Raw genomic sequence first — 144179 nt, 5'->3', positions numbered from 1 at the left:
TCCTTCAGTAGTTTTAATCTGTGCCTATTGAGCACGGCCTGAATTGGAGGCATGTTCCCGGGGTGGAGGAACCGAGCTAATGCCACATGATGGTGTCTCCCTTTCTACCTGGCTGTAAACTCTGCACCACTCAGGGGCTGAGATTGTGCACATGTAAGGCAGATTGTAGCAAATGAGTTAAGAAAATAAGTCTGAAGATAAGTAACAGCATTAGAGGAAACTACAGAAGAAACTTTTGAGTTGTCATCTTTAAGAGAAGTTAGCTCCGGGTACTTTTTTTCACACAGTGCATGGAAAGGTTGCTTTGGTCAGACCCTGGGGAATGGATGCAAGAAAGCATTGTCACACACTAATGTTCTCCTGCTGCTAAGCAAATATCATGGCCTTTATTTGAATACACATGCATAATAAATCTTTGGCAAACAACCCACAAAAACTACCAACATTTTCCTTGAAATTAAGAACATTCAAGTATTTCTCCACTGCAAGAAATTTTTACTTCAATGCCTATGTTCTAGCTGAAGAGCCTTTTCCAGTCCTGCCACACAACAAATTGCCCACCTTCCTTTTAAACCGCCACTGGCAAAACCTGAGTGGCAACCTGCCATCCTGGCCTGCGGATGTGCCTGACTTCATTTCAAGGCAGGCAGAGGGAAGACAATTCATGCTGCGGGAGAGGAGCAGCATTGAAACAGCAAATGGAAATGACCTACCGTGGCAGAGGAGTGGAGCAGTGGAGTCAAGAAGTGAGGCCATTCTCTCCACAGGATTATCATCTGCACCATTTAAATACATATATAGTCCTTGCAGGCGTGTTTCCTGCTTATTCCAGCTAGAGGAAATAAGGTAGCAGGGAATACAAAAGGGTCAGGCAAAGGACCTGTGTCAAATTACAGCTTGTACAGCTGTCCCTTGAGCAAGACTAGGCTGCCCGAAGAAGACTACAGAGGAGAGGAAGGTTAGTTGAGTAGAAGAAATTCTCCTTTCTGCTCCCTTTCCCACAGCATCTCTTTTCCCTTCCCATACCTTTCCCTTGATTCTTCTGTCCTACTTCCGTTCTTTATAGTAACTTCAAAAATGTTCTTCTAGTTTGTCACCAATCTTGTCACTATTTCCTGCGCAACCAAGTAGAGAGCACAGCCTGAGCATGAATGCTGAGCATCTTACAGCACAGTCTGGAATTAGCCTTGTACATCCCCCATTTTCCCTCTTGTCCCCACCTTGTCCCCATTCAGGTGCTTCAGACCGAATGTATCTATAGCATGGTCTCACATGCTACTGCTGAGAGCTGTCAATGAGTTTTTCTTCTAGCTGTCATTTATCTATGATCCAACAGGCATATAGACTTCATAAAACTTCTTCCTTAAAAGCATTTTCCTTTACATTATCCAAAGTGATTGTTTAATAGTAGCCTAAATTTACTCACTTGAAATGCATACCTGAATTTACACATCTATCACATCTGCCACAGACAGAATCATAGCAATCTGCTGGATTACCGGTCTCTAGAGACACAGTTTATCACTCCAAACACTTGAAAATGCTTCTGCAGGGCGAAGGCTTATATCCAGGCCAACTACTTATCTAATGCAAAATTTTCTGAGGATCACTTCCATTTAGAGAAGAGGTCAAAAAAACCACTGTCTCAAAAAATTAATTTTCAATTGCTCTGTGCTAAAGGAATGTGAGTGTTTGATGCAGTAGTCATATTAATGTGCTCTGTAAGTCTGTCTGGAATAGGAAAGGAATATAAACAAATTATTTCATACAGTGTAGTTCTGTCTCTGGCAGAGAGGAAGTGAAACTGTGCAGTGACACTATTTAACCCTTGGAGGATCAAATATTAGCAGCCTGGCTTAAATGACAGCATTGTTTTGCATGTTTTCTCATCCCAAGCGGAAGCAGAGTCAAGGAGATATGCACTCTTCTTAAGGAGAAAGAAGCTGTCAGAGTGTATACCTACCTCCTATCAAAAATGTTACAGGAGGGCATGTTTTACAAAACCAGATAAATGTTATTATGCCATGGCCAGCTGTGGCCCCTCATTTAAATAAAATAGCAGGTGAACCCCAAATTTAAGGAGGGAGAACTTGCTCTTAAACATGTATTTTACACTTACATAAGCATCTCAGACATATTAAGAATAAATGTAATTTCAATAGACTGCGTAATATTTCATATAGTATTATTCATAAAATAATGCAAAGGAAGTTTAGCAATCTGTGATGAAGGGTAACTGTTTAAAAAACTCTCTGAGGAGTGTTTATTGCTATCAATATGCTAAATAGCCCATCACCAACAGCCCTGGAAGAAGTGAGTCAAAATCAGCAGTCAAAACCTTTGCTGAAAGAAGTAAAACATGCAGACATCAAGGTCAAGCACAGTAGGTACTGCAGCTGTACAAAAGTCTAACCTGTGCACTCTGTTGACAAAATGCCCCTACTGCAGATACTGTTAAATTGACAAACCTTCATTTCTCGCTGCTGTAGCAGAACCACCCCGCCTTGAAGGAAATGAGTACTATCAATGGAAGGGCTATGTTGCTTGTGTAACTCTATCTGCACAAGAGGTTTCTTCTGGCAGCGAAGAATACTTTGCCTCTTTCTACCCCCAGGAGACGTAGGTGTGTTGGCAGTTTCTTATAGCTGGCAAAACACTGTAACAGAGGCCTGGGCTTCCACAATGAACAGTACAGTGCTATTTCTGAACAATTAATGCCTTGAGGGTTTACACAGCCCTAAATGTAGATTAATGTTCAGAATAAAAATCAAATAGCATCTACCTTTGGCTTTAAAGGGAGCCAGCTAACACTTTTCTAAATAAAAAATACGTTTTAAGATGCTAATGGCAAAACAAACCAAAACAAACTTCATTACAGGTGTCAAGGCTTAGCTGCAATGAAGCAGCTGTGTGGTCAGCATCACACTGCATAGAAATATCTGTGTCAGTCCAGAACAAAGCTGAATTTGTGGCAATTTTCTTCTTTTTTCAAAAGCTTTTTGTTCTTTGTCCTTCAGAGAATGGAATGCAGTTCCTTCTTTCATCACTACCTTTCCCTCCAAGTCTGATGCAATTTTTAGCTATTGCTTTGCAGTGAGAGCGTGTTTATGATTCTGCAAACACAGAGAAATATGTTGCTCACGTTTCCTCATCCTTCAGGTCCTGGGAGAGAAATGGTGAGATTCTTCTGGCCAAGTGTGCGCTCCAGCAAGCCACTGCAGGCAGCTGGAAAGAAACAGGACCTCGTAGGACACAACTCTCTCATTTAAAAAGAGAATTTAGCCCATTTAAAATTTCAGAGAAGTATTTGTCACCTTTAGATGTATTATCCACACCAGGATGGGATGAACTGCATTCTAAAAGGGCTTGCTTCTCTCCTGTTGACTCCAAAGGGAGCCTTGCCACCTACATCAGTGTAGCCATCTACACTGTAGAGATCTAAAGTTAGAAGAGACCAGTCTTGTTGCCAAATGTCCTTCTACCTCAGCCTCTTCTGTAACACTGCTGCGCAGGCATGCATGCTCAGCATGTGCTTTATATTTCCGTAATTCTAGTTTAGCATCCCCGACTGCATTTGACAAGAACCCAGCTGCAGGCTGGCCTGCACCCAGAGGTGTAAGCTCTTCAGGTCTACCCCTGCAGCTAATGGGACTCACCTGGTAATGGGAACACTTCCTTTAAGGCTGCAGGGAATGCTAGCCTTGAATGAGAAGGCAATTGCACTAACGGTATGACAATAAAATGGAACAATGGCAGAAGGTCATGTCACTGCCTGTCAGGTAGCTGCTGGTAACCCATCCCACACACTCACATAGCCAGACTCAAGGGTGGCATGGTGTAGCTCAAGGTGTGGTTTGACATTACAGCAAAGCCTGTCTAACAACTCAGTGCAGCTGAAAAGTCAGTCCTGCTTCCCCTGTGCTGTGCCCAGCTCCCATTCCCACCCTTTCTCCTCCTCCTCCTCACTGACACTGGGGCTCCTCCAGTGCTGCTGGGAGTCAGTTAAAACTCACCCTTCAGAAGAAGGGATTTTCTTTCTGCTATTTTGGCTCCCTGGTCTGACTCATGTCAGTGTCAAAGGAGCACTGATGGGGAGGGCAGGAAAGCACAGATGAGGCCAAAAGGGTGGGAAAGGGCAGGGACAGCCATGGCTGAATCTCCAGGGAGAGGTTTTCTATCAAGGCACAATGTCTTTCAGTTGAAGCATGCTCAGAACAAGTTACCTTACCTCAGGTGATGTGAAGTAACATGTTCAACTGCAGTAACTTTATCGATTATCTTGAACTTCTGCTTCCCAGCCTCTTAAAACGTTAGAGCATTTCCTCTGAAGGAGGCCAGTGCTGCCCTTTAATGTGCTAGATGTGTTCCCACCAAGCATGGGAAACCTTCTCTAAGACAGAATAACAGGTAGAATTCAAAGCCCTGAGACTATTACATGCTTATCTGCTACTTTTCTACTTCAGGGCTTGCACTGACAGGAGATGGATGCCTACAAACCCTGCCTAGGCCATTGTCTCAAATTCCACCTGCCTTCAAAATGGCAATTTAGTAGAGCTGGCAGGTGAGCCATGAAACACAGTGATCACTAGACCTTCCTTCTAGCAAAATGGTTTGTGGTTTTCTGAGTGCCCTTAATACTAATTTACAATGAATTCATAATCTTTTCAAACAACTGTTGCTTTATCACCACTTTTTTCATTCTTGGCATTATAAAAGGAGGTTTGTTTGATTACTTTGTGTAATTTGAAATGGTTGCCAGTCTGTGGTCCCTTTTCCAGTCCTGTTACTTTCATATGTGGACCAGCAAAGTAGTTGGTGAGAAAACTACATGCAAGAGCCAAAGCTTAGTTGAGTCAAGCTTAAATCCTATCCTGGGGACCTCAGATAAGGCTTCAACAAAAAGGCAGGTATGGCAACAAAGATCACACCGAGTCAGAGAGGCTTCTGTTGTCACGGTCATTTTCATGACCATCATGACTTCTCTGTCCTGATCCAAAGAGCACCAACCTGAAGCCAGGGGCAGGGGCCTTTTTTTGTTAAATGACATGGCCCAATTTCTCTTGTATCTGTGCATGTGATAAAGCCAGTCTGAAAGACTTTTAACCAAATTTGCTGTGGAAGTCATTTGCCAACATTTGGTTCACCGGCAGCCCTGAGCATGTGGCCATGCTCTGCTTCCCGTGGGGCTGCTCTGTCTGTGCTCAGAGCAGACAGGAGTGGGGAGGCCCTCGCAAGTCTCTTCTCCCTCTAGAAGGAGATGAGATGAGGTAGATCCTGCCCCTCATCCCAGGAGGTTCTCCTCAAGTCACACGTTGCCTGGTAGCAGCTTCTGATCAGCTCCACTCCTGAGCAACACATCCGTATCCTTTTCAGGAGCAGTTACCATCCCCAAATCCTCCAGGCTGCCCTGATTTTTCTATACCACTTATTAATGTTTATAATTACAAATTAAGTGGGCCTACTGAGTTTGTAATGAAGGCACATTTTTAAGCGCTGTAATCAAAGAACTTTCAATTAGATTAAGACTTCAGTGTGCTAGTAGTTTAATTACAGGAACATGTAAGCACAAATAAGCTTTTGGTTTACTCCTGTCTTTCAGATAGGCCACGATAAAGTCTTTCTGCCCATTTGTTATTGCTGAATATTTGATGCTAACTGTGAGTTGAACCCCAGTGGCCAGGACTCCTGTGTGGCATCCCAGGCAGTGAGAGTCAGCCCCAGACATGCTCAGCTCCCAGGGTAAGATGCCACTAGATGCACTTAGTTAACATGACAAATATCGGTGATTGTGAAGAATTCCTTAGGAGGAAGTGTCATGTGAAATAAAAGGTTGAACTGAAGGTTGTACTGTTTCACAAACACTCCAAGTCAGAACTGCCACTGAAAGACGTCCTGCTCTCCCCTTGCCTCCAACCGTCATACTCATCCATGCTACCTTCTCCCCCCTGCCAGAAAAAATGTTTCTATATCCACATGGCAAAGTAGTACCAGGAGACTGATATGGTTGAAAGCAACCTTTTTTCTTTCTTTTTTTTTTTTCCCCAGCTATATCAGTTCCTCAAGCAACTGCACAAATATTTACAGTAACATGAAGAAACAGGGAGCCCAGGGACAGGGACAAGATACTGGAGGTGAGCAGAACCACTTAGTGTGATGGTCCCAGTTGACTAGAGATTAGAAAATGTGATGCCCATCTATAAGAAGGCCTGCAAGGAGGATCCAGGGAACTACAGGCAGGTCAGTCTGACCTCGGTACTGGGGAAGGTTATGGAGCAGGTCATCTTGAGTGTCATCACGCATCACGTACAGGACAACCAGGTGATCAGGCCCAGTCAGCATGGGTTTATGAAAGGCAGGTCCTGCTTTACTAACCTGATCTCCTTTTGTGATGAGGTGACCCACTTAGTGGATGAGGGAAAGGCTGTGGATGTTGTCTACCTGGACTTTAGTAAAGCCTTTGACACCATTTCCCACAGCATTCTGGTGAAACTGGCTGTTCATGGCTTGGATGGGTGTACGCTTTGCTGGGTAAAAATCTGGCTGGATGGGCTAAGCTCAAAGAGTTGTGGTGAATGGAGTTAAATTCAGCTGGTGGCTGGTCACAAGTGGTGTTCCCCAGGGCTCAGTATTGGGGCCAGTTCTGTTTAATATCTTTATCAATGATCTGGATGAGGGGATTGAGTGCACTCTCAGTAAGTGCAAATGACACCAAGTTGGGTGGGAGTGTTGATCTGCTTGAGGGTAGAAAGGCTCTACAGAGGGATCTGGACAGGCTGGAGCGATGGGCTGAGGCCAACTGTATGAGGTTCAACGAGGCGAAGTGTCGGGTCCTGCACTTGGGTCACAACAAGCCCATGCAACACTATAGGCCTGAGGAAGAGTGGCTGGAAAGCTGCCCAGCAGAAAAGGACCTGGGGGTGTTGGTCGACAGCTGGCTGAATATGAGCCAGCAGTGTGCCCAGGTGGCCAAGAAGGCCAACAGCATCCTGGCTTGTATCAGAAATAGTGTGGCCAGCAGGACTAAGGAAGTGATCTTACCCCTGTACTCGGCACTGGTGAGGCCGCACCTCGATTACTGTGTTCAGTTTTGGGCCCCTCACTACAAAAAGGACGTTGAATGACTCGAGCGTGTCCAAAGAAGGGCAGCGAAGCTGGTGAAGGGTCTAGAGCACAAGTCTTGTGAGGAGCAGCCAAGGGAACTGGGGTTGTTTAGCCTGGAAAAAAGGAGGCTCAAGGGAGACCTTATTGCTCTCTACAACTACCTGAAAGGTTGTAGTGAGGTGGGTGTCAGCCTCTTCTCCCATGTAACAGGTGATAGGACAAGAAGAAACAGCCTCAAGTTGTGCCAGGGAAGGTTTAGATGAAATTAGGAAAAATTTCTTCACTGAAAATGTTGTCAAGCATTGGAACAGGCTGCCAAGGGAAGTGGTTGAGTCACCATCCCTGGAGGCATTTAAAAGACTTGTAGATGTGGCGCTTAGGAACATGGTTTAGTGGTTGACTTGGCAGTGCTAGGTTAACAGTTGGACTCGATGATTTTAAAAGTCTTTTCCAACCTAAATGATTCTATGATAATTTTCTGATTCTATGATTGATTCTATGGGAGTGCCAGTATCTGTCTGCTTAAATGTTGGTCAAGTTGAATCCTAAGCAGAAAGTTGAAAATGACTATCAGCAGAAGTTTAAAGGTGGTTATTAGGCTCAAGCCCTATAAAGACAAATTGTTGCTAGAATTTGGTAAATTATAATTATTTCTGCACTGCAGCTCTAGAAAGGGCAATGTATTTAAACAGCATTAGAAAATGTGGTCTATCAAGCAGCCTTCAAACAGTCCCCGTCAGCAAGCCTCCTAATCTGGGTCATGGTGAGACATCACATTGCAAAGGAGGTCTGAGCAATAGGCAAAACACATTGCGACTTTAGTTTCAGTTCTGCTTTGTCTTGTTTGCAGCCCAGTCCTTTTCTAGTTACAGTCTTTGAACTTCTTCCAAGCCCACGCAAGGACTGGTTGGTAGGCAGGATGTGCTGCAACTGCCAGAGAGATTAATTGAAAGAGAAGTGTAGATGAACACCATCAGCTGCACACACGCATGTGTATCAATGTAACTACTTCAATTTAGAAAAGATTGAGATAAATTGGTACAATCATCTTTTTGGACAAGATTAGAATGTATATGCCTTTGGCTTGTCAGGTGCAAAACCAGTCAGCTTTTGAACTACACCACCACCAAGAAAGGGAAACTGCGGCTGTGACTCTATACCAATTACAAGACGTTGTTATAACCAAATTGGTATAAAAATAGCTAGGAGCTGCCCAATTTTTTGCAGAAATTACCTCTACATACAGCATACTAAGTTTAATTGTAGTTGATAGTATTTTTCTAGTAGCAAGGTAATTGCTTTATTTTACTGTGGGGTGTTTTGTTTTATCTATCTGGGATGTGTCTGTGTTGAAGTACTAGCCCCACTGAAACCACTAAAAAGCTGTCAATGCTTTCAGGATGACCCGGAATTCACATTACATGATTAACCACCATGCAAAAATAATTTTAAAAGTGCAACTCTGTAGTCATTGAATTTTGACTGATATGTAATTCCCAAGATTTCACGGACATCCGTATTACATTTACTCACTCAGAGGTACAAACAAAAATGTGTTACTATTTCAAACAGAAAAACAAATAGTCTTGCCCAAGCTGAAGCATCTATGAACATATCTAAATGCAATTTATCTTCATTATAAAGACTCAGCATTGAAACATGGGTTCTCTGCTGATGAGCATACTAGAAATTATTCCAGTTCCATTTTCAGATATTGATAATAATGATACTAAATTATATTTTATAGTATTGGTACATGTTCTATTTAACGTATTAAAATTACAATATAATCTTAATAGTAAAAAATAATAATAATCATCATCATCTCTTGTCTATCTTTGAAGGGACAAATGGAATGAAAGCTAAAGGATGAGAGTCATCTGTCCAAATGTAGATGGTAGAATATGTGTTGCCTTCAGAGAGGCCCTTTAGCTGCCTTTAGGCAGTGCAGAGTCGGGTGCCATGGGAGTGATTGTCCTCAGTCTAGAGTAGCTCAGATGAGCCTACTTTGCCACTTTTTACACTCCTAAATGTCCACAGGGACACCACCCAATGTTTTATTATTTATTTCGTAAATTTGAGCAGAGATCAGACGTTGGTCTTTCCAAGAGGAGAGAAAACCTCAGTTTTGTCAGTATGACTGAAAATAGGAAATTATGATGGCAACAGCTGTTCGCCCTGACCTCTGTAAGTGCTGCCACAGGCATCCATGAACACATTTAGGGGAAAAGAAAAAGCAGTGTTTGTTAAATTGATTTATTTGTGTTAGCTATGCCACATAAAAGTCCCGGCAGTCAGATTACCTCTCCTAACAGGGCGGTGAGAGTGCACATCCCCTGAGGTCCTGAACCAAAATCATCACCTTCACCCAGAAGCCCCTGAGGGGACGTGGGGAAGTTTCAAACCTATCGACAGCTGCTGGAGGGGAAGTTTAAATAAACTGTGTGCTTCCTCAGCACTAAATCCTCCTGCTCATGGAACGCTTGCAGATGATAGCAAAGTGGATTTTTCATGAGGTTAATGTCACTTGAAGGATTCATGTGAATCCTTCATGGGTTTTGCTTTCATTTTCAATATGACTGAATCTTACGGTATAATCACATCAACCCTTTCATTTTAAATTCGGTTTTAAGTCTTGCACCAAGGGATGGCTTCTATCACTACATCTATAGTTAGTGAAAGGCAAGTTTACTGTCTGAGCTGCACAACAAACTGATACAACACTTCATAGACCCTGTTTTCCTTTTCACAATATTTAGTTTCTCAGACAATAAGCAAATACATCACTCTTCTAGAGAGGAGTTTCATTTCCTTCTTGTGTACATTACCTCAAGAATGATTAAACCTTGGGCTTATTTTGCAAAATACAATTTCTGTTTCATCCAGCAGCTTTCGGCAGCTTGTTTTTAGGGTTGTGTGGCACAGAGTCAGTGCTGGCAGCCCTGCTCACCCACGACAGTGCCCCTGCCACATTCCAAGGGGTGCGAGGAAGAAACATCCTCCTTTGCCTTTTTCAGAAGAACATGGCAGGAAAGAGGGGGCTCGGAGCTACCCTCTTTGGAAGAGCAAACAAGACATCAGCTGCTCCCTGAGGTCTCCCTGGGAAACGCACAGCTCATAGGAGCTCTGGGTATCGCAGTTCCTCTCCATAAATGTTGCCTAAAAATAGAGCTGAAATGTGACTGTTCAAGATACAGCCTTGCGGTAAACAAGGAAATCAAGCACATAGCCGTGCAAAGCTTTGTTTGTTTTTCTATCGTGATGTGTAAACTGTTAAAATCTATTGACTGTAGCTTCTTATTTCAGGGCCAATTGCCAATAAGTTTAAGAAAACCTTCTGTTGTTCCACTGGTCTAGCTTGCTGCAGATCTCATGGGCTACTTGCATGTTTACAAGCTTTTCTTCAGTAGGCACTTTGATTCATTTAGCTTACAATGTAAATAAATATATTTGCAGATATATGCCAAGTAGTTTAAATATTTATATTATGATTGCCTAAAACTGTCCATTACTACTTAATTTTCAGTTGCCTATGACTTGGGTAAGCATTTTCCAGTTTTTACATCAGATTAAAAGTAGAAGTCCATTTTCATGGCAAAACCAACCCCAATAAAACCAAACAAAAAACCCACAAACCCCTCAGCCATTTCAAAATACTGAAACACAAGCAGTCTCACTACTATTAACCATTTCCCTCTTCAAATTTATGTTGCTTAAACATGTCTAAAGATAATCAGGAATCAGCAACTGTGGACTTAACATAAATATATTTTGCTTTCTATAAGAAAGCCCATTCATAGACTTGACAGACTCATAAGCCTTTTGCACGTGCATGATGGACTCGTTCAGAGCCACAAGGAACATTATACACTGGACCTGCCAACAAAGAACTGAGCCTCTCAGGGAGGGCATAGACAAAGCTGATACTTTTCCAGGCTTGCATAGCCAAGGGTAACCATGATTCTGACATTTCCAAACCCTTGAACATCAGAATTTGCAACCTGAATGATCCTTTAGCTCAGCTTGCGTAGGCATAACCTGGTGTGTTTGCATGCATACCCATAGGGGTTTGCCATCTCTATCTAAAGCTTTCCTATGACATCTTGGAGAAATGCTGCTCAGGAGGAACTGCCAAGGCAGATTCTTGAGGGCCTGGCAATAAGGGATCTAGAAAGCCTAATGATCAACCTCTCTCCTTTCCCAGCTTCCTCTGGATGTACACAGCTGTGTCTTTCTCAGGACACAGGAGTAGAAGGAGGGGTGAGACAGAGATGTGTGAGAGTTGACCACAGCTATCAAAAAAACCTGCTGCCCGCTCTTGTTTAAAGATGAACACAAGATGAATGTGCAAGCCTTGCTTTAATGATGACTGCATATCCACTCTAATCTGCCTTCCCACTTATCCGTTATATACAGTGAAAGTAGAATAGACCCAAATGCAGCTGAACCTTCTTCAGCACAACTCACTCTGCTGTAGACTACTCCTTAGTCTCTATTTCTTGGGAGCTGGCATACTTTATTCTATCATATGTGGTCTTTAACCCCGGTGACTGTTCCCCATGACTCACCATGACTCTGTCAAGAGCATGCAGGTAGCTGGTCAGGAGAGCATGCAGAGATTCTCAAGAGTGCATGGAAGAAAGACTCCAGGAACCCCATTTTTTGCCACACCACCACAGTCATTGACCATTATCTTGCCATTTCTGGCACCCCTGGCTATTTAGGGCTAACTGTCAGCACTGGTAGCAGATTAAACACGTTGAGCAGCAATACTGCAAGGTGGAAGCCATAATCTGGACTTTTCTTCTCTAACACTAAAGCATCACAGACAGCCCAGAAAAGATAGAAAGAGGACAAAAACAAGAGTATGGAGAACTGATCAATGAGGATTCAGCAGTGTCTATGTTGAAGGACTAAAAAAGGTCATGTAAGTCTTTATAGACAAGCAATGTCTTACTCACACAAATTTTTTTATGGAGCCTTCATCCTATGCCTTGCTGTCCTGCCTTCTCTCAGCACGCCTGACATGTTTCCCACCTAGTGTAGTATCTTCGGTTCCCTTACCACCACTTCCCTTATGGATATCTATCAGTAGCCCAGATCCTTCCATAAAGGAGGGGTTAATTTCCTAAATCCCTCCATCACGCTCTTGGCTTCATCTCATTTCTCCCACATTCTTGCTGTTAGTCCTCCCAGCTTGCGAAGATGATGCCTGCACATTTGTCATGCAGCAGGAATGTCAGCCAGTCCATGAAGGTAACCGGGAGGGCAAACTTTGTGGTTTTTTTTCCCTTGCAACTGACTGACCCTTCTCCTCACCAATTTGTCATGCTTTCATCTGGCTCTGAAAAATCCTGGTTGAATATTACAGTGGGACTGCACACCAGTCTGAGATTCCTCTTCCTTTCAGAAACTTCATGGGTATTTGTCTTTAGTGTCTCACTTAGAAAAGGATCTAGGAACCTAACCTTAAAATTTAAACCTTGCTAGGTACCACCCAAAACCTGTGATATGGACAGTCAGCTTTACATTTAAAAAAAATCATGGTGCTGAGTGCAGTAATGTTTTCAGATGTCTTTTACTAAATTTACACCTACAGTTTTTGTGCAGCCAATCTCACAAAGGACAAACACAGGCCTACTAAAAATAAGCTGAAAACTGCACAGAAGAAAAACGCTGGGACAGAAAGGATTTTGTTGTTGTTATTATTGTTGTTGTTGTTAAGGATGGCGTGAATGAGGGGAAGCAATGAGTGCACCGTCTTTCATTGCCTCGGCAGGATAAGAGCTGTGAAAGGGACTAAGCATGCTCAGTGCAACAAAAGAGAAAATGAGAGGGCTGCAGATAACATGCTCTCTGGCATGCAAAAGAGGAACAGAGACTATAAGAAGATGCCACAGGGGAGGAAGAAGTAAACACAGACAGGGTTGGAGAGTCCTTGGACAGGGGAGGAGTGGGAAGGCGTGAGGCTGGGAATTCACTGAACCCTCTGTGCAGTCGCTCTGGTCACAGCTTGGCCTCTCTTCTCCCTGGGGTGGACAGCAGGAAACTGGGTTATGCTCCCACAACTTCTAGCTGCATGTACACATGCCCAGGGAGAGACTGCAGCTAGACCAGGCAGAGAACATATGGGATGATGCAATGTGGATAAATAGAAAATTTGCTCAGTTCAAACTGTCAGGACAGAAGACAAGGTATGAGCATGTAATGGGGTTAGATGTACTCCTGACTATATACAATATGTATGTTTGCAGTGCCTCCATCCTAAGAATATAACATTCTTAAAGCATGCTATAAGGCAGGAGTCAGAACAGCTATTACCTCTTGTCGTTTCAAACAGGCAGACTTTTTCAGCAAAGTCCCTCCCTTGGCAAGAGGGGCCAGAATGACATGAGAAACTAAAGGTCCAGGGCAACTGGAGTGAAGAAAGGGAAATCAAAGAGAGAAAAGGGATCCCCCCAGTGAACCATGTGTAGTGGAGGCAGAAGGGCGCAAGGGATGGGGCAGGGGGGAGAAAGGAAGATAAAGTTATGATGAATGGCATGGGAGATGTAATTGTGTCATGGAAGGTCAGAGAAGAAAAGGGCAAGTGTGAAAGGAAGCCAACAGGACTGAAGGAGGGGGAGAACATGCAGGAAGAATCAGGCAATAAGATCTCCTTGGAAAGATGAGAGGTGCTGGGGTACTGGCTTTCACAGCACTCTGGGTAGGAAAGTCTGATTTACAGCTCTGTGACTTGCATTTACATCCAGCAGCTGGAACTGCCTTAGAAATACAAACCTGTGTCTCCCAAGTAGTGATTATTTCTTCTGGAGAATAAAAAAGCTCAGAAATTGTTACTGTTCATGCTGAGGACCTGGCACTGGCAGTAGTTGTTATCGTGTGCATTTATAAAGATCTCCATCACCAACAGTACCCGAGCACACAAGGAAGTTGAGAGTCAAGGCAGCCAGGTGCAAACCTGCCTACAACATGTAATGTTCACTGCTAAAAATTTTGTGGCTCATTTGAGACAGTCTCTGTCCATACTGCTGTACGCTATGTACCGAAAAGAAGGCTTCCAGCACACATCTTTAATTCTCATCTGTAATGGGAGATTACAATTTTAAAATATTTGTCAAGAATTATCAAGAGCTATGCCAGAGATTATTTGTACATCAAAAGCATTTATAAAGTGCAGGAGGCTGTCTGGAAAAGCTGATTTTTAGATTGAAAATACTGTGTTATCCTGACAGCTTTTCACTGAGAGTTGTAGCACGTGTGTTCGCACTTTTATTATAAATCCTTGTTCAGCTGCTGAAGGAGCTAAAGCCATTCTTAGTTCTCTAAAAGGTCTTTCTAATTCTCAGCTCTCCCTGTGGGAGACTGGAGGCCAGCTATTCTTTCCACTTGAGGAGTAGGTACCTAGAATTCTTGACAAGTAAAGCTCTTTGTAAGCAGACCAAAGCAGCCTAAAAGCAAAGACATTTGTTAGGAGTTATTTCACTACATGCAGAAATTGAGAATTGTTGGTTCTTGTCCTAACTTGTCACCCCATTTCTAACATGTGCTAAGGACTGTTATGCTTGAAGAAAAGACCCTTTACATAAGCAAAAAAATGTCTCTATCCCTTGTAAGAGAGAATATAAAACATCACTAATAAAATTATTCAACAAAGGCAAATAATGTGTTTAAGTGCTCACCAATGAAAATTTAAAATACTCATTTTATGTGTCAGTGGATGAAGAGTAACCCCTCTAGAGCTAAGTTTATAACGATCTTTTCCCATCTTTGAGTAGAGGGTGTTCTCAGATGTGTGCTGGATGTGGCTGATAAATATGATGGGCAGCGTAATCCTAATGCAGAACCCAAATCTTTGTCCTCAAGATTGTACCCAAGAAGTCACATCTGCAGGCCATGACAGATTAGTTCAAAAGAACTCCTGAAGAGCCAGTAACTTAACCTCAGTCATCGCTGCAGTGCTAAGCTTTCTACAAAGATTTCCAAAACATCCAGCCTCCCCACAGAATAAAAAAAATTAGTAAAGCAGAAGAAAACAACCATTCTAAATCCTTAATACAAGCACTATTAAACTTTTAAATACATCTAATTTTGGTTTTATAGCCAGAATGTGTTTCTCAGTACCTAATTTTAACTCAGGGGACTTAGTCACCTAAATTGATATTTACAGCAATGGTTCAGTAGAACCACTAAATAAGACATGTCTATAGAATCACAGCATCTTAATAGTTTATTTTAAAAGACATCAGTTCTAAGAATTGGGATGTAAGAAATACAAGCCTGAAATTGTCCACTCTAATTTATGTGCACTGGACAAAGCTTACTACCATAAATGAGCACCTGTAAAGCAACACCATCACACTATTTTTATCATTTGTTTAAATCACATTATATTAACAACAGTTTAGGAATCATTCACCACTTGTCATCTAATAATATGTTTTTTAGGTTATATGAAAAAGAGGAAAAATATCACCAACATTATCCACATGATATATTCCTTATGTCATCAGCTCTCCATTATCTAGGACAACCTGAGCCTGAGAGACACCATGGACAGGAAAACCCAGTGGCAGTACTGTTGCAGACCCAAGAGTCACTCTGGTATCTCCGTACCACATTCCAGTTTCTGCAAATGCTCATTAGTCAAGCCAGCTCCTCACAGATAAGATATGGAAATATGACTGTACCAGTGACACAGTTTACTCATGGCTGAATAATCTTCCCACAGGCTTTGGCGAGTGAATAATCTTCGCAGTTAGACTCTCAGAAACTTAATTTTTTAAGTCTTAGTCAATGCTCTTGATATGGTATCCTCCTTGTCAACACAGAAGAAAGAAGTGAACCTTTTATTTTCTAATATTTTTTCTTTATTTTTCTTCTTTTCCCAATGTTACATTTTAAACCGGCCTTTTAAGCTAAGGATGAGAAACAGCTGCATGTATACTACAGCCATACTAGAGGCAATTAATGAATCCAGTGTCTGATTTTTTAAAATTTTAATTATTGTTTGATTTTGATTTTCACGATCTGTTTGTTGTATATTTGTTGAGGACCATTTAAATTATTGTTTAAGATGGAAGGCACTCCTAATGGCATAAAATATTAAGCATGTTTATATTTTCATAACATAATATGACTCCCCTTCCCAAGCCAGATCCCATCTGTTAAGACAACTTCTTAGATCTTTCTAATGTACATCCACTTTCCAAGCAGGATAATTGGAGATTGCTAGTCGTACCCCAGCACATAGAGGCAATGAGTAGTTGTCTTCATGTTTTAGTGTGCAATTTGTATAATAAACAGGAGAGTTAATGTAATTAATGTAAATATATCTTCCTGACCAATTTGGGCTGTGGGTTTCAAACACACTTGAGGGAGCTGGGGGCTAACAGAGCAATTTCACATATCTGAGTTCCTTAGAGAAGTCAAATAAAATTAAGCCAAAAAAGGTGGAAATTAACTGTGTCACCTTGATGTCCTAAACAAGAAAAATAAAGACCCTCCAACTGTCTTGAAGTGCCCCTTCTCACAAAATTAAATAATACCTTAATGAAAATCTTAATAACTCATGCTTTTCTTTCTTTTAGCTTTTCCTGTGTTAGTGATAGCCAAGGTGATTTTATAACAAATTACTTCTTTTTTGTTTGCTTGTTTGTTATTCAATTCCTTCCTAGTACCCTACATTTTGAGCTTTTATATTTTAAGTGAGGTAATTCTGTCATCTGCAAGTTCATCACATTAATGATTTAATTAATAAAGAGGCAAAACCTGATGCATTTCCTTTTATGTTTTTGGAGTGAATTCTCCAGGGTAAAAAAACCAGACTTCTTCCTGGTTGTATTAGCAGTATTTACTCTTTGCATTTGTCATTTATTATAAACTTTTCTTCTGCATTATCTCATTTCTTATTATAAATGAGCACTTTTTTCATGTTAGATACTGTTTCTCATCACTGTGTTTTATCACTGGCAAAAATACAGCAGGAATGCAGGTGGTGGAATTTAGTTTTTTTTACGCAAACCCTTTGTTTTTCTGTCATGTTTATGCATAAATAGCTCTTTAAAGTAATAAGCATTATTTTGAAGATACACTCAAGTATTATGTGGGGAGTTCCCTTTGGTGATACAGTTCTGACTGTTGCATACCATTCTGCCTTGTAATCTCTGCAGAAAATCATTAAGTCCTTACATTCCATACAGGAGAAGATTTTACTTGGAAAGATGGACATCCTAGCCTTCAAACCATTCTCCAGTCCCACCAAGCATGTGATCAGAAGCAAATTCTTTGTGGTCTAAAGTGTACTAATCATGTCTAGACCCAAGAAGAATTCATACTAAATACCTATAGAGGAAGAAACACCTACTTGCCAGTGGGTGAATGTTTCTCACGAAAAGGTCATTTCACCCTAATCCTTCAGTCATCAGAAGAAACCTCTTGAAGATGAGCCTGGGAACTGTGGGCTCATTTATAACTCTGCACAATCCCAGAAGCCAGAGACTTAACAGAGATATATTTTTGACATTTTATAAACTCTCTTCTCCACCGTTAACCTCTCTCTGCTCTACACGTTATAAAGTACAAGTTTTTCTTTTTTCTCCCAGGAGGTAGCAAGCCTAAACTTTCTCTCTTTTAAGTATTTTCCCCTCTCTTGAAGTATGCTCCATACTTCACAGGTACCAATAACCTTTATTTTTAAGCGATGATCTAGTTGGCATATAACCTGCTAAACTCTGAGCAACCATTCTCAATTCATATTTGTCTTATAGACTCATAGAATCATGGAATGGTTTGGGTTGGAAGGGACCTTTAAAGATCATCCGATCCAACCCCCAGATCTTTGAAATCTGTTGCTTTTATTTCAGTCCTGAAGAATGGCTTCGTAAGTCTGAAAGCTTGTCTGAATTCTTCAACCATGACAGTTGGCATGTTAAAAAAAATACCTCTTCCTACAAGCCTCATATCTGCAGCAAAATATTCTATCATCTTTATCTGATATTCAATAATCTGTATATCTATGCATTATTAAGGTGCTAGAAAAGCCACACTATATAATTATTTCTTAGTTTATAATTAAGCATGCACAGTGTGTAATCAATTAACAATAAGCTACATACACATGTATGACAGGGAAGGACTTAAGGCTGTGTATTTTCTTTTCACATTTAGTCTTATGTGAACAGCTGTGTAGTTGTACCATTGCATTATACAGTTTTACATGTTTATTTAATACTTCTAATAAAATTGACACTGATAATTCATATTTTTATTACCATGGGATAGATCTTTTAACTATAACTTGCCCATGTTAAATACATCACCCATTTTTACTGCAGAAAATAACAGAATTTATAGATTATTTCATTTTGCAGTGCTAGGGATATCTATGAAGTCAAAGTGAGTTCTCTGTATACACAGAAGGAATAGCAAGTCAAAGCTAATTAGCGCGGTGAGAATCTGGGAGAATTTGCTTACTGTCTTCAAAATTTTCCACATCTTGGGTGAGCTGATCAAGCAATAAGTGCTTTGTAACCAGCTGCAAGGCTGATTATACACTTTTGTTTTGTATTTGTTTTAAATAATATTTCCCTGTTAATATGAAGTAGTTTCCTAAGTGAACGTGTAGAAAGAAATAATACTTTTTTTCCCTAGTTTACAAGATAGTTGGTTTTAAAATTGTGCATTCATGGAAGCTGAGTAATGCACTTAATGTAAGTAATTTTTTGCCCCTTTACTCTACAGGAGGTTTTAGTGGGAGAAACTTCCTTAAGAGCTATGCGCCAGTGCAGAGGAAAATGTGCTAGTGTACTACAGCTATGTGGGAAAGAGTTAGATAGGTAATTGTATTACTGATTAAGCTTAAGCTTTTATAAAATCTAAAACTTTTAGCTTGTATTTTTTCTTTAATCAGATAAAGAAATGAGGGATTTAGCAAGAATGACAGAGTTTTCTAGCATGATCAAAATTCAGCATGTTGTGTTCTGGTGTAACAAACTGGAATGTGGGATGAGAGAATCCAATCAGTATATATTGAAAACAGGCAACTTATTTTTCCTTTATATTTTTTGTATCCAGCTAATATGAGAGTGAATATTATCAATATGAAATTTAGATGGTCTTTCATGAACACATGAAAGAAAGACAAGAAAGGCAACAACACATTTCCAGTTGTTTCTCTGCTTGACAGAGACACCAAGTTGGGTGGGAGTGTTGATCTGGTCGAGGGTAGGGAGGCTCTGCAGAGAGACCTGGACAGGCTGGAGCGATGGGCTAAGGCCAACTGTAGGAGTTTCAATAAGGCCAAATGCCGGGTGCTGCACTTGGGCCACAACAACCCCCAGCAGTGCTACAGGCTTGGGGAGGAGTGGCTGGAGAGCTGCCAGTCAGAGAGGGACCTGGGGGTGTTGATTGACAGCCCACTGAACATGAGCCAGCAGTGTGCCCAGGTGGCCAAGAAGGCCAATGGTATCCTGGCTTGTATCAGAAATAGCGTGGCCAGCAGGGACAGGGAAGTGATCTTACCCCTGTACTCGGCACTGGTGAGGCCGCACCTCGATCACTGTGTTCACTTTTGGGCCCCTCACTACAAAAAGGACATTGAATGACTCGGGCGTGTCCAGAGAAGGGCAACGAAGCTGGTGAAGGGTCTGGAGCACAGGTCGTACGAGGAGTGGCTGAGGGCACTGGGGTTGTTTAGTCTGGAGAAGAGGAGGCTGAGGGGAGACCTCATCGCCCTCTGCAACTACCTGAAAGGAGGTTGCAGAGAGCTGGGGATGGGTCTCTTTAACCAAGAAATAAGTGATAGGACAAGAGGGAATGGCCTCAAGTTGCACCAGGGAAGGTTTAAACTGGATATTAGGAAGCATTTCTTTACAGAAGGAGTTGTTAGGCATTGGAATGGGCTGCCCAGGGAGGTGGTGGAGTCCCCATCCCTGGAGGTGTTCAAGAGGCGGGTTGACATGGCGCTTGGGGATATGGTGTAGTTGGGATCTGTCAGTGCTAGGTTAATGGTTGGACTAGATGATCTTCAAGGTCCTTTCCAACCTAGATGATTCTGTGAAATTCTGTGAAATTCTGCTGCTGTTCCTCTGTATAATATGAAGACAATCCGAAGTCTGTAAATGTGCTCCAAGTTAAACTCAGTAGTGTTACGATAGTAATCCTCAATTTCTGAGCTATCTTTCAGGTCTTTAACTAGGAGATCATAGAGTTAGAAAACAATATTTCTTCCAGAAAATTAAGAAACAGAGTTTGAGAAAACTCTTTCCCAGATGGTTCTGAATTAATCAGGTACTAATCCCAGATAGTAAGAAGTACTAATATGACTTAAAATACTTGATACTAAATTTCACCATTGAGGGCATCTATATGGCTTTCAAGATGACTTTTGCTTACTATTAAAAGTAAGTGAACAAAAAAGTATCATCAGCCACATCTAGGAATTGAAAAAGACCTAAGTATAATCTTGATGAATTCTTCACATGTATGAGACTGAGCTAGTCTGTCATGTGTTGGTTCTTGCAAGCACCATCAGCATCTAAATTCAGTGCCCTTAAGGCAACTCCAAGGTGCTACACCTGAAAATCATGTGCAGTGTGATGAGCCCCCCATTCCCTGAGTCCGGTTACAATTTTAAAACAGTTCTTCAAACAATGAATTTGTGTGTAGCTCCCAAGAACAAATTGGACCCAGAATTTTCAAACTACACGTGAAACCATGGTCATCTTGTAATTTCTACTCCCTGATACAACGAATTAAGCCTTGAAGGAGGGAAATGAGAAATAATGCTTGACTGAAGACAAACAGTAAGTATCTTCATGTGCAGGACAGATACTCAGAAGTTCAGCCATTTCAAAAACTTGATTCATACAAATGTCCATGAACACTAAGCAAAGGGCATAACCACAGTTGAATCAAACAGCTGTTTGCTATTAGAATGAGTGTTTTCAAGTACTACGTAGGTAATATTTGGACAGTGTATCCTATTGTTTAGGATAAGTTAAAGAAAGCATTCTCTGGAAACAATTGTTTCTGCTCAGACTCCCATTATCGCATCTCTCTTCTCACCCTATCTTTCTCTCCCATTAGCTGCCATGGTACCTCATCTACGTCTGGTAAAACAGATAAGTGGTTGTCATCAACCCCACTACATGAATTACTCATTATATCTGCTCTCTGAATACTTCAGATGCTCTGAACAGCACATTTCTCTTCCTCTGGCCCCAGGCAGTTTGTAAGACCCTTGCAGTCTGCGTGCTGACTAAGGGAAATGTGAGTTGAAGGGTTCCTCCTGGCCCTGACCATAAGCACTCGCTTGTTAGTGGTCTCCTTGCTCAGCTTGCTTGCAGCAGCAAAACTCGCTTCTGGGCAGACACCCACCTTGTTGAGAACCCAAATTTCGTATCACCTAATGTGGCAGACTGAAAGTTATGTAGCTATTCACACTTTCTCCACAGCTATGGGTGAAAGGAAAGCGGCTCTGGAGGGCGACAGTGGAGTGGGGCGAGTCGTGCTTGGGGAGCGCCTGCCTTTCCCCACGGACTGCCCAGGGATGCCAGGCAGCCACATCTGACAAGATGCCCCATTTGTAGGTGGTTACAACCTGGTGAGATGTATCCAGCTGAAAAGACTACTGTTTAACATCTTAGGAGTTTCAATTTCCTTTGAAATAGAGACAGACTTATGATGGATTTAGCCCACTAAGTAGGGGCTAGATCTGTGCTAAACTGCAATCGGCTGCAGTCTTTTGGCCATATGTTTTTGATAATTGTAACATTCCTTGAATTAAGGTTCAAGGAAAACTTCAAAGTCTACTGTTGCTCGGTGAAATGAATACTACTAATGGCATTAATCCATGGACGTCAGTTGGACTCCCCACCTGAGAAGAGTAAGGAATTAGTCTTTTGTAATGATGTATAGTCACAAATTAAAATCCTTTAGAACTGCTGGCATTTTGGTTCATCTACTAAAAGTCTTATTCAGAGAAAAGAAAAAAAAATCAGCACAAAACATGGATGATTTCAGATTTTTTTCTGCCATTTCAGAAAATAAAGAACTAACTACTTTTGTCTCTGGGAAGTTAAAATACATTATTTTGTTCATTTTTGTTTTGTTTTGTATTTTCTGTTAAAGATTTAAAAAAATAGAAGTACCCCTAAACATGTGTTACTACAAGTGCATGTAGAAGTACAAACACAAGGAAAGGCAAACAGTTAAAAAGACCTTATGATCTGAAATTTGAGTCTCAACTTACAAAATAACCAGTAATAACTTTAAAAGCAGAAGAACTACAGAATTCCAGTAGTTAAGATTTCAAAAAGAAAAGTAACTTGTTGGTATCAGATTTGTCCATTTGGTCTCAATTTGTAACTGAGAGCAGTACAAAAGATATAAGTAGTGACAAGTCAATTGGACTTTTAAAGTGTGTTTTGCTTAATATTCAAAAAAGGCAAAACACAGAGAAATAAACTTTTGTTTACAGCATAAACTTTAGCTTTTGCCCCTTGATGTTATTTCCATATATTTATATCCTGAATTATATTTACCTTCCATAAATAATGGGATAAAAATAAATGGAAAAGAATTAGTGTGCTGAGAAAAAGCAGACTGCCACTGAATGATAAAGGATCTACTTATATGTTGTTTCAATAGACCAACTGATATGTCTAGTAAAAACAGACAAGCTTTGATGCATACAAGCCTGTTTTCAGATCTAATAAAAGATATTACCTCTCCTTACAAGGTCTGGCTAGCTTATTGCCTTACACCGTTCTGGCTACAGAGACAGTGCTATTGCTCAAACATTATTACTACTACTAACCTCCCAGCTAAAATAACACTACTACTACAAAAGTCCTAGTATGAGTTACTGCGTATTTATCAAACATATTTTTAATGTATGTAATCTCTCAGAAAGGCTGTAGAGCTACATAAAATACAACATGGCATAAAGTTAATCTGCGTTATATTCTGAAGTGACCTGTGACAGCGAGATACTGGAATAGCAACACAATTGCAGTTATCAAAACTCAGTCTTCAGAACTCAGCAATGTAAACTGACATTTACTTACTATACTGTTTCATGAAAAGAGAAATAATGATTTTTTAGAGAAGTTTTTGACAACGGGCATTATTTTTGCAGGTAATTGGCAATAAAATACAGATAGCCGAGAAAAACTTCTGGCAAAAAAGAAGAGTGGAGTGACACATAACTAAAGATTCCCAAATCCTACTACTCTGCATGCTGCACTGTTAAATCCCTCTTTAGACTGAAAAAAATCCCAAGAAAGAAAAAGAAAACTGGCTTTAGAAAATAACAAACTTCCTTCCCGTACATAATTTTAGACTTAAGCCTTTCTGACAAGCTATTCTATAAAGCTCGGATAAAACTATTGATACAAGATCTGAAATGGATCTGCACTTTTGTTCAAATCATGTTAGCATGCTTGTTTCAAATTTTGTGGTTTACTCTTAAATAATCTTTTTCTATAGTTTCTTTCTCTCTGATCACACCTTTGTCTTTTTTTTCCATTCCAAAACTGCAGTAGTAACCTTTTTCCTGACAGAGACTACCCTCTTTTGAAACTTTTCAGTTTCTTAATGATATTGGTTTCACATGATCCTGTTGTCTAGCTGTCACTCTGCCTATCAGTTCCCCCTGAGCCTTTCAGCCAATTTCAATAAACTTTGAACGAGGGATAAGGGCTTCCAGTGAGATGTTAATTCCTACAAATTTTAGGAAGATTGTTAGCTAGAGAAGGAAGAAATGCCAAAGAAGTGCCCACTGTTGGAAAGGCAAGAAAATTTAGTTATTATACCTCCTGCTTGCTATTAGCTAATTAAGCTCATGACCAGTCCAGCATATTTAAAATAAACCAGGCACTTTAGGGATGTAATTCAAGGTTGCAGGGGGACTGGGGTTGGAAGGGAACAAGATGCTCAGACATAGGAAAACAAGCTTCTTTAGTCCTATTGCGCACATAGTAACTCTTGTGTTTAGAAACACTGTGTAAGTGAAAATGACCATCACATAATATGTAACAGATATAATTTTGTGAACAACAGTCTGCTTCAAGTTTATACTGGTGCAACAACAAACACTCTGTGTGCAGAGATGCATTCAGAAAAACTGAGGAAATGGCAGTAGTTCATGAATCTACAGAATTTTTTTGCAGTATTTTGACAATGTTCTTATCTAGTCCATTCAGGAATAACATTGACAAGTATTAAGAAGAGTTCCCTTCCTCCCTCACTCTACTCCTAAGGCTGGAAGGAAGTCAGACTTCTTAAAGGTTCATGTGGATGAAGAGGACCATATGGTTGTCAAATCAATTTGTTGAATTCTGTCCAAATCCTATGAGATGAATGCTTTTCACATGGACACCACATGGTTTATCTGAGGACAGTTCAACTAGGAACCAAATAGACAGGAAAAATAGAAGTATTCCAAATTGCTCCCTCTCCAAAAGATGGACAAGATAAACTTTTGGGCCTGTAAATGGGAGTTTTCACAACCAGTCTCTGTGATATTTGGTAGACACACACAGAATTTCTGTTTATGCTATTTGTTTAACCCTTATTTGAACAACTAAATGAATAACAGGAAAATGCCACACCATATTTTTCTTATCATAAGAATTGTTCCTAATCAGATACCATTCTTTCTTCAACATAAGAGACCACCAGTCTTTCTTATAAAATTTCTATGATTTCTACCTAAGCATGCATTCTTTTGTACCTGTATGGAGCTTAAATTGCATTTAACTGCTTCTATGAGTCTTTCAAGAGTGACATTATGCTCATTCTAACATCACTGTTAACACCTCATACTATCAGAAAACTGGAAAGAGAAAAGTTACCACTATGAAGAGCAGTCTTACATTGATGTGAGGAACAGTAATTAAAGCAGCCATCTCAGGAGAAACTAAAATGAAATGTCCATAATTGACCTTTAATTGTAACTGAAGAGTTATAGCATCATTCCAGAACAGTTTTTGCAACTTCTTGGTACATTACTTGCATGGGATTTTTTTTTTTTCTTAATTTTGAATGTTAACTTATATGTATAGTAAGTACTGTCTGATACCTCAGGGTCACCCCTCCCCCAACCCTTGAGTTCATTACACCCAGGATAGTATGGAAGGTAGAGATTACATCTGAGTTTTGGAATACATACAACACCAGCTAAATTTCTAAATTTACTGCATTTGGATTGTAGTTTTGTTCCATATAGAAAAGCCTAAATATATGGTGTCTAGACACAGTAATCATATGCTAAACACTTTCAACCCATCTTAATCGTTTGTTATTGGAATAACTTTATTGGGTTTTGCTTATCAATTTAAGGACTTGCCAGAGCCTGCTCGGACACCCTGGGGAGCTCTCAGTGCTCCTGGTCCCTAGGGAAAAGCTGGTCCCCGGGGTACCCTGATGAAACCCATTTCCCATGGGGAACATCTCTGCACATCTCTGGAATCATCCTTCATTTTTGTCATGCCTTACCCAACCAACATGTGCACCAAACACAAGTGTGAAAATATCAGACGCTGTCCACCACTCATGTGTTGTATTTGGGACTTATTATTACCAGTATGAAAATATAATCATCTATATAATGTTCTGTGACCACTATGATATAATTATTTAATGTTAGACATGACAATTTTGAAAAATAGTTCTTTTCTGAAAGGGATGACATCCTACGAATCAGTGTTGTACAAAATGACATATACCTGCACATCATTATTGCCAAAATACTATCAAAAATATATGCTGTATAAACCAAAGACTCGGGCAAGTGCAAAGTACTCTTTTCCTTACTGGCATTTACACACAGGCTCAAATAAGTCAATGAAAAACTATGTAAACCAAGGGCACTACACATGTGCTTAAGTGATTTACTGGATTGGGCCCAGAAATACTGAAAATGTTGCAAGATTGATCCTTGACATGATCCCTTACAACAAATCTTAGTGTCCAGGCAGTAGGTTGCTTTTCAAGCAGTGTTTTATTTTCTTTTTGATAGAAACTTTCCTTAACTGCTACGCTGCTTATTTGTTTCCTGAGAGTTGGTAGATGCTATGTAATGCAGTGTCTGAGGGGCTGAACTGAAGGAAAAAAATGATCTTTTGTGGGTCTGGGGGAAAAATTCTGCTTTCTCTCTTCTGTTATTGCTCTTTCATGCTACCCAGTTGCAAAGTCCCATAGCGCTACTCTGCATCACCAACATTAAAAGTTTCATTTTTTGTCTATGGAGCAGCGCAGTATTAATCAGTTTAAGAACTGGGGATAAATGCATGCATTAACATAGAGATTTTATAAATTCTGAATTATTCCTTCACTGCAACATTTCCTTCTTCATTTTGAGTTAGTCAGTGAACAACATGACCAACTAGTTTGCAACTGGTTTCACTTTTTGTTTGATAGGCTCACTGCAGCGCGTGAGCTGGGAAGCTTGCAGGGAAACGCCTCCATTCCCCACATTTTCACACCAAATTAAAAATGTTGCAAAAGCATTTCTAATCATACCGACGGTTGTGTACAGAGGGGAATTAACCGGAAGGACTACTGGGGAATAAATTAGTCTGTCATAGCTCTCTGCGTGGACACTTATTTTAGAACAATTAGTGAGTTTTGTGAGTGCCTACTGACTTCCGTCTTCATACCATGGATATTCTTTAATCAGCAATTTATCTCACTCATACCCTTTTGTTTCCATAGTTGCTGCACAAAGATAAACGGGTAACATTTATTTGCAGTATCAGGGGGGAGGGGAAGCGTCAATCTTTTCCAAAGGCAAAGCAGCGTCATACAAGATGAGCCATGGCAATGGCCCCAGAGAACTCTGGAAGCCCAAGTGAAGAGGGACGGGCACAGATTTTTGCTTGGGGGACCAGGAAGAATTCCCCACTCAGAAGTCTGGTGTGCAGTTTGCTTGTTCGGTAACCACAAAGTGCCATTGCCTTCCCAATATCTTCTTTTATTTGGTGCCATAAATAGCTGTCTACTTCAGCCTATCATGACCTTTGATTAGCACGGCTACAAGCAACTGCTGGTCTGTCAAAGCACTTCAGAATATACTTTTAAAACAGGAAGGAGGTAAATTAAAAAAGGAAGAGAATAAACATGAAGTCCTTTATTTTTTTTTCCCATACAAAATTCCTCTTATATCTCATTACGCATCTGCAAACTGTACATAAAGTAGAATCTAAAATAAGAAAAATACCACCAAAGGTCCCGGAAAGCTGAAGAGGAATCGGTTCTTAGTTTGTTCCAAACCTAAGGTTTCAATTAAGTTAATCGGAGCTTTTACTCTTTTGGCTGAAAGAACCCTTCTTCACAAGAGGGAATACTTGCTACAAGCTGTACCAGTATTGTTTCCACAAGTATTGTTCATATCTTTTTTTTTCATTTACTTTTATGTGAACTGACTGTCAATTTCTTGGTGGACAATTGCGCACATTATGAAAATCCACTGATGTGTCACTGTTTGGCTCTGCCAAAAAAGCCATAGTAGTGAGAACACAGTATTTGGCCTGTTATTAAAACAGGGGTCTACTTAACAATAAAAAGAAACGATCATCAATAAACACAGCGGTTTAAGGATAAGAAGTGCCAAAAAATATACAGTTGTCTGAGGTGCCATCGTGCCACTGTAAGTCATAAACAGTGAAAAGCTTGAGAGAGAATCCTGCAGCAGGCAAGGGAAGTTAAATGCATTTTAAGTGCAGTAATTTTAAATGCTTTCCCAGAACAAACTGGATAAATTGGAAATAGGAGGGAAAGCCCAAAGTAACTGAGCGGGGACAAAAAAAGAAGGGATGCCATAAGGGATGCTCAGAGGCATGAAACTCACCGAGATAAAAGGGCTGCTCTTTCTATTACACATATTTCTAACCCAGGCATGAACAGGATTACACTTACACAGATTTTCACCAAGGTTATGGCTTCGTTTTATTGTCAAAGAAAATGCATGTAAAATTGTTCTTCCAGTAAACAAACTGTTGCATTTGTAGTGATGAAGCAGCTGCATCCTTTGTTTTGTTTACCGAGTGGTTAATGCAGAGACGTACTTCAGATTTCCTTCCCAAATAATACAACTAGTGATTAGCAAAAGAAGGGGTAACTCTAACTTTGTTAAAATAGGAAATGACAGTAGGTATCACCATTTGGTTTTGAGCTCTAGAAAAACACCCACTCACAGCTCCTGCAATGAGCAACCAGTATTTTAGTCTTTGTCACTGCATGGTTCAAAAGATAAACATTTTGCACAAGAGCTAGGGCTGTTAGCCCTTGCCTCTTGAGCAAATTCCAACCCAGGCAACCTAAATTCCTCCTGTGTTTTCAGCTGGATACTGTATTTTTCACTTCCTGCTCTGAAATTCTTGAATGATGTTGTTAAAATGAGACTTTGACCTTGGAATACTGACAAACAAAATATTAAGCACCATTTCAGGTACTCTCTGAGACCCAAGTTCCCCATGTGTGCCAAACTTCTGTCCTGCCACGAGGCATGCTTTCCCATTTTTCCCAAATTTTAAATCCAGGTTTAAAGTCTCCCTGATTGCTGTATAAAGCATCTCCATAGTTTGGAGTTCTACTGATTTCATTCTATAGTCATGTACGTAAATGCAAACCTATCAAAGGAAGACACAAGAGCAACGAAAGATCCATTTGGATTTTTAAAACGCTGGTGTCCCCTAACCAGGTATGTTCTGAGGGAGGCAGCGTTTCGATGAGGAATGAAGTCACCGGTGCGTGCACCCCTGAGGCCCTGCCCAAAGCCCGTTGCCAGGCGGCGGGCCCGAGGCCTACAGGCGGCCGGTGCCCGAAGAAAGGCCGGGCCACAGCCGAGCTGACCGGTGCGATAGCCGCAGCCGCTGGACAATGCCGCCTCACCCCCTGCCTGCCCAGGGTGTTCCCGGCCCCGGGCAGAGAGCGGGCACGCCGGGCCTGCTCGCGCTGCCCCAGCGGGCCGTACCCGGTACCGCCGCCCACCCCGGGCCGCAAGCGGGCAGCCAGGCCGCCTCTGCCCGCCCCCGCCCCGGCTTTGTCCGCCCGTCCTCCCGCACGGCGACCCGAAGGCGGAGCGGCACCACCCGCCACCGCACCAAGGCCAGCCCCGCCACCACCGGGCCCAAGGGGACGCGCCGCCGGAGCGGCCCCAGCTGCCGCCCCCACCCCGGCGGGGCCCCGCGCGGCGGCCGCGGCGGGTAGGGCAGGGGAGGGCCGGGCCGGGCCCAGAAGGCAGCGTCCACGCTGACGTCATTATCCGGGCCCTCGCGCGCTTCGCCCGGCGGGTCACAATGGAACCCGCTCGAGCCCAACCGACGTGAAACGGCCGCGCGCGCGCACACCCGCCAGCGCTCCCCCCCCCCCCGCCCTCCTCGCGCGCGCTCCCTCGCCGCACACACAGGGGTGGGGGCGGGCGGGCGGGCGAGCCGCGGCGTGAGTGACAGTCCGGGGGGACGGGGGCGGGCAGCGCGTCACGCCGCGCGGGTGGCGGAGCCGCCGCCGCTGCGCTAGGTCGGGGCCTGCGGCGCGGGCCGGGCGCGGAAGGCTCTGCTGGGGCCGCCATCTTGCTCAGGGCCCCGCCAGACGGAGGTGCGCCGCCGCTGCCGCCGCCGGGAGCGCGAGGAGCCGCCGCCGCGTCTCGCCTCGCTCCCTCCCTCCCCCCTCCCCCGCCCTCCCCTCCCCCCGCACGCACAGGAGCCGTCAGCGCAGAGCGCTCCAGCCGCCCGGGCCGGCCCCTCCGCTGCCACCTTCCTGCCCGCCCGCCTGCCCGCCGCCCGCCTGCCCCCGCGCGCCGCGGCCGCTGCCGCCCAGCCGAGCCCCGGGCCCCGCCGAGAGGCGCGGGGTGCGTGTGCGCCCCCTCCCCCGCGTGCGCTCGGTCCCCGGACGGGGCGGAGCGGAGCGCGCAGGCCCCGGCCAAGCCCCAGCCGGAGCCGAAGCCCAGGGCCGCCGGGCAGGAGCTGGTGACGCAGGAAAAACGCCCCGGCGGTGCCGCCGGCGCCGGAGAGAGCGGAACGGCCAGGACCGGGATCTGAAGCGCGGGCAGCGGTGGCGGCTTCGCCCTCCCTCTTCCCGTCGCAGTACACGGCGCCCGCCCGAGGGGGGAACCGGGGAAGCGGAGCCGCCCCCTCAGCCAGCCGGCTGCACGCCCGGGACCGCGGGGCCTGGCATGAGACCCTGCCCTGCTGGCTGCCTGGGATGAGGCAGTCCCCGGCCGCGCTCCTTCGGCAGCACCCGGGAGGGCACCGGGTCGTCGCAGCAGCAGCCGCGGGACAAGGGGAAACCGTGCGGGGGTGAGTGGCGGAGCGCTGTGCCCGGGCGGGGCCGGGGGCCGAGGCCGGGGCCGGGACGCGGCGAGGCCAAGCGGCGGCGCGGGGGGAGCTGTTGGCGCTGCAGCCGGCCGCCGCCGTGCCGAGCGGAGGGAAACGCTCTCCGGGGAGGGGGTCCCCGGGTCGGGGTGCGGGACGGCGGGGTGCGGCGGGGAGGAGGGGGCGAGCCGAGCCCCGCGGGGCGGGCGGCGGGGGTGGGGGGGTGGGGATAACGTGCGGCGGGTGGCGGCAGCGCCTCCCTCGCAGCCCCCGGCGTGTGGCCCTGCATCGCTGGTGTTTTGGAGGGCAAGGGAAAATGGCTGACGGCTCCTCATCCTCTTCCCCGACTGCCGGGGGGTGGAAGTGCTCGGCGCCCCTCGGGGGGCTCCGCCAGCCGCCGGGCGGCCCCTCCCGCCGTCCCCCCCGGTGCCGCCGGGTGAGGAGGGCCGGGTGGCTCCCCGCAGCGCTGCACCCAGCTTTGCCTCCCCTGGTTCTCGCTTCCCTTCGCACCGAACGCCATTACTGAGGTGGAGTGATTGGAGCCGTGTAGGCCCGGGCGACGCCTGGAAATAAGGCCCTGCCGAGGCGCTTTTCTTACAGTCTCAATGAAAACCGCCAGCACCAGCTCGTTCACGCCCGCTGTAAACATTATTAACACGTAGGCCACTCCTCTAGTCTCGGCTTCCAGCAGCTCTATTTCGATGCACAAAAAGCGTTTGTCGCTTTTTGCATCTTCTTTCTCTAGTTCACCCTGCCGCTTCGCCTCGAAGTTATGTCGTGGGGCTTGTCTGCTGCGATTTGTTTTAGGCGATATAACCCTCTCCCCTTGTCCAGGGTGTGCGGCAGGGGTAGTTGCATGCGGTTTGGCCACGGTTATTCTCTGTTATTGTCTTCAAGAAAACGTAGGATTTCACCAGTTGGATGGGTTATCGGGGTTGGTAATCACTCTGTTAACGTGTGCTGTCCCACCTTGTGCAGCATTGTTTGTATACAGAGAGCACACACTTTGAAAATTATTTATTTTGTTCTTAAGTGACTTTGTTCTCATAGAAGCATCCAAAAATGTGGAGGTGCTTTTTAAGATGCCACGTTTCATTTTCAGGTTGCTCCCTCAGAAGTCCAGTTGACTATTTTGAAGATGTACAGTAACACCCAACATACAACCGTACAGGAAAAAAAAAATCTTTCAGAAAAGAATTGTTGTAATTAAATGTTCAAAGGACTCTGAGGCTCACTGTAGACATACTGTGTCTGTCTCGGCTGTCTTCATGTTCTCTGTGCAACTTGATTTATATTCGCAGTTCTGCAGTTGTATTTGTATCACTGGACGTTTGTATCAGCCCAAAGACCCTCTGAAGTCACAGGCTCAAAGCTAGCACAGGGCCCACTTTTGCTGACCTAGTTGCAGAACTGGGGCCTGTATTTTTAAAAAGTTGTTGAATTTAGATATTAATATGCAGTGTTAAGTATACTAGTGGCAACACTTGTTGTGACAGATGGACTAGGTAACCTGTGTTTTTCAGCAAGCTTCTCAAATGCCTGACAAATGGATACTAAAATTGTTATGTTTAGGAAAGGACTATTGATGAGTATTTGGAGGATTGACCTTTATTGATTATGGACTTCAAATGGTGTCCCTAGTAAGAAGGATTTAGGGGCGACTGAAATCTGTAGACAGCTAACTTTATTCTTGATATTTTAAGGTTTTACTTTGGGAAATTGGCAGGACTCTCCACCATAAATGTTCCTGATCAAGTAACATGTTTATTTCAGCAAAATCTAAGTCATGCATGAGGGTGTTGGGGTTTTTTGGTTTTGTTTTTAATAATGCTTTTGAGTCTTTGAGTTGAAGTAATGTTTATTCTTGGAACCAACAAAGTACAGTAGCTAATATCAAGAATTTTGGGGGAGCATATGAAATACAGGTATTGATTATTCTATTGCAATACACTGGACAAGGGTGATGCTTAATGATAGCTTTGAATGAAAAACATAAACATAAAGCTGCAGTGGAAGAGACTTAAGTATCAGCATGGTTTTTTGGAGGGAGGGGGAATTAGCTAAAAATAAATGTAAGATTATATCATAGTAACTTTTTTCTCTCACTCCAATACCTTTTTTTACTTTTGTGTAGGTTTTCTTAATTGTATTTCTTTTGGGTAGCCTCTGTCTTAATCTTTCCAGGCTGCTGCTGCGAGTCTTGCAGAATTTGCCCTTGTGGTGATACTTCTGCCCATTGAATTGACAGGAAGACTGCATCTGGAGGGTGGTAATCAATAAGGATAGTGGTAGGAAAACTGTTTACTCTTTGTGTATCTGTGGAATGCTGTCACCCTTACATAAACATTTTATTTCCCACATTGTGGTGCATTTGTACACAGATAGACGAGCACAACTACTCTCTTATTCTAAATGCAGACTTTTAGGTTTGTGCATTTTATTACTATTCTGGAATTCTTACAAGTGAGACCGAGGATAAACAAAAATAGTAGATTAGTGTCTATTCCACAAAATTAAATAGACTTTTAAGAAAGTAAAGGTACCTGTAACACCTTTGTTCCAAACATCCTACATTTAAAGTGGAAATTAGTTTAGGACTTCCAACATGAATACAACTTTGGGTAAAAATAAATAGGAATCCAGTTACTAGTTTGAAGAAATTACTTTTAAATGGCTTTAAAATTATGTTTCTATCAGGTGTATATTGAAAATACATTAAGTTCCATGGGAAATACTTCAGTCCTTTCTGCTCTGGCTTAGAAATAGGTTTGGAACCTACTTCAGGTATTTGAATGGCAAGCACTTTTGTGTTAGGCAGTACTCTGAGTATTTTATTTTTTTTTTTGTCCCCAGAAATACTGATTTATATCTCCAGAGAGATCTAAAAACTCTAGGCATGTTTTGAAAACATCCTGAGCAGGATAGCCTCCTTTGTGAAGTAAATGAATCAAAGGTGTCTCTTACTGTTGTTCCCTTAAAGTGTGATTTATTTATTTTTTTTTAAAAAACAAACCAAACCTGGCAAAACCCCCAAAACTATTACACTTCAGTTCTTTTTCTTGTAATCACAAACACTGTTTAATCAAACCAGTAGACTTGTTTATCCAGCACTTGCAGAGACTGGTGTGAAGTGGTTGTCTGAAGATGTAAGAAACTTTGCTGGGTTTTCTGTTCACTTGAAAGGCTGTACATGTGAAGGCTTTTGTGTCCTTTAGAAAATTGTTTCCTGGATGTTAGCATTAGCATTAATCTGAACAGTGGACACGGTTTCTCTTGTTCAAGTATCTTAAGTTTTTCTTGTAACATGAATGTGTCTCCTCTTGAAACTGCAGCTGCATCCAGTTTTATTATCCATATCATCCTGGTTTAAAATTAGAGCTCAAATTTAAAGCTGTACTTGAGGGTATGTTTTGGGAACACAGCTTGATAATGTCTGTCTTCTGTTGTAATACCTTGCCTTTTGCACAATGCTGTGTGCTGTTGCTGTGGACTTGTCTTATACACGATGTTTGTGGAGTATAAATACGTAACTTTTTTTTTTACATAACTGAGTTTTATTATGCATACTATCTCCCTGACACAAACCTAATGAAAAAGAATTAAAAATTAAGCTATATTGCTATACCTGCCCTTTACCATCAGTGTAGAATGTTCACCACAACCTCTATTTTGTCCCATTTTTCTGAAGAGGTTCTTATTCTGCAGTATCCAGTAGTGATGAATGTCAGTTGCTTAGCTGTCTTGCCAAGCAGTTGTTATGTTTAGGAAGAGCAGTTTGGTAAACGTTTGTATTGCAAAATGGTAGTTAAACAGTCTTTACATAGCAGAGACAAAGGACAGAAAAGAAGATCTTTGATTAAGCATATGCTTGCATCCAGTGAGACTTGGATTTTTCTGCTTGGGAAGTTTGAGCTATTTGGGATTCATGTGTTAGAAAAAAGCAGTGACATTTTTCATGTATTAAATGTAGTTTTTGTTCTCTTATTTATGTAGTAACGTTTTGAAGTTCTCACACTGTTATAATGAATTACAGTTTCGTAATGAGTTAGTTACCTTTTTAAAACAGTTATGTTGTATTGGCTGTCTCTGTTATGCTCAAGGCTGTAGCATGCCTTGAGAATATGGTTAAGAGTTTCCCTCTGCACTTCATGGCAGAGCCAGGTTTTGACTTGGATCTTCTTGTTTAGAGTCTTGAATAGACAGTGGCAGAAAGCTGTTCTGTCATGACTTTGCACCCTCAAAATGTCAACTGCTGCATTTCTGAGACATTACAGTGTCTGCTTGAGCCCATTGGTGCTTTGAGCACTTTCTGTAGATCTGGTTTGGTAAAATCATTTAAAATATTGAGTTGTTGGTAAGGTTACAGGAGAGCTGTTATTAACTTTCCCACAATAGAGAAGTGAAGTAAATAAAGTCTCGAAGTAGCCAGTTGTGACTTAGTGTAAAATCTTTCTTCCCTTTTTTTTTTTAAGGGAGCTTAACACCACAGCCAGTTCCTTTTGCATTTTCTGTTGTGAATTTTCTGATATTTGCTGCATTTTGTAAGAAGCCATTAGTTACTCATCTTATTTGAGAGCTGAATTCAATCTGCTTGATATCAACGTTTTTTGGTTGCCAGCTGTTGATGTGTTTTCAAATAAAAATTAAAATGATGGGAATAAAACCCATATGGGTACATGTATATTCATTGCTTTCTAAAGGAGACATTACTGATGGTTTTCTTAAAGGATTAGTTAGTATTAACTGTGAGAATGATTACTTGCCTTTGGTTAACTTCTCTGTGTTAGTATACCTCCAAAAGAGATCTATGAGATGTAGATTTAAGATCTAGTCATGTTTCAAATGCTGGTATCTTCAACTTTTTTCATGAAGTTAAAATGAAGGCTGCCTTAGAAGTAATGTATAGCTATCAGGAATGTTATTGTGGGAAACTTTTATTTGTAGCATCCTTGATCCGCTTAGAAAACCAGTATGTAACCCTGTTTTGAGATTTGTTTTCCTTGTGCATGTAACTACCAACAGAAGAATGTGATTTTCTTGCATGTAGATCTTTGCATGGACATCTTAGCAAATCATACTGTTCGGTAGTTAATGTTTGGCCATGAATTCACTCATAAGAGGGGAATTCCACATTGCATCATTCCTTAAAGATGTACATCTGTGAATGGAAAACTCTCACAGAAAGAAACCTTTTTTCCAATTTTTTTTTTTAAAGCTGAGATTCAAGAATATGTTGAAGGCAAGACACAAACATGTGACTCCTTAGTGTTTGCTCATGTCCTCTTCTCCTCTCTGCTATAAAGTGTAAATGACTTCCCTAGTATTTTTTTTTTTTTTAACAGAAGCGTTGTTCAAATGAGTACTTAAAAATAATGAAAAGTACATGGAGGAAATTTCAGGGCTAACTTCAATAAGCTTTCATGTAAAATACCCAAACCTCAAGTAATAGAAAATTGTTCCTAGAAGGGCCTTTAAGAGAAGTACCACTTTTTTTAACAGCTTAATGTCAACATGGAATGGCACAAAACATGGACATTATAAATTTCATAGGCTTCAATCCTTAAGTCACTCAATTGCTGCTTAACCTTTCCTCTAGCTTCAGCAGGACCAGGTGTGGAAAGAGGAAAAGGTATTGTTGTGTTAGGGTGGTCTTAGCTATAATGCTCTGAAATCGTGAAAGAAGAAAAAGGAGATTGTTTAGAACTGTGTTCAGTAAAGAAAAAACAGTAGTGATGTGTGCCAGATAAGATTGCTCTGTTACCAGACAGGCTTTTTTGCTTGGAGGGGAGTGTCCTTGATAGCACCGTGGTGTGGGATAGTGGTGACAGGCCTGTATTGCCTGTGGGTGAAACTTAAGTTTTCTTGTCCAGAAATTAAAATTGACAGTGAGGGGAAGAAAAGTCTCCTACTTCTCTAATGTAAGATGAGAATAAACATTGTTGTCAAAATATACTGGCATCTCAGTAAATGAGCCTTGCATCTTTTAGTGTTTAATTTTTCTGCTGTTTTAGCAATGAAGTATTTTGGTGTGTTATTGAATAAGTTTCAACAGAAAAAGTCCATGACTTTGAAAGTTAAATAAGAAAGGTGGATCTGCTTAGCTTAATTTTTAGGTGAATAGATTGGTGAAAGACCAAAATTTTGATAAACCAAAAGCTTAAGCTATAGTTTAAGCTATATTTTATATCACTTTGTATATTTCTAATATAGAAATAAAATGTTAATTGCTTGGTGATCTCCGACCTTTCCTTTTAATGCATTTTCCTGAATCCTTTAGCTGTTAGGATTTCCATTATTGTTTTTTTAAATTGTGACACAAATTTGACGGAGCTTGAAGGTGAAAACTCCAGTGACTTGTTCTACAGTTTCAGGCTCCAGTTTTGCACAGCCCTCCATGTGTCTTTCAGACAGTGCTTTATTAATCACAGTGGGAACTTAAAATCCCAGGTGCTTTTCCTGACTGCTTATAATTGTGTGTGTGTGTATACACACACGTGCACTGGGATATTTTTTTTTTAAGATGATGTACTAACTTTTTCCCTAGGTGAGGTAGTAATGTCAGGTTTCTTAAGTGCTTTATAGCTCTTTTGCCGTGTCAGAGTTTCTTCCTGATAGTTCTGGTAATTAAGACAGGAAGGTAACCGCCAGATTGCCTGAAAACTCTTACTGTTCTTATTCTTGTAGCAGTTTAGTCAGATGGCTGTGGTTGACGATTTGTAACGTGTCTAGTGAAGATGTAACTTGAAACATGAATTCCCCTTATGGCATTTGAGAAGCCATAATTTCCTGTCCTTCCATCTTTTAGGAGTGGGAAAACGGAATTTTTTTCATAAAATGAAAAGCTTTGAAGTGAAATGAAAAGCTTCATTTTCATCAGTGGCAGTGGATGCAGCAAGTAGCAGAGTGGTAGTGAAACTTTGCTGTAAGCTGATGTGTTTTCAGCCATGGGAAGAAAACCCATATGATCAGTATCAGCCTCTGGTTAGCAGGTGTATGACTGAAGTTTTTCACTTATCTACACCATCCTAAGAATTTTGACCGGATGAAGGAGGGTTTGGTAATGTATCCTGTCATGAATCTTTGGGGTTTTTTGTATCACTTTCCTGATAACGGAATGAATATTTAGAACCAGTAGCAACTGATATGGTGCCTGGAGGCAGCTTGCATGAGGATAGTGAATGACCAACATGTTAGTTTAGTTTTGTTGTTGACAAGTAGTAGCCAACATGAGAGCTTGATTTGGAGATTCGGATGCACTGTATTGATTGATCCTTAGTTGGTACTTGTGAAGATCACCTTTTTCTAAAATGGAAATTGTACGTGACACTTGATGGTGCTGTTTGTTTTATATTTCCGTAGGTGTGAGGATTGCACAGGAAGATTGAGATGTTGCAGAAGTTGTATACATTATCTAGACCAGCAGCAAGTAACTAACAGTTGAGAGCAGAGAATCAAAATCTCTGCTGTGAGAGCTGCTTCACGCTTTTATGTGCTTACACTATGCTAAACCTAAAATACAGTTTGAGGGATTTTTAGTGTTGATGAGCTACTGTGGTTCTTCATGGGTCTGAAAATATGATAAATAGTGGTAGTTCACACTTATAATGAAGACTAACCCTTTAGTTTTACTTCTGATCATTCTAACAACAAAATTTTGCTTTAAATATGTTTATCATTGTATGTCATTTAACTTCTAAATTACAGTTGTCCACTAGAATTCTTTATTCCATATCTCTTTAACATAATCAGCTTTTCCAGTGTATTTGATGAATTTAAGTTCTTTTCTTAGGACTTCTGTGCCAGAAATGGCAGGGGGAGAGGGGAGAAACCTTAACAACCAAGTTGACATTTAAACTGTTCAGCTGCAATGGCTTTTCCATCTATAGGAATTATAAAGACATTATTTTTGGGGTACACTTCTGTAGACTGGTACAGTAGGTATAAAAAACCTGCTTCTTTCACAATCTCTGGAAACGTTTGTTTTCTGTTTAGATACTTCTCATGGTTTTTAAGATGTTTTCACTTAATGAGAAATGAGGGTTTTCTTTGTTTAGATTTTTGTACTTTGCTCTTAACTTGCCTGCTTAGTCTGGTGTTACTAGTCTGATTTAAAGAAACACTGTGGTGAGATTTTATCAATATGATAAAAGTAGTGTCTGTGCATTTACCTTTTTGCTTTTCCTTCCTGAATATCTTCTGTTTAATTCATTCTGTGTTTTCTTGTGCCATTTTTCCTTGAAAATGTTACTTATGAATTCAGAATTTTAGTGGATATCCCACTTGTCTTCGTGGATATCTTCCTTTGGACTTTTTTTTTATTTCTCTCATACTTGTGGGTAGCTAATGCTCCTGGGTAACATGTTTTGTTTTACCAAAATTGGTGACGTTAGGTGTATACCTTGGAGAGGCTTTCTTGCTGGGAAGAAGGTGTCTTCTTTACAGACGACTTGTCACAGGGTGTGTATAATTGGTTGGTTTTTTTCTTTGCGTTGCTGAATTTGTAAATATGAGGTTGATGTTTGAGGTACCTTATTTTTGTTCAGATGCTTGATAAATGCAAGTGTTCATTTTTCTCAGCTATAGTATATATTATTTCATCAAGACTTGGGATTTGTAGTATTTCAGAGTGGATTCCTCAGCAGAACTAAAAGCTTGATTTTTAAAATACTTCTATTATTGATTTTTCAGTTGAGTTATCAGATAGCTCAGTGAAGTTACTTAAAAATTGTGTGCGGTGAAAAGCAAATGATGCAAAGAGCCTTGGAAAAAATACACAAGTCATGATCTATTTAAGCATTTTACTCTTCAAGGGGGATATTTTCATTTGAGCCATGGGTAATTTAAGAAGATTCCTCTAAATTTACATAGAAGTGGAAAATGGGGAAATACGAGAATGAAACTGGTCATTAAACCAGTGGGTTTTTTCCCCCACTTTAATTATGAACTCTTCTTCCTATTGGATCCTTGACTCATTCAGTCTGGAAGATGAATTGAATTGGATTGTCATTCAGTATTTTATCTTTGGAATTCATTCTGTAAAGGTGTTTGTTACATCAGTCTGAACCCATACTGAGTAGAATTCTGTTAATAAACTTGATAGGTGCTTTTCACTCTTAGGCTGTACATTTCCCAAACATTAACATATTATTTCTCACATCACTCTGTAAATTAAAAGGCTTGTGTTGTCTTTTGTTTTATTGATGAAGAATTGAGACACAGAGGATGTAAACTTCAAAAGTACTCCTGTCATAACTTTTCAGTGGATTTTTGGTAGGTGTTCAGGTGTTGTAGACACAGCTTATGTTGGCTAAGTTTCTGTTGTGCTCCCTTGCTCTTCCTCAGTTTTGGCTTCATCTCAGTACCCAGAAAAATGAGAACAGGATGAAGAGATTAATCTGAAAAATCTGTGATTACTCCAGCAATGTATACGAACAAGACACAGACAGAGGTAACTTCTCAGGAGTTCTGTATAGCTGCCTTATAACCCAGAGATTTCCCTTTGACTTCTGCAGTTCTGTTTCTTTTCTTGTAAAACATCATTTAACTTCTGTAACAAATAAGGTATGGACAATTTTTCTTCGTGGTGCCTCAGTTGATTACTGTTTACCCAAGGGACTTAGTTTGATAGAAATGAAATTACAGTGGAAACTGGATTAGTCTGAAAAATCCCAAATTATGTAGGAGAAAAATGTCAAATTGAGCCTTTGACAAATTTAGAGAGCATTTTCTGTCTGTCTGTGTCTCTCGCACAGACAGAAAATTCTGTTATATGAACATTTCTTCTGCTAAAAAGCAGTGAGACGTTGACTGTCACAGTGAATACAGCTGCTGTACTCAGTTACTCACACTTGGTTGTCTCTATTTCCAGGTTTTTTGACCTGAATTTCCAGATAATGTTTGAATCATGCAGTCTTGTTTACAGTTTCATAACTCTGGCCTTTTTTTCTTTTTTTTTTTTTTTTTGATCAGCAGAAGTACAATTTTTGCCAGCTTCTGTGTTTTATTTTCATCATTTGCATTACCTGCTGTAGCTTTGTCACTAATTTATGTACTTTAGATCAGATTATTCACAGTGTTACTGCTAAATTCATTTTCCTGACTCATTGTGATCTGTTAAGCATTCCACTGGCTTTATCATAATTTCCAGGGCAAAGAGTTTTTTGCCTTCACCTTCTTAAACTTCTCACACTTAGGCTGATTTGCTCCAGCTACGTAGTATTTCTTTCAGGACTGAACTTGTGCTGGTCATGAACTGACATTCCTGGCGTTTATCATGCACTAAACAGCTTTCTCTGTGTGCATTTTCCTGTGATACCCATTATGCTTGAGAAAAATTTTGGTCTTTATGACACTTCTGTGTTGTCAAGACTCATCTCAGCTCTAATGTATGTGAACCTTGGTTGCTATCATAGCTAAATATGTGCTAACTATAATTATCCATATTCTGTTTCCTTCCTTTTTCCTCTTTCAGGGTGCATTTCATGATAGATTTACACTGATGGTAAAAGAGTTGGTTCTATCCATGGTTATGTATTCTTCCTGCTTCTCATGCCATTGTTAGTGTTCATACGGCATGTAATGCAGCTGAAAACAAATGATTTTCATTCCTTTCCCCCAGTTACCTTTCAGCCAGATTGGCTTCTTGATCTGGCTGACTGTGTGGTGACGCAAGGGCCTAATACTAGTGGTGAGAAGGTGGTTAGGATGAAAGTGAGCAAGATTGCCCTCCTTCTCTTCTTGTGACAGTGGAGACTTACCTGGTTTCAAACAGACTGTGAAGCTGTACCTCAGCTAAGGCTTGTCCACATGCAGAAGTACAATGAAACTTCTGTTCTAAAATTTATCAGGATATAATACTCTTACTGAGGAATAAAGATTGTTGTTTCTCACTGAGATTCCAACAGTGGAAGAAGAAAAGGTCCACATACACACTGTGGTGCCAAAACTACCTTGTGAGTGTCCTGTCACTGTCACTTTGTGCTAGTTTAAGCACTGCCCCTAAAAAGAAGAGTTACGACATTCCTCTTGTCTCCCTTGGCCTGCTGGTGAATTCAGCTGAAAACTGGTATGTTTATAGTCTGTTTTGTGTACTGAAAGGAGGTGCTCTTTAGCAAGGTGGTTTATGGGATTTAGCAGTTAACCATTTTCAGTGCAGGGAGATTAGCAGTAATGTGTGTTTTGGATTGGGGGTTTTTTGTGTGGTGGGTTAATTTTTTTGAATCACGTCTTGGTTTTCAGACAGAGCTGCAACAGAGTTTTTAAACCCATCCTCAGCCCTTAAGATGTGGTAATAGTTGATGAATTGCCTCCTGCATTTCTCAAAGTAAGTTATGACATGCTTTTTGATAGGTTTTATAGATGCAGGAATATTAAGTTTCTGGGACAGTGGAATCACTTTTTGGTTCTGTGGGGGAGTGGCTATAGTGGAAGTAATTCTGTTTCCAACCCTGCTTTGTTCTTAATGTACTTTCTAGGGGCTTCATTACTTGTTCCTATCCAACTTCCTCTGCTGTTTACCTTTTTGCATTTGTATCAAACTACAGCCTTCGTTGGGTTGGCAGAAGGAGCATTAAGACAGAAGACAGAAACTGCTGTTCCTGTTGCCACTTCTTATTTCCCTGTAGAGAGGCCAGGATTTTTAAGGAGAGTTGTTATACAAGTTCTCTGGAGCAGATAGAACGTTTTCAGTGATTTCTTGAGCATTCAGTCTGCTTAGGCAGATGGCTTGTATAAGTTTAGTTGGAGTGGAGCATGTTTAAGGCAGACAGTCTTAAAAAAAATTTGCTATCTGCTTATAACATCTCTAGTGAGCTTGTGCAAGCTTGATTTTTTCAGAGCAAGTATCTTCTGACTGAGATAGTTGTAAGGCAACAGGAAATGGCAAAATGTTTACTTGCAATTATCTAGCATGGAACTGTACAAAAATCTCCAGGCTGAGTTAGGCAGTTGGTACATTGAAAACTAGTTGGAAGTTTGGGTAAGTTTGTTAAGCAGTTATGAGGAAGCTTATTGAGACATGAATTTTAATGCTGATATCAACTTTCTGATGTATTTGAGACATTTTAAATTATGCTTGATGATGATGGTAGTGTTGAGTTCCTGTGCTTAGTTTGTGCTTTCTAATTGAACATTACATGAAAAGCAGAGTTTAAAAGAAAGATAAATTAATGCTAGTACAGTAATGGGAATACTTAGATTATTTGCATTTAAAACATTTCAGAATATCTAGGTATTTCACAAAGTTAATTTTGTCATGATTCAAGAATGTGAAATGCTTCCAACTTAATATCTGGTTTAGATGCTATACCATGCTTTAATTATTTGCAGTTAACCAAGCAATAAGTTGTGTTAATTTTATAATTTGAAGGGAAAATTTCTATAACGTGTTGATAATGTCACAGGGTATTAGGAGCATAGACTAGTAATAATAATTATTAATTAATTAAATAATGATTTTTGGTAGCGTAATGTTTAACGTAGTTCAGAGAAGCCCTTAAATTCTCCATAGAAAACATGAAGGGTATCAGAAGGGGCTATCCTGCTTTTTGCAGGCTAACTTTAAACTTAGCTATTCTAACGGACACTTTATAGTATAATTGTGGTAGTGACATTGGGTACTGCACACTACAGTGATATGTCAGGTGCTGTGTATAAGCATGATTTAACAAAGAATAGCGTGCAAGTAAAATGTAGAAATAACATTGTAGTGATATCCATAATTCATTGGCTGAATGGCTTTAGACAACATTTCAAATATTTATAGTGTTGAGTTTTGTAAATCCTTAAGTGGAGTATACTATAAATAATTTCATGTTTTAAAGCTGCAAGTGGAATGAACCTGGGAGATGCCATTATGCTTCCCTTCAAATACATGAGAAAGAATGAAGGTAGCAAAAGCCATTCAGCACCTACCAGTAGCCTTGTAGAATGTGTGAACCTCATCAGAAATAACAGAAACCATGATGTATTTATGTATCTCAGGGGGAAGCCAAGGCTAGGGATGCCACTGAACATGAGAAATGATGATTTGGACATTTGTACAGTTCAGTGGGATCTTCCAAGGATGGAATGTTGAAGTGTTAAGCTTCCTTTTTTGCTCTGTTCCCCAGGAAGAATGGAAAGGATGAATAGTATTAAATTGCTGTAGTATAGCAGATCAAAGGGAGTGTTTTGATTAAACTTGTTTCATTAATTTTTAGGGGTTTTTTATCTGCAGTTAATGTTATCTGTAATCCTTATGGACTAGATGATCACTGTAGGTCCCTTCCAGCTGGAAAATAATTCTATTCTTAAATATTGTATTCTGTTCATTGGAGGAGGAGGTGGATACTTCATACTTTTACCTTCATCAATCCTGCCTACAAAATTGTGCTAAAAAAATCTGGTATTTGTTTGTGAGCCCTTCAGCAAAAGAAGAACATGACTTCCGAAGAAGTTTCAAAGGTCATCAGAGCTAGAGGATAAAGGTTCTTAACAATTATTAAGGGTTTGAGCCCAGCTCTCAAAAAGAAGTGAGATATTTTGTGGATGCTTTTTGGAATTGACAAAACTCATGTTCTTCTCTAGTTAACTTTAGGACCTGATTTAGAGAGAAATTATGGAATGTAATGCAACCTAAAATAACAATAAAAACTTCCCACATAAGTTGCAGAACTAAAGTTCTGGATATGCATCAATGGTTTCACTGCTACCCTCACAATATCAGATGCAAACCCCAAATCTTTAATGAAGTTAAAAGTCCAAGGATTTGGTCATGAAGGAAGAAAGGAATATCCGTTCCTAAAGATGGAAAAGAAGGAGCTTCTGAAGTGGTTAAGAAACTGGAGTTTGCTGTTTGGAGGAAGAATCTGTGTAGATGCATGAACATTTGTTTATTTTTGTCAACCCAAATGTGAATATTGCAGACTTCTTATGGCAAATCTGAACAAAATGAGAAAAAAACAGTCTTTGCTGTGAAGTGATGTAATGTCCAAACACAAACAAAATCAAGTAGACTTAAGCTACTGCAAAGTGTAGTATTAAGGGCAGTCGTCTTACAAAGATGAAACAAAAGTGAGATTGGCAGCTTTTTGCAAACAGAAATTTTGGCCATGTTTTAATTTGCTTTAGTATTCTAAAAACAGGTACTGCTCAACACAAAAACATAAATGTATCAGACCGTTTTCTTAGGTTGGTGGAGTTGCGTAAAAGGTTACATGTTAACAAAACCAGATTTGTTTTGTTTGTTTTAACATTACCTTGTAGAAGCTAGTATACTTCTTGGGTTGTATGAATTGACTTTCCTGCTGAGTTCTTGCTTTCAAGAAAACTAGACTTTGGTAAAAATGGTGTTTACTGCTCTTTCTCTGGCATGATTGAAGTCCTTTTAAGAGCCTTTTGCTGAAGTGCTTCTTTGGCTTTGTTTTTTAATGCTGAAGACTTATTGGTATTTTTTCCTGTGCATAGATGGTAGTCATGTTTTTACACCCTACTATTACTGATTTTGTTTCAAACCTATTAAACCTAGACCTTCCTTTGCATTTAGTTCTGTATTTTGCCTATATTTTATATCTGCTGTCTGCTTTAATTTCAAATGTGAAACCATAACAATATCATGGTACTTAGTTCCTCATACGTTGGAAGGTACAACTCCTAAGCCCTTTCAGTTACTTATTGTTACTCGGTGTCCTGAGAATGCATTCAGCATCCTCCCTTCTCGCTTGGTATGAAGAATAGTGTTACTGGGTATATTGCTCTTTATCATTTATGCTTTAAAAGTTATGTTTAAAAATGGTTTCTGTGTATGGACATTACTTTTATTTGAAAGTGTAGCTATATATAGTTGGTAGTGATATCAGCTGGTCTTCTTAGCTCCGTATGCTATTTCAAACAGCCAAGAAATGTTTGTTGCGTGACTAGCCAAAGATTTAGAAAACACACATTTTGGATGTATTGGTTTTGTTCTGGAAGTCTACAGCTTAAAAGCTCTTAGCATGAAATAATATCTTACTGTATTTATAACTTTGGGCTTCAGAACTAAAAAGGAAATGCTATGTCATGTGTAGAAAATTGTGTACCTCTTCTCAAAAGTTGTAGGGAAGAGTCAGGTCCTCAGTGCTTTTTCTGATTTTGTTTATGTGCTTAATGGGCAATTACTGCTTTTTTGAAAATAAAATGTCAGTTCCAAATACAGTTCCTATAGTACTTGCCTGCTGTCTTCTCAGTTATTTTTCTCCTTTGATAGGCCCAAAAGTTGAAGAGAGTAGACATAGCAGTCTTAAAAGGACATCTTTATTCCCTTATTGCAAAGGAATAAGATAAATAGTAGTCGAAAGCCCCAGAACAACTAGGCTGCCTTGGAAGTGGATGGTCTCTGGTGTTCTGTCCTGTGGCTGGTATTGTAATGGGTTCAGGTATTTGATTCAGCATGTTGCACTCTCACCTCGCTGGGGCAGCAGATTGGTGTGGAGGGTATCTTTGTTGCTACTTTTTTTTTTTTTTTTCCCCCTAGATGTAAAAGGCTATAATTCGCAAGTTTCTTATCAGTTCTGTGACCAAAATTATATGCTTCTGTTAAAAAGACAACAGTCCTGAGACTTATTCTTGCTACAAACATGCAATTGTGGTGATTGCATGCAGTTGCTTTTCTAGAATAACCCTGCTTCTAGTCATGTTTTCCAATATATACGAAGTTTTCTGTATGTCCTTTTTTTCCTAGGTGAATGACCTGACACTTGGCTATGTTAGTGCACATTTTATTGTGCCAAGCTTATCAGATGATCCAGATTGCTCTGTGACATGTTCCTGTTGTTTATCACCCCATTAGTTTGTGTGCCATGTGCAAAATTCATTAGTAATTTTATAATTTTGTCTGTGTTACTGGTGATATTGAATAGTATGGGATTGAGAATTGATACATGAAGGGTTTGACTAGGAATGTTTTTCCTGTTTGTTAAAATTATGTTAATAATTCTAGTTTCAATCAGTGGAGATTTTTTTTAAACCTGTTTTATTTACTGTACATTTAGTCAGACAAGCATGTAAAAATACAGTACAGAAATTCAGGTCGTTTCTAACGTCTTTCACGTTTATGGTAAAGAAGAGTATTAAATTGATCTTATTTATTAGACTGTAGGAAGTTGCATTAGTGACTCTGAGTTTCACTAAACGGTTTTATGTCCAGAGATGGTAGTTTGATTACTTTTCTCCCTTCCCCCTACTCCTCCCCCCTTCCTTTCTGTGCTATTTTGGACTATATCCTGTTTGTCAAGATCTAGTAGAAGTTACGTATGTAGGTTTCCCTAGATTCTTGATCATACTGTAAAACTATTAAGTACAGCTTATTTGGGTTTTCTGATTTTAAAATATTTAGTATCAGTTGTTTTAATACATTACATTATAAATGTTGGAAACTGGGGTTTTTTTATGACATTGATGTATCTTCTGTGTTTAGATTCAGAGCAGAAATACTGCCTAATATGGCAAAGAGGCTGAGATGTATAACATTTATTTAAATTATTTTATTTTATGGTGGTTGCTAGGATGTTTTAAATGCATTAATTATGAATGATAATCATGTGTGTACTAGAAAATACATAATAGCTAAAACTAAGGATAATCAATTAGAATAAATTTGGAGACCATGTATTAAATGAATTGCACAAAGGAAAAAAAAAACCCAACTTTTGGATACATCATTCTGTTTTGTTAGTATATTGCAATATGTTTATCCAAAATTAAATTTTGGTTTAAGTGTAAGGAAAAATGAGGTGTTATTTCCTACCTGCATGTATACCAACCTATATGTTCTGAAACAGCTTTGAAGACTCCTTCTGCTAGGAAACTGAACCTGTTGCTATCACCGTCCAGTTATTTCCTGAACCACTGCTACATACTGTTATAACTAATAAAAAAGAAAACTTTCAATGCCAGTACAGAAATACAGTTTATGTCTGTCTGCTCTTATGAAGAATATTAATTGGCAAGAGTTGTAGGCTGTATTGTGCACATCCTCATGCAGAGAAAACATGGAGATGAGTACTACTGTGTGAACTTAGGTGTCTGGTCTGTTGTTTCTTTCAGACTTTGTAATATCTCCCATTCTGTACATTCCCAAAGCCTTTCACTCCCCCTTTACAGTGTGCTTCAGCAGCTAGTAGGAAACCATTGATACCTCAATGCTCAGAAATTTTAAAATTTCCTCTATTTCCTAGTGCTTTGCTGTAAACATCCATGTCTTACTGAGAAAAGCCTTTGTCACTTAAGTGAAATTAAGCCTGTTTTTTTGCTACCTGTAATACTGAGAATGTGTTTCAATTTCTCCCATTGACTTTTGAGCATCCAATAATAATGCTCTGTAGCAAAAAGACAGAGAGGCTGAGTTTGAAGTAACATTCAAATCATATCAATTGCAAATGTGTGTATTCCTTTTAATCTAGAACATGATTTCAGTGTAGACATTGAACCATGATTTGTCCTTGCTTATAGTGCTCAACTGCTACTGTGAAGGACTGAGATTGCACTTGGACCTGAAATATCAATTCAATCCTAATGGGCTGTATTGCCAAGAACACATTTTTTGGGTTACAGAAGGGCAGTCTCTTGCATAAATAAACAGTAGTATAATTGGAAAAAAGTATAGCATTGTGTTGCTGAGCAGCATGAGTTTGAATCTGACTCTCTGACTGAAATAAATGTACATACTAAAGTTCTTAGATCTGGTTTTTGGTTTTTTTTTTTTTTTTTTTCAATTGTGAGAATGTTTCCTGTTGTAGCTTGTTCTTGTAATACAAGGTGCAAGGAAATCTTGCCCCCTTCTTTGCATGTTCATTCTGAATTCAAGAAAAGGGCTGCATAGTATGTGAAAGTCATAGTGCAAAACTTTTAAGCAATTTTTAAAATAGATGTTAGCATTTTCTAGATAGAAGTGACTTACAAGCTTGCTTTTCTTAGGTTATAGTGCATGCATTTACTGGTGCTTTTTTTAATCACTTGACTTCATTCTGTTCTTGGAAAGTCTGGTTTGTTTCACTGTTGTGACCAAAATTCTCATCTCCCAGCATAAAAACCCACATTATCTAACTGCTTACTAGTGCCTTGAATGTAATTTCTTAATCATTGGAAATGTGCAAAACAAGAATTAAAGGAATAGAATTGCAGGGGCTATAGATTTTATGTCCCTCCTCCTTCTGTCATTGAGATATACTGAGTATCATTGAGGATACAGTTTCATACCAGTTGAACCAGTGTAACTCCTGCTTTGAAAGCTCCTGAGAGTGAATGAATGGTTGTGCTGGGTGAGAGGCCCAGTCTGGCTCAGCGCTCAGTCCATGCCAGTGGCCTGAAATGTATGCCTACAGAGCATGACAGCAAGTCCACAGCTCAGTGAAGGGAATGCCATTAATTGTCTTAACATTTGCTGGTTTTGTAGGTAAGGCATTGATTGCTTGTTTTCTTGGTGCTGTATCTTTGGCATTCTTCTCTATTTACTGTCACATGAGCAAAACGCTTCTCCTCCCGAGCAGGAACTGAAATTGACTTTTCTGTTTGGTAGCCAGAACTAAGCTATGATCTGAAGACCTGACCTCTTGTTACACTACCTGGGAAAAAGCATCATGTACCTTAAGTAATCAGTGGTACACTAACTGTTAAATGCCCCAAAAATTACTGGCAAATGAATGTCTTTTAGAAAAAGACACTTGTTGCTGCTGTCCAGTTCCCTTTCAGCACCTGACCTTCATCAATCACTGCCTTGAAGTAAGACAGTCCTTTGAGTGGTGTAAAGGATTACCTTGGGTTTTTTGAAGTCTTTTGGGAAGTTATTCCACGTGGGAAGAAGTTAATACATTTTGAATATGTCAGGTTTTGTTGGCTTGATGTGCAGGGCCAAATACTGCATTCTCAGCCTTAGCCTGAATACACTTTGCTTTGGTTAGAACTTCTTGGGCTCCAAGCTTGGCAGTTCAATGAAAATTTTATATTGAGACTGCAAAACTTTTGAGGAAAGGGGGTCAGCTTTAGCCAGAGAAGCCTGAGGAGAGACTGTGCTTCTAATCGCCTGAAAAGGAAATCTGAGAACCTTAAGTTTAAGCTACCTGTTACACCTGAAACAGTTAAATGTAGTCAGATGCTGCTCTTCATCACTATGTCTCAAGTCAGGTTACATGAGAAACCAGTACCATTTTCCAGTTTTCTCCTTTTTTCCGAAAGACAGAGTAATCCACGTGATTTTGCAGTAACAGAGCTATATTTTAAAAAATCCCAAAAGTACTCTTTGTATCATTTAGCCTTCTATGTCTTGTTCTTTAGGTTTGTTTTTTTTTATAGTGATGGGAGAAATGCTGAATTCTTTATCCCCATTCTTGAATTATGCCACATATATGAGTATTTTAATTCTCTTAACACGGTGTAAATATGACATTTTCATTTCTTCAGGGTTGTTTAAGTTCATTTTTCCCAAATCTCCTTCACATTAAGGCTTCAGTCTTTGAATGTCGTCAGAACTTCAAATTTTCAACCAGACCTCTGCATAAGTTCCCCAGTACTCTAAACTATGGGCAGAAGACAATAGGATCAGGCTGTCACACCTGTAAGTCTATAATCCAGGTAATACTCATATTTGTTGCTCAAGGAAGAGGAAACATTGCTTAAAACTAGCATTTCTGCAGCATTCCTCTAGAGTGTCCAGCACAGAGTGTTGTGTAGCTGGTGCTTGAAGATCTGAATGCATTTAGATAACTCCGTTGAGACCATATTTATGGGGTTGAGAGTTGTGGTCCCTCTGCTTTGCTGTTGACCTGACAATAAGTGGTGATGCTTTCTTTTGGAAGTTCACTTTCTCTGTTTTTACTGCTTGCTTAAATTCATGTAAATGGTAGGTGTAGGTGCACCTTGTATGAAATGAAGTCATGTACCGTTAAGTAGACATAGCTTAGCTACACTTAGTCTCTACACTAAGCTTTGAAGTTAAACAAAAAGAAAAATCCTGAAAGAACTGAAGTAAGTTTCAGAACATCCCTCTTTATTTTGTTGTATGATACTGTGGACAAATAGAACTGTATGTTTGCATGGATGTTCCCAATGTTCCAGAAGCTTATGCTGCCAAGAGTCTTTAATTTCGGATATATGATGTGGAAAGATCAATGAAAAAGGTTACTTGAAGTAACCTATCTTTTAATAAGCATAGTTTTAGTTCATAACAATTACAGTAACTCAAAATCCATCTTTTACTGTATTACTTAAAAATTTATTGCTTTGTAATAATGTGTGGGAGCGTGATGCAGTTAAGTCCCTTGTACACTCACATCTTTACCTGGAGAACGAATCAAAATTAATTGTCTGTGTTACACAAACTATTTGAAATAACCTTTTCTGTGATTGCTGCTTATCAGGTATTTTTTAAACATTGAAAGTTAGACACTTTTTGCTCTACTGAATAGTAGCTTAATGACAAGTTTTTCATTAATCATTAAATACATTTCAATTTTAGTGCATGTCAGTGTTAATGAGCAAATTGCTGGGACCACCAGTTTTCTATTCTGATTGTATAAATAATTTTCTCCTTCCTGAAAGACACAAGGCACAGAGAAGAAAGAAAATTATAAATGTGTGTGGGTGTGTATAGATTGTAACTACTGAATTAGGTCAGTGTTACAGTTTTGGGGGAGGTGTTTCTAGATGAGAAGGCGTTTTGATTAAAAAAAGGAATAGGGTAGAAGGTTAGATTCCTAAGTCTAGAATTTTTAGACTAGAATTATGTCATAACCCTTGCGATGAGTCACTACTCATCATTAGGATTTTAAGAAGGCAGTTCCCAGAATCCTGTATGAAACAAATCTGTGATACCTTTCAACCTAAAATTCATATTGCTGCAGTTAAGCTTTTTTGCACAACAGCACTTATGGTGAAAAAGCACATCTTCTATGAGATCCTGTTAAGATAGGAACGTCATTCTATAAATAATGCTTAGCATAGTTGTGTGATTTTTAGAAAGCTCTGTTGTTGTATGTTGAATAGACTAGTATCCTGGCATACATTGTTAGCACAAAGCAAAGTAGATTTTGTGGCATGTATCCTCACTTGTATATAATCAGAAAGCTTTAAATAAAGGAAAAATAGGTCTGTGTCCCTAGATAGGGCTTAGGTAATGCACATGAATAATAAATTGTATTTTGAGGTCTGCTACTGTCATCTGTCACCTTGCATTTCCTTTTTTCTGAGAGTATATTATAAATAGCTTAATTTAGGAGAAAGGCTGTATGTATTGAGGTATTTCAGTTATGTTTGAGGAGAGGTGACTTTGAGAAACTCAGATGAAATCTGTTCTAAAAGTCAACTGTATTAGAAAATTATGTATGTTCCTTGATCATCATCATGCTAAAATGCCATCCTTTGTATTTGCTGTTACATGTTATCCTGTAACAGAGTAATATGTACATGTTTGGTTTTTATCTAGCACTTACCCAGGAACCTATGTCTGATGTGGTTTTCCTGGCTTATAAAAGGTGCTTGATTTCTTCCCCAAACAAAATTAACCTGTCTGCCACACAGGTGTGAGGTTGCTGGCTGTGGAAGCTGAAGTGAGGCTCAGATGTGCAACTGGATGCTTGAGCCTGGAAGCAGAGGCCCCTCCCAAAGGGCAGTGTTGTGTCCGGCGTCCTCTGTGTGATCTGCTGGTGCCCTCTTGAAATGCTACTTGCAGTGGGTGGTGTTTTCTGAATAGGGAGCATGCAAAGTCAAAAAAAATGTAGCTGTCTTTTCCTGGCGTACTAAAATTATGAGGAGTCAGGTGAAGCAAAAGCTGACTTTCACTTATTATTTAGTGGTGGATTGGGGGGACATAAGGAGATGGCAAAAGCATGGCAAATTGGAATTTTCTCAGTTGGCAGTCAAAAGCAAATGTCAGTGGGATTCATTTGACTCAGTCTTTGTAACCTCACACAATGCTTGATTAACAATGGGGTAGTGAATTTGTCATTTAATAGGTGTCTGCCTCCATCTTGATGCTGTATCAAAACACCATTCAAAGCTTTGGGTAAAGGTGATAATTTTTTTTACATGGCTTAGCATGTTGAATCTAAAATCAAGAATAGTAGAAGTGAAATATATTAAAAAGTTAATATGGAGTCTTCATTAGAATTCAGCTGGATACAGGCAGTTTGAATTGTTTCCATTGGGCTGTCTGGACACTCAAATCCAAGGTGTTGCTGCATCAGTTTACATTTGTTAATAAATAATCAAATTAATTATAAATAGGTGTAAGGGCCATTCTTGAGCTGAGCCAAACTGTGCCTTGGTGAGTTTTAACTCTAAGAAATTGAAATTTAATAGTCTGAATTAAAGAAGTGATGGGAATTCAAAATTTCATGGTTAATCAGTTCTAGAGGTATTAAAGCAGTAGTGTGTTCTCTGTGGGACATGCAGTTCGCTGTTTTCTCTAAAACGTGAATGGTTAAATCAGTGGCTGAAAACAGGACTGGTAAACTACTTCCTTCTAATACTCTTTAAAATCCATAAATTGGATGATGATTTGTGCTTACAATACCATGTTTGTGTACTCTGTAATTAGAAGGAAAATACCTGAACAGGGATATCCTTGCAATTTAGAACAGGCAGGTACTACAAAAAACAGTTGGAGCATTTATTGGAGATGGAGTGTTTTTAGTTAGCTGCAGCATAACTTGAAATTACTTTTGTATCTCTGAAGACATCACACAGATGAGGGAGGGGAGAGAAGTGCTGAACCCACTTAAGAAGTTGGTCAAGCCAAGTGAACTTCTCTGGAGGCCCTGGAATACGCTTTTCTGGGAACGTAATTTAAGTAATATACATAGAACATTGTGATTAGACTCTTAAGCAAACAGTCACTAAATAGTAAGAAGAAAAAGATACGTTAGTCCTTTATGTAAATGTTCTGTATTTACTAGTGTCTACAAAATTCTATATATTTTTGTTACACAGGTTTTGTTTTACTCTGTGTATCTACAAGGTTTTGAATAAGTTGGTTATTTCAGTAGTAGTTTTCTTGTATCTCCTAGCTAAATTGTCACTCGCCTTGAGCAGAAAGGGATTTAACAAGAATGCTTTGCCCAGACCCTTCAGCTAAGTACAGAGGCAAAATCTGAGGGTAAATCCACTGTAAGTCATTCAAACAGGAGAGCTACAGTTTTGTCCTGGCTCCCTGACTGGCCTTGGAATGAGTACTCTCTGGCCTTGCAGTACACCAGTTCAGGTAATTAAAGAAACTGAAAAATATTCATTCTTTGTAAGTTTGGGTTTTTTTTTGTTGTTGTTGTTTCCTTTGGTACTCTGAACTGGCTCACTTTATGATAGTTCAGCCGAAAGCATTAGAATAAAAAAAAGATGAGATTGAAGCAGCTTGCGCTTGATGTAAGGTATTGTGGAACGACATCTGCCAGTGGTCGCTTCTTTCTGGAGTTTAAGCCAACCTAGACCAGGATTGCTGCTGTTTCACCCTTTTCCTGCTTCTTTGCTACCTCATTCCTTGTGCCAGCACAAGTTTTTGTGTGGCTGTATTGTGAATCAGACCTCTTAAGGAAGGATGGTGGTTAAGGAAGGTTTATTGTTGTGGTAGTTGGCTTAGGGCTGTTGAAAAGTACAGTGTAAGTTGGCAGAAGTTTGATTACATTGGTTTATGCAGGTACTTAGAAGCCTCGGTCGGGTGGTGCAGGGGAACTGACTGCATTGAACTGCAGTAGACTGCAGTGTGTGTACGTATATATGTGTGTATGTATGTGTATATATATATGTATGGCAGGAAACTTTGTCTTGCTAATATACCTAGTGATCTTCCAAAACATCAATAGAAAATACTTAAATACTCAGGAGGACATTACAAAAGGGCACCAATTAAAGGACAGCAAAGATGATCAGGGGGCTGGAGCACCTCCCTTATGAGGACAGGCTGAGAGAGTTGGGGTTGTTCAGCCTGGAGAAGAGAGGGCTCCGGGGAGATTTTATAGTGGCCTTCCAGTACTTAAAGGGGGCCTACAGATGTGGAGGGACTCTTTATCAGAGAGTGTAGTGATAGGACGAGGGGTAACAGTTTTCAACCTGAATCAACCGTCTTTCAGTTTGATATAAGGAAGAAATTATTTTTTTTGTGAGGGAGGTGAGACACTGGAACAGGTTGCCCAGAGAAGCTGTGGCTGCCCCCTCCCTGGAAGTGTTCAGGGACAGGTTGGATGGGACTTTGAGCAACCTGGTCTAGTGGAAGGTGTCCCTGCCCATGGCAGGGGGGTTGAACTAGATGGTCTTTAAGGTCCTGACTCAAACCATTCTATGATTCTATGAAAGTAAGTTCATTTTTAAAACTGCATTTAAAAATTTAGTTTCTTCCTAAAGAAAATTTGAGTCGGAAATGCCTTTGTTCTGGCCTTAGCAGACTTACTAAGACCTATGAATGTGAATTCTGAAGGGCAGGGATGGATTACAATTGACTGTATTCAAAGAATACAGTTTTGTTCAAAAGTGAACATTATTTTAGTGACAATATTAGAGATCTCTAAATTTGTTGGTGCTGTTTATTGGAGACTGGGCAGAGGAGTAGTAGTGTATTCAGTCAAAATTTTTATGGTATATGTAATGGCTTGCAAATTTGCACAATTTAGGAAAGGATTTTAAAGTGTCTTGGAGAAAGATAACAGCATTGAAAATTAATTTGAGACATAATAAAACACAAATATGCATAGTGTTACAGCAGAAATTTCACTCTAACTTGTTAAACTTGACACTTTTGCTGATCGCATCAGGAACTTAGCATTGCCAAATGAATCTTGCTGAAAGCTCATACAGTTCTTTCTACCACCATGCTTGACTTTTGAACTTTCTGAGCACTCTTGTTGGTTTATGTGGTGCTTGGAAGTCTGAGTTGCTCTGGGAAATGACATTTTGTCTTCTGTGGTTATGCAGTGCCCTGTGGTGTAGAGTGGAATTGTTGTTATAACTTAATGCAACTTTTTATTTCTTTATTTAACACAATGAAGTTGGAATACATAGTGATTGTTGAACTGTTGGGGTATCATGATTACAAGATCAACAAATAAATCTGATGTCAGGATTTTCTTCATATAATCCACTAAAATAATTGGTGGGGATGTGATGGACTTTGTAGTGGGCCGGAAAGGCTGGTGGACCCAGGTGCTCATGCGCACATGCTGGAAGAGGGGAATACAGTTCAAATGCCCTGGGTAAATACCAATGTGCTAACAGAAGTTTGGCAGCAGGGTCTCTACTAGTCTTAGCTGAGGTAGAATCAATCTCTAACTCACTCTCAAACATCTGCAGTTAGACAGTGTCAAGAGAAGAGTATCAGAAAAGATGACAAATTTGGCTGTTCCTGCTCTTAACCAGGTCATTTCTACATAGACCTCGATCAGCACCTTGAATTCAAATTGGAAATCTACTGTAGTGATTCAAGTGCAACAGAGTCAAACAGCTACATATTGGATGTGTGTCAGTTTCTCAGTGGTGTAGAGGTAATTATCAGTGTAACTTTTACTTAAAACATTAAAATCATGTTAAATATTTCAGATGTTACCTTCTTCTGATGTCAGTTGTGCTCAATAAAAATAAATACTAAGTCTAAAATAAAAGATTCTTTACAGCAGTCTATTTGGTTTTGTAGTGTTCTTCTCCAGGTACAGATTACTTTTATATGCATGTGTCAGTATAGCATATTGACTTTTTGTTTTTTCCAGGTTATGCAATGGTCTCTGCAAGATGGCATGTTCTTGAGTTGGAGCTTTTTAAGGCAAGCATATGCTGGTACTTCAACTTTACTAAGTGGACTATAATTTCTTCTCTCACAACAACTACATAAGCAGACAAAATTGCAAAGATCTGCCCTGTGTCGAGTATGACAGCCACGACTCGTGGCTCTCCGGTAGGAGGGAATGATAGCCAGGGCCAGGCTCCTGATGGACAGTCCCAGCCTCCCCTCCAGCAGAATCAGGTATGATATTAACAATCAAGTTGTCTAAAAATAAAGGGGTTAGTTCTTTAGAAATAGTGTTTCTGAATTGAGTTTATGTATTCCTAGAGGTTTCTAGTTAAGTTAGATACTATTTTGTGTGTGTCTGGAAATACAAAAAGATTGTGAGGGATGAAGGCAGTGCTATTGGCAAAGTAGATACAGTTAGAGAGCACTGCATTGCAAAAGATGCTCCCTTTTCAGGCAGTGGCATAGTTCTTTCAAGCATATGTATTTTGGATAAGGAGCCTTCTTGGAATAATATCAGAAGCTTCAACAGGAACCTCATTGTAAACTTACCTGCCACAGATCGGTAAAACTGCTCTCTGAGTTCAGTTTATGCTCAGTTCTGCAGAAGCACTTTTTGGATAAAACAGCTTACAAACGGGTATCAGGTCTTTAAGACCAGCTTCATCTAGGTCTCTGTTCATTGCACTAGACTTCCTGAACAGCTTAACATGTTTCTGTTGAACAGGTTGTCCTGCTTTCAAATGACAAGCAAACACTTTCAAATACTACATCATAATGTGATGATTCCTTTTGCTGGGGGAAAAAAATACCAGAAAAAGATGCATTTAAACAGTGCAGCCAAACCCATTTAAAAGAAAAGCCCCACTTTGTCATTTAATCAGTATGAAGATGATACTTGTTTTAATACCATAAGCTTTAATGGTTGTTAGTTCCTGAGAATTAATTGTTCTTTGGGACATGTGTGGTGGGCTGACCTTGGCTGCCAGGTAAGCACTCACTCCCTCTGCCTTTGTGGGATGGGGGAGAGAATCAGAAGTGAAAAGTAAGAAAATGTATCGGTTGAGATAAAGGCAGATTAATAAGTGAAAGTGTAGGGGGGGAGCAAGTGGTGCAAATGCAGTCACTCACCACCAGCTGATGGATGCCCAGCTAGTCCTCAAGCAACAGCTACCTTGGAACACACACACACCCTGTGACCCCCCCTTTTGTTGCTGAGCATGATGCTATATGGTATGGAGTATCTCTCTGGTCAGTTCAGGTCAGCTGTTGCTGCTGTGTCCCCTCCCAGCCTTTTGCCCATCCCCAGCCTACTCACTGCTTGGGGGCAAAGTGAGAAACACCAGTCCTTGAATCTGTGCAAGCACTCTTCAGCAACAACCAAAACACTGGTTTGTTATCTATACTGTTTTGGTCATGAATCTAAAACCAGCACCATACAGGGTGCTGTGAAGAAAATGTACTTGAGGCTTTGGGCCTCTCTTGTCCTCCTAAATCTTGCTGTTCTAATTCGAATTTTTATTATTGTCAATTCATGCTATTTCTGTATACAAATAAGCATGCATCTACGAAATGTATTGTATTTTGCATGGCCCATCAAAATGGGCTTAACTAGTTATGTTCTTGGAGGTTGGTTAGTAGCCAGCCATAGTGGTGTGTTACTCATTTGTAAGAACCAGAGCACCCATATAGTCTTTATTTTCACCTTGTAGACAGGTGGTCTGCTGAAAATAAAAGTCTGTTAAAAAAATCCCCACTTTCCTCACTGGGAAACAGCCTAATTTTTAAACTGTCGAGATAGAATGCTGTATTGTTTTTTTATTAATAAATCTGAAATCAAATGATTTTATTAGATTTTATGATGACAGGTACTTACTGCAAGTGATTCTTTGAAACTGTGAAGGAAAAATGCCAAAATTAAGTGGCACGTAAGTGCAGACAGTATTTAAAGTGTTTTCCATACCAATTTTAGACTTCTTCACCTGATTCTTCCAATGAGAACTCCCCAGCTACCCCGCCTGATGAGCAGGGCCAAGGAGATGCTCCACCCCAGCTTGAAGATGAGGAGCCTGCATTTCCACACACAGACCTGGCAAAGTTGGATGACATGATCAACAGGTATTTTCACACTTTTTTCAGAGGGTGTAGATTATTTGTGCAAATATCTTGATAGTGGAATTAGGATTCTTGCATGTTTGCTTCACTGGATTTCTTGAAATACTTTTTTTTTAATGGGTTAGAGTTGTAGAGAGAGGCTCAAATCATCAAATCAGAGGGGTTTGTGGTGTTTTTTGTGTTTGTTTTTTTTTTTTTTTAAATGGAGTGCTCGTCAGGGCCTTTAAAAATTTATATTCTCACCCTATATTGAAAGCATTACAAAGGGGCAAGGATTCTTGATTTGTAAAAAGCACAATTGAAATACAATGGGATTTGTTTTGGTTTTGAATATAGGCCTCGATGGGTTGTTCCTGTATTGCCGAAAGGGGAATTAGAAGTTCTTCTAGAAGCTGCTATTGACCTGAGTAAAAAAGGTAAGGTGAAAAGACAATTAATGATTACTGGGCCAGTGTGTAAAGTCTTTCCTTGTTCTTTTGAATCCCTGGTGGAGGCTGAAAAATTCTTAATTATTTCTGTTGCAGTCCCTCATCCTGAAGATTGTGTCAGAGTGGTATGCAGAACATTCATAGATCAGAAATTTTAGAAAGCCATCAGTGTAGTTAGAAATTAGGTGCCTTAGCATAAGTAGGGAAGTTGAATAAGCTCACAGCAATAAAAATCTTGCAATTCCTGTCCTACCTGTTTTCTGTATTCACTTTGATATCAGACCTAGTGGGTTTGGTCTTTATAATAGATAGTAAAACTCAAAGAATTCTAGTTTTTTAAAAACAAGTTACTATAATCTAGCTTTCCGAATGTTTTGCCATAAATTTTTATTCAAATTTGGTACATACATACTTTTGAGAATATTAGAGAAAAGCTAGAATTTTAAACAGCATGACTTAGACTAGTAATTCTACCATATTGTTTGCTGTGTCTGATTTGCTTGGAAATAGGAGGATTCTGTATCAGGACTGTGTATGTGTTTGCTAAATTGTACTAGTCAGATTAACAAGTTTGTCTTGTGTTCTGGAAAGTTCTGTTCTCCTGTGAAGTTGCTTTGGTTTCCTGTTCCGGTCAGTATTTGTTGCCACGGTATTTCAGTAATATCAGAAGTCAGATAAAAATATTTTTCTAGGATATCTGCACTTTGCAGCTAGCTGAGTTTTAAATATAGTGACATACGGAGTGCCTGTTCCTTACTTTTGCAGAGCTGGACCAGGATGACTTCATTTCCATGTTAATAAGGGTTATTCTTACGTGGTTTTAAGAATAAAAAGCTGCTTGTGTTCATGAGATTCTGGGTTACCTTGATTATTTTCTGTAAGTCTTTTTTGCTTTGGAGCACTCTCTGGAGAAACAAAAGTTACGGTGCACCCTTGTGATCCAAAACAGATAATGACATGTTGTTGCCAATGCTGATTTATCAACCATAGTTGTGCTTGAAGTTGGCTTCTTTGCGTGTAGCTAGGTCTGGCAGGAATCCTAAGGTGAGTGTAGAATTTTCAAGTGATCACATCTGTTCAGGAGCAAAAGAAATGCCAACTAACGGAAAGAAAATGCAGCCATCTATGTGTCTGAGCTGTTGGAAGAGTGCAGTAAAAAAATTCTCTGCTTGTGATTTGTGAGAGAGGAGATGTATGTGCTGCCAGCTGTTAAGTCATCTTTTTAAAAAAAACCAAAAACCAAAAAAACTGTCAATGCAGTGAAGTAATAAGAGCAGAATGAGATTTTTTTGGCTACTCCTAACATCAATGTACCTCTCCAAACCATCAGACTTAGTTGAAATTCCCAGTCTTCTCTCTTTCCCACCCCCCCCCCTTGTGAAAAACAGTGAAAATCTATTAATATGCTTTATGCACTTTGATTTTTATTAAGTTGTTGGTGTTCAATTCTGAAAAGAGCTTCTGCATTGCTATCTCATTATTCTTCCTCTTGCCCTCTAGATGAATTCCTATGTGTGTACGTGTGCAAGGATTATTGGCTAAGGCGAAAACAAGGAAAGCTGTTGGAAGTAGTTGTTCGTTAACTGCGTTATCTTTACAGTTACATCCTAGATATTTTTTTTTTTTTCCTGGCTACTGAAACTATGTGATGGCTAAGAAGGTTCTTTTTTAAAAAACTTCCAGTGCTCAAGGAATATGATAGGGTTCTCACTTGGTGTAACTGACACTGTTTTGGTAGCTCAGAACTGGGCGGACACTGTTTCAGAGCTGTGTATATATAGAGAAGCAATATAAATGATTCTGTTCTGTCCATTTCTTAACAGATCAAAAATGTGTTCCGTTATCTCAGCAGGATGTAAAATTGGACATCTTGCTACCTGTCCGTGGGCATTTTTCTTAATCTGAGGAGTTCTGTTTCAGAAGGGAAGAACTGAAACAAGAACTGAAAAATAACCAGCTGTTGAATTACATATATTTTATATTGCAGTCTGTAACTCATTTAGATTGTGGATCAACAAAACTTGAAAAGAGCCTGCTCATCTTTTTTTGTCAAGCACCATTTTCTAGTGGTTAGGATTCTTAAGTAGCTTTTATTCCTAACATTGCCAGTGGCCATTGTCATTGGCATTCTGGAATGACTCTGGGGTAACTGCTTTGTGACCCTGTCTATAAAATAAGAGTGATTATTTACATCCTTTTAAAATCTTTTCAGGAACTGAAATTGAAAGGGGCATAACTGAACTGAATTGAAAGTACTTGTAAGAATTAAATGTCATCATTACCACCTTCAAGTGCAAGTAACAAATTTGACAGAGCAGTATGAATCCTGTCTAGATTGTGAGTCGCATTATTCCTGGCAGATGCATTTATTCATGGAAAATTATCTTTATGTGTAGGCATCAGTTATTCTTCATTAAGCAAGCCATGAGACTATCAAATGATAGTGTGGAGTTACTTGCTAATAGAAGAAAACCTATTTAAAAAATAGTGTTTAATAGCAAGATGGAAGTTTATCTTCATGATAATCCTGGAATACTTATGCAGTGTTTTGAATAATGATATTTGATCCAGAAATAAATTTCATAGTGAGTTGGGTGCTACAAATTTAGAAGTGAAAAAAATGGTTTGTTACAGGTTTTCATTTTCTAACAGGCTAGAGTATTTTCCACTCTTTCTTTCAAAATCCCCTCAACAACTCTGCACTGCTCCACCTTTGTTGTGGATTTTATTGCTCCTAATTTTTACATTCAGTTTTTAACATGCTGACAGAACTTTCCAGTGTGACACACAGAAGCAAGATGCAAGGGAACTTCTAGAAATTGTGGTTTATTTAAACTGAGATTTCACCGTGCAGCTTAAACCTTCAACCTTGATCCCAAATCTTTGGTTTTGATGACTTATGAAGGCTTACAGAGTGGGAAAGAGTAGAGGCAGGCCCTAGAGACTCAAAAAAAAAAAAAAAAAAAAAGTGTGTGTGCATCCAAAAGCTAGGCAGCCCAATGATGGGAGTTGTTTCCAGCATCCTCTCTAAAGACAATGTCTGTCTGGATGATCCATCTGTGTTTCTGTGGGACCACTCTTGAGTTCCTTACTGAAGCAGTATCTTCTGCATTTTCTTGAAATGGTTTTTTTTAGCCATCTATCTAAAGCAGGGACAGCAGATTTGTGTTGTCATGTTCCAAAGTTTCTTAGCCAGGTATCTGGGCTAGAACCAATTCAGTCAAATGAACTATAGCAGGGTCAGTGCAGCATCTTGATGTAGCAGCACTCTCATACTCCTGATGATTAAGAGTTATTGAAAGACTGCCAGAATCTGAGTGCCATGTGTAGCCACTGTGCCCATGGGCAACTGTGGGTTTCCTCTGAGGTTATTAGCTCCAGGCCACTGTCAGTTCTACAGGGTCTGAGCCAGCCTTTGCTAAGCCACTGAACGGTTTCTGTGCTGTGCTCCAGGCCTGGCACAGTGCCACACCAGTGTGTGGAGCTAGCTAAGCTCTGGGGTTCCAGTTACAAAGTTGTGTAGTCCAACATCCTGGAGAAGAGGAGCTGGGTGATTTTGCTTGGGGCCTTGGTGCTTCAACCATATACTGTTGAATACCCCTTAGATGCATCAGTTTTTTCATATACAGTTGCATCTGGACTGACAAGTTTTGTGGACACAGAGTGTTTCTGCTCTTGTGTCAGGGTTAACATACTCTGTGTGTTTTATCTGCCAAATCGACTGCTTTTAAGCATAAGTACAGAAGTCAAATGGCCCTCTGTTCTTCCTCTGGTCCCTTAACTGCAACTCCCGTATACTGTATATTGCACATGGCCTTGTCCTTTCATACTAGTTTTTTTCTCACTGCATAACTCATTTCTCCAACTTTTCTCTAAATACTTAGCTCAGGGATGCATATACTTACGTATCTCTTGTATTCTTCCTTATCCTTCACTGCCCTCAGAATTTGGACAATTGAGAGAAAAATGGCTGCTTGCAGTCTTTCTTAAGAGTTAGTGATACTGAATCTGATTCAAGCGGTAGAATCTGATTCAAGCAGTAGACGCCAGGTGTCTAGTGTAACTGCTGTTTCTCTTCTCACTGGCTTTGGATTGCTCTTGCTTCCTCTCCCAACCCGCTGTCTTCTAGGACTCCTGTACCTTCCTTTTGATGATACTTCAGTCCTTATAGACACCTAGCCTTGGCTCCTTCCATAAGTGTTATCAGTTGTTTCATCTGTTGTTTCAGCAGTTTGCAGCACTGTGGGAGAAGGTAGAAGGTTATTGTATATCTAGGAGTCATACAGGTGTCTTCTGAGGTTCTACATCTTCCCTCTCCAGTGAAGTACGGAAAGGACAGTGTGTTTTAAAACAGTGTGTTTTGGTATTCCTGAACTTGGTTTGAAATGTCTTGCTGACTGAAGCTGTCTAACCATTGTGGGGGGAGGTGGTCCAAGAAGTACTTGAAAGCTGGAGAGATATTTCAGTGCAGTGTACTGGTACTCTGAGGAGCATTAAAATCACTTGAGTGCCGGCTTTGAATTTGTATTCAAGAACTAAGTGCACTGCTACATTTGGGTTCAGAAAGGAACATTTCCCCTAGGTAAGCCCCCTAGGTTGACCACATTAGATACCTTCCCTGTCCTCTGTTTTGTATGGGGTGAAGTTGTCATCTTTACCTCCTTGAGGATTTAACAAAGTCCTGAGTTTACTGCAAGTGCAGTAGTGCATCTCTCGTCTTTTGTCATGTTGTCATTGCTGTGGCTTGCAGCCTTGTATTATTGGTCTTAGAACTTACTACATAGAGTGGGGATGTCAGCTATCCAGACTGCAAGCTACATAGAAAGATAACGTGGAGATTTTTTATACTTGGCCACGTGTACTTCTGGTAGTGATAAAAAGAGGGTGCACTGGAATAGTTTTCAAGGAGGTGACAGGGGCTCTCCATATGCTTTACTCTAGTTGCTTGAGAGCCACACCCACTGTAAGAGTATAGGCTAGCAGGCCCTGTTACAGGAGTTTGGAAAGTTTGGTATCTACTGGCATGCAGAGCAGATGTTCTGTTACCACTTTTGAAAGGAACTTCTGTTGTACAGTTGTTTGTGACTATGAGGAACCTTAATTTGATAATGCAAATCAATCCTTCCCAAACCAGTGGAAGTTACTGTCAGGATGTCTCATTAAGGAGATTGCAGGAGGAGGGAGTGGTGGCAGTGATTTTTGGGAATCTGAACGCTGTAGGCTTGTTGCATGCTAAGATTCTCTGATTGAAAATTAAACTTGTTCCGTAAAGAAACAGTGCAGGCAGGTCACAGTTTTGTTTTTATAAGGTACCCAATGGCTTTCATTGTTTCCAGTGTGTACATACATGATCAGTATATTTTTCTGTTGACTTTTAGCCCTATTTAGAGTTTCTAACTGAGCTTTTGAAGGGGAAGTACAGATTTCTTGAAATACTGGGTTATAAATAACTTCAGAGTTTTAAAATAGCTAAGAGAAAAGTATGGCCCATTATTCTTTAATTGTAAACTTGACATGGTGGCTGTGAAGGTTTACAGCAGTGTTGGGGTCTAAGTGTATTGGGTCCTGGCAGCAGAATGACAAGAAACTGTACTTGGAGGGAGGGTGAGAGACAGAAGGATTCATGTTTATTTTTGCAGGTGAATTGTGTCTGGGAAACTGAGCAGGTCTCACCCTTTCTGCTTTTCACTCAGAGTTTTACTGGTAGCAGCTAAATAAGAGAGAGCATAAATGGGTGTATACCAGAAGAATGGAAGATAAAGATTGTACTTACTGTTACTTTTGCTACTATAACTTTGAGTGTTACAAGCGTGGGAAAAAAGCACTCTATCACATGTTTTTAAAATAATTTTAGAATTATCTAAAGGAGTGCAATTTTTGAGGTGGATTTACTAGAACATTATTCCATCATGGTTTTGTCCATTCAAGCTTATGTAAGTTTGCTTCATCTAAGGCTTCTCTTTTTAAAAGAATTCTGAAACTTTAAACACCAAACCTTTGAAGTCCAAATCGCTGCTTTCAATATTTAAAAGTTCATCTAACAACTAATGAAATTGCATCTCTAATAGTCTGGTTTTTTGTTTTCTATTTTAAAATAGGCCTTGATGTCAAAAGTGAAGCGTGCCAGCGATTTTTTCGAGATGGGTTAACTATATCTTTCACAAAAATCCTTACAGATGAGGCAGTGAGCGGCTGGAAGTTTGAGATTCATGTGAGTTTTTAACACGTTTCTGAAAAGCATAGTAATTTAAATGAGGAAGGAGACTGCCTTTGTGACTATGAGGAGACTGCATCTTATTTTTGAAACTCATCTCAACAGAGAACTGGGAGAACTCTTGTACAAATGGCTGGGGAGGGGGTGGAGAATCGTCCTGCTATCAATATTTTGTCTTATTGCCTCAGGTGTTTTTGGAAGGAAATAAAACATGAGAGATGATATGGGGAGGAATGAAACTTTGCATGTTCAGTAGTGCAGCTCTTGTTAGGCAGGCTGTCTTTGGCCCGATGTCTAGAGACCTGCTTATTTTTATGTGCAAGCTAGGACATGAAAACTTGCTTTTTTAGTAAAAGCTTTTAACCACCTGCTAACTTCAGAATGTTTGTAGCAGCTGCTTGAATATAAAAACTACCTGTTGGACAGCTAGTCATATGCCAAATGAGAAACTGTAGAGATCTTTATAAGCAAATTAAAATCTGAGAAATGGGTAAAAGAAGGAAAAGTTAATAGTTCAGTGGTGATTCATGAATGTCTCAACTAAAAATACTTGTGTCTTTTTCCTAAATTTAATTTTTAGCTGAAAACAGATAGTTTAAGGTTTGTTTAAAGCCTTTATTAGAGGAAGTACAAATTAAGATACAACATTGTAAAACTCCTTATGCAATCCTGCATGCTAGGTACAAATGGTTCAGAGTTTATAGTTCATATTCATTGTACAGTCACCTGCCGCATTCTTGGTGGTTGTTTTTTTCTTAATAGAGATGTATTATTAACAACACTCATCGACTAGTGGAACTGTGTGTGGCCAAGCTGTCCCAAGACTGGTTTCCCCTTCTTGAACTTCTTGCCATGGCCTTAAATCCTCACTGCAAATTCCATCTATACAATGGTACTCGTCCCTCAGAAACAGTTCCTGCAGGAGTCCAGCTTGCTGAAGATGAACTTTACGCCCGTCCTCCTGACCCAAGATCACCAAAGGTAAGAGAGTGTTTTCAGACCTGTATTTTTAATTTTATGCAGTGTTACCTAATTACACAGTAGCCATGGAGAAGTGTTTTTAGAGTGGGAAAGAAAACCCCTTCATTCTCTATATCACTAAGATGTTACAGTGATATATATGGACTCTTAACCAATCATGATTTAATGTACATTTCCCCTTCTAACTCTTTCAGTCTTTGGTCCACAATCAAACTGTCATGTGTTTCTGTGGTAAGCTGGCACAACTCTGTTGGAATGCCATTCCTACTGTGTTAATTGGCTTGCTTGTATTTGCCAGTTGATGGATTTACCTTCTCACTCAACATGATTTTGTAGGTGACATGTTTTGAGGAGGAAATTATGTGATAAAGTAGGAATTTTCTCTCCCTTTTCTTACAGTTCTCAATGATTGCAGAACTGTTTTTAATTGGCCATTAGGATGATGCTAGTGTTAGTGTGGTTTGGGAGTTTTTTTTGTTTGTGTTTGGTTTTTTGGGAGTTTGTTGGGGAGTTGGGGTTTGTGTTTTTTGAACTGGCAGTGCAGATTAGTCATCTGTTCTGGTTCTTGGGTCTGAATTTTTCAAATTGTGCTCCAAATGGCACTGGTACAATTTCAGGAGCTAACTGAATTATATTTTTGTTGCTTTCTTCCTTTTTTTTTTTCTTTTTAGTAGAACTGCTAGCTATTGATATGTAAGAACCAAAGATAAAGAACTGGGTGTCCTTGGACTTCCTTGCATTGCTAACTGTGTTTAGAAGAATGTTATTTTGCATTCTTACTGCTTTTATATGCAGTATTATCACATCCAGACCACAGAAAAATACCAGACTTGTCATGCTTTCTGTAGTAACTTAGCAGCCAAAGCTGAACGTGAAGTATAGTCATTTTTATTCCTATATATTTGATAAATTTTCTGAATAACTAATGTACAGTATCTGTTCTTTGACATGGTAATGGGAAGGGTCTTGTTGCCTATTTCTAAGTATTTTCTTAAAACTGAATATTTAAACTACATAGGCAAGTTCACTGTAAGTTCTGTTACCTTCTAACACTTTATTGTGTAAGGACTTTCTTAAAGCAAGCTTTGTTACTAACAGGTACTTGAAAGTATTTCTAAATGGTAATTTGTAAAGGTCAGAAAATAACTTTTATTATATTGCAGGGTTGGCTAGTAGATCTTATCAACAAGTTTGGCACATTAAATGGATTTCAGATCTTGCATGATCGCTTCATGAGTGGATCAGCGTTGAATGTTCAGATAATTGCAGCTCTCATCAAGTAAGTTTTTTTTGAAACTAACAATTTACATATATGGAAAAGTTGGACTAAGCATGAAATACTATATTATCACAAAGCTTAGTCTTTTCTTGACACACTTCCTCTCACTCTATCTCTGTGTTTACCTTCAGCATTTCATGTGCTTGTAAATAGACTTGAGTTTCTTGAATGAATTGCTCCTTACCATCTAATATTACACAAGTACCGATTATGGCACTTTGATCCCCTTTTTCTTTCTTTTTAGGCCATTTGGACAATGTTACGAATTTCTAACATTACATACAGTGAAGAAATATTTCCTTCCAATTATAGAAATGGTTCCACAATTTTTAGAAAATTTAACAGATGATGAACTGAAAAAAGAAGCAAAGAATGAAGCCAAAAATGATGCTCTGTCAATGATAATCAAATCTCTAAAGAACCTAGCTTCAAGAGTTCCAGGACAAGAAGAAACTGTAAAAAACTTAGAAATATTTAGGTTAAAAATGATACTTAGGTAAGATGCTACTCCTAGTATGATATGCTACTGCTGACTTTTTTTGCACACTTCTTACATTTAATTTCTCTTACAGGTTGTTGCAAATTTCTTCTTTCAATGGTAAAATGAATGCACTAAATGAAGTTAACAAAGTAATATCCAGTGTGTCATATTATACTCATCGGCATGGTAATCCTGAAGAGGAAGAATGGCTTACAGCTGAAAGAATGGCAGTAAGTTCTCCTCTTCATCGAAATTAATTGAATAGATTTTCTTCCTTGTTATTACTTTAATGGTAGAAGTAGCTGTATATTATGGATCCCGCACACACTACTGATTTTCATATCTGCTATTATAAACAGTATCACGTCATGGTAATAAGTCATTTCAATAGTAGTCTTTCTGTGAAAAAATGCTGTATTTGTTTCAAAGCTGCCATTGAGAATTATTTTCAGTGCTCAAAACATGCCTTAAAAAGGGATCCTTGAATAGTATGTTTTTTACATAGTGTTTAAAAAAATAATAAACCTAGATAAAAAGGTGTGATTCATGTGAAACTTTAGTGCCACTGTACCTAAAAATTGAATGTTCATTTAAATAAGGATATAGTCTAGCTTCTGTGCTTCAAGTAAGTTTTTCTTATTAGAGTTCTAAGTGACTACTCTGCTTTTCACATTTCAGAAGCTGGATTCTTTGGTACAGAAAGTTTTAGATGTCACACTTTATTTAATATTTACATACTTTGAATACAGTTTCATGCTTAAGTCCATATGTAGGGAACTTATTAAAATGAACATTTGTAAAATTAAGGACAAATTTTTCTTCATCTTTGTGAAATTTAGTTGTGTTAAGTGATTTTTGCACTGTTCTGCCCTGTCTTTGTGACTGGCTACCTGTTGTGAGGTTTATAATCTGCAAAAAGACTGCTGACAAAAAAGAATGTCTGCAGTTTGACTTCATAAAGCGATAGGAGGAGATAGCTCTCTTTTTACATACTCCCTATAGTTTGATATCTCAGATGAGACTCTGTTTTTAAATGCAAGCTTCTAGATAGAAGTATTCCATGAGACTAGCTTGAATACTGTAAGTCCGTAATCAAGGACACTGTTGTAAGGTATGATGCTGTGTACGTTTGTTTTCTTTTTCAGTACTCAAAGCAGACACTGCTTTGCTTCAGTAGGAGCAAAAAATACAGGACACCATGTCAATGACACCACTGGAAAAATTGCATCTACTTAAATATGGTTGAATATTGGCCTCTAATTCAATTAGAAGCATTTTAAAAAACCCTATAAGTGGCAGTACTTAAATAATCTGACCTTTTTATATTTCAGTCTTTGCTTATGCCCTTTTTATGCGATATGCTGTAGGCATACCAGTAAAACTAGAAGTGTCTTAAGCAACTTGGGTTTGATATTTAATGATTGTGAATTGGAAGAGAAAAATTTTGTTCCTTGAATAGAAGAGCTAACTGTTCCTCCCATTGACTTTTTATGTTTGAAGTTGTTTGAACATTTTTATGCTTTGGGTTCATAATTTAATGTCTGAAAAAACACTTCCTCTTGAGATAACACAATACGCTAGTCACTGTGATACTTAAAATGCTGATTATTTTTTTTAAAGAGGAAATTAAAGTTAGAGATAAATACCTTCCTCTTGTGCTGCATCTTTCTCACCTCTCCCGATGAGAATATTGTATATAAAGTCATTAATCTGTAACAGGTTGATATTTGTCTTTTTATCTTAAATATCAGTGACAGCACTTCAGTAATTTGAGATGGCACTACTTTCTTTTTATATTCAGGAATGGATCCAGCAGAATAATATTTTATCAATTGTGTTGAGAGATAGTCTTCATCAACCTCAGTATGTAGAGAAGTTAGAGAAAATTCTCCGTTTTGTCATCAAAGAAAAAGCCCTCACTTTGCAGGATCTTGACAACATTTGGGCTGCACAGGTAAAGAATTCAACTGCTTGCGTGCTACTGCAAAGGAGGGATCTTGTTGTATGTCATGTATTGAGAAGATGACTTGTGCTTCTTTTGCTTGGTGTTAGACAAAAGTAAAGAAAAATTTGAAATTAAATGGTGTTCTTTTCTGGGGTCCTGGATATCAAAGTTGTCTTCTCAAGTGTCCTCAGTGGAAGGGGTCAACTACACATGTATGTAAAGTCTAAAGGAACAGTTCAGAACATGGTGCAAAGATTATCCTTTTTAAGTATTAAGGAACCCTCAACATTGGTGAAAGTCTAGATTATGAAGGAACATGCTACTTAATGACTTAATATTTTAAAATGCTTTAATATCTGAGTTCACCACAGTTGTGTAAATTTTTCTTGGGCAGAATGCTATTAATAAAGCTTATGATAATGACTGTTCTAGAAGTTTTTTAACAGCAAACTCTTTCCTTTGTGTTTTAATGATTATTTTTGAAAAATCATAAATTTTGCAATATTGACTTGTTTACGAAAATGATCGGTGAAGCTGGGCTTCCTACCTGTGGGCTGCATGAGTTTAGCACACATAATGGGCAGCTGAAGAGACAAAATCATTATTAATTATTGAGTAGACAGAAAATAAAAGGTCATTTTAGGATAGAGACAAGCATGAGTACATATATCCTTGTTCATAAGTAATGGGTAGTAAAACTGTAACTTAATTGTACAAGTAAACCCTTAGGCTAGTCTTTCAAGTGCAGGAAGGCTAAATCTGGTTTCCAAGATAAGAGGGTTGTACTGGTTTTGGCAGGGATAGAGTTAAATTTCTTGATAGTAGCTTATGTGGAGCTATGCAGGTAAAGCAAAAGTTTTACCTCTTGAACTCTATGTCAACCCACAAGTTCTCTCACTTTTACCCTTCTGATTCTCTCCCTCATCCCACTGTGGGGTGGAGAGTGAGCAGCTGTGTAGTGCTTAAATTGCCAGCTGGGGTTATACCATGACAAGGGCTAATACAGGAATTGGGTAGTATTATATCCCTAATTTATGTGTGTTCATGCGCTTCTGAAACTGAGTTTGACTTGAGTGGACATATCCAGGTGTCCTTATTTTCAGGTTACATTTAAAACACTTGGGAATATAGGTGATGTAATAGAGGGTTGACTTGAAACCTCTGGTGTTTCAACTAACTTCATAATCTCTAGACTTCAATTCCAACATGATAGTAATTGCACAGGCTGAACTCAAATTTTCTCCTTATCCCAAAGTCCTGTTCAGAGAATTACATTGTCTAACAGAGCAATACACAGATTACTTGAGTCCATGATCATACTGTTAGTTTTCAACTTGTGGTCTGTGGACCTCTCCAGACTGTAAGAAGTCGGGGGTGGGGGGAAAGACTTTGAGAAGTTAGTTTGCTGTTATTAGGCTTGTATTAGCTATATTAGAGCCTGACCTTTTATAAGGACAAAAAAAAAAAAAAAAATCTGAAATTTGGAAAAAAGTTTTTCAAGAAATTCTATTACTCCTGGTGGCTGGAAATGGGATGTGTGGATAAACTAGTTTAAGCCAAACTTTTTACACTTCCAGAAAAATGTGAACAAGTGGTGCAACCCTGAGAAAATAGGCATAGTCCACCCCAATGGTTGCAAAACAAATTTAGGAATAAATTTCCCATGCCCTCAGTTACCCAGCTTACTCAGCTCACTTCGTATGCTTTCAATTAGGTAGTTGCCACAGTGCACTTCCTGCAGTTTTGCCCTGTTTTTTATTTTTGTGTGAAAGTTGAAATTCAGTAAGTCTTGTTCGCGTAGATAGTTTCACTGTGGCTTTGGCCATGGAATTTAAATAGACTAAAAGGTAAGAATACCAAAATCTGCTAATACAGAATGATTTTTACCAACTTGACTGCTCCCTGTGTTTAGTAGTTTTTAGAAGTTCTTACTAAATGACTGCTGCTGAGAGCAGCTGGAGCATGAAATTCAGTAGCGAGGAGTTGATTTACTGTGTAGCTTTATATAACAGGCAGGCTATTTTAGCTCTGGCTCAGTGCAGCAACGGTGTGGTTTTGCTTTCAGGCTAGAGCTGTTATGTTGCTGCCTGGGTTTAGAGGCAACAACAAATTTACAGTTGACAGTATAGAAGTGCCCTGAGAATCTCAGTATACAACTAGAATAAAAGTAAGTAGTTTATGAAAAGTAATATAATCATGCTGCTTTTGCCTTTAGAAAGTAACGTAAGTTTTAAGTTTTATTGAAGTGTTTTCAGGTCTTACAGAGCCAGTGCTCACAATATAGAAGTGTATTTGATTAAAGGAATAATATTGGAAGTCTCTAAAGGCAAGCATTAAGCTGCAGTCTGTTGAGTTGCAAGGATAGGTCCAGTTGGACAAGAAATAAAATTGCAGAGATTAGTGTTGGAGTCTCATTATTACTTACATTCTGGAGCATTTAAATAGAACTTTACAGGTGCTTCCCTGTTCCTGCACAGCAAGCTGACAGTTCCCACACCGTGTTCCATTTCTTCTCCTATTGTCTCGTACTGCTTTCCCAGCCTTTTCTGTTCTTAAGGGCTTCCCTATGTCTGTTAAAAACCTCCCAAGACAAGATTGTTATATGCCTTTTTCTTACTCTTCTTGCCTTGCCCCCCCAGCAGCTGTCCATGCTGCTGCTTTTATTTGTTATATTGTAGATGTTCCTTCTGCCCTGTATGCTCTCAGTTTTTCTTTCTATTCAGGAAATGGTCTGACGAGAGAAAAAAATTCTACGATGTTTTGCAAAATCAAGTGGAATAAGTGGTTTCATAATTCCTTCTCTTGTAATCTGACCCATAACATGAAAAAGAATGTTTCTACTTAATTTTTCTTTTTAAAAAGTAAATTTTATGGCACGCTATAAAGAATTTATGGCACAGCGTGTAACGAAGCTATTAGTCTCTTTTTTTGTCTTTAAATGAAATACTGATGCAAGCTTTTAGAAGGAAATTAATTTTAAAACTGCTCATGCATGCATTTTTAATACTGTACAAAATTAATTACAGTGACTTTGTTTTCTAGGTATTTCACATTTTTTATTCTATGCTTACAGGAAATTTTTCTGCAGTAAATCAGCTATTGATTCACATGGTCCAAAAGTATTGGTTTTGAGTACAGATTTAAAGTATGGGATGCACTTTCCAGCCTGGGCATGTAGGAAGGAAATTTTCTTCTCACCCAGTTAAAATTAAGCTAGCTGTTTTCTTCTTACTGTTTTCCTCCTTAAATGTCAAAACAGTAATATACACCAAACTTTTACTTAAAACCGTGTCCAGTATATAACTCAACATCTTGCTGTTAGTTGATTGTTAGACTTTATAAGCTGCTGGACTTGAAAATGTTCTCTGCCAACAAGTTGTTTGTAATAGAAAGCAATAGTTGTCCGTGAATCCACTAGCACAAAGGAAGTACTTCAGCCTGAGAAACAATGTGGAAGTCCTGAAAATTGTTTTACAGCTTAAAACACCTCAATGAAATTCACTGAGGAAGTGGATTTTGAGTCCTTTAAAAAAACCCCAAAAACCTACATTAAAATAAAATACTGATTTGTAGGTTAAAACATGCTTTTAGACTATTGTTTACTGTCCCAGCATGATTGGTAAAAAAGTAAATATTGTGATAGTGCAGTATTTATATTCTAAATAAAAACTTGTGTACACACACACAGAGCACACTTAAATACTTAAACATACCAGGGAACTCTAAATACTGTGACTTCCCAGTGAAGTAAGCATTCAGTTTGCCACGCTGCTCCCACAGCATCAGCTTCTTTTGCTGGCCACCTCAAACAGTCTTTTTGTAAAAATGATGTAGGATGCCTTGCTCCTTGACTTAATATGGATTGCTACAAATGTTGGTGGATTCTTTTTGTCTTCTTGACAGGCAGGAAAACATGAAGCCATTGTAAAAAATGTACATGATCTCCTTGCAAAATTAGCTTGGGATTTCTCTCCTGAACAGCTTGATCACCTGTTTGATTGTTTTAAGGTAACTATGCATGTTTTGACTGTATTCAGGAAATGGTTGTGAAGTTGAATATACATTTGTGACTCTTTCACGTCTACTTTCAACTTCTTTTAGGCACAGGTAGTTTCTTTATGTTAAAAGACTTCTTAATGTGTAGCAACAGTCCGTAATATTTAATATTAGAAATGCTGGATTGTGCTATTCTTCAGTGAGCATTCATTGTGAGATTTTTGATTTGCTTCCTGTCTAAAGCAAAGGCTGGTTATGCTAGTTCAATTGACAGTTTAGTTTTCAGGTTTAAATGCTTCTGGGTAATGCGCATCTGTTGAGGCCTGTAGTATTAAAGTGACAGCAATCCTAGGAGTATTGAATTTTTCAAATAAAATGAGTTATTTGTCTTACATAGTGTTTTGCATTTCTTCCAAATTATTAACTGCTGGTGATTTAGTAAATAATGTTTTTCTTCTAGCATTAGAGTAGGTTTCATCACGTTTACCAGGCACTGCTGCTTTTGATCTTTTAAGTAGAGGAGATCAAGGACTTCCGTTCCCTGCTCCCCCAACTTCCTCTCTATCATGTAATAATTTTTCTCTGGTAAACACAGATACAGAATGAAACAGTCTCAGGAAGATAATGTTGAATGTTTATAAACATGTAATGATTTGATTGAAATCACAAAACAACTTGCTTCTGAAAGTTTGTTATTCACTGGCTTTTTATGTATGCTAACATTAACATTCGTAGCTTCCAGTAGTGGTGCTGTCTGGCTTGTTCTACTGTTTCGCTTTTAGGAGATGATCTGCTGTGCTAGAAAATGCAAGCCAGCTGTGTAGACTCTGTTTTCTGTTTTTAGATAAATGCATTATAGTCACATTTTGGCTTACATGCCATTTGTGCTCTGATTAATGGAGGTCCTGTAGTTTGGTGAATATGGGTCTAATGTTCTGTAACCCAGATACTGAACTAAATGCTCAGAAATTCTGTGTGTAAACTGTTGCATGTTGTGTCTGACCTTGAAGTAGATATGGAGTAATGTTATATTGGAAACTTACTCAGAAAAAGGTTAAATTAATGCGGAGGACGTTTGTTTCAGTTAGATTCAGAGGCAGAAGTGATAATAAAATTTTACTCATTTAGTGATTTTAGGTTATTTAAGAAGTCATTTAAGTATAAGCACAGGAGTTTTGAGGAAGCATTTGCAAGGAACAGCTGAGTCTGCTCTATTTTGACTGTTGGTGAACTTGTCAATGGTAATGTTAACTTTTACAAGCACATCTGTAATCTTTAAATAAAGACCCTTTTTTAAAGTTGAATACACTTTAAACACTAGAAGAGCTATTCAATTGAGTCTGACATACATTAATCTGATGTGCTCTTTATTTTTAATAATGAAAGAAATTAAGGAGAAAGTTCTTTATATAGTTGCATCACTTTATTGTTGCATCATTTGTTAATGGTGCAGGTTATGTATGGAATTAAAGTCTGGTTTTCATGTCAAAATATTTTCTTAGGCAAGTTGGACAAATGCAAGCAAAAAACAGCGTGAGAAACTACTTGAGTTAATTCGTCGTCTTGCAGAGGATGACAAGGATGGGGTGATGGCACACAAAGTGCTGAACCTTCTGTGGAATTTGGCTCATAGTGATGATGTACCAGTTGATATCATGGACCAGGCTCTTAGTGCCCATATTAAAATTTTAGATTACAGCTGTTCACAGGTGAGTAATCTGGTGTATTTTGTTGTGAAATCAGTTACTGACAGTTTCCTTCCATCCCCCATGAAAAAATCAAGTGATTTGATAATTTAACAAAAGTGTTTGTTATCATAGATCTGTGTTATTCTACGAACATCCATGTACTTTTAAAATGTTATGGGACATACTTTAAATAACACAGTTCATGCTTTAATTGGAAAGAGTGAAATATAGCAGTTTGCCTGTCTTGTTTCAGTTGGTGACATACTGTAATGACAACATAGGGGGAAGTGGAGAAGAATGCTACCAAAGTAAACAGGGAGAAAGGGAAAACAGCCCTGCTCTGGTCTTTGCTTTTTTCTGAACTTGATTATGCTAATTTGTTTGCGTGGATTGTTTTTTTTTTCAATATAAGTCCTTATGGCGTCTGGTAGAATATTAGAAAGGATCTAGTAAAGGACAGTGAAAACTGTTACATGCTCTCCTTCCCCACCCAAACTTCTGTGTAAGTCTGCCAGAATAATAATTCATTGTGGTTCAGAATGCCGCTGGCAGGTTTTGTTTCTTAGTTGTTAAGAAACAGTTTCTCATTGTTTCTTGATATTTCATAGCAGTTTACTCTGAGTACCAGTGAGTAGAAATAAATGAAGGAAGGAAAAGAGCAAATTATTTAGACACAGATGATCCTCTCTAGCTACAGGTTTTCTTATACATACTGAATGCTTGGGTGCTTGAAGGCGGAGAGTTTGTAACACACTGATAGCTTCTGCCAACGTGTAGTGCTGCTCAGATACTTTTCTTATGCTTGTGTGCTGCAGAACTCAGTTGATTTAGTATTTGTGTGGCTTTTGTATGTTCTATCTTGGAAACAAATAAAGTAAGGGAATGATGATAGTTTCTGCAGTATTCTTGATTTTCATTATAAATGCTTGTTCTTTAAGGATCGAGATACACAAAAGATCCAGTGGATAGATCGTTTTATAGAAGAGCTTCGCACAAATGACAAATGGGTCATTCCTGCACTGAAACAGATTAGAGAAATTTGCAGTTTGTTTGGTGAAGCACCACAAAACTTGAGGTAAGAATGGAATGCAAATAAAATTTTGTCTGTTAAAAGTTGAATGGGTTGGAATGAGACAAATTTTATTTTTTTTAAAAGAGGCAGGGAAAGCTTAGGTAAAACCTTAACCTGTGTTTGAAGATGTTCTTGAGTTTGTTTTAATGTGTATAAATAACCTTTAAATTCAGACACCTAGGTTCAGTAAGAACATGTTTTTATTAATTTTTTAGAATAGTAGTCTGATTTCTGGAAAATCTGGGATCGTTTTTCTATTATACATGGACTGCCCTGCCTAACGATGGAATTGGTTTACAAAATAGAAATATATTTTATATGCATATATGTACACAAAAATACCCACCTATCCCTATTCTTTCATGATAAATTTATACAGGTCATCTAGTTTATATACTTGAAATCAAAGATGACTTTTTTTTTCTGGGAAAAATACTCTACTGATTCTCTGTCCTGAATGGAAAAGATTGCAAATGTGTTGGGTTTGTTTTAATTTTTGGTTTTTTTTTTGGTTGGGAGTGACGGGAGGTTGGTTGGTTTGTTTCTCAAAGGCAGGAAAAAAGAAAAGCCATTGTCTGTTTGGACTTGTTAAAATATATGTGCTTGTTTTTCAGTGTTTTAAATGTCTTCTCGCTATAGAAATATTTGATATTCTGTGCCCCTAACAGTTTTTGTATCCACATCAGAATTTTCACAAACTCCAGAAAAATATTGTTTGCTTATCAGTGTTGCATAATTTTTTTAATTCTTGTAAGCAGATAAAGAATTAAAATCAATGTTGCTATTAGTCTACTTACAAGAAGGATCAAGGCAAGGAGAGTTGAAGAAAATAAGCCTTCTGTTTACATAACACTATCTTCTTACTGATACTGTTTTAAGGAGCTGCAATAATATGGCATTCCTGGCTTTAGTTTGCAACATCTTTCTCAATTTTCATGACATTTTAATCCTTTACAGTTTAACATTAGTGATTGTTTGAGGTTTTTCCAACAAGGTCACAAAGTTACCTGCCGATTAGCACATAAGTTTGTTTTCTGTGTCTTGGGGTCCTTAACCTTTTACATGCTGTAGGTGACTGTAGATACCTGGTTATTCATGGTAGTTCAAGTTGAACAGTTTTTGGCACAATGCCTTAACAGAGAGGCTTTGCTTTAAGTAATTATCGAAGCAGAGCTCATTCAAGGCACTAATTAGGTTTCTGCTCTGTGAATTAATTTTGGGAGGAACCTAACTTCTTTTGATTGTGGAAATTTAGGTTCCCTGTATGGCATATGTACAGTGTGTGTGTGTGTATATATATATAGTATGTTTTGTCAGACCATCTCTTTCATTCCTCATTTTTATACAGAATTTGAAAACACGTATGGCAAGAAAGTAAACTTTGAATTAAAGGTTTTAATCAAGGGACTTAACCTCTTCCTGTGGAGAGCTTTTATGAGCAAGTTACTGTTGAGGGAGTTTTTTTAGTCAGGTAGTATTACTGCCCAGGTGACTGGAAAACCTGTGAGTGAAAACATCATTTTGAAGTACTTGGTGACTTGCTAGTCCTCAGAGTTTTCTGATAACTCTTAACATTCGATACAGTTTGGAAATTGTAAAGCATGCATCCAATACCTGTTCCTATTTGCTTACCGTATTTGACTTTAGACTTTAATTAACATCCTTCTAGAATTTGGATCGAAAATCAATCAAAACAGATGTTTGTGACAACTGCCTCAAAGACATTTCACAGAGCTTTCTGTGTGCAACATTAATTCCATAATCTATATACTACTCCTTTGGGGTGGTTCAGTTGATTGGCACTGGCAATTAAAAGCTCGGTCCAGAACAATTTAGGCTGCTGATTCTTGGCAAAAAGAAGTATAAATTATCTTATGCCATTGGCACTGTAGAGACTCTTTTGAGGAGGAGGATTTAATTGTTGCTAGTTATTCATGCAGTTGAGCAAAGTGACAAATTGGTTATACAATTCGTTTGGCAAAATTTAACTCCTGACCACAAAGAAATGCCACATGTTTCAGGAAGTTTAGCTTAACTAGAATTGCAGCAGCATAAGAAAAGAATTCTTACTTAGGTACGAGGATTCTTACTAATATTAAGGAATAGTCAACTTTATTACTCAAAATACTGACCTTTAGTGTACTGATTGTGTTGGCTGATGGACCAGTTTCAAGCACTTAAATTTGACCTATATCTATCTACTCAAGCAGTATAAGGCTGGTCTCCTAAATTATTTGCCCAGAAGAATCAACTGAGCACTTGAGAGGACCTTCTGTAAGAGTTAAGGGTTTTGTTAGTGCTTTAAAGGAAACAATGATGCTAGCTTCAAGTCACTTTTTAGTCTAAATAGTAGAATTTGCTGGATTTGGTCACTGCTATTTGGTCTTTTAATGTCTGCTTTTAATAGTACATAGCATTTGCTCATCTAGTAGACGAATTCTCAGCTTCAAAAGCTGAGTTACATGTGTAGTAGTATGTTGGGCAAGTTATATGTGCAGATGAATAATTTCTTTTAAATCCACTGTTGTGGGTTGAGCCCAGCGGGCAACTGAGCACCACACAGCTGTTCACTCACCCCTTCCCACCCCCACCCACCCAGTGCTGGGAAGGAGAAAATGAAGCAAAAGGCTCAGGAATTGAGATAAGGACAGAGAGGGGTGGCTCACCTACTATAGTCATGGGCAACAGGCAGACTTGTTACGGGAAGAAAAAGAACATCACTTTAATTCAGAATACTAACAACAACAACACTTAATAGACAGAATGGGACAGTGAGAAGCATTACCATATGTTAAAAACACCTCCCCCCAACCCTTCCCTTTTTCCAGGCTCAGTTGTGTTCCTGATACCTCCACCTCTTCCCCACCAGCGGGGCAGGGGACAGGGGGTGCAGTCAGTCTGCTGCTCCTTCCTGTAAGTGGTGGGGAGCACTCTTCTGCTTTCTTCCCCCTGCTCCACCTGGCGTCCCTCTCATGGGAGGCAGTCCTCTATGAACTTTATCTGTTGTGAGTCCTCCCCAGGGGATGCATTCTTCTTGAGATGCTCTGGCGTGGGTAATCCCCATGTGTTGCAGTCCTCCCAGCGCCAAACTACAGCAGCGGGGGCTTCTGCTCACAGAGTTCTGGCCTTCTTTGGGTGCCGCTGCCCGCTCCAGTGTGGGGTCCTCCACAGGCCGCAGGCGAATCTCTGCTCCTGCGGTGATCTCCATGCGTGGCAGGGGAGCAGCCCTGTGTCTCACCAGGGGATACAGGGGGGATCTCTGCTCCAGCACACCTCCCCCCCTTCATCCTCCTTCCTTCCACTGACCTCGGTGTTCACATAGGTGTCCTTCTCCTAATTCCTCCTCACAAGTCCCAACACCCCCCAAGGTTCTCTTTCTTAAATATGTTACAGCAGAGGTGCAGTCACTGTTGCTAACTGACTTAGCCTTGGCCAGAGGCCGGTTCAACGTGAAGCCAGGGGAGCTTTTGAGAAGCTTCTCACAGGGGGCCACCTCTGTAGCCCTCTCCCCCACTACCAAAAACCCTGCCATGCACACCCAGCACATCCATTTAAATTAAGTTGTTTGGAATTTTGCTTTTGTCACTTTGCCAGTATTTTTCTACCACATAAGCATGGATTCTAACTATAAAATACCCTTTTTAGTATTTGTAATGTACTTTGGCATCCATTTCAAAACGTTAATTTGTCCTGTTACACATTGGTTTTTGATACCCATTTAGTAGAAGCACAATGAAAAGTTGAGTTTTGCCGTTACCTTCAATTTTTCACACTCCTCAGTTACTGCTGAAGGAATATGTCCCAATGGCAACATCATCGTACAGCCTAACTTCAGATACCTAAGGAGTAATTCTATAGTTGCATGTGGAGTTTGCTTTAATTCTAGAAAGTCTTGCCAGATTAGCTTTTTTCTGTGCCCAAAGACAATCGTCTTGCCTTTGACTCCATCCTAGCAGATGATCAAAATAACATCTTAAATGTTGCTCACAAATACTGTGTAACAACTCACAACTTGTTCATAACTCTAGTTATTACAATTATTCAACTGCTGTAAGTAGATGCTAACCAATATGAATCCATGTGTCCAAATTTACTGTTTGTGCATGTGGTTGAGAAAGGAGAAAAGTAAAAAATGTCTAGTGCAGAAGATTGTCTTCTGCTGATAAAGCTTTCTTTTTGCTGTACTTTGTAAGATTAATACAAATGCATAATGAGTATATAAATACATACTCCAATAGCTTGATTCTGCAAAATCCCCCATCTTGCTTCTGTTTGTTCCTTTAGTTGTTTCATCATATGTGTTTCCCAAATAGTCAGTGTTCTTATTTACTGTTACCCTTTGTAAATGCATCTTTCTATCTAGAGGTAACATCTCAGGTAGCCACTAGAGACATCCAGTCTTTTGCTGGTTGTGCTGCTGGTTTATGCTGAGCAAGGAGGGTTGGCTAAGATGGAATGAAGTGTAATTGGAAAGTTTCTCAAAGTGAAAACAGAGAATGTTCTTTCTGGGTGTATGAAGTCCTGTATGTTTTCTTCCTTCATACTTCCCATCCATTCTGTTTTCTCTCTGACTAATGTCTGAATCTTTTTTTTTTTTTTAAACACAATTTGTGTTTTAAGTGCGTCTTTCAAGCTGTTTTGCAAAGCTTTGCTAAATAATATTATCTAATTATTATTAATTTAATCTTCTGAAGACCTCTGTACTTAGCAGGCCAAACTGTTGGTTGTAGGCAACAAAATTACTGGAAGGATGTTGATAGCTTCTCTTTTAAACCCAGATTGACAGTGATCTTTGGTCCAGTGAGTCAGTTTAGCTGCTGTTGTTACATCTGGAGTGAAATGTGGTTGTCAGCTGCAAGATCATTATCAGCTGGTGTTGGAACTGGGATTTCTTGCCTTCTTTACTGTTTTCAAAAGGTGTGGTGATAGAGTGCTGTAGGTCATGTAATATGGAGACCCTGTTTCCTAGGAAGGATGAGAATTCCTACCTGTAGTCCGTTCAGCTAATTCTGGGGTCTACTTTCTTAAGTGTTGAAGGAAAGGAGAAAGGAGTTCTGAAATCACATTTATATTTCTTCAGGGCAGGCTACTGGATCAGCTGAGTGGCAGTACAACACGTCGTCTCCCTCCCCTCCCCCTCACCCCTGCTTTTTTCCTTTTTTTCTCTCTTTACCATGGAAGAGCAGTGCAGGTTTGCATTGTTTATGCAGCTGAGATCAGTGGTCTGATCTACAGAAGTTGAGGCATTTTGAGACTGTTCTGAAGAGGTGATTAGTCCCTAAGTTGTAGAATTCAGTAATGTTCATAGTATGGATTGTTCATGGATTTTGGACCCAGGCTATGTATTTTCTCTTGCAGTTTGCTTTTGTAATCTAAATATGTCTAGTATTGTTTAAAAACAGCATTTTTGGTCAGGTCTTGATAATAGACTTAAATGATCATCTAATTAATTATTCGGGGCATTTCTTTTCTGTTTTTTCTTAGATTATGTGCTCTGTGTAACTGTGTTTTTTTATGTTTGTACCAACATTTTTTTCAGATAGATATTGTTAGGAAAACAATGCAGAGTTACAGTTTTTTTAGGTATTGAAACAATTGGTGTGATATTGGCTAGTGTTCTTTCACGATAGTTTTAAGACCATGAGCTTTCGTTTTGAAAATTGACCTAGTTTTACTTAGTGTTTTAATATTAAATTTAGAAAATAATATCAAATGGATGTGGAAGAAACTGTGGTTATGCATACTGTAGTTACATTACAGTTGAGGGTCTCTGTCTTTACTATGCAGTTTGTGGGCAGGTATTTCTATTCCTGTCTTGCTGCAGATATTCTTCCTCCAGCATACTGAGCTGCTCAGATTGCTTTGATATTTTTCATACATACTGTAAGTGTATAATCCTCATAAATTAACTGCATTTAATAACTGGTAAGAGTTGTTGGTACGTCAGAATAAAAAAAAAGTATTGTCAGAGACTTAATGTGCTTTCTATTAGAGGTCTTTTAGGAAAATTTGGAACATGCATCAAAGATGAGTTTCTTTAAACTGATTTCTGAACTGTTAGGTGCAAGACTTCTCTGCTTTTCTTATAACACTTGTATTTTAATTTCAGTCAAACTCAGCGAAGTCCCCATGTGTTTTACCGACATGACTTAATCAATCAACTTCAGCACAATCATGCCCTAGTTACATTGGTTGCAGAAAATCTCTCTGCCTATATGGAAAGCATGAGACAGTATGCTAAAGGTAAGTTTTAAAATAGAAATTGCCTTATAAATAGACTGTATGAAAACTCCAGCTGAAAATGGAGTTAAAAGTAAATTCTCATAATGAAATAACTATAAAGTTTATTTGTTTAATTTTCAAGCATCTGTGGGGTTGATAGCCTTTGTGGTATCTAATTGGGCAAGAAGAGCTTAAAATGTAGACATTTTGTTTCCTAATTGAAAATGTGGTGTGTTTTACAGCAGAATATGAGGAAGTAGCAGCACTTATTTATCCGTGGATTGATAAACATCATCTTGCCCTACTTAGGCTAGGGTGGTTATTTTTGTGGAAAGTCCTAATAATAATCTTGGATTTTGTCCCACTTCTAGTTTTGAATTTTTGTAGGCTCCTTTGAGAAGTTCTTTTTATCACCTGAATTTGAAGCCAGTGTTTGGAATTTGTCAGGGAGAAGGACTTCAAACCACAGGGATAGTGTTTCTTTTTACCATGCAAGTCCCATTTCTGTTTAGTTGCTTTCTCACTGCATTTGTTATCAGCAACACTTTGGCAGCACATCGTGTTAGTATTTATATATTTCAGGCTACATTCAAGCCTTTGCTGATGAATTTACACCCCTGTTCTGGATGAGCTTTCTAGCTACTGAGGTAGAAGTAGGGAAGTGAAGGAGAATGATGGACCAGGAAACTCCTTGTTACCCTGGACCACAGTACTTTATATACTGAATTAAGCCAACAGAATTGAGAGGAGATTTACGTGCCCCCCTTCCTTCCTCTGTCTACTGACTGGAACTAGGAACCATTCTACCCTGGAATCATAACATCCTACGAACTTTCCAGTTACATCTCAGAAGTGACACAGTATGTTACATAGACATTCAATGTAGATTGTTTGGAGAGGGCAGGGTATTTGCACATTGTTTGGAGAGGACAGGCATTTGCATGTGTGTATGTGTCTTCCAGTGCTTGGGTAAGTTTGCTTAGACATCTTTAATTTTGGAATTAATTTAATTTTGGAGTACTTGGTAGAAGATATCCAAAATACATCCTCGAGGACCTGTTTGAATAGTGGTGCTTTATGAAGAGAATAGCCCTGAGTGGCATTCCTCAGGGGTCAGTATTGGCACCAGTGCTGTTTAACATCTTTGTTGGCAACATGGACAATGGGATTGAGTGCACCCTCAGCAAGTTTGCTGATGACACCAAGCTGTGTTATGCAGTTGACATGCTGGAGGGAAGGGATGTGCCATCCAGAGGGACCTGGACAAGCTTGAGAGGTGGGCCTGTCTGAACCTCATGGAGTTCAACAAGGCCAAGGGCAAGGTCCTGAACATGGGTCAGGGCAATCCCAAGCACAAATACAGGCTGGGCAATGGGTGGATTGAGAGCATCCCTGTGGAGAAGGACTTGGGGGTATTAGTGGATGGAAGACTGACTATGAGCCAGCAACGTGCACTCGCAGCCCGGAAAGCCAACTGTATCCTGGGCTGCATCAAGAGAATCGTGACCAGCAGGTTGAGGGAGGTGATTCTCCCCCTCTACTCCACTGTCCTGTGACCCCACCTGCAGTGCTGTGTCCAGCTACAGAGTCCAACATAAGACAGACATGGACTTGCTTGAGTGAGTCCAGAGGAGGCCATGAAGATGATTGGGGGCTGGAGCACCTCCCTTGTGAGGACAGGCTGAGAGAGTTGGGGTTGTTCAGCCTGGAAAAGAGAAGGCTCCAGGGAGACCTTAACTGTGGCCTTTCAGTACTTAAAGCGGACCTACAGAAAAGATGGGGAGGCACTCTTTATCAGGGAGGTAGTGATAGGATGAGGGGTAAAGGCTTTAAACTGAAAGAGGGTAGATTTAGATTAGATATAAAGAAGAAATTGGAACAGGTTGCCCAGAGAAGCTGTGGATTCCCCCTCCCTGGAAGTGTTCAAGGCCAGGTTGGTCGGGGCTTTGAGCAGCGGGGTCTAGTGGAAGGTGTCCCTGCCCATGGCAGGGGGGTTGGAACTAGGTGATCTTTAAGGTCCCTTCTGACCCAAACTGTTCTATGATTCAGCCAGGTATAGGTCAATGAGAATGCCATTTAAACTAAATCTGCGTGCTGCAGCTGTATTTCTCTATTCAGGAATACATGAGGGGGGTTACCCTAATTCAAGTTCCTTAATTAATGATAGCATTGAACTAATTAATGTTAGAATAATACTAAATGCTTTGTTCTGTTCAAAAGCCTGTCTTAGGCTTAGTCTTCTCCAGGAAGGTGGAATAGAAAAAGTACTATTTCATGTAACTTCTGTAAGCTGTTGGAGTGCTCTTTAACTTTGCTGAAGTGATACAAAAATGCAATTTCATTTATAACGAACTTTGCATCTTAATTATATCTCTGATTCTAGTGAGTCTGTCTTTCTCTTGGACTTTGGCCAGCTATGAAATCTGTGGTTTGGCCTCATGGTTAGGTAGGAAACATGATTGGCAACTATATTCTAATGCAGTGCTGTCTTTGTCCAAAAACAGCCTACACGTGCTGTTAATGTATGAACTAGTATTCATTAATTTCAATTAGTTTTGAACTCTGAAGCCAAAAGGTCGTTTTCGACAATATTGTTTACCTATCAAATTGTTGATGAACTTGGCATAATAATTAGATACCTTTGCATGATTCTTTTCTTGTGCCAAAAAACATGTCCCATTGCCCTGCCCCTCCTCAACTGTAATGACTCGGTAAAGCAGTAATATAAACACCTTCAGCATGATAGGAATTGCAAGTGTGCAAAAAGTTTAAATTTAATTTAATTACAAAGCAATTAAACGTGTGCTTTCTTGAGATGAAGCTGCCGCAGAACTTCTACTTGTTTGCATCAGAGTATGAAAACAGATGAACAGTGGATTGGATTTTTTTATTAGATGCTTTATTACTTGATTAAGGGCAGCCAGAAAATACGTCCTAATGTTCCAGATACTGTACTAAGACTGTGATACACAGTTGCTGTGCAATTTCAGTTTCAATTCTGTATACTAAATAGAGCAGAACATAGAGTGCTGTGAAGTTTGCCTTCCATACTTTCCTGGAGGAGGAGGAAAGATGCAGGGGGCAGGAATAATTGAAAGGAGAAGAAGGAAGATTATGATTGTGAGGGGAAAAAGAAAGAACTGAACAGCTGTAGAATTAAGCTTAGCTAGAGAAGGTAAATGAGATGGAGAAAATTTAAAGCAAACATCCAAACATCACAGGTCAAACAAATGCCATAGAAAAAACCCATCTAGTTGCCCATGGATCTTTCTGGTAGTTAATGCCACAATTACTGTGTAATTTGTGATATTTTTTTAAAATTAATTTTGAATTTGGTGTATCTTTATTTTCCTTGAAGGCTTCCATAGTTGTGTTCTGTGATGAAGAACAGTGTTCCTGTTCTCCTGTTACTCACTAATGCATATTTTTTTCTGTCACGCTCCCTTTTATATGTTTGCTTTTTTAAGGTTAAAGAAAAGTGTAATCTATGATTCAGAATTTTTTCCATGATCTATGACTTTCTCTTCTACTGAACTCACCCTTTCCTCCAACTCTGCAAAGTCCTTTATGAGATGAGACAACTGCTACTGCATTGTGTAGTCCTGAAAGAAGAGGTCACAGTTTCATCTTTTTGACTATTTACCTTTTGAAAATTTTAAAAGATTGCTAGCAAGTTCTCTTTTAGCTTCTGTTTTTCTGAAGTAATAAAAAAAACCCCAAAGTGTTAATGAAATGTAATTATGTGTAGAAATAGTGCCATATGATCTTCCGTGTGTGTTTATCACTAATTATACTTAAATTTTCAACCAGTCATTTTGTGATCTGTAATTTCTCTGTTCATTCTTCTGGTACTGTATGTAGAAGAGATTTTTAAGGGAATCAGACTTGGACTTGCTGTGGGATGAACAGTGTAGAAAATAAATCAGGCAAATGTACAAAGAAGCTGAGATGGAGAATATTTAGGGAGACTGAATTTCTTTGTAGTTCAGAGTTTTTCAGAATTCTTAAGTGCATACATACTGCCTTTGAGCAACTGACTGGCCTTGAATTCTTCTATCATTGCCACTACTGACACTTGTGTCTGTGAATTAATCTCTATTCAGGAAAAAAAACCCAGATAGTCCCCATAGTTAAAACAAGCAAACAACACCACCACCACCTTCCCCCTGCAGCAAAAACAAAAAAATCACCCAAAACACCCAACACTTGAAGTAATTAGTTTTAATTTCTCTGCAATATGATTATCTACCATAATTGTTTCTTCTGCTAGACCCACAGCATATTTTTCAGGTTTTCTGCTTCTAATACTTAAATCATTTTTGTTCTGCTACTTTTAATAGTCTTTCTTTGGAATTTTTTTCACATTTCTTCCTTTATGCCCATTTATGCTCACTTCATTAGTATATTATCATAATTTAAATTTAATAATAATTATAATAATTTAATAATTATTATTATGTTGTCATAATTTACATTTTGGAAGGATTTCTGGTGAACATAATATCTCCAGTTACGTAGACATCAGTTAACTACCAGTTTTCTGTTTTCCCTTTTATTTGATTTTTAAGCTAATGTGCCTTTTGCACATTATAGAAATCAGTATTTATGACAATTGTTCTTCTCTAATTTTGAAACACTGATGATGCACTTCAGCTCTTAAACTTGTTTGTTTTGTTTTGGGGGTTTTTCACCCCTCCTTGATATAATAGGAGATACTGATGTTCAGTTCTGAAGATAAATTTTACTATGAGTCTGGATGTTATCATGACACAGTTTCCCAGAGCTGGGTCATCTTAGTTAAATGCTATCTGTATACCTTTGCAAACAAGAAATGTAGCATTAATTCATTAATCACTTTATAATGGAGCTGTCATAATGGATGTGTCATGATGAAATATTATTGGTACAGATCAAGGTAGTGCAAGTAGGGATCTAAATTGTGTCTCTGACTTCAAACAGACAGACAAAAAACCCCAAACATCAAACAAAACCACACCAAAACCAAGTTCCTAGGAAGCAAACAGCTGTTTGTTAAACAAAATATTATGCTGAGATTTGGTAAAATGCAGGTAAAAGTTTGGCTTCTTGTCTTATTTTCAGTTACTCAACTTCTGCTTCATGGTTGTCGGTGTTAGAGGCATTTGGGTTTGTGCTTGAAACTTGCAGTAAATAAAGTGATGTCACACAGCTGCTTATAAAAGTGTTAAAGAACTGGAATTGTGATTTCCTCTGGAGAGGAAAAACCCTAAAAATGAAAAACTGAAATTTTTGAAAAGATGCTCTGTAACGAAACTAAAGCACCCTCAGAATTATATGCTTGGTATACTTTTATTTTGACTGACTTCTGACTTCAAACTGACTACTTGAAATAAGGAAAAATTGATTGGAGTAAGTGGAATGCAGGTTCTTAATTGTTCTGTAATGCTTTCATTATACTGAATGATGACCACATGTATCTGCATATAGTTGTTGATTTGATTATAGACCTCAGTAGTCTTTACCTATACTCATTTTAATTTAGGATGAAATACGAACTGGTAGCAGACTGCTGAAAATTATCTTCATACACCTTACAGAAAACATGTTGGGTTTTGAGTGGTTTTAAGTATATTGAGACTAACAAGTCTTCAAATATGTCCTGTCTTTTAGAGTCAGCATATCTTTTCTGAATGTATTGTCTTATAAAACTTTTTATATTTGCAGAGCATGGTGAATATGATCCTCAAACTGTAAGACCAGGAAGCAGATACAGTCATGTGCAGGAAGTACAGGAGCGACTTAACTTCTTACGGTTAGTTTTAACTTGATCATTTGTTTAACTCTTCAAAAATGCTTTAAATACTTTTAACAAAAAAAAAAAAAAAACCTCAGTATCTCTCTTATCTAGCTTTAAGTTGCTGTGTTAACTTCTTTCAAAACTCAGATGCAAAAATACACCAAATCTTTTTGTTTTGTTGGTTTAGTTCTTTTCCCAGAGGGCTTCTATGCTAGTATTTGAATATTAAAATAAAGTTTATTAGGGTCTTTGCAATTGGAAGGCTGATTTTGCACTAAGATTTGTATGGGCTTTTTCTGTCTGTGTGCAGAACCCTACTGACTTGAATATAATGTGCATGTGGATACAGTTACATACGTATTGGGGTAACTTAGCTGAAAATTTAAAATATTCCATGTAGGGATATGTCCATGTGTCCTTATTTGTTGTACCACACCCTATTTAAATCCATGATCATAAACTGACATACATGTTTTTCAGACACTGAGGTTATCAACAACTGAGCCTTAGAAAGCAGTTGGAATAAAAAAATTATTTGGAATACTTTTGACCAGCTGCTGTTTGAGTAAAATGAGAAAACAAAGGATCTCTGCTCATCACAGAGCTGCAGTGTGTTGATGGATTTTAGGCTATGCCTCTCTTGGCTTTTTCTTACTTGGTTTTAACCTTTTTTTTAGACAAGTAATGTGTGAACTGTCAAACTGTCAGTTCTGAAGTATTTTTTTACTTGTTTTCGAAGGGAGATTTTTTTTACTTTTTAAAATTTTACCAAGAATTTTTATGAATTAAATTGTTAAACATATGGATAGCAGACTTAATTTATCACTCCTGCATGTTAAAAATTGTAACTTCCTTAAATTTAAGTTCACTAGTTGTTAAAGGAATTCATAAAATCCCATGGCTGTCAAATGTAGCATATGTAGTTAGCAATTTCTGAAAAGCAGTGCCATAACTTAGTCCCTGATTTCTTTCACACAGAAAATATTTTGAATCAGAAAAGTGATTCCGAAGAACTTTGATTATCATTTGTTCTTCCTGAAGCATTCTTAGTGTTAGCTCTCAGAATTGAAGTTCTTAATTCTTTAATAATAATTTAACACAAATGAAAAAGTTATTTAAATAAAAGGAAAAAATTCCATTTCATTGACCTCTGCTTCTGGCTGTATTCCGTAGAATTGATACCTTATTTTGTGATTTGGCTAAAGTGAGTCCTAAAACATAGTGATTGCAGAAGTAATTTAATCTTTTATGTTTTGACCCGACTTTTAAAGAAAATAGTTTATACTAGGAGATGTGCATTTGTTTGTCTATAATATGTAAACAATGCTTGGTGGTTTTGTGTAAAATATTTTTTGCCGTATTTTGTTTCTTTTTTGTTTGGACTATAAGGTCTTGATCCATTCAAACTTACTAAGAAATCATGGGACTAATGATGAATGGACTGATGATAAAAGTTTTTTATATACATGTTTAATATGCATATTCACCTTTTTGCCTGTACTTTTTACTGAATTGTAACTCTAGATGTCTATTAGACAGTGCTGTTAATTGTCTTTTTGTTTTGCTCAAGATTTTTATTGAAGGATGGTCAGCTGTGGCTCTGTGCCCCTCAGGCGAAGCAAATATGGAAGTGTTTAGCTGAAAATGCGGTTTATCTTTGTGATCGTGAAGCCTGTTTTAAATGGTATTCCAAACTAATGGGGGATGAACCAGACTTAGACCCTGACATTAATAAGGACTTCTTTGAAAATAATGTGCTTCAGCTGGATCCTTCCCTATTAACAGAAAATGGAATGAAATGTTTTGAACGTTTCTTCAAAGCTGTGAACTGTCGAGAAGGAAAGCTAGTAGCTAAGAGACGAGCCTATATGATGGATGATCTGGAATTAATAGGATTAGACTACCTTTGGAGGGTGAGTTAATTGGAGGAAACATCTGAAAGGTTAACAGCTAAGTTTTTCTCAGTCTCTTTTTATATTTCTAGGAATGTGTAATTTATTAGTTATAGACTGAAATTACAAAAAGGTACTTTTTCAAACTAAACACATGGATATTGACTCTTACTATCTTCCCAGCAAGTATGCAAGTTGGTAACTTTGCAGACTGATGTTTAATGGACGGTTACTTGAAATACCAAGTATTTTTGTGTGTGCACATGAGATTAAAATTTTGCCTACATTGTTGAAGAAGAGATCTGTCCAGGTGAATTATCTGTAGGTTTCTCTCTCACACATGCACATTAGAATTAAGCTTTGTTTTGTACACTTCATAAGCGAGTTCATGTCTTTGATTCTGGTGTGGTAAACTGGAGTGATTCTAGATTAGACCAAGTGATTACCGGTCTGATTCTTTCTCTTATATCCACAACGTTTTGCCTAAATATGGTTATAGTTTTTCAAAAGGAAGATTGTAGCTTTCTGAAGCTTGCCAAATCTATTGGTGAAAAATATCGGTATCTAACTTGATACTTAATTTTTTCAGAGTATTTCTAGTTTTCAAGAGCTGCATTAGAACCCACAGTAGCGCACTGTGGTGTGATTATCTATGGCTGTGTTTCGTAAAACATGCCGTATATAAAGCAACAGTCTTCAGTAATTCTGATTGTGGCTTGTTGAAGGGTTAGATATTTTAATCATGGTGATAATAGTTAAAACCAAAGTAGATCCCAATTTTTATACTAATAAGTTTTCACACAGTGTTTGTGTACAAAGTGCCCACATAATGCTAGCATGTTTTAGTTGTGGGAATCAACTTACTTGGATCTGCCCTGCTGTTTGGCAGCATGACAGAACTCATGAAGCTTCAGCTCAGTATCCTGCAGGGGTTGTCTTGTAAGGGCTGCTTTCAGACCTGGTGGCTAGTAATTGAAATTTAGATTATCAGGTTAGAAACAGAACTCATTTGCCTGTCCCCCTTCCACCCACTCACAGCCATTTAAATATTTTAAAATTCTGGTTTTAAATCTTTGGTGATGTAGACTGTTCAAGCATCTGAAAAAACAGTTGTCTTACTCTCTGAAACTAGTGGAAATGGAAATGTAGATGAATATATAAACACTACTTACGTTTATAAAGCATCAGCTTTTTTTGCTAACTCTGAACTCCTTTAAATTAATTAATTCATGATTTTGACTCTTAGATAATTAACTTTAGTGTAAGTTGTATTGACTGTATTTTGTAACTAAGCATTTTAGTCACTTCCACCTCATAAAATAATTAGATATACTATTGTGTCAAGATACTTATGTATTAGTTTTGTTTTTAAATTTTATACCAGAAAGGTTGAAGATGTTCTAATGCTTTTTTTTATTATGCTAGGTTGTGATTCAGGGAAATGACGACATCGCAAACAGAGCAATAGATCTTCTTAAAGAGATCTATACTAATCTTGGCCCAAGGTTACAAGTTAATCAGGTAAAAAAAAATGCAACAAGAAAACTGGAATAGAATATGATTAAAAAACAGTGATAAAATTCAATTTGGTGATATTTTTATATTTGAAAGCTTTGAAAACAGTAGTTTTCATGTTTTGGAGAGTATACTCTGGAGTCTGGCCATCATGTTCTGGTCAGATGCAGAATTAAGAGTTTTTTCTGATATTTGCAGACTGAGCTCTGATCAATTTTTCATATTAAACTGATCTATCATATTTGCTCTTTCTACTCAGAAAACAGTTCATATCCTATACTTAGGTAAGCCTTTTGTTGAACTTGCAATTGTGGTACTTACTTGTACTAGTATGTTTGCTGGATGGGTCTGTTGAGTGTTGTCACAAGCTAATCTAATCTTTTTTGATGTCATGTCCCTTACGAAGGGTCACAGAGTTTCCATATAATGGTCAAGCTGAGCTCTAGCAAATCAGATATTATCTCCCTACGTTAATATTTGCTGGGAGCTGTGTTTCAGTGAACAGAGAGAGGAGATAATGAGTTTCTGAAAGGTCAGAGGAAGTGAACTGTTGGGATTTCACAATTTTGGGGGGCAATATTGTCCTCCAGACCATCTCCAGCTGGTAGCCTGCTAGTTGTATTTCTTAAAACTCCAATTTTCATACTTGTCCTCAAAAAGACTTTTATAGTCTTCAGAGCTGCCAGTCTGCTAGATACAGCACAGCTGCTCTAGGTGGTGCATTTCTAGCCATTCAAGCAATGTCTTCCTGTAGTGGCAGATGGGCTGTATGCTGCTTTCTTGTTCTAGGTCTGGGTTTACTACGCATGCACAGATCTGTCCATCTGCACATGGTTAGATACGACACTTCCAGGAAGCTTTGGATTTACTTAACATGCACCCAAGTATTTTGTTTCAGTGTGCCTGGTAACTCCTCTGCTCCTGAGCTAGCGCTAAGAAAAGTGGCTGCTGGGCTGTGGTTTACTGCCATAGCTATGACTGTTAATGTTTCTATTGCAGACTACCTGGAGACACTACAGACTTTTTACAGCGATACTATAGGTTATATGTCAGTCTAGGTCAGGAGCAGGGAGATGTTAGGTATCAGGCAGAAGGAAGAGATTTGCTGCAGCTGCCACTATACTGAATCTAGCTCAGAATCCATTTCTGAGTTCATGCAAAAGAGTATCTGGAACTGGGTTGTGTGATTTTGGGCGGGGAACGGATAGTTGCTCCAGTGGTCTGTAAATGTTCCGTGTTTACTCTTAGTGTAAAGTAAGTTAACCTGTACCAGATTGTCAGCTAGAGCTTCTTTAACATAGTCTGAGGAAATGAAGAAGAGTAAGTCCAATTTAGTGTTCTCTGTGCAAACGTTCACTTTTTCTATTTAAGTGCAAGTTTGCACTGTACAGTTACTGATGACATGCAAGATTTTTGAAGCACACACTAAATTAGAGCTATTTGTCAGTGGGAGTTTATTCTGAAGTTGAACAAAATAGCTTTATAGACTAAGGTACCTGGTTTCGTTTTGTTGCGTTTTTTTAATTCTACCATTGGATTATCATGTTGAAAAGATGACTTTTAATATTTCTTGTAATTGCACTGATTTTTTAATGTAATTAGGTAGTGATTCATGAAGACTTCATTCAGTCCTGTTTTGATCGTCTAAAAGCCTCCTATGATACATTGTGTGTGTTGGATGGAGATAAAGACAGTATCAATTGTGCAAGACAAGAAGCAATACGAATGGTGAGAGTGTTGACTGTTTTAAGAGAGTATATAAATGAATGTGACAGTGATTACCACGAAGAAAGGACTATTCTACCTATGTCAAGGTATGTGTGAAAATGTACTACTGTGATTTTGATTTCTTTTAACTAAAATACTACTAATATCTTTGATTTTTACATTCTAAAGGGTTTCTGTTATAGAGTTTCAGAATTCCATTTTCTCTGCTAAACATGAAACTCTGATCTGTAGTAAAAAAAAAAAAATTTGAAAGATCAGGCATATATAAAAGGGACATCAGACCTGATAATAAGCTTGTGCCTTATATTCTGTTCTATAACTAGCACAACATACCATGTGGCTAGATTGTTTAGGATGTATTCTTTGCAGATAATTATTTAAAAGCAATACCATTCTTTAAGTTAGCATGGGCAAAATTGCTTTGTTTTTCATAGTCCTGTTATACAAGAAACATGTTAATTTATATTTTCGTCTTCCAGAGTTGTTCACAGAGATGCTAATCCTACTTTGCAAGCTTAAATATAGGATTATCTCTAAGTGAAATATTCTGTGTAAGTTCCTCTTTTTATGGGGGACTTACACAGAATAAGAGAACAGTATATTTATTTTCTGTATACCTTCACTCTTCTTATCCTTGTCTTTGAGTAAAAACTTCTCTTAAATCCTAGCTGCTCCTTCTTTAACTCTGCCTTTTGTACAGAGGAAAAGGAGACGCTTAAATCCAGTGTTGTGTAGATGTTTTCACAAACAAAATACTTTTATTTCCTGAGAGAGGAACGCCGAACGGAAAACTATTTAAATATTCCAATGTTAGTAGCTGCTTTCTGTGGGAAGAAAGTCTCAAAAATACATAAGGAATACACTCAAATTGCTATGAATTTATGAAGCAGCCTAACACGTTTTTAGACATGGTGGGGGTTTGTTGTCCCATTATTTTACATGCTCATTTTGTCAAGAAAATAGAGGAGATTGCCGTTTCTTCCTGATGTAATTTGTAATTTGCAGTGTTCCTACAGCATTTTTATTGTATATATTGATTGATTAGTCCTGACTAAGTTCTCTTGTTGATTGCAGGTGCATCCTTTTTTATATGGGCTGCTTGTTTGATTAGACTAACTTTTACACAGGTCTTGTTAACAAGGATCTTTTAATGAGGAATTTTTACTGCCTTTTGTTGCATGGGATTAGTTTGTTGGGCTTATCTGGCGACATCTTTCCTAATGAGTTCCCTGCCATTGTGCAAAGTGTGGTCACTGCTAGTGTGAAAATGTTTTTTTTTTTACCTCTTTGAATTTTTTAAAAGCATGCTGATTTTTAAAATTGGATTCTAGTGTAAAACTTTTAACAGTTTTTGACATAAGGCATTAAGACTTGGTAACCTGATGGCTTTTTCTGATCTTGGTGTATTTAAAACTGAGTTGTTTTGCTAAAAGAGCAAAACACAGTTGCCAGTCTGATTGAGCTTTATTTGCACATTTTGATCAGGAAATTACAAGCAAGAGAAAAGATCTAAAGCCTCATAAGAGACTTTTAAAAATTCTGTCAGTGTTCCTAACCCGAATGTAAAGTTGACCATATGTTTAATGCACTTGTGTGGAGTGTGGCTTCTTGAAAGTTTCTGTGTGTTATGTTTGCGTAATTGCAGGGGCTTTCATAAAATAGTCTCAGGCTGGAATATATCACCATATGTAAATATTTGATGTTGAAATATACACAGCACAAAATACAGCAGGAAAAAGACTTTATTTCATGAGGGCAGAAATAACTTTATCTGTTTATCTTACTTATTTTCAGAGCTTTCCGTGGTAAACATATCACACTGGTAGTTCGTTTTCCAAACCAAGGCCGCCAGGTGGAAGATTTGGATATTTGGTCTCATACAAATGACACAATTGGCCAAGTACGGCGTTGTATTCTCAATCGTATTAAAGCCAATAGTGCGCACACAAAAGTAGAACTGTTCATTGGTGGTGAGCTGGTGGACCCTGCAGATGATAGAAAATTAATTGGGCAGTTGAATCTCAAAGATAAAACGGTAAGTGTTGCAGGTTGATTAATTTATGTCAGTTTGGATGTTGCTTCCCTCTTGTAAATGTTTGAAAAATACCATGCGTGGGATCACTTAATCTTGTGAAATAGTTCCTTTCTTCCTCCTTGTATTAATGCCATTAACATTATATCAGATGCTTATTTAGTAAAGAATTTTCATTTTTTCATAGTATTAAAACTATGATTGTGTTTTTCAGCTAATTACGGCTAAGCTTACACAGATAAATTCCAATATGCCATCAAGTCCAGATAGTTCTTCTGACTCTTCAACTGGTTCTCCGGGCAACCATGGCAATCACTACAGTGATGGTCCAAATCCAGAAGTTGAAAGCTGTTTGCCTGGAGTGGTAAGCATATTCTGAAATGAACAGTTTAAAAGCGTTTTTTCCCTATACTTTGTCTTTAACTAATAATTTTAATGGGGTTTTTTATTTGTTTATTTTAAGATCATGTCACTGCATCCTCGATACATCTCTTTTCTTTGGCAAGTTGCAGACTTGGGCAGTAGCCTAAATATGCCACCTCTTCGAGATGGAGCACGTGTTCTTATGAAGCTCATGCCACCAGGTGAAACTTAATTTTATCTTGTTTTATCTTGCAATGTCCTGTATAATAATTTCTCACCTGTTACATAAAAATTAATATAGGGGAGTGTTTTCTACTTTCTAGTAATTTATTGATATTGTAATTCATGACTGTTACTCTAATTGGGCTTGTAAATGTATTTCCCAAATAGTTTTTTCTTGTCTGTAATATAAAGTTGCATAGTTTGCAGCTGATACTGGGGTTCAGTGCCACAGAGCAGTTCAGTGCAGTGAGAACGGGGAGAACCATTGTATTTAGAAGTGGTTTTGTAGCACTGCTTTAATAGGATCGCTTTTGTACTGATAGAAATAATTACTGCAGAACACTTCAGAGTCTGATCTTATCTGTCAGTTACATTTTTTGCAACTTTTCTGATACACTTAGAATTTTTCAGATTTATAATTGTAAATACTACTGGCCTGTTCTGGAGTACTTTTGTTACACAATGTTTATAAGTTGTGTTTTTATTGCAGATAACACTACGGTTGAGAAACTAAGAGCTATTTGTTTAGATCATGCAAAGCTTGGGGAAAGCAGCCTTAGTCCATCCCTTGATTCTCTATTCTTTGGTCCTTCTGCCTCACAAGTGCTGTATCTAACAGAGGTTTGTGAAGCTTTGCGTGTTCTTTAAAAATCTTAACTCTCTCTTTGGCAATCCATTCTGTAACATTATGGAAGCCCGAGATCAAATTCTGGTTTGAAATTAATATTTGAAAATACTTAACAGTTTACTGGAATAAACTGGTGTATGGCCAATGCTGTCAAAGCATTGCTTAAGCAGCATTCCAGCATAGTCTCATGTTCAATCATCTATACACAGGCTAGTGCATTTCTGTTCGTTAACTCTGTATTTTGTTCTACAGGTAGTTTATGCCTTGTTAATGCCTGCCAGTGCACCTCTGGGAGAAGATGCCAGTGACTTCCAATACAACTTCTTAAAAAGTGGTGGTTTACCTCTTGTATTGAGCATGCTGACTAGAAATAACTTTCTGCCAAACGCAGATATGGAAACTCGAAGGGGTGCCTACCTTAATGCTCTAAAAATAGCCAAATTATTGCTAACAGCAATTGGATACGGCCATGTTCGAGCTGTGGCAGAAGCTTGTCAGCCAGTTGTGGAAGGCACAAGTACAATTTCACCGGTAATATAAATCTTCCTTGCTGGAAATAGCAATGTACTCTGGTTTTTATATTGTCTGCAACATCTATCTAGTCTCCATTGACAATCTCTTTGAGTGAGTTGCATGTCAAGAACTCACAGTACTTCCAGATAATGTTGCCTGATGATTCTAAAATAAGAGATAAACTTACTAAACAAGTCCTGTTTCTTTCAGACTGTAGAAAAGTTAGGTGTGAGATCCACTTGCTCTTTATGAGATTTTCAATGGTTTGCATGATTGTCAGTACGGGTAACTTTCCACTTTCAAGTACATCTATCCCATAAATGCGAATTCTGATTCTTTTGAGCTGTTGAGTCTATTGAAGCATATGCCTCTGAATTTCCTGTGTCTCTTACTTATGATTAGAGCATGAAACAACAGAACTGACATTGAGTCGTGCCAGCCCTTTTTGTACACAAAAATAAATCCTGAGCTTGCTAAATTCCTAATTCTGTCCATTGCTTGTGGAAAATTCTTGCGGAGAACAGCTAGGTACATTGCAAAGTTTACATGTTGATAGTTGAAAGGTGTCCTACTCTAAGATTTCTCAGAGTTGAAAAGTGAAAGTGTAACACAGGTGTTCTAAACTGTGCTCTCATGTGTCTGTAGTAGTAGATTTTATGCACATTTAATGTGACTAGTTAGTTTTCCTACATCTGGACAAATAGGTTGTGGGTCAAGATTTTATTTCTGCCTTCTTACAGCAGGCATACAACACAGAGGCCAAAAATTGAAATTTGCTACTGTCCTTCTAGGACATTTGCTTCCAGGTATTCAAGCTATGGTTTTTTTTTTTCTTTTGTGACATTCGGTCCTGAATAGTTGCTTGAGCTATCAGCCTGTACTCAAGAACACATAGAGGGGCCCACTTCAGAATACTTTCTTCCAGAATATTTACCAAGATCCATCTCTGAAGCAGAGAAGTACCTTCCCCTTAAGTCTGAAAAGTAAATATCTGTTCTGGTCAGCTGCATCTGTTGGAAGATACCAAATTCATTCTTTTTCAAGGAAATCAAAACTCTTGACGATTACAAGGAGGTGAAGATCCCTTTTCGTGTCTCGTGTTAGAATATAATAGAAACATCTTAAAGAAAATGTGCTTTCCACACTATCCTTTGTCTATTTAAAATGAGTAAATTTTACTGCCCTATTTTCTTATGTTGATTATTCAAAAAGCAGTTTGGAACACAAATAACATCAGCTGTCTTGAAGTACTGTTTGAAACAGGTTTATGCTGACCTCTTAGGAGGTGGTAACCTTTGTCCATGACTGCTGACATTCACTGTTTATTGTTGCAAACATCTAACTTTATTATTAATTGATTTGTTGGAAAAAACACGGTTATACTTGCTGTCATCATCGTCCTGTTTGAAGGAGTTTGGTCTTGATACTTTTTATTGCTGCAGCACTAATAAGCTTATACTTTAGGATGGAGGTGAGATTTGTAAATACCTTTTATCTGTCTTATCTAAAGCGTTAGTACCATAGCATAACTTTGTCTTGGCTTTCCATTAATACTTAAGAGAATGAAGTAACCAAGATTATGTGTCTGCAGTCTTCCAGTTACCAGTCTGCTGCTGTCACTTCAATCTTTTACATTTTTATTTTCTTCCTTGCTTTCATAGAAAGTTGAATCAATAATGTTGTTAAACATAGTATTCTAGTACATCGATCCTGATTTGCCCCCACATATATTGTGTTTGATCACTTACAGCCCACTTCCAATAGCTAATTGACTGCGTAAGTTCTATTAGTCTTCAGTGGAGTTCTGTAATTTTGTTCCCCGAACCAGGTATCAGTGAGACTGACAAAGCAAAGGGATATGACCAGTGCCAGGTGTTACAGAACAACTCATAGTATGTCTTTTGAGCAGCATTTGAGAGAGGTTTTTTGGATGAAATGGTAGGAGAAAATGTAGAAGCTCTTTCGTACAATAAGTTTTAACTTGTAACCACAGCACAGTCTTTTCAAGCAAGTTTGTGTATAAGAAGGAAACAAACATTTCAGATTTGAACTGTCAAAACTGTGAAGCTCTGTCAGCCCAAGAAGGAACTCTATACAGAAAAGAAAAATACTTGTCTTGCTGCTGTTCTGTTGTGAAAGTATAATAAAGAAAAGGAAGGATAATTCAGAACAGAATTCTTCAATAGTGCTCTAATTCAAAAGTTGAAAGTGTACTTAACCGTAATGAACACTGCAACCATATTCTCTCTGGACACTGTTAGCTAATCCAGAGGGAAGCCCATTGTTCTACCAAACCCCTTCTTTTCTACATCACCAGAAAAGGAAGGAGGCATTGTGATTCTGAACATTGTGTTAACTTGAAATAATCTGATCAATAAACAAACTCCCAAACCTAAGTAGTTTTCAGCAAATGCATCTCCTCTTAACTACTTGTGCTCTATGATCATACCACTCTGGCATACGGTGTCTTCAGATGTGATGGTATCTATTTGAAAATGAGGGGGGTTATTTTTCTTGGTGTTTGCAGTTTCTGTAAGTAGTTTTCCTTCCAAGATCTTATCTACTTCTACCAAACCTTTCTAAGTAATTTATATTTTCCTATCTTCTTGCTTTCTTTTTTCCATGTAAAAATAAGTATAAGAAATGCTTTCTTCCAGATAAACCAGGCTACACATGACCAGGCAGTGGTGCTACAAAATGCCCTACAAAACATTCCTAATCCAACTTCAGAATGCATGCTAAGAAATGTAGCAATACGTCTTGCACAGCAAATATCTGATGAGGTTAGTGAATTCCTTTCTGTGTCACCTTTTTTCCCTGTAGTATCTTTTTTTTTTAATCCTTAAATTTACTGCTTTGTAAGATGTGGATTTTCCATCTAAAATGTCACAAAACATTTTAGGTAACGTTCATATGGTTCGTAAGTTGTTAACTAGCTAGAAGTATTTAATGGATTGTTCCCATATGCAATTACAAAATTCAGTGTCTAATTGCATAAACTGGTTTAACCGAACTAGGCAGATTCTGTACAAGCTCTTTAGTGGATTATGAATATTGTTACACCTAGAGCAGAACTTCAGAAACTTGATGTAAGAGATTTAAAGAAGTTAATGGGTATTTTGAAAGCATTTTTGTGATACTTTCTTCTTTTTTTGGTCTTACATGTTTTGATTTCTGAGTAACATTCTCTTCTTGAAGAGAAACACAGAAAAGGGGAGAATTTTAAAATATTGAATATGGCTTTAAATGCTGAAAGAGAAGAGTCTCAAATTGTGACCAGTGTCTCTTTATATATTGAAAATTCATTAATGCTACAAGTGAAAAATAAATATTGTGGAGCTCGGTAGGGTTAAACAATGTGCTTTGCAAATATAATAGTCTTATCTGTACGGTATGACCAAACCCCATTTGGATTTGGAATTATGAGTCATGTTAGTGAATACATTAGTGAATTCTGCTGAATTCAGAAGAAGCTAAAATTGGAACTACTGTAACTTACTCTTCCACGGTGAATCGGCATCCCTCAGTTTCCAGTGTGGAAGCAGTGAATATTGTTTTTCTATACTGTATAGAATCTCTGCAAACTATTTCCAAAACATTTCTGGGCTATCTAAATAAAAGTAGTCTTGTATTACCATCTTCATGTTGAAAAGTACACTATTTCTTCTGAACAAAGAGCAGTGTCTAAAGAAAGCGCAGTGTGTTAGACTGCAAGACTGAACCATCTGCTGTCCATTAGTGGTGGTATTGCATCCATAGGTGATTGTATGTGTAAAATCAGGGACCTGAACTCTGATTTACTTAACTTCTTTCCATGGAAGAAGTGGAGGTGGGGTATGAGGAAAGGCTTTTAATGCTGCCTTTGTCCTTTTCAGAGGACTTCTAATAAATAATTATTTTTCTTTCACTGGGCACATCAGAGCAAACAAAATCTGAATCTCTTTTACAAGAAGCTACAGAATATTGCTGTTTAAGTATTGACTATAATTTTCTGAAATTATGAAAACTGCTGTTGATCTGAATTTCATATGTATTGTAGTTTGCCTTTGAAATATATTTTTTTCTTTTAACGTTTTGATGGTCAAATACTTTCTTCACCTGACTTCACAATTTTAAAAAAAAATAAATTTGACGTGGTTTCCATAGGCCAGACAGACTACAACACAGAAAGAAATCTTTCACAATGAGATTAAAAAAGAAAATGTTCTTTTTCTGTCTGACAAAGTTTTCTTGTGATGCTGTTACTCTTAAGGTTGCTTTGTTTGTGACGAAGGTGAAATACCTATTATTTTTCTTCTAACTACTGTTGAGGTCCATATCAGTAGCAAGAACGCACATTGTTGAGGTTTCCTGATGCAGCTAACTTACTAGTTCAGCTTCTTAGAGGTTCCTTTTTTATTAAGTCTGAGCATTAGAAAAATAAAATTTGAAATCTGAGAACTGTCTGCCATCTGTTTTTAAAGATTGCCTATTTTCGGAGAGTTCTATTTTTAATTATACACTCCAGCTAGATTCAGAGGGGTTTTTTGAAAGTTGATACAAAGTATAAATTAATGGCAGTTGTAGTATGTTTTGTGATGTATGTATATCAGTAGAATCTATTGGTTGTTAACTCAGACTGTGCCCAAAATACTGGAGTGATTCTTCGTTCATAAGATACACGATCTGTGTTCTTAATAATTTTAAACCCTGTATAACTTGAATATAAAACAGTCCATGTGTATTAATCATGTACATGATAAGCATTAGTTTGTCTAGCTGTCAGCTAGCACAAGAAGTATCATGGAGGGGACAAGCCCTAAAATAACTTCAACTTGTTAATTACTTAAGAGGCTAGCTGCCTTCCAGATGCATGCGTAGTGGTTTGTTGGGGTTTTTTTCCCAAATTAAGAATGCTTTAGCATTGAAGTTGGTAGTTTCTGCTAAATCTTACTCAAAATCAAATTGTTGCTGGTTATTTATCAAAGATGTTCACTTTCTTGTAATTCCTTATACTTGCAGCATTATGATTTAAGATTCTGTAATATATCTAACATATAGACTACTCTATATTGAAAGATGAAATATTGCATAAGTACAAATGCTTTTCAAGATACATCTTTTTCTATTTATGGAAAAAATGCTTGTTAAATTTTAAAATTGTAAACTTGTAAATTTTAAAATTGTAGAATTTATAAATTTTAAATTGTAGAATTTGTAGACTTCTATGAAATACATTATGAGAATTTAGAATCCATTGTAATGTTACTTGCAACTGCATTTTAATGTTTGTTTCTCTTTTTTTCAGGCTTCAAAATACATCCCTGATATCTGTGTTATTAGGGCAGTACAAAAAATTGTTTGGGCATCAGGTTGTGGGTCAGTTCAGCTGGTTTTCAGCTCGAATGAGGAAATTAGTAAAATCTATGAAAAGGTAAGAATTCCTAAGCAACTTCTTTTCTGTATAACTGTTCCTTTGTTTACAGAAGGGACGGTGTTAACCAGGCCAGGCTTAGAGTGTGATGGGCATTTAGGTAGGTATCTTTGTGATGACGTATTTTGGAGTCTGGTATGTCAGTTGTCATACAACAGTTTAATTTTCTATTCCAAATTCCTTTTCTCAGGAACTATTAATTGCAGCTTGATGCTGGTGTCAGTTCAAAAATGCGCCAGTTCTGTAAGCTGCTGTAACATGTTTTTACCCCAGTTAGATTCTGCATCTAAATAAGGAATAAGCATTTCTTGCAATGCTGATTTTTCTAGTCTTCAGACTTTAAAAGGTCTATTCTACAGAAGTTGATTTAAAGCATATGTGCAGTCTAGAATGCGAAACGAGCTAACTGATTGGAAGTTAGCACTGAAGCACTGGTAAAACAAAATAATTGCTAATCCTGCATATTTTTTTTTTACTCTTATTATGTAGATATATAAAGCATCTTCATGGTTTCACATGTAGTTTACACATGAGCTGGAGCTTATATATCAGTATGCTATCACACACCTTGTGTTTAACAAATGTTGCTGAAAGTTATTGGAAATAGTGATCTGCATTTGGACAATGAAGAATATTTTTTTGTTTTCTAAACATTTTCTCTTGCTTGTCTTATAAAAAATCCAGTTTAGTACTCATCAATACCTGCATGAGAGTAAAAGGGAAAGAAATATATGAGGAGGTTTTATTCCTGGTATATTAGCTGTTGTGCTTAAATGATGAATTAGGGGAAGAGTATTTACTTCAGCAAAATGCAGCACCTCTCCATTTAGCTTACATAGTGGTATAATGGCATCTGCTTCTATTGCTATGAGAGTGACTTCATGAAATAAGCTGGGGTTTTGGGGGAGGGTGGTGGAGTCTTAGTTTGTTTCGGGATGGGTGGGGGTTTTTTTGTAGGTGATAAACTAGCATATCAAACGTGGTTTAGTTAGCGTGACAGTCCAGGCACATGAAGATGTGCCCTTATATCTATACATTAGATGTTTTAAGAGCAGTAGTGTACTAGAGAAAATACACCTAAAGGAAAATATACCTAAATGCTCTTTTCTGACATTTTTCTGGGTGAAAATCGTACTGTTATATTCTGTAAAAATACTTTCAAACAGCTGAAGTTTTAAAATAGACGAAATTTAAGCTATTTAAGCATTATCAGTCATCCTTCAAAGATTTTTTTTTTTGTGCGGTGGTGTTTTTTATTCTTACTGACAGTTATATGGACATTTGTAATAAATGGCAGCTGCATTTGGTTTATGCTAGGCAAGAGGGAAATAAAAATTGAAGGGGAAAATTGGAAACTAAAGAGAGGAAGAAATTGCAGAAGTAATAAGAAGGGGGAGTAAAGTACTCTTTGTTAAAATAACGTTAAAAGAGGGGAAAGTATTGCAGAAATAGAGGAATATGATGCAAGACACATTCTTAAATTCAGAGAACTGCATTTGGTTGTACATGAGAGGAAGTAACTCCTATGGTAGTTTTACAGAGATTTTTGAATATACCAGTGACTAGCAAACACTGACTTAGACGAAAAAATATTTTAAGAAAATGCTTTTAATTTTCTAAGTTGACCTCTAAACCTTCGACTTCTAACTCATAGGTTGTAGGAGCATTGCTAAGTCTGTGGGGTAGAGATTTATCATTAAATGTTAGTTTAAGAACAAAAGCAGACTGATTTTTGTGGAATCAGGAATTACATGTCAGGATTCTTAAAAACATCAAAGGCAACTATGGTAAATGTTTTTTTTTAAGATGCACTTCAGAGTAGTCCCATCAAGTATGAATTCTGAAGTGCAAGCACTTCAAGAAGCTTCTGAACTTAACTGGTAAATTCAATTAAACTTTAAAGACAAGATAAATTATTTTTGGAGCATAACTCGATGGAGTCTTTTCTGCCTCCCGCCTCAAAAAATTCTGGTATGGGAGTACTCTCAGAGTTGAAGAAGACTGTGTGCAACTTTTGGTGGTGTCAAACCACCATTTCTTTATTAGCTGAGAGAAGGCCCATACCCACCGGAAATACTGCAAGTGTGCTGCTTGTACAGACCCATCAGCTCTTGGTCCCTGAGTATAGGGAAGACCTTCGTTAAGTATAAAATGCACTTTGCCTTTCTACTACATCCCTGCACCCATGCAGAAATAACTTTCTTTTCTAAACATGTCTTCAAGTGCAGAACAGGTACAGCCCTGGACTTGTTGAAAGCATTCTGCTTTTGTTTTCGTATCTTGAGATGTGTCAGAATCACCACATCCTCCCGCTGCAGTGGTAGTGACAGTCTCTGATTTTTAGCTGTTGTGCAAAGACAAAATAGTGTCTTGCCAGACTGAGATACACTCTGTCCTCTTCTGCTGCTGTTTACAATTAGTTACCTCTTCTGCATTGTAATCTCTTCTTTCTACTTACTTAGTCTTGATACCTTTCCATATATAAAACAAATACTTACTTTATGCCCCTGGTTAATGTTGCTAACCTGCAGCCATGATTACTGATTAATTAAGATTGAAACCTGATCACATTCAGTTTCTTCAGAACTTCTTCAAGCTAATTAATTTTGGCTTAGATGGAGGAGAGGGCTTGCTTTTATTGTCAAAGTATTTGCTTTGGAAAAATGTACCAAACTCAGCTCGCTTGATTCAAGTATTTAACTGAAAAAGTAACCTATGTACCAATTAGAAATACTGTCCTTTCCTATTTCAAAAATCACCACAGCAACTATGTTTGAAATTTGGTTCAGCTGTTTCATGATTCTGAAAAATAGTGAAGTGCTGAATAAATTCTAATGGTATTAAGAAGCTTTTGGTCAAATAAGTTTTGAGTATCAGAGCTTTGAAAACTGGACTTCTTGATGAATTATACATCATTATAGCCTTTTTCTGTTTAAGTAGTAGCTATTTCCAAAGCTTTAAACTCCAGGTTCTGAGTAGTAAAGAAAAACATATTATTTAAAAATCAAACAAAACCCAAATACAAGGCAACAAAAAAAATCCAACAGTACTAACTGATACAACTTTTGTGTAACAAGCCTTCCTATTTAACTTCTAGCTCCTTAAGTTCATGCTTGGAATCCTCCTTTGAGAAGCGCAGTACCGGAAGTTCAGGTCATCCTACATAGTGCTTTGAATCACATCTGAGTGGAGCGTATAAAATACTTGGCACAAATAATCACTTAGGATACAAATTTGTGGTTTGTGTTTGTAGTTTGTGTTTGTATTTAGTGTATATACCTTGGAGCCAGTTGGGTTTCACGGGATTTTTTTCTATACCCACTTTGTGCTCTCTTGTTTATTTTCACAGACAAATGCAGGAAATGAACCAGACATGGAAGATGAACAAGTTTGCTGTGAAGCATTGGAGGTGATGACCCTGTGTTTTGCTTTGATTCCAACGGCTCTGGATGCGCTCAGTAAAGAAAAAGCATGGCAGACGTTTATCATTGACTTGCTATTGCACTGTCACAGCAAGTAAGTTTTGGTGGTGGGGTTTTTTTTAATCGCATATATTATTTTACAATTCAAAATTAATATAAAGCTTATAAATGCAGAGCAGTGACCTGTAATTTAAGTGATTTTTTTTTTTCTGCAGTCATCTTACTTTATTGTTTAGCAATATATATATCTGTAATTTGGATACCTATCCTAAAGTGGTAGCTCTATCAGTCCCAGTCTTCTTTGTACTCATAAGGAGGATATTGTCAAGCCAGATGGATGCCTTGTAATGTGCTACTGATGGCTTTAGAACAACTTATTTAGAATAAAATAATAGGTACTTTGTTTTTCAGAAGTTATGTGAATGCTTGCTACATTAGAGTATTTAAGTGACTTAGGTATAGAAGAACTTTCCTATACTTTTTCTGGTAAGTAAAGACAAGATACAGTAGTAGCAGTTTGAGGAGAGGGGGAAGTTAAGATTTAATCTTGTGGTTTTCTTACATTAGAGTGCTACACTTGAGACTCTTCATGTGACTCACATATAGAGCTGTCACCTGATGCAGTAGCAGTGTCTTGGAGGAACTCTTAGTACTGTTGGGGGACAGATGAACAGGGAAAACCAGCAGAAGCTGCCAAGAGCAATGTGTGGTTCAGTTGCCCTGCAGTCCTGCCATAGAGTTCAGGCATCTCTTGTTATCTCAAAGCTATTCCTACAGATCTCCCTAGGCAGCATCTGCACAACACAGCATCTGTATGATGTGTATTTTGTGACTTTTAGCCCATCTGAATTTATAATGTGAAGTATTGGGGTGTGTATTTTTAGAAACCATCCAGGTGGAAAGTTTTTGTATGTTGTTACTAAACTTAGTTACCTGTGCTTTGAACTGTTCCTAAAGATTTAATTCTAGTTTTGTAAGATATCTCCGCTCTTGTTCCATGAATACTTAAACTTTTCTTTGAGAAATGACAGAGATCAGAAGTTAGTGAAGTTGTCTAAGCCTTTCAGTACATTTTAAGTGGAGTCAGACTGGCACTCTCAGGTGAATGGGGTTGGAATTTCAGCACCATGTTTTGGGTTTTTTACTTCTATGGATAAAACAGTCTAAAAGGTCTTATGTTGAGGAATATTCACCATGACAAAAGGACCAATAGTATTATCAGAGTATCTCTTTACAATGAACTATTTGCAGACATTGGTGAAACTGGAGTGTTGTTATTGGAATCCCACAAGCTCTATTAGTTTGCAACCTGTGGTATAGGATGTTGAGTTTTCAGCTTCACTGAAGCATGTTATTATCAGTTTTAGAGAAGTTTAACAAAACATGCTGACGAATGTATGTTGTAATTTTACATGTTAAATGACACAAGCTGTCCTTCACTATTTTTGGTAACTTTCAAGGCTGATGAGTAAGAAATCACTAAATTTTATTTTTAAAACTCTCAACAGCTGATATCAAGTTACTATTTTGACATTAAGTGTATGTTGGCCACATGTCAAATTCAGAGTACCAGTACAGCTGAATAGCATGTGTTGCCCCATTCTTTGATTTTTTGATGTAGGTCTGAAGATTTATCAGATTTGTGGCTTTTTTACATGATCTTAATTGTACAAATATAAGTAATGGGTGATAGTTTTTATAATAGATTTCACTGTAGTTATCTGGCTTTCTGGCATTGTATTTGGAATTTAAGTGACATTTCTCAAGTGTTCACTGGCATTTGTTTATATATCAGTTAGACTTTGGTATTAAGACTTGTTACCACTCTTTCGGTCTTTGAAAACTGCAGATGCTCTTTGTGAGGATTTTTCTGTTCTGGTCATATTTCCTTAAGGAATTGAACTACTGGTTCAAATCAGGAGCTTCTAAATCTATAAATCTTAAACATTTCTGAGTTGCATTATGCAGATTCCATCTAACACAGTTCGTGATGGAGGCAGAATGTCTTTTCAACAAAACCTATAGTCTTGATTTACAGATGGGAATATCAGTCATGGTTTTGCTAGTCTCTTCCAATGGTTATTCTTCTTGCTGATAGGGGCTTTGTTGACTGAACTTGAATCCCAACTATTTCATATTGTTATGCCTAGGGAATAGTTGACTGTTGTACTTTTCTTCCTAAGATACTGGAAGAAACTAGATGTGTCCCCAAGCTGGGGCTTCTCTTTCCACATGTTTTGTTAGCATGTTAGCCTAAGTCTGAACAGCAGTGGCTTAATTCCCCAGCTATGTTAGCTTTTTGCCCTTTAAAAATAAGAATAGCGTTAATGGGTGGGGCTTGTTTGGTTTTTTTTGTCAGTGGGGATAAAATTTTCAAGGGCTTCTCTTACCCAAGTGGACTGCTGTTCAGCTCCTTTTCTCTGCTTTATTTCTCCACTAGATACTATCAGTACAAGAAGCTAACCATTGATCTCTTTCCTCTCATGTTTGTAAAACTTATGATATATATGATAATCTCACTTAGAATGCAACTGTTCATTATTACATGATAGAACAGCATAAACATGAGTAGAAACAAAGACTGCTTTGAAATTGAAGATGAAGTTGACCTAAGCTAAAAAAGAAGTTTCTCTCCTGAATTAATGTGGAAACAAATTAGTGTTTACAGTGCAGAGAAGGTTTAGCAAATACCAGACAGAATTCTGAATATCTTTCCATTTTCAACTATTGTTCTCTAATCTCCTCTCCTCAATCAGAGAACAATGTGAGCAAAAATATGCATGTGAGAAAATGTTTTTGGTGCACCATAAAAGACAAGGAAGACGATCAAGTTCAGATTTAACAAATATGATCTCTCTGGAAAAAATCAGATGGATTGGTGGGTTTTGTTTGTTTCTTTCAAAGGTTGATGGAACTTCTGCAGTTTCCTCATAGCATAACCATGCTACCTATAAATTGAGAAACAGAATGCAACATGTTTAATACTAAATACTAGAGCAGTTCTTACTACCCAAGGTAATTGATTTTATAGTGGTGACCTCTGAATACAAGACTGACTTAGTCAACAGCAGATAGCAGAACAGTTAGTCCTAAATGATGCTGGAACCCAGAAATATTCTGCTGATGGCTGCAAAGTGTTTGGTGGCCACACATGTGGCCCATACAAATAAAAATTCTTATTGCCTGTGTAAAGCAATGGTACTTATACCCATTAAAGAGGTTGACTTCTGTTAACTAAACAGAAATCTGTATCCTGGAGCTGTCAGTAGGAGGGGATTCAGGTTGCCTGCCTTAGTGGAGGCATTTGGCCTCCAGCTGTTTCACCGTGTGAGTTAATCATGCGACTTGTGTCCTATCTGCCAGCTCTGTGCTGTTGTCATGGTGTCTAACATGGCACTAGATGCCTGTGTTTAGGCAGCTGCATCCCTCCCATGGTTCCTTAAGAGCTCTTAGATGGTTATAGCCTCATGAAAGTACAATACTTTTGTTCAAATACTGCATACTATGAGACATGACAGTGTGAAGTATGTGTTTCCTTGGTCACACTTCTCACTTTAGGAAAACACCACCTTTATCTATTTCATTCTGCCTTTGAGTGCCTGAACCTGAGGAGTGTCTGTGTGATGTGTCCCGAGCAGTTGAAGGGTTGTATGTTAAAGAAATTTCTGGGAGAAGTTTTATGAAAACATTGGCTCAGCAATCAGATCCCATAAAATGTCAATTATTATTAAGAACCAAATAGACCCCCTCCACCCCACAGTCTTCTGCAACTCAAAGCACTGTAGTAGAACTTGCAAAGATCAGAGAAGGGTGACAAGGGAGATCAAAGCTCTGAAATTACTTCCATTTGAGAAACAGCTGAATAGCTTGGGGCACTTCGTACTGGAGAAGAGATAAATGATGGGAGGAGAATACCACAGAGACCTTTAAAATCAGAAGTAGCAGAGGGAGAATAAATAGAAAACAGTGTTTCTTTGTCAAGAAGTTCTTGAGCATAACATTTAAGCAGTGTAAACCTTCAGTTTGGAAATAGTTTGAGGGGTTCTTTCATGAATTTGTCCAGTGAGAGCTATGAAATACTGCTTTGGGTAGTCTTCCTGAACCACAAATTGTTAGAAGCTGAGAGAACATTCTGGAGAAGTGTCACTGCATGCTTCCTTCTTCTTGTGCACTTTCTTAGGTGTGTAACAGAGGTGGGGTGCTCAGCTAGGTGCATCTTTACTCAGTCCTCATGGTCATTCTTGCATGTCTTTGAAGTACAGTTAACTGCACGTGAAAGAACTCTGAAGGGAATAGGATTCTTTCATATGCTTTCCACAGTGACCTCATGGGCAGAAAGCAATGACAACACACCAAAAAGACCCTGTGAAATTCAGTTTCTTATATGTTGAGATATTTTCATAAAGCACAGCATTCATTTGTATTCTCTCCCCACCCAAGCGGAGTTGTTTCTAACAGTTTTTACAATATATAATGCTCAGATAATTAGTCTTACAACTTGAAAGAATAGGGTTTGCCTTAATTTTTTTTTTCCTTAAGAGCTTATCCATTCCCACATTATTCCAGTAGTTAGATTGAGTTCTTATATGGAAAATTTCCTTTAATTCTAGCCACTTCAATTTTTAGGGGGTCATCTTTTCTCATTTCTTACTAATGATAAATTTTGATCACTTCATAGATGTTCAGCAAACTGCTGTAGTGATACATAAGAGCAGTATTACTGGGGTAGTTCTGTTTTGTCTTTCAAGCCCAACTGGTGCTTGATTAGAAAAAACAAGACGTTTTTTAGGGTTGCAAATTGCTTGTGTTATGCAATATTTGCTGGCAGTTGTGAAGGTTTAGTGGTTACGTGCTGATAAGTTTCTTTTTTTTTTCTACCTTTAAATATTTGATTTATGGAACAGGTTTGTAATAGTAATTCATGTGTCTAAAATTTCACTGCAAGGAGAAACAATGTGATACGTAGTGAATAATTAAAGTATTCCCATTTCTTATGTGCAGTTTTAGAAAATGACATTAAGCAGATAAGCACAAATTTAATTATTTTTTTGTAATGTCCTGTTTGGATAGGGAGATTGAATTTAATGATTCTATTAAATGATTTCCAGAACTGTTCGTCAGATGGCACAGGAGCAGTTCTTTTTAATGGCTACCAGGTGTTGCATGGGACAGAGACCTCTCCTTTTCTTCATTACCCTGCTGTTTACTGTTCTAGGGGTAAGTGTTTAGAGGTAGAGGCTTGTACAATGTGAATTTCTGTGAAAAGTAATAAGACAGAACATCTACAAGAAAAGGCAAATTGCTATTAACAACAGTCACTAAAATATGGATTCCTTTTGACCTATAGGCAAGCAGCATAGTCGATTTCCATTTGACTTTAGATGAGCGCGAAAGGGACTTTTTTGCGTTTTCTGATAAGAACATGAGCAATAAGCTTTAATATATGCATTTGATCTTCAGTGAATGCTAACCTTCAAGTGAAAATCATGAACAGATTACATAGATATCTTCAATTATTGTCTTTTACTGGGCCTGCTAGGGGTTTTCAATTCTGCATCCTTGTGGTTCTCTTTGAACATTTGATCGCTTCACTGTTTGTTTCCCATTCAGGTATAGAAATAGCTACTAAAATAGTCCAGAAGTCATTAATTAACAGCTAAATACAATTGTAAACTTCTAAAAGGTTAAAAATTACCTTACATTTCTTTTCTTTCATATTTACTGTCAGTTTTAGGTAAAATATGTTGTGTGGCACTGTAAGTAGAAGCGTGTATGAATTCCTTATCATTTGTTTTTGGTTTACGTAGAGTACTGCAAGAGAGCGAGCTAAGCATTCTGGAGACTACTTCACACTCTTAAGACATCTTCTTAACTATGCTTACAACAGTAATATTAACGTACCCAATGCTGAAGTTCTTCTCAATAATGAAATTGACTGGCTTAAGAGGATTAGGGTAAGTTTTAGGATCAACTTATTTCTGATAATCAGCTTTTTGCTGCTTTGTTGTACAGTTTTAAGCTTTCTAAATGTATATTATTTAGAGTATTCTAACTTTCTCTTAAATGGCAGGATGAAGTAAAAAGAACAGGGGAAACAGGTGTTGAAGAAACGATCTTGGAGGGTCACCTTGGAGTAACAAAAGAGTTGTTAGCATTCCAGACACCTGAGAAGAAATACCATATTGGTTGTGAAAAAGGAGGTGCTAATCTCATTAAAGTAAGTCCAAGATTTTTGACCTGTGGAGGGGTTTTTTTTTTAGTTTTTTGGGTTTTTTTACTATAAACAGGTAAAAAGAAGCTTCGCACCTTGTGGTCTGTAACCATAAAAGGTCCCTATTTAACTGTTTGACAAGGACTTCTAATTGGAGTGTAATGTTGTCTTTAAAAATGTTACACATTTTATTCATAAGAGTACTTAACGTTCCCATTTTTCGGAACCACTGTGTATGGAGTTGCTGTGACCTCGTGAGCTGTTATTCCAAGACTCTGCAAACATCGCACAAGGATAGAGAGCTAGATACAGTGTAGTCCTGTACAGGACTGCTTTCTTTCATTATCCCTGTATTGTCTTTTCTCCACATGTTCTCAATTAGTGCTATTAATGTTCATGGCAGGTTTGAACAAATGCATGACATCTGAGTGTCTCTATAATCAGACATGTTTTCTTTGTACCTCTGATATTATACAGCAGGAATGTTGTTGGGTTTTTCAACACTAATTGATAAAGAGCTTTGTAGATAATACTGGTTTGGCAAAAGGAAATTTTTACCAATCAAGAATAATACAGATTTATTTTTAACTTGCAGTGGGGGGGTGGGTTTGCAGGGAACCACTTCAGAATGGAGTTAATTCTGTTCTAAATTTAAAAGCTCATTATGGTGTTGCTCTCAGTTTTAATTCTTGGGTTTTTTAAGTACTCCTCTGGTTCTCAGACATTAATTTATGTAATAACTCTTATTGTGTTATAAAATAGTGTGCATTTCTATGGTAACAGATTATTTTTTTCTTTTTTTTTTCAGGAGTTGATAGATGATTTCATCTTTCCGGCATCCAATGTTTATCTACAATACATGAGAAATGGAGAATTGCCTGCTGAGCAGGCCATACCAGTCTGTAGTTCACCAGCTACTATTAATGCTGGCTTTGAGCTACTAGTTGCACTAGCAGTTGGATGTGTGCGAAATCTCAAACAGATAGTAGACACCTTGACTGAAATGTATTACATAGGTACAGCAATCACTAGTATGTAATATTTTTAATTACCTATTTTCTACTTTTTAATGTATATAATGTGTAGGTTTTGTTTATATTATCAGCTGAACTAGATGCTGAGTTTTTTAGTTTGTGGTTTGCTTGTGGCTGCTTTTAATGTTGGAAAATCAGGCTGTGAAAATACAGGAAAGTTTGTCAGTGTAGTCTTCATTTGTTCTTCTTTATGCAGTAGATGTACTGACTTGCACTACATGGTTGCATCCAAGTTCCAGCCTGTCACTTACACAGTCTGACCCTTCCTACTCCAATTTCTGGCTACTCCCCTTTGTCCATACCAGCTCCCAGGAACCTCATTCTGTTTGTATCTTCTACTTTTGTCTCATCGTTTCAGGCTCTGCCTAACCAATCCCAGAACCTCATCAGGTATCTTTGGCTTAGTTTTAGTGCCAGTCTCTTGGTTGCTCACCTAATTTGTCATCGTTGTCCACACACAGACACAGGTCCACTGTCCTGTTTCCCTTTTTAGTTCTGTATTCATGCTCTGCTTGTCATAGTCATTTCTCAAATGTTTGTTCTCTCAATTTTGGCCTTGTCTCAACACAGCTGCACACTTTAAAGAACTTCCCCCTTCTCAATGGAGAAAGATTATAGCAACTTGCAAATGTTAGTGTTTAAAAAAATTGATAGTCAAATGAAACTTGGGTGTATTTTCACAAGGATGGCACAAGGTTCATACTTAACACAGATTTTGTTAGCAATAAAAAGCATCTAAGACTTTCTTAAAAATGAACGAACAGGAGCATGTTTTCTGCAGCCCTAAATGGGATAGCTAAACCATTTTGGCCGTAATATTAACAGGGGTGGAAGATGGGATGCAAGAAAAAAACCAACCCAAGCTCATATTGGAAGAAAGACTTGGAGAGTTGGAGTTGTTCAGCCTGGAGAAGGGGTTTCTGGGGAGACTTTATCGTGGCCTTTCAACACTTGAAGGGGGCCTATAAGAAAGATGTGGAGAGACTTTTTACCAGGGCCTGTAGTGACGGGATAAGGGGCAATGATCTTAAACTGAAAGAGAGATTGGATGTAAAGAAGAAATTCTTCATTATGAGGGTGGTGAGACACTGAAACAGGTTGCTCAGAGAAGCTGTGGCTGCCCCCTCGCTGGAAGTGTTCAAGGCCAGGTTGGACAGGGCTTTGAGCAAGCTGGTCTAGTGGAAGATGTCCCTGCCCATGGCAGAGGTTTGGACTGGATGATCTTTAAAGGTCCCTTCCAGCCCAAACTGTTCTGAGAGTTTAGTAAAACTATAAGCAACGAGAAATAGTATTCAGTAGTGGGAATTGTCTACTGCCTCTCACAATGGCTGTGCAACTTGCCCAGTTGGTGGTATCAGTGAGTCATTTGAGGTTTTTCAGTCTGTTCCTGTTTGGTTCCATCTCAAATGAACAAACGAAAAGGGAAGCTTTATGGTTTTCCCCTCTGCCTCATCCTTTTTTTCTTCACCCTTTTCTATTGGGAAGTAGTGTATTTGTCACCTCACAATTAGAAGGATTTTATGGCATTTCCTTCCACTGAAGTATTTGATAAGCACAATAGAACACCAGATCTTCATGGTTTGTCAGACAGAAGAGAGAACACATGTATGAACTGTGCATGCTTTGTGTTTCATATACCAAGTAAAGCTTGCTTGTAAACATGCATGCTCTCTTACTTTTTTACATCAGAGTTTTTTGTGTAGAACCACAGAACAACAGGTTAGCCTAGGAAGCCTGTGATTGTAAATGTACTCTGAAGCCATGTAAGAAATCTGAGGGAGAAGACTCAGGAGGAAAAAATCTATCACAAGTCATATAGATAGCATTCTCTAAAACTGTTTCCCATCCTGACAAGGAAAAATGAGACATAGATGAAATATTGTAATTTTAAAAGTATTATAAATTTATGAAAGGCTTATAAATTGGCTATATATTGTAGATTCATTCAACTAAATTCTTTGGCTAAGAAACTTGCTGGTATTGGGAGGACTTCTGTTTGATACATAAATGGACTGAATTGTCTGGCCACCTTTTTAGTTGAGCAATAGAAGAAAATGCTGTCATGTTAAGGTTACAGACAGAACTATTGTTCATAGAAGTTGTGTTGATTTTAGCAATTAAGTTTTCTGATGGAACATTTGTTTTATTAAACTGCAGTGTGGAACAGACTTAATACTATTTTATGCAACTGCCCTTTGTACTGCATTGATGGTCTAATTCTTCTATAACAAAATAGTTTCCTAATCATATTCTGCTGGTTTTTTTTAGCTTGTGAAGCGCTTACAGAATGGGAATATCTACCACCTGTTGGGCCTCGACCACCAAAGGGATTTGTAGGACTAAAAAATGCTGGTGCCACTTGTTACATGAATTCTGTCATTCAGCAGCTGTACATGATTCCAGCCATCAGGAATGGGATTCTTGCAATTGAAGGCACAGGCAGTGATGTAGATGATGACATGTCTGGGGATGAAAAGCAGGACAATGAGGTAGATATAATCACATAGAAATCGCTTATCTTGAAAATAGAATTATTTTTTATGAAGAGGTTCTAACAACTTTAAGTTGCTAATCGCTTTGCTTTCCACTGCTAGCAGTGGGGACAATAGCATAGTATTTCTTACTTGAATAGGCTCACTGCCAGAGAGGCAGTCCAAAAGATCCCAAGTAGCAGGGTTTGCAGACTTCCTTCTCATGGATTTGTACTTGAAAACACCATACACCACTGTATAACACACTTTGTATACCATGCGTACAAAGACATCGTTTGTTTCTTCAGATGAGAATATGGAACACCTTAGATTGTTAAATTAAACAAGGGATACAACTAGCTATGGAACAGCTACATATCAAAGTTAATTGCACAAATTTTCTTCTGCTTTTCAGAGCAATGTTGACCCACGAGATGATGTGTTTGGTTATCCACATCAGTATGAAGACAAACCAGCACTGAGTAAAACAGAAGATAGAAAAGAGTACAATATTGGAGTTCTGAGGCATCTCCAAGTAATTTTTGGTCATTTAGCAGCTTCCAGGCTACAGTACTATGTACCAAGAGGGTTTTGGAAACAATTTAGGTAAGTAAAAGATTTAATGTTGATGTCTGTTTACTGGACCACTGAAATGCAAGAAAGTAATAGTAGTATAAGAAATGATAGTGGTGTTAAGTGTAAATTAGCAGAACTTGTGCAGCATTGTATCTTTGTATCTGTTATCCCGCCTTTTCACCATTCTGCAGAAGTCTGTTAATAAACCAAAGATTACAGCAAGATGATTATTTTGAGTTCTAGCAGTTGTTGACCTTGATATTGAGACTTTGAACTAAGTATGAAGTTACACACAAAAGCTTGTTTTTACTTAACAGTCAGTAAGTGTCAGGGACAGAGTAACAGGTGGTATCACAAACCAATAGGTAGTTTTGCTCAGTATGAAAGAGGGATTAATAGCTTGTATAATATTTTTAGAAAATAAATTGTTGGAGAACAAACCAAAAAGTACTTAACAAGAATATGCTTCTGTTTTCAGACTGTGGGGTGAACCTGTAAATCTACGTGAGCAGCATGATGCTTTAGAATTTTTTAATTCCTTGGTGGACAGTTTAGATGAAGCTTTAAAGGCTTTGGGCCATCCAGCAATGTTAAGTAAAGTTTTAGGAGGGTCCTTTGCTGATCAGAAGATTTGTCAAGGATGCCCACATCGGTAAGTGCTTAAGATTCTTCTTTCTTACAGAAAAACAACCTGTGTGTGTATCCTTATAAAAGTGACTCAACAGTCAAGAGTGGGTTTTTGTGTTGGTTTGGTTTTTTTAAGGTAATAGAATGTGCCACTGTGTTTTTTCTACAGCCTTAACATTAATGTGTCATGTGCCTTGAAATACTTGATTATTATTGCTTCTATGTAGCAGATTGTATGTGAAGCCTTTTGATTTGATCAGAGGAGGAAAAGATACAGGTTTTGCATGTTAAAAGTAAAAACAACTTAGGGACCAAATGCAACGTATAATATTTTAAGACATGGCCAACAACTGTTGCTGTCTTACAGTGTGTGGATAGAGCTGACCCAAGTATCAGTCTTTAATTCCAATGAATTAAATTCATTAATTTAATAATGTTGTGGAAGGTTTATCATTTTCTTAAGGTTTCTTCTGTATTTTTAATTAACTTAAAATGTGAATACTGACATTCAGCTTCATCTAGGGTATGTAAAAAAAATCCATACCAAATCAGGCTGAAAAGTCTGTAGCTCACTATCTTGATGATGGTGATCAATGACAAATGCTTAGTGAAGGAATAGAGCTATAGGCATTTTACAGTTGTACTTATCTAGACTTTTTTTCTGTATCCCTTTTGAGGCAGGTGATGAAAATTGTGTGCAAGAATTCAAGCTGGCCTAATGATTGACTTGTTCTTTTCAAAAGTTGGCTTTTTTATTATTGTGTTAAATTTTGTATCACTAACAGTTGGCCTTCTTACTGTTCACTATACCTTTCAGATCATGTGTGATTCTTAAATGATACAGATCTCTCTGCACATTACTGTTGCAAATTCTCTTTATTATGAAGGTTGACCATTTACTGTTATCCTTTAGTTTGCAATTAAAATACAGGAAAAAATAATTATACAAACTGATTTTACTGTGGCACATTTTTCAACTTCAGTTGAGCTCATGTATGAATTAGAAGAACTTTTAAGTGGAACCTCTTTAAGTTTCTTGGGTTAAAATGTGTGACCAGAAGTAAGTTGAAATATTGCAAGATAAAATGAAAGCACTGATTTTACTTTATATGCAATGGGTAATTAAACGGAAGATACAGATGTGAAGCAACGTGAGTTACCATTCATTCCTGATACTATGTACTATCCTGAAGTATTACCTGTGTTTTTTGAACTCTACTGGATTGTGCTTCTTAATAAAAGTGTTATTAATAAAAATGTTACCCTGATTGTAGTTTAGGGAGGAGAAACCTGATGATAAACTAAACTATTTAATTGGGGTATGACAGATTATAACAGCCTTTCTAAATTTGTAAGTTATTTAATAGATGAATGAATATTACTGTTTTGGTTGAAGAGTTTCTGAATACTAATTTATTCACTGTTATAAAACCCTTTGTAGGCTTGATTGCATGCATATCAGAGAAGCAAGCCCTGCAGGGTTATACTGGAATAGATGCAACTTTTAAAATGTATTCATAATTTCTTTATCTTTAAAAAAAAGTAAATTGTTTTTAAGGTGTTTTAACTGGTTGTCTCTCAAGCATTGCTGATTCATTGCTAGGAATTTGTTTGAAGGTTATATCGGAACACAGTAAGTCAAAGCCAGTCATAAATATGCAAAGTGATTTTACAAAGACAGCTATTCTGTTTTTTTGAGATAGAAAAGTAAAAAGGCCCATTTTTTTAAAATTGGAATCTGTTTTGGACTGTTGTCTTTAGGTATGATACAATATTTGTGTTTATCAGTCTAATACCTGACCTTAAAGGTCAGCAATGGAAAAGGTACTTTGCTATCTGTGCTTCTCTGCTATCTGTGCTTCTCCTAGTAGCTTAAGTTAGCCAATAATCTCTCACGTTACTGTAGCTGCTTTAAAAACAAGATGTGCTAAAAGATTCAACTTCCACAACCTTTTCGGTGAACTTGAGACATACAAGTCATTTCTATATTATTATTATTATATTATTATTATCTATATTATTTATTCATAAAATAACTATAGTTAGTGCAGATACTATAATGTAATTGTAGGAAGACCGCAATAAAAAGAGTTCAGTTCTTTTTTTACTGCTTAACTCCTTTTGCCAGAAGTTAATATCAAATCCTGAATAAAACTTTTTCAGTAAGCTGCATAGCACTTGTAAAACATAAAAGTTGAACACATTTCTGCCTTTCTCTTACATCTGTCTGTTCGTTGTTAGGTACGAATGTGAGGAATCCTTCACAACTCTGAATGTAGATATAAGAAATCACCAAAACCTTCTTGATTCTTTGGAACAGTATGTCAAAGGAGATTTATTGGAAGGTGCAAATGCATATCATTGTGAAAAATGCAACAAGAAGGTAATGATTCCTTATATATTAAGTTTGTGTACAACTGTGATGTTATAGCCATACTAAGTTCAGTCTTAGTTCATGGTCAGGGAAAAAAGTTATCCTTTAATTACTGAATTTGGTTGTAAGATTATGTGAATTGAAACTTAAGAACTAATAACTGTTCATGTCCTTTTTTAGGTTGATACAGTGAAACGCTTGTTGATAAAGAAGTTGCCTCCAGTTCTTGCAATCCAGTTGAAAAGATTTGATTATGACTGGGAAAGGGAATGTGCAATCAAGTTCAACGATTATTTTGAATTTCCACGAGAGCTGGACATGGAGCCTTACACGGTGGCAGGTGTAGCTAAATTGGAAGGAGATGATGTAAATCCTGAAAATCAGATAATACAAAATGAACAGTCTGAAAATGAACACTCTGGGAGCACGAAATACAGGCTTGTTGGTGTACTTGTACACAGTGGGCAAGCCAGTGGTGGACATTATTACTCTTATATTATCCAGAGGAATGGTGGAGATGGTGAGAAGAATCGGTGGTATAAATTTGATGATGGAGATGTGACAGAGTGTAAAATGGATGATGATGAAGAAATGAAAAATCAGTGTTTTGGTGGAGAATACATGGGAGAAGTGTTTGATCACATGATGAAGCGTATGTCCTACAGACGCCAGAAGAGGTGGTGGAATGCTTATATTCTTTTTTATGAACGTATGGACACAATAGACAAAGACAATGAACTAATAAAATATATTTCAGAACTCGCTATCACCACTAAACCTCATCAGATTAAAATGCCATCAGCCATTGAACGAAGTGTACGGAAGCAGAACGTGCAGTTCATGCATAATCGTATGCAGTACAGCCTAGAATATTTCCAGTTCATAAAGAAGTTGCTTACTTGTAATAGTGTCTACTTAAATCCTCCTCCAGGTTAGTATGTTAGTGCAATAATTATGGATTAATTTCTTGCAAGAAGTTTTGATTTGTGGTGTCAAAAATTTGGCTAGCCAGTGAATATTTTGTGCATTCTGCTTTCCATACTCTGTCTTTCTCGACTTCTCCAGTTAAACATCTGTTGCTGAGTTGTTCATCAGTGATAACATGCCAGAATATTTAGCAAAAAATACTTTGAACTATCAACTATTATTCAGCTTATTATACTAAGTCATGTTAAAATACTTAAGTTTGTGGGCTGTCCTGAAGACAGTTCTCAAAGGTGATATGCTGAGTTTCTAAAATCAGCCATGCTAGTCTCCGAGTGACTGTCCTAAAGCTTACATTTTTGAATGATACATTATAGAAGCTAGAGGCTGTTTTGATCAAGTTTCTTGTTAAAATTGGAACACAATGTCAGACAAAACAGTGATCTGGAATCAGTTAAATTATTAAAACTAAATTGTTTTTACTTTGTCTACATGTGAGTATTTTGATTTTTCTTTAGGACAAGATCATCTGTTGCCTGAAGCAGAAGAAATAACTATGATTAGTATTCAGCTTGCTGCTAGATTTCTCTTCACCACAGGATTTCATACAAAGAAAATAGTCCGTGGCCCTGCTAGTGATTGGTATCTTGTCTTTTAACAACAATTACAGTTTTGGAAGTTTGATGTCTGTTAAAAGATCCCAGTTATATACATATGACAAAAAAAGGTGTTAGTGGCCGGTCCCATTTTCCCCTCTCCCCCAAATACGTGGTCATGGTGCACATGAAAAGGGGGGAAAATTTGAACAGAAGATACTGGGAAGAAACTGAGCCTTAAAATAAGCTGCTGAGCTGAACAGCTTCAAAGTTAATTTTCAAACAGCTTAAATCTATCTTTTGTCTGCCTTTTAAAAAGGAGTAGAATCTATCGCACAAAACTAATTAGGTTATGTATTCTAATCCAGAATGGTTTGTTCATGGTTTGAGTAGTTTTAAACAAAGTTCTTTTCAACCCATTTTTGCAGCATATATTTTACTCCATTTCTGAAACATGTATATAGTCTTTTAGACTCTTACTAGCAGACTGCTTTATGTACGTTGCTGAAGGACCCGTAATTCAGATCTGTAGTATAACAAACTGTACAATCTTATTCTTAGCACCACAGCATTTTAGTCTTTAAACTAGTTTATTCTGTATTGGGGAGAGGAGTGTAATTTACTACCACTAGAACTAGAGAGAAAATCTAGTATTCATGATGACCAGTAGTTTACCAGCTTACTAGTAAGTAGTTGTGTAATATATGGAAAAAACACACCTCAAGTTTTATTTCTAATAGCAACTTGCAGAGTAGCTAAGTTGCTCATGTTATTTTAAGAGATCAAGAGGAGCTCAAATACTGCTGTAGGAAGGAGGACATAGTCACACAAGACCCTCTCTGGAACAAATATTTTACTCTTTGGATGTTCTTTTTTTGGTTTTTGGGGTGTTTTTTTTAGATCTGTAAATGAGAATATAAATACCTGCTGGGTTACATATTTAGTTACCTGTCTTACATAGAGCTCATGAAATGCACCTCATGTTTTCTGCTGCTCACCCTCTCCCCCAGTTCCAGTTCAGAGGGAATGATGGCTGCTAATTTAGGACCTGCTTTGTGTAGTAGTTTGGGAGTTAGGGGATGTAATCCTGTCTTAGTTTTTCTGGGTGATAGTAGTAAAATGCTACAGTTAAATGTTTTTTTAATTGAAATATCTTTTTAATTTGTGATTGCTAGTAACAGAGTATCTCTGTAGGGGCTACAGTTTATCTGTGTGAGCAAAAATGTTTGTGGATCACCTTTAACATGTGTTTTCTTCAAATTCTGCAGAAGAATACATCTGCAAAAATTCATTAATATCTACATTTGGTCATAATCTCTCAGTTGTGTGATCTTCTATTTCAGGTATGATGCATTATGCATCCTTCTTCGTCACAGCAAGAATGTACGCTTTTGGTTTGCACACAATGTCCTTTTTAATGTTTCAAACCGCTTCTCGGAATATCTTTTGGAATGCCCTAGTGCAGAAGTGAGGGGTGCATTTGCAAAACTTATAGTATTTATTGCACATTTTTCATTGCAAGACGGACCATGTCCTTCACCTTTTGCCTCTCCTGGACCTTCCAGTCAGGTATTTCATTTTCTAATGAAAACCTTTTGAAACGTATTCTTACTTCTTTGTTATAAGCATTTAATGTAAAGTAAATTGTGGAGTAGATGCATCAGTGTTAACAGGAAAGCTGTACAGTCCATTTTTCAGTACGTAAGATGATGTAACTCAAACAGTTTGTGTGAGAGTTGCTGTCAGGGGTTCAGTTTCCCCTCATTTGTAAATCTCTGAAGACTGAGTGGTGAGAACTTTGAGTGTGAAATCTGCAAAATAAAAGTAGTGGCTTATAAAAAAGTGTAGGGGAGTCAACCCTTGTTTTTCATTTAGAATTTAAAAAACCAACCAACCAAAAAGACACAAACAAAACCCATGAAAACACACAGGAGTTCCCCAAGTTTTCTTCCCCTGTATCCTGCAACATTGAAATTGTAAAAAACTTTAACTCTGCATAGGAGTAGACAGTGATTCTATACAACTAGAACTGACAAAAAAAAAAAGCCAAAATCTTAATGTAATACTTGTCATAACGGTGTTTGTGTTTGGACTGTATTAAAATTTAGATGATCAGCCTTTTTGAGCTTTGTCATGTTTTTCATGCCTACAGCAAAACACTTTATATTGTTCCACTTACCTTCTCAGGATGTTTTTACTACTGTATCCAGCAAAAGAATTTGTATTAAATTACATATGCTTTGACAGTGTTTTGTTTCATGAGGTATTTGAGATACACCTGTAGTGGTGATTTGGTTGTCTGTCCTAGTATATGAAATTCACAGTGCAACTGCATGTGCTTTTCTGAGTATTTAAGCCTAGCTGTTACTGGAGAAAAAACACAATTAAAAGCTTCTATACTTGCATAATTTCTTGGGCTTACATGGTATTTAGTGATGGGAGTCTTATGCCCTGTATGTCTGTCTGTCTTTGAGATACAGAAGACTAACTGCTAGTATTTTGGAGCTTGTATGAATCCCATACCTTTTAACAATTCTCTTTTCTGCCATAGTAGAAAGTATAAACTAAATAAAGATTTGATAGGTTCAATCACTAATATTAAAACTTTTTTTTTGTAGGCTTATGATAACTTAAGTTTAAGTGATCACTTACTGAGAGCGGTACTAAATCTTCTAAGAAGGGAAGTATCTGAACATGGGCGCCATTTGCAGCAGTATTTCAATCTGTTTGTGATGTATGCCAATCTAGGTAAGCAAATTACACACACTTTTAGTGATGACGCTGTAATATACAAGTTTTTATTAATGATCCGGTTATACAGGTAACAGCAGGAGAATCCAGTTTTTTAGCCTCAGGGAGATTGTTGTCATCACATGTTATATAAATGCCCTCTAGAGCATCTGTGTTCCTCCAGTTTGGAGTTCGGGGCTTTACTTTTCAGGCCATCTTTGGAAATTAACACAAGAAGCTTGGAGCAATAAGACTCTGTCCTTCCAAGAGGGTGTGGGGGTGAAAAAATGGCAAGAGAGATGATTCTTTGTTCAGGGCTTATTTGCAGGGAGGTCATGAGACCCAAGAAGCCAGTGGGATTCTCAACTGGTTTGAGCCTGAAGAAGTTGAGTAAGATAAAAGTTCAAAAAAGAGAGATGCCTTATTCTCCTTTATGGAAATGTCAGTACAGATGGTCATGCTTTGTCTATACACTTCAACTGTGCCATTTCAATATTAATTTCTTTAGTTCACCATTGAAATTCATAGCTATGAATGCAAAACACTGATTCTGTATATATCTTCCCTTTAAAGACTCTTTGGGAGGCTGAAGAAGTAGCTCAATCTGTATATGTTCTTAGACATCATTGCTTGTCAGAATGGTTTCACCATAGACATCATACAAAGTAAAAGAATGCAAGAATAGGGAAATTCCACTATAAATTTTTCAGATATTGTAGTTCCTCCAGGATAAACAGGAAAGAAAAGCCAGTGTTTTTGCAATGTAGGAAGGCTTAAGTAAAGTTCTCCCAAGCTTGAGAGTGACTCTTCTCATAAAGACTGAGTCCTAAATTTTCTGATGAAAAATTAAATTAGAGATTGAGTATGATCACAAATGAATATTTATTTCCAGTATCTTTGAATGCAAGACTAGTAGGACTACCTGTATATGCAGGTGCTACACTTAATACCCATTATACACATGCTATAATACAACTGAGATGAGGTGGTTATCAGTTTTGTGGTGATGGACATGAAATACTGGCTGCAGTACTTCCAGCATCAGCCATTTTTCTTCAGGATCTTAATTGTATCCAGCATTATGAAAATTGAACTAAGTATAGATTTAGAAGGATACAAAAACTTATATTAAATTCTGGATTGTGTAGGTTCTTTGCATAGAAAGTCACTATCCTATATACTAAGAATAGAATAAAATAATACTAATAGTGTCTGAAGTAATCATTCCAAACAAAAATAATTTTTGCAGTTAAACCAAGATCAGTCCTTTTCACATTCAAACGAACAGCTGTAATGCTTTCTCTTAGCATTACCAGCATGCTGAAAATCAATTGATGATTGATTGAATAAGCAGTTTCTCAGGTGGGTTAATCCATTGCTGCTTTATATATTTGCCCCAAGGAAGAGCAATTATGAGTAATAAAGTACAAGTCAAACGAATAAAGGATTGTTTCTGCACTTTCAGGTTGATCAGGGTAGTCACAGGTTCCTATCTTGTGAATTGTCACAGAGCTCTACATTCTTACATATGCCAGTTGTTAGGGTCTTCTGTCGGGGGTCTGTTTCTTTCACATGTGGTAGCCTAAGTAAAAAAGCATCTTCCTTTACAGCAAGTTCTAAACAAGATATGATATTCTTATGTAGTGGTAGGCTATTACACTCTGCCTCTTCTCTAATACAAGGTATTTTCATCCTTTTATATAAAGTAGTATGAAGCTAGGAGATCCAGTTCCCTTGGAAATGTTACAAAATGCCCGTAATACTGAGCAGCTCAGCCATTGCTGGTTATTGGCTCATGCAGGCAAGTTACAAATGGGAGTTTCTGTTAGATTACTTTGTGGCTAAAGTGTTAAGCAGGTTTATCAGTCCAAATGGAGTTATTTCAGTATTTCCACATAGAATTCACACACACACACAGAGTTCTGGAAGCTCGCTCATGTGGGTAGACAATTTTAAAGGAATTTAATTTCCTATCTGTAAAATTAATCAAGGCAATTGTGTTAAGTTAATTTCACCTATATGTATATTGCTTTCAAATAATTTTGTCTACCAAAACATTCTCTGTCAGGCAGGGTTCTGTCATGACCCCAGCGTGGACTTAATGTTATTACGGAGAAGGGAGATGCAGTTCATCTGCTCTAAGTTACCTTTTCTTCTTTACTATATTTACATAGTCAGACAGTGCAATTGAAGCCTCTTGACTAGGAAAGCACTCGGAAGCCAGATGGGAAAGCATAACTAAATTTTATTTTGGTTCTGATGGTTATCACAATCTACCCTGCAAAGATAAACATAGAAATATTAAGCAGTTGTGCTTGTCTCGCTACTGTTAACTGAAGGCTTCTGTGTGGATGTAAAGTATTTATTCAGCAAAAGCCACAATACGTCATTCCTGCAGCACCCCAGGTTCTGTGAAAAAGATTAAATTGTCTGACACTTTGAGAAATCAAATAATACATTGTTCACGTTGAAGGAAGTGAGAGATTAGTTTTACAAAGGATGTAACTACAAAACTAACCTAATCAAAAAGATACTATAAAAGAGCTCTAATAAGGTGCTATCTGGATTCCTCCTTATCAGAAAAATGGTAGGTGAGGTCCAGTTGTATTTCAGAATAAGAAAAACTTGGAAATGTATGAAAAATCAGGACTTCTAACTAAATTGAGAAACAGAATACAAGATAGAAGGGACATACCGAATTTACTGCTAAGTATTTGTGTAGTGTGTGCAAGGTATTCTTGCAGTGAAAATAGCTGTATGTTTGGATTGGTTGATTGGTTGGGTTTTTGGTTAGTTTTGGAGTTTTTCTCGGTTTTTGTTTTTTCTTAAATTGATTTTGTCACACTTATTTGCACTTACTGCATAGTATGGTACAGTTGGAAATGTCTTAGATTTGTAATTGATGTGTTTAGGACGTGATGGAAAAATAACAAAATACCCTGTGGGAGGTGTTCATCCTATCCTGGGCCTCACAATAACAAGATTAATTCTTTGTCCAAAAGATTTCTCAGACTTTGCTATTAACACAGATGCTAGTTACTTAGTTAAGTCCTAATGAGCACTGTTAAGAAATTGTAGTAATTTACAACTCTTCTTCAATGGTTTTTTTCAGCTGAGCATAATTTTCTTGTGCATTGTTACTGATATGCTTTGAGTGAAAAAATAATCAAAAGTGATGGTTATAATAAAACCCAGCAACTGAAAAGTTAAGAATCGTGTAAACAGTAGTTACTTTTCTTTTTACAAAAAAAAATAGTGTTGTCAGTGCCAGAAACAAGATGTATCTTTTTTATTTTTCTCCCCCTGTAAAGGTGTAGCAGAGAAGACACAACTTCTGAAACTAAATGTTCCTGCAACCTTCATGCTTGTGGCTCTGGATGAAGGTCCAGGTCCTCCAATTAAATACCAGTATGCTGAACTGGGGAAGCTATACACTGTTGTATCACAACTGATCCGTTGTTGCAATGTGTCATCACGGATGCAGTCTTCTATCAATGGTATAATGAATTTTAAGTTTTCCTTTAATTAATTGAATATATCGGTAAATGTCTCTTGTGCATATTTAGCTATTATGTGTAAAATGTATTAGCTGGAAAAGTGTTTGCTTTCTATGTTTAGCAACTCCTTTTGTTTAAAGACAGAAATCTTTGTTGTAAACAAAACTGATTTGCTATACTAAAAAGCACAAGACCTTTCCGTCTGTTCCGTATTTTATGCTTCTTGGCTTACTCCTTAAAGATACAGGAAGACAACTGAGTAGAAAAGTAGTAGTATGTTGATTACAGAATGGTAATGATTTTAGAATAGTTTAAGCTCGTTGTAAAGGGTTGCATAAAGATCTTTTGATTCTGAGTAGACAATAAAATAATAGATTACTTTCATGTTATCAGTACAAAAGTAATCTGTACAGGAAAAATACTATAGCAGGCTCTGAAATAGCTAATACTGCTTATCAGTAAAGAGACCTTGCACTGTGTTAGATAGCTCTTGGAAATTATTTGGTGCTTGTTCACAGTCAAGATGACAAACAGAAGCCAGGACTTTAATTTATAAAAGATAAAGAATCTGCTAGAAATTGGTCAGCCACAGTGTAAATCATTAATATCTCCAGTAGTTGAATAGAGTGCAGTTATTTTTGAGAAATGGTGACAGAATATTGGGTTATGTTGACTTTATAGCTTGTATATGTACATGTTCTATTAAGCATATTTTAGAAAACCTAATTAGGAATTTGTAGCGAAGCTATTTAATGGCAAACTCATTACAGCTTGATGTGTCAGGCTATAAAGTCAATAGGCTAGAATGTGCTATAGGAAGATTAATGAACTGAAAATTTTACTGTGCTATAATAAGCTTCAAAACCATTTGGCAATTCTGATTTGGTTTTGTTTTCAGTGCATTATTTGAGACTTACACTGAACATATATTCTACCTAAGAAAAATAATTGTATATTCACTGTATTCATAATGTTGTACTAAAAAAAATTACTTTGTATGTACATTACTCTGACTACCAATTACGATTACTATTTGCAGAGTAACGTTATTTTTTGCTTTAGCATATTAAGCTAGAAAAGTTCTCCCTTGGACTTCAGGGCATCTTCAAACATTATTTCAAAACACCGCTAAATTTAGAAATACCAGGAACAAATCAACAGTCTTTCCTTACACAAAATGAAGCTTACTAAATAAGATACATTAATTTTTATTCTTTCAAGAGTGTATTACTTCTCTCTACACTCTAGAGTCTCAGGCAGGACTGTTCTGACATAGATATTCCTCTGAACCCTTTCCCATTGCCTAGTGAAGTAAATAGACCTTGTGTCCTGAAATACGATAGATTTGGGCTGTGTTACACAAGTAGTGAAGCAGATAAATTCAGGAGATAAGAGGATTTCACTGAGGAAACTCTTAGTAATTTCTCCTCTTGCATATGAACATGTCTCCAGCTGTTCTGATTGTCACTGCATAATCTTATCTGAGAGGGAGAAGTAGCTCTCTAAGGCAGCAAGTGTCAAGCTTCACAATCAGAAAATTTAGTTATTTCATACCATAGTATTTTTCAGAGAAAATCAACTGTTAGGGAGGGGTTGAGTTTTTTCTCCATCTGTTGTTTTTTGATGAGTTACACCAGTATATATTGTTGTGTCTGCACTGAAAGTACTTCACTACCTTTTCATCTGTAATAACTGTTTGTTCTAGGTAATCCCCCACTTGCCAACCCTTATGGCGATCCTAATTTATCTCAACCTATAATGGCACTTCAGCAGAACGTAGCAGACATTTTGTTTGTGAGAACTAGTTATGTGAAGAAAATTATTGAAGATTGCAGCAACTCTGAAGAGACCATCAAGTTGCTTCGTTTCTGCTGTTGGGAGAATCCTCAGTTCTCTTCCACTGTCCTCAGTGAACTTCTTTGGCAGGTAAAAATAAAAACCTTAGGAGAAGGGCAGGAATATGAATGTTTATGATGCAAGATTCTGTATTTATGTATAGGAATGTTGTATTAAATACTGAACAGGTGCTTGATAGATAAACTTGCCTTAAGATGGCATCCTTTGTCAGTATTTACACTTAGGTCTATACATAATGTTAGAGTACTACAAGAAGTCATTTTGTGAGTTTAGCAACGTAGTCGACCTTTCGTGAGTTGGGAATGCTGTGTTAAGAATGAAAGTAAGTAGACTGAGGTGGTCTTTATGTATTGCAAGAGCATTTCCTAAAGCTTTTCTATTGTTATCCATAAAAGAACTGCTTACACTGCATGGAAGTTAGATTCGTTTTCTAAGATCTCCCTTGTATGTATTTTGAGCGTGTTCCTAAGGTTCTTTTAGACAAGTCTGCAGAACGTACTTGGCTTCAGACTCATGAAAGGTTCTTTGGGACTGTCTTGTTTTTCCTTTCTAATCTCTGTAAGGATAGTCACTCTTTTGCATTCAAAAAAATTTTTTTTTTTACTTCTGTTAGCTCATCTTTATAGTCACCCCCCTTTTTTTTTTTCCGTGTAAGCATCACTTTTTTCTATGTCCTTTTGTTTGGCCCTTGAAAGAATCATAATAAAAATCACTTTACTGATACTTTGTTAGCCATGTATTTTACATTTTAGGATAACCTTTGAAGATGAGCTTTGAATGTACTGTCTAAAAGTAGCAGTATCAGTGAAAAATACCATTTTCTAATTTTACTTTTCTAAAGGTATTTTTTCAAGGTAGCTCTTCAGCATCTCATGCTTGGGGCTTCAGATCAGTTGTGTTAGAAACTCGTGAGGAAATGTTTTGTCCTTTACAAAATCTACTATATAAACAAAACAAAAACCCGTGAAACCACAACCCCCAGAAAACCCCAGCACAATCAACATTTTTTTAAAAAAAAACCTGTGCATTGTATCTTGAAATATCCTTTAAATGACAGTAGATGTCACTTCAAATCAATTGTGTTCTTCTATTGCACTATGTAATCTGCATGCTTCAAGGAATACTTTCTTATGTTCTCTGCATTTTAACTTTTTAAGGTTGCATATTCATATACATACGAGCTTCGACCTTATTTGGATCTGCTTCTGCAAATCCTATTAATTGAGGACTCTTGGCAAACTCACAGGTTAGTATTTACCTATCTTTTTATAATTCAGGATTATTATGTTTTTTACAGCTTGTTTTCCCAGGGGTTCTATTGCTAATCCTTTCATGAGGTTTGCTTTAAATATATATTAAATCAAAATACAGGAATAAAGCATTTTTTTCCCACTTCTATCTCAGTTTTTGAGATAAATCTACAATTTTTCACCTTGACTTCCCTTACCATTGAGAAATTTGCTACTTAGTCCTGTAAACCCAAGATTTTTTGCATACAAGAGAATGTGACATTTAGGCTAAACTTTTTGGTATTTACTGTAAGGTGCTTAGATTGATTCTTAGTAAGACCAGGCTATCATTGGACTCTGTTGAATGAGGTGTTTCCAAGAAGCATGTCAGTTGTAGTCGTGATACCAAGACATGCATAAAGTGTGAACTTGGGAGAAAAGTGTGATCGCATTTCAAGATAATTTTAACTTCAATATATTAAATATCCAGTTTCAAACCTAATTTTTATATGTCTACAGAATAAGGCTTTTGAAAGTGGAGATTAAAAACATGTAATTATTGCAAATACTGACTATTTGCAAGAATAGTCAATTTTTCAGAAATTTTATGTAGTAGTAATAGGTGAGGTAACACAAAATATGTCGTCAGCATGCTACCTCTCAATATTTCAAAATGTTGCTGTTTCATAGTAAGTGACTGTAGGTAGTACTGGATGTACTAAATCATTTGCAACCATGTCTCGAACAACATTAAAAATACTTTGAGTAAGAGCACACTTGCTGTGTGCAGTATGGGTATTGGAGTGAACTCGTGTACTTAACCTGTAGAAATAGCCTGCGCTCTTCGGATTTTATCAGTTGTCTAGCCTTACTTTAGGAGATATTGTAAGAGGAGATGGTGGTCTGGCTTAACCACACTCCAAAACATGACGACTTGAGTTGGAGGGATTTCTTCATTTTTTTTAATAGGAATTACAGCTTAAGTAAAGCATAAGAATATCCTTTATACATTGGGTTTTTGGTTTTGCATACATATGTGATGCATATATAATGCAGTTTGTTTGTATTTTCTTCCTGATAAGCAAATACTTCCATAAGATGTCTTCTCAGTCCGCAGAATGCTGGAGGATGGGCATACTGTGGTAGACGTGAAGTAAAAGAATATATTTTAGGGTGGAAACGCAGATGAGAAATCATGGAAGTGGTTGTTTGGGATAGTGCTGTGTTTGAAATATTGGGCTGTGAAGGAGGTTGAATGTTGTAGAATTGCTTTCACTGTACTTGGAGATGTACACCACTTCATGTTCAAGATTGCAGTGTCAGGAATAGTGGTGTTTGTTGGAATTGTGTTAGGCTTCAGCAGAGGGGTACTAAGTGTCCAGCTGCAGTCATCCTCTGGTTTCTTGCAGCACCTTCTGGCAGTAGCTTGAAGTACTGGTCTCTGTCCTGTCTTGGTTTTGCTGTGATAATTACAGTTGCAATGATCTTTGTCTTCTCTTTTTTAAAAAAACAAAAAAACCAAAACCCAAATAGCATAACTGTCTATAGTAAATGGTAATATTTTCAAACTTTTAGAAAACAAACATCATCTGATCTCAAGACAGTGTGCATCCTTCAGTGCTCCTTGTATTCTTGTGCTATGAGATGGCTGCTGCTGTTCTTCAGCATCAGACCTGCTCATAAATTTCTCTTGATTTGACAAGTTCAAGTGCCAAGTTTGGGGTAATGGTGTTACAAGTACCATTAAGTTAAATCAGCTGAAGTAAAGCTCATCATCACTTTGCAGATGGAGCCTAGGTTGCCAGCTTCCTGGAGTCTGTTTGCTGACTGTTGCCAGGGCTGTAAGGAAGGAGGGCAATTGCTTTTCCTACAATAGGTGTAGCTCTTGAAGATGTCAGTGTAGGTTCTGTGCCCTCTTCTGACTTTTTGTTTTCAAAGCGAAAAGTGTGTCAATTCTCAGTCCTTGCACAGTTTCAGGGTGGCAATTAATTCCTCTACCCCTTCTTTGAGAGCAGAAGGCACAGAAAGTGGGCTTAGTTCCAGAGAATGCCCAAGTCCCTTATCCCCATGCACAAATACGTACCCTTCGTTACTCTTCAGAGGAACTGCACCTAAAAGAATGTATCTTTGAGAAGCATAACTGTAACGTAAGTAACCATGCTATTAAGAATTAACTGTTCCAATTCTGTAAGGACCTATTGGGTTAACAGGTCTATTTTGTAAATGTAGTTGATTTTAAAACCAAGTAATAAAAATTAGCCAGTTAAAGTTGTTTGCTGTGATTAGAATTAATGATACTTACATGGTTTATATATCTCATTCAGAGAGTTTAAATATTACCAAGCATGCTAAAATTATAAGTTACATATATGATGTGTCCAAGTTAGTTTTCTGATTTAAAAAAAACCTCTTCACTAAACCCAGAAGTCAGAATATGAGCTATCCCTTCTATAATTACATTGTAAGTGAAGCCTTAATTCAAATACTGAAATTCTGACACTTGAAGTATTGGGTTTTGGTTGTTTTTTGTTTGTTTTCTTTTTTTTGTAGGATTCACAATGCACTTAAGGGAATCCCGGATGACAGGGATGGACTATTTGACACCATTCAGCGCTCTAAGAATCATTATCAGAAAAGAGCTTACCAGTGTATAAAGTGCATGGTAGCTTTATTCAGCAACTGTCCTGTAGCCTACCAGATCCTTCAGGTGATACCTTTTATTTTGTTTCTTGCTGCTTTTTTTCCAGTTCTGAAAAAAAAACCCAAAAACCCCAAACACAAATAAACCACCATTATTCAGTTTTCATCACGTTGGTGAAATTACAGCTTCCAAGTACAACTCATTTGAACCTTCCTATATCAGCTCTTCAATATATGGGATTGAGAGCAATTTGGTTAAACTTGCACTCATGATTCTGTGATGCAGCTGCAAATCCACAGACTTCATTTCAAATTTGAAGTTCTTTGTGCAAAAAAGAATATTTCAGGGAGTCTTTTAAACAGCGTATATGTTGGTCATCTGTTCTCTGATAGCTGATGTATTGGTAGCTGAAAATATTTCTATTTTGAAGAAAATAATTCTGAACTGTTAATTTTCCATGTGCAGAGCAATGGAGATTTGAAGAGAAAATGGACCTGGGCAGTAGAATGGCTTGGAGACGAGCTTGAGCGTAGACCATACACTGGCAATCCCCAATACACCTATAATAATTGGTCTCCACCAATACAAAGCAATGAAACATCAAATGGCTACTTCCTAGAGAGATCACACAGTGCTAGAATGACTCTTGCAAAAGCTTGTGAACTCTGCCCAGAGGAGGTAAAGAATTAATTTGACTTCTGGTAAAAAATTTGAGTAAAGTGCTTGTGTAAATAATTAACCTTAGCAACAGTCTCCGGTCATTATAGAGGTAACACATTTTATAAATCTCTGCTTTTGTTGGCTTCAGTTACATACTCCTGTGCATTTTTGCACTTTTATTACTGTTTCTGTGGACATCTGTCACTTAAAGAATTGGCAGTATAGAACTGAAATTGACCATTTAAAGTAGATTGTAAATGGGTCTGGTTTTCCAATAATACATGGATGGTGGGAAATTTTATGTAGTACAGTACAAGTTATGGGTGACAGAGTGAAGTAGAATTTTTTTCCGGGCATGACTGAAACAATCACTTGCATGTAGAATTGGTTCTGGATAGAATAATTGTAATATGTTTTACCTAAGTAAATTAAATGCTTTTTCAAACTTTAGGAACCAGACGATCCTGATGCCCCAGATGAACATGAGTCTTCTCCACCTGAAGATGCTCCACTGTATCCCCATTCACCTGGTTCCCAGTATCAACAGGTAAAAGCTCAGAGTTGAACCATTTATTCGGAGTTCCAGGTTAGCTTTTTTTAGCATTTATGGTGACTTAAATTATAGTAATTTAACCAGAGGCATGTTATTGTCAAATATCACACTTGGAGGAATAAAGATAAAGATGTACCTCCATTTTGCCAGGAACAGTTTCACCATCAGAGTTTCAGGTGAGAATTGTAATGTTATCAGATCAGGGATTAATCATCCATAGAAAGAGCAGGGGTACAGATGTCATCACAGTCTAGTGTATACTGAATTTGATTCTGTCGTCTTTGTTGACATTGATAATATTTTGTGGGTTGCTTTCTTGTTTTTAAATACAAAATCAAGCCTCAAGGCCTGAATTTCAGTTTTGGTAATTGGAAGGCTTTCAGAAAAACACAGATGGCTTTGTTACGTATAATTTGTGCTGTGAATGCTGATCTCTAAATCTTAAGTACATACAAAATCTAAATCTGTTCTCATGTCAAATGACTGCTTTGTTAATACCTTTCAGTGGAAAGCCAGATCTGAAAGAAATCGTAACCAGGTTTTTTATTGAATTGACTAAAGTAGTCGAACCCCCACTTAGTTGCCATTTTTTGTTCCAATTAATTTTATATATTCCAAATCTGCTAATTTAATTTCCTTTCCTGCCCAAACCCGTTTTCCCTCCATCTTGCTTTCCTTACTTGATGTTCTCAGCAGAGCAGTTGGTAAGTCATGCAGATCTTCCCAGTCCTTTCTGAGCTCCTGAGTTCAGGCACATACCGTAACCTCACCATTACCCGTGTGATGTGTTCACTTTCTTGCAAGAGATGGCATTTCTCACTAACACACACAATCCTCATACTCCTACTTTCTCCACAGTTGGCTGAACTCTGCAAAGCAGTAGATAGATGAGATGTTTTCATTTGCCAGATGTGTATATGACTTTAAATTGAGGCAGAGCATCTGCAGAAAACTACTGGTCTAGATTTCATTCAGTTCTGTAACATTAAAGTTTTCCCTCTTAAAAGTTAAAGTATGCTGCGTAAATACAGGTGTGCTTTTTCCATTGTCTTAGGAAAAAAATTGAAGCTGGTTTAATCTGTTGATGAAATGTGTGCACTGTTTAATGTCCGCAGCACAGAGGCAGCCTCTTTTCGTCTCCTTTTTTTTTCTTGCTGCTTTTGCTTTGCATGTAACTGTTTGTTATTCAAAAGTTGGGATTACTATTTCAACTAAACCTTTTATCTTTACAAATTGAAAGTTTATCTTCTGCGTAAGTTAAAAAGGTAAGTGAAAGATGTGATTCAGAGGAATGAAGAAACTGTGATGTGTCTTTATACAGATGTTACTACACGAGAAGTTCAGTGTGCTTGAGGATACTTTTCAATAGTCTGAATGTAAAGGGGAAAAAAGCAAGTAACTAGTCAGGAAACAGCCCACAAGTTTAATGTCCCTTTAAAATGTTTATGTTTTATTACAGAATAACCACGTGCATGGACAGCCATATACAGGCCCGGCAGCACATCATATGAACAACCCTCAGCGAACTGGCCAACGAGCACAAGAAAATTATGAAGGCAGTGAAGAAGTTTCCCCGCCTCAGACAAAAGATTAGTGAAATGCACATAATCAATTAACTTGCTCCATCAAGACTGTGCACCCAGGCCTTACAGTCCAACCTTTCTCTGTGTCTGGCTAATATTTAAAACTAGAAAAACTATTCCTAATCAACATGGAGTGGAGAGTCTATTCACTGTCTTATCTGCAGAAAATTGCTGTCAATATATAACCCGCCTGCAGTGGAAAGTGTATAGTGTTTTGTAATAAATGGCCTGATGCTAATGTGTAAATGGCAAAGGTGTATATAGTATATTAATGTTTGACTGTTAATTCTTGAGCAAGAAACATTTTTTTTTGTCTTGATGAGACTCACAGATCTACAAAAACAAAAAAATAATTTCTTGATATATCTGCTGCGCTCTGCAACCAGTGTTGCCTGCCTCATGGCAGTCGGATCAACTCCTCTATGAAAAAGCCTATCCATGTCAACCACAAAAATAGTTTCATGTTAATTCTTTGCCACTGGAGTCGATTTTACTATGAGCAACGTAATGGCTGGTAACCTTTTAATTATTTGGTTGATGTGGAAAATTGGTGATGTAACATTGTTTCTAGATCTTTTTTCATTGCCTTTTTCATTCTGGTATTAGGTTAATCACTTTGAAGCTATAGTTATGCTGTAACATTTAGCATGGCTTCACACCAATTTAGTGTAGCCAATGAGGGGGAAAAAAAAGTGACAGCAGTTGTCCCAATGTGACAACTGTATTGCTCAGAACTTTTTCTTCTTACACCTAGACTATAAAATGGGGAGGGAAAATGTGACAAACAAGTGGTTTTCAGTTTCACATATGTTCCTCACATCTGATGTTTGACAGTTCTGTCTCTGGGTGGGATAAAGAACACTTAGTTTTCAGTAATAGGAATTTAAAAGATTTAAAACAAATATGCAAAAATTTGCTATGCCAGGATGCCTGGAGCATAATAGACTGTATTTGGTGTGCTTGTTTTGTTTCTTTGGTAGAGCTTATTAGATAAACTTCTAACACTTTCCTTCTACTGCATCCCAGTGAAGTGGAAGTCAACAAAATCACACAGTACTTGTGAGTGCCACTGCACCAAGTTAACTTGCTGGTTTTCTGCTCGTTCACAGTTCTACTTGAAAGCAAGAATTGTCTTAGCTCTTTACCCATTATACAGGAAATCTTAACATTAGAAGCAGGGTTTAATTATAAAAGAAACTACTGGTTAGTCAAATACAATTCTGAGGTATCTCTATTCCAGAATAAACATTTGTTTAAAGACTTCAAGAAACGCATCAGTAAATACTGTATTTAAATGAAAATTGGTAACTTGAATGTGTGTAATTTTTTTGGAACCTGTCTAAAAACCAAATACCCCTGCAAAACAGATACAGCCCACCCTATACTATTTAAATATTTTGCTGTTTTATTTTATAGAAATTATTTTGCTGAATTCACAAATAGAATTTGATTTAAGAAGAATGTTTTGTCCTGTGGTGTGTGTTGTTTTGGGTTGGTTTTTTTTTTTTAATGGACTGCACAGAAAGGTGAATTCTGTGCAGTGGCACTATGCTGAATTCTGGAACAACAGTCACATTGAGATTCTGTGCACAAAAAAATTTGGCCCTTAAGAATAAAATAATCAGGACAATTACACTGTAAAAGTTTCTTAATGTGATTTATCTTGTACTTTTTGTATGTTTTTATATATACATATATATATTTAATGAGCACAAGCTTGATGGTGTTTTTTACAAATAAGTTGATAGAAACAAAGCTGCTTATCAAATTAAAGGTCTGTAGTTTTGAAATGAACAAAGGAAAATCCAGTCGCAAGTGCATTCTTATGCATTTAGTATAATAAGGAAGGAACGCAGAAGATTTTTGAATACGCTGTGTAGCAATGATCATTTTTATGCTTCCATGTTTTCCCTAGTGCTCAAGTTTAATTCAGATTTTTTTCATAGTTTTTTAGTAATACCAATTTATCTGGACTTAGTAAATTTGGATAAAGTGTTCCCATCTCTGTTTGGGAATGCTTGTTGGAGGTTTTAACTCAGAAATTCTACCCTGAGTACTCAAGTTGAAATAGTTCATATTTATTTGGAACAGTTAATTGTTAAACAAGCTATCTCAGAGGCGATTATTATGTATTTTTTACTATATAGGTAAAATATATAATGTGCTAGTTCAGCCTTGCCAAATGTGTTTGGTTTTAATAGTGCAATGATTGTAGAGGCATGTCAAACCTGTGACACTTTAAGGCCCTGACTCTCTGCAGTCATATGTGCCCCTGTCCCTGAATTGAGAATGACTGCCGTGGCAGTTGTTTTTCAGGTGGCAAATTGAGAATATTGTGCATCTTTGACTTTGAAGAAGGATAGCCTGTATTGTTTGTTGCAGCTGCTGCTTTAAACAGATAGCTACAGTAAAAGATGCAATGTTTTCTTTACTCTGGGCAAAACAGTTTTGAATTGTGCTTAACAAATATTGTACAAGCAAAAAGTTTCATATGCATGTTACTGTCACAGCATTTTGGCAATGTTCATTTTCAGGCGATACACAGTACCTCATTGTTGATGGCACACTTTAAAATAGTAGTCCTCAAAGTGCCTAAAGATTTAATTCCCCCGTCACTAATTTCAGTCCTGTTTTCTGTTTAGAACAGTTACTAGGGAATCTCTGGTCTTCCATAAAATGAGCCAATAAATAGTAAAGCAATTGCTCGTGTTCCTGACAATGTAACATCAAATATGTAGAAATTGAAAATTCATAGGTGATGTTATATGGTGGTTAATGTGTAGTTTAACGTAGGGGGAAATCTATAACCTCTGCTACGCAGAATTTCTCCCTCGTGCATTTGGATTGTGGTTGTTTAGTGACTAAAATAAGCTTTTAACACTTGCTACTGTTAGTGTTAAAAAGTCAGTACAGCCATATATAAAAGGAATTCAGTTACTATTTGTGTATCAGTAAATGTACTAAGTTTTGGTCAGAGTTGGTCACCTACACCTGTGTTGTCCTGTTGACAACAATGAGATTGGACAGGGTTCAGTCAAAGCTTATTTGCTGTGTAGAACCTGATTTTGTGGTGATGCACAAGCAGAAAAGGACTCTGCTTGACTTGGGATTTTTCAGATTTTTTTCCCTGCTGACTACCAGCTCTGAAAATTTAAGTTCTCTATTTTTAAAGCTAGTGTATCTTGCTGAAATCAAACCAGAAGGAAATGAAATTCCACAATGACATTTCTTTTTTTTTTCAGAATGAAATTTTACTTTAGATGACATGAGAAAATTGTGTTACAGCAATTGCTATTATGCCTTTTCAGCCACTTTGTTGTGCCTAGCTGTGTGTTTTAGCATATGTATCATGAAGAAGCACTTACAGTTCCAAAACTTTCTATATATTTCTTAAGTTCCAGAAGAAAACGAGATCAGCCATTCTTCCAAAGCTAAAATGGGCAAAAGTTGGCTGCTGTAGCAATTTACTTCATTTTTTGTTCAAAAAATTTTGTCTACCTCCGAGTCTTTTGCCAGAAATGAATAGGCTGATAAACTATGGCAAGGCAAAGTGGCTCAACATTGTTGGCATGTGTTTCAGTTACTAGGCGTTGCAGTGAGGCTTTCAGTGCAATGAATTTAACTTCAAATGAAAGTTAAAGACAAACTATATAAATTAGAGGAAGAAGTGGCATGTTAGGAAATTTGCAGAGTAACCAATTAAATGTTTAAATATCTTAGTTAAACTTTGTTAGTCCACACTTGCAAATCCACACTGAAAACAGATTCCCTTTCAGATGAAAGACACACCTTAATTTTTGGGAGGGTGAGATGCTGATGCTGACCTCGCATTTCTTAAGACAGGTGTGGGAGTTTCCCGTTTGTGGCCCTGCTCCAGCACAGTGTAATCAGGACAACAATAATGTTGGCTCCCCCTCTCTTACCTCCTGTGCTCTCCATGTTTCGATACTGCTTTTCTCAGAGCCATGAGGTCTTTGGAATAAAGTCTAAACCTGCCTTTTACGTAGAGCGGGAACAAGGCTTTCTGGGGGAGGAACTGTCTTGTAAATACTGCATGCTGCACAGTGGTACTACAGTAAACAGACAGCAAGGTGAAAGAAACCCAGCTACATCCTTCTGTGTGATTTCTGTTCCTCTTGCAAGTGGCCTCCTGAGGAAGGTGACAGCAAACAGCTCTTTAAAGCTCAGTGCATTTCCTTTCTGGCTTGTGGCTAGAACGAGTCTATGCTAGTGCAGTAAAGATCACTGTGCAGCTGCAGCAGAAGCAACACACCCTGTATATGCCCTCCATACAGTTCCAGGGTGTTCATTACACAGTTCTTTCTGTTGGTCTTTGGGGATTGTCATGTTAATACATTAATTTACACACCTGCCATTACAGACTAGACAGCTCTACTGAACTAGAAGGGCTTTAACCCAATCTGAGCACTGTCATTTTTTACACTATAACTTCTTAAGGTTCGTACTGTAAATGTCCTTTTATTTCTCAAGTATAAAAATTTCCCTTGGATTAACTGTTTTAGAATGTCAAACAGCCAGTCTTTTGTCCTTTTTTCTACAAGAGCAAGTGTTCAGTCCTGCCCCTGCAGTGTCTGTTATGGTAGGCTGTTCGCAGAAGTGTGTTGACATAGATTCCAGCACTTGAATTCTGAGAACCTCATCCTGTAATCTGATATTCCAATGCAAGCTGTGGTGGATTCGTGGATTTCAACGGAATTTGTTTGAGTCCTGTTGATTTCAGCACCGTAAGAGTTGAAGATGGTGATGTGTTGCAGGGGTCAAGCCAGATAAGTCAGTGGGTGGCACAAAAGACAGCTCTCTTACTTGCTTTATTTACACTTGCAGACAATTAAATCAAAACAAGCACGGGAGAACCAGTTTCTGAAGGCGAAAACCACTCCTGATTAAGGGCTAACTTTTCATCAGATTTTGAATACCCAACTCTGTATTTTTTAGCTTTAGAATTCCTTAAAGCCACTTTTGATAACAGAACTGACCTACAGGCTGTTTCCTTGGAAGAATTTAATATAGCCTTAATTGCATCAGCACAATTCTGAAATGACAGTGTCATTCTTCAGTGGTCAAAATAACGTGCAAATGTCTTTAACATAGTTTTTAACAATGAGCTAACAGTAAATAATGAAAATAGGAGAAAAAAGGAAACCGGTTCTATGAATTCATCCAAAATCTAATGACAGAAAAACATGCAATGTCTGATAATGTTGGGTTTTTTTTTTTATTTTTAATGCTATTCCAGTAACTTGGTTTATATTGCCCTAAGCAGAGTCAGCTGTGTAGTTTGCAGCTTCCCGATGCATTTGCAGTTATGTCCCCTTTAGCACTTACCAGAGCAAAATCTTTAAATGTATGTTTTTCCTATCTAAGCCAGTTCCCTAACCCACGTTTCCAATTTCATTGTCGTGATGTGCTGTTTCTGTTTTCGTGAAGTGACCAGGACTGGATGAATGCTTTCCAAGTGTGGTTTCACCTGAGCCATTAAGCAAGCAGTTATATTCCTTTTCTGTAATGATACCTCTTGTGGATGCAGCTTATAAAGGTATTGGCCTTTTTTGTAGCTTTATTTATTGAAATGCTGCTCAGTTCTTGTCCATCACTCCTAAATTCCTGTCCATCATTTCTTACGATTCTTTCTTACTGATTTTCTCACTCTGGATTGCCAGGATCATTTTCTATTTAATATTTTTGTATTTTCTTGGAATCAAATCCCTTCACTTGCCATGATGTTTTTTAATCTCTTTTTCTACCTACACTTGCTGTTCTGCTGTTAGCTGCTACAAAAGAACCATGTTTTCCAGGCAGCCTAGTTCTCCAAACTGGAGCCTTTTACAGTGCAGTAGCAGCAGCCATGGCCTTGACCAGGTGGGCTTTGTCATTTCTTAAATCTTCTCGGAATTTATGTGGGATATGAAAGCTTCATGCTACTGATGGCAGTCTTGAATTCAAATAGCTTGTAGCTTACTGGGTTTTGTTTGGGTCGGCTTTGGACTTCTCTGCTTCATTTTCTATCTTGAACAGTTAGTTTCTATAGGTGAATGAAAGTGGTAGGTGTCGCTGGAATATACTTTGGAAAAGAAGGCTGATTGAAAACTTGGACACTTAATATACTTGATTGTATATCTGGTAGGTGCTTTAGAGTCCTTAGAAAGTCTTCTGGAAACAAATTCAAAAGCTTAGAAACACAAAGACTAGGTCTTCAAGATATAATACTACTCACAAATGCCTGTTCTGCTGTGTGATTTAAGAACAGGTGAAATAGCAGAAATGGAAATATTTCACTGCAGGAGGGAGAGGTCATACTATGTGAAATCCTGTGGGAGCTGGAAATGCTGAGCGTGCTTTGCCTGTGCTCACACCACTGGTAGCAGCCAAGTGTGAGCCCTCCTGGTGTGAACTTTTCTGAACCACGGGCATCCCCAGGCACTGAAGAATTGATTTCTAGTGGGAAGTTAAGATTAAGTAGTGTATAAAGCATTTTCTATTTTTTTTTTTCTCTAAGATCTGTACTGAGTTGAATCCTCTGAGCAAATAAAGACAGGGAGTGGGCTGAGCGAGAGGCTTTGCAAGCTTGTTCTGTTAATACTTTCTACCTCTTGACATCCATTGCCGAGCCACTGCAAGCAGATACGCTGGTAAGTGGCTTCAGCAGCTTCTTCTGGGTCAGGCGGATATGGGTGCAGAAATACCTGATCAGGCTGTCTGCTGGGCAGGCACAGGGCAGCCCCTGCCTCCCCCGGGGATGTTTGAAATCGTTTGAATCATGACTCCCAAGAGTAGGTATGTATGTATCAAAATGAAGGAACTGGCATTTTTCAGGTGGCACCATGTGAACTCACAAACACTTCTCCTCAGTCTTGTGCTACCTCCTTACCCATGTGAAGTAGCATAAAATCCTTTCGCAACTGATGGTCAAATAATGCAACCGCAGGGAGGTATATCGGTTTCTAGCCATGTTGATATGGTGAGGGTTTGGAAAGGGAGAGATGTCAGAATGTGAAAAGCCAGTATTCTGCAGGTCAACCCAAGCATTTAGGAAGAAATGTTTCTGATTGCTACCATGGTTGTGTGTAAGACTGAAATGCTGAAAGAGAACTGTGTAACCCTCCCACTCCGAGTCTGAGAGAGACCTGGCACTGGCTTTCTGAACGCTTCTGCAACCTGAACCAAAAAACTGCTGTGGGAATGTAGACTTACCATATAGCTGTGGAAGAAAACTTCAATCGTGTCACTTCTCTCGGTCTTCAGAGCAGTCAACATGATTTTGATGTAGGTTTTAGATAATGTATATATAAATCTGATTGAAGTACCAACAGCAAACCATAAATAAAATGTGGACTTAACTGAAGAATGGGCTAGTGGAGGACTCTTGTGTTGAATTTATTAAAATACGGTACAACAAAGTTGATGGAAGAAAGAGACTTGCTGTGGTGAAGACAGGGAAATAAAGCTGGGGTGTCCTCAATTCGGGGAAGGTAGCCAGGTTCACTGTTGGTTTTGAATCTTATTATAGCACGTAAGGACCGACTCGATTGCGCTGTAGTCGCTGGAGCAGAGTTGGCTGGATGGGACCGTTCCTGGGGCTCACTCCACCTTCACGCCTGCTGAGGGCCAAAGGCTTCTGTAACTGTGCTTTGCCTCTCCTCACTCCCAAGTGGTTATTCCAGGGACAGGTGTTCTTCCACATTCCAGGCTGTCAAAAGCCGATGGGGGCTGCTGGATAGCTGCTGTTACCTGTGTTTCCTAACGTTGCATTACCCAGTTGCTTTGCTCTGCCAGAGCAAGGGCCATCATATAAAATGAATTTGAAGTGGGTGTAATGGAGAGCTAATGGAAACCTCTGATTTACTACGTTTGCTCTTGGTACTGACTTTGAAGACATGTAAATGAAAATACAAAACAATGGCAAATTACTGGGGATATGTAGTACTGACATTAAATAAAAAACAATTAAACAAGACATTAATGGAAGCAGGTAACACCCGAGTTTGTTGTAGTTCTGTTCAGTTGATGTAATCCATCTGAATGGACGTGCCTGTGCATTCTCTGGACATTGACATGTTAGCAGAAATAATGCAAGATAAATTTTGGATGTATCCCAATAGATCGTTACCAGCTGGGGGGTTGCTATAAACTGGGAGAACAAAGTTTTTGAAGATGGCAAAAACATAAAGCAGCTCCCACAAATGTGTTCTGTTCTCGCATTTCTCTCTGAGGATTCATTAATGCCACAGGACAAAGCCAATTTTTAATTTAACATCTATGGAGACTGTGAAATATGTAATGATTTATCAATTTATATTAATATAATCAATGAATATGTAATGATTTATCAATCACCCAACTCACTGAGACATTTTAGAATTTGAGCTCCTGTGGGGTTTATGTTAGCTGAAGATATGGCCCGAAGCATTTCTCTTGATTTTGATACTCACTTACCTGGTAACTTCAGTGTAACAGCATTATAATTTTGTTGCTGGAGCTTGTTTCCCTCTCTTCTTTTTGCAAAAACTCTCTGGATGGATTTCCTCTGACCTTTA

General features: G+C 38.1%; 1 protein-coding gene across 5 annotated transcripts; it reads left to right on the top strand.

Moving 5' to 3' along the window:
- Positions 1-29908: 29908 nt before the first annotated feature.
- On the top strand, positions 29909-137267 carry USP9X (ubiquitin specific peptidase 9 X-linked). 5 transcript variants are annotated; one of them, XM_074814523.1, is made up of 46 exons: positions 29909-30404; positions 55770-55894; positions 56117-56370; positions 58109-58254; positions 58588-58667; positions 64778-64890; positions 65656-65874; positions 67038-67153; positions 67398-67649; positions 67726-67864; positions 69436-69588; positions 73483-73587; positions 75078-75284; positions 76202-76338; positions 82445-82578; positions 88261-88348; positions 89904-90246; positions 91651-91746; positions 93343-93554; positions 95263-95503; positions 95715-95864; positions 95964-96084; positions 96576-96706; positions 96966-97244; positions 99884-100009; positions 102514-102639; positions 105989-106155; positions 111170-111278; positions 111869-112015; positions 112132-112278; positions 113081-113303; positions 115575-115795; positions 116193-116383; positions 116832-117005; positions 119222-119363; positions 119535-120285; positions 120797-120920; positions 122218-122443; positions 123493-123622; positions 126916-127101; positions 128807-129027; positions 130116-130204; positions 132738-132894; positions 133294-133506; positions 133940-134035; positions 135501-137267. In XM_074814523.1, the coding sequence occupies exons 3-46, from the start codon at positions 56275-56277 to the stop codon at positions 135633-135635; spliced, it is 7659 nt and encodes a 2552-aa protein (XP_074670624.1). In that variant the 5' UTR covers positions 29909-30404; positions 55770-55894; positions 56117-56274; the 3' UTR covers positions 135636-137267. The 5 variants fall into 5 exon arrangements, with proteins under 5 accessions (XP_074670624.1, XP_074670625.1, XP_074670627.1 ...); XM_074814524.1 differs by lacking the exon at positions 55770-55894 and adding an exon at positions 32604-32707; XM_074814526.1 differs by lacking the exon at positions 55770-55894 and having other exon boundaries at positions 113081-113288.
- Positions 137268-144179: the final 6912 nt, after the last annotated feature.

The sequence above is a fragment of the Strix aluco genome, chromosome 2, assembly GCF_031877795.1.
Source record: "Strix aluco isolate bStrAlu1 chromosome 2, bStrAlu1.hap1, whole genome shotgun sequence".
Lineage (NCBI taxonomy): Eukaryota > Metazoa > Chordata > Aves > Strigiformes > Strigidae > Strix > Strix aluco.
This window is presented reverse-complemented; position numbering and strand designations above follow the sequence as displayed.

Excerpts from the sequence above, each read along its gene's own strand:
- USP9X (XM_074814522.1), top strand. The coding sequence starts at position 56,275 with ATGACAGCCACGACTCGTGGCTCTCCGGTAGGAGGGAATGATAGCCAG. Across the intron at positions 82,579-88,260 it reads CATGAGACAGTATGCTAAAG|AGCATGGTGAATATGATCCT; the intron begins GTAAGTTTTAAA and ends TTATATTTGCAG. Across the intron at positions 133,507-133,939 it reads GTGAACTCTGCCCAGAGGAG|GAACCAGACGATCCTGATGC; the intron begins GTAAAGAATTAA and ends TTCAAACTTTAG.